Source organism: Monodon monoceros, unplaced genomic scaffold, assembly GCF_005190385.1.
Source record: "Monodon monoceros isolate NGI ecotype Baffin Bay Population unplaced genomic scaffold, NGI_Narwhal_1 Super_Scaffold_20, whole genome shotgun sequence".
NCBI classification, from domain to species: Eukaryota; Metazoa; Chordata; class Mammalia; order Artiodactyla; family Monodontidae; genus Monodon; species Monodon monoceros.
In genome coordinates, this window is record NW_021703777.1 from 51,289,868 (window position 1) to 51,434,046 (window position 144,179).

The following is a 144,179-nucleotide window of genomic DNA, read 5'->3' on the forward strand; positions in this document are numbered from 1 at the left end:
GAGTGATATTGGTCTGTAATTTTCTTTTTTTGTAATATCTTTGTCTTGTTTTGGTAACACGGTGATGGTGGCCTCATAGAATGAGTTTGGGAGTGTTCCTTCCTCTGCAATTTTCTGGAAGAGTTTGAGAAGGATGGTGTTAGCTCTTCTCTAAATGTTTGATATAATTCGCCTGTGAAGTCATCTGGTCCTGGACTTTTGTTTGTTGGAAGATTTTTAATCTCAGTTTCAATTTCATTACTTGTGATTGGTCTGTTCATATTTTCTATTTCTTCCTGGTTCAGTCTTGGAAGATTATACTTTTCTAAGAATTTGTCCATTTCTTCCAGGTTGTCCATTTTATTGGCCTAGAGTTGCTTGTAGTAGTCTCTTAGGATGCTTTGTATTTCTGCAGTGACTGTTGTAACAGTTCCATTTTGAACTGTTGAAACTGTTCCATTTTCATTTCTAATTTATTTATTTGGGTCCTCTCCCTATTTTTCTTGATGAGTCTGGCTAGTGGTTTATCAATTTTGGTTATCTTCTCAAAGAACCACCTTTTAGTTTTATTGATCTTTGCAATTGTTTTCTTTGTTTCTATTTCATTTATTGTTGCTCTGATCTTTATGATTTCTTTCCTTCTGCTAACTTTGGGTTTTGTTTGTTCTTTTTTCTCTAGTTCCTTTAGGTGTAAGGTTAGGTTGTTTATTTGAGATTTTTCTTGTTTCTTGAGGTAGGCTTGTATAGCTATAAACTTACCTCTTAGAACTGCTTTTGCTGCATCCCATAGGTTTTGGATCATCGTGTTTTCATTGTCATTTGTCTCTAGGTATTTTTTGATTTCTTCTTTGATTTCTTCAGTGATCTCTTGGTTGTTTAGTAACGTATTGTTTAGCCTCCATGTGTTTGTGTTTTTTACACTTTTTTCCCTGTAATTCATTTCTAATCTCATAGCCTTGTGGTCAGAAAAGATGCTTGATATGATTTCAATTTTGTTAAATTCACTGAGGCTTGATTTGTGACCCAAGATGTGATCTATCCTGGAGAATGTTCCATGTGCACTTGAGAAGAAAGTGTAATCTGCTGTTTTTGGATGGGATGTCCTATAAATATCAATGAAGTCCATCTTGTTTAATGTGTCATTTAAAGCTTCTGTGTCCTTATTAATTTTCTGTCTGGATGATCTGTCCATTGGTGTAAGTGAGGTGTTAAAGTCCCCCACTATTATTGTGTTAGTGTTGATTTCCTGTTTTATAGCTGTTAGCATTTGCCTTATGTATTGATGTGCTCCTATGTTGGGTGATATATATTTATAATATTTGTTATATCTTCTTCTTGGATTGATCGCTTGATCATTATGTAGTGTCCTTCCTTGTCTCTTGTAACATTCTTTATTTTAAAGTCTATTTTATCTGATATGAGTATTGCTACTCCAGCTTTCTTTTGATTTCCATTTGCATGGAATATCTTTTTCCATCCCCTCACTTTCAGTGTGTGTCCCTAGGTTTGAAGTGGGTCTCTTGTAGACGGCATATATATGGGTCTTGCTTTTGTATCCATTCAGCAAGCCTGTGTCTTTTGGTTGGAGCATTTAATGTATTCCCGTTTACGGTAATTATTGATATGTATGTTCCTATTACCATTTTCTTAATTGTTTTGGGTTTCTTTTTGTAGGTCATTTTCTTCTCTTGTGTTTCCCACTTAGAGAAGTTCCTTTAGCATTTGTTGTAGAGCTGGTTTGGTGGTGCTGAATTCTCTTAGCTTTTGCTTGTCTGTAAAGCTTTTGATTTCTCCATCGAATCTGAATGAGATCCTTGCCGGGTAGAGTAATCTTGGTTGTAGGTTCTTCCCTTTCATCACTTTAAGTATATCATGCCACTCCCTTCTGGCCTGTAGAGTTTCTGCTGAGAAATCAGCTGTTAACCTTACGGGGATTCCCTTGTATGTTATTTGTCATTTTTCCCTTGCTGCTTTCAATAATTTTTCTTTGTCTTTAATTTTTGCCAATTTGATTACTATGTGTGTCAGTGTTTTTCTCCTTGGGTTTATCCTGTATGGAACTCTCTGTCCTTCCTGGACTTTGGTGGCTATTTCCTTTCCCATGTTAGGGAAGTTTTCGACTATAATCTCTTCAAATATTTTTTCTGGTCCTTTTTCCCTCTCTTCTCCTTTTGGGACCCCTATAGTGCGAATGTTGTTGTGTTTAATGTTGTCCCAGAGGTCTCTTAGGCTGTCTTCATGTCTTTTCATTCTTTCTTCTTTATTCTGTTCCACAGCAGTGAATTCCACCATTTTGTTTTCCAGGTCAGTTATCCGTTCTTCTGCCTTAGTTATTCTGCTATTGATTCCTTCTAGTGTAGTTTTCATTTCAGTTATTGTTTTGTTCATCTCTGTTTGTTTGTTCTAGGTCTTTGTTAAACATTTCTTGCATCTTCTCGATCTTTGCCTCCATTCTTTTTCCGAGGTCCTGGCTCATCTTCATTATCATTATTCTGAATTCTTTTTCTGGAAGGTTGCCTATCTCCAGTTCATTTAGTTGTTTTTCTGGGGTTTTATCTTGTTCCTTCATCTGGTACGTAGCCCTCTGCCTTTTCATCTTGTCTATCTTTCTGTGAATGTGGTTTTTGTTCCACAGGCTGCAGAATTGTAGTTCTTCTTGCTTCTTCTGTCTTCCCTCTGTATTATTTGTAATTTTATAAGTAGTAATTTATTTGTATTTCTTTTAAAAACATAGCAATGAAAACATATGATCCATGAGCATGTATTCAAAATTTTAGTTCTGCCCTGGATATTTTAATAGTCTTGTTCAAGACTAAAATAAGAATCTAATAAGATTGAAGATTTCACCAATGCCAGCTGATATGATTCTTTCACAAAGCACAAAGCATCTGAAGTGTTTGTGTGAAAAAGACAAGCAGGCACAATCTATAAGGTAAAGAAATGAGCTAGTGCCAAATACTCAACAAAAACTGAATAAATATTTATTAACTACTATTTTAAAACTTAAGCACTGACTTAGGGAATTAGTAATGTCATGAGGTACTATGCTGTTACTTCATTGTGGTATCTTTCCTTATGCTTTTGTTTGGATATTGTAATTATATACAGACATTCAATGACCACAAATAAGAAGTGTCTCCTGAAATTAATGTCTCCTTATTTTCATTTATCACTTTCTGAACTATGATAATACTTCACAGTAGATAGATAAAATCATAGTTGGAAAATTATATATTTTAAACAGGTGAAATAGACATATCAACCACAAAGCTTGATTATTATATAAAGTGTTTTATGGAAATCAGGTTTTACTTAAATAGTAATTATTCTTCACAACGTCTGACCTTTCTTTTCTTTTTGTAATATTCCAAGTTCTTTTCTAAGACTAAGGCAGAACAGAAGTGCTTTGAGAGAGGTCGAAACCCATATTGTGGTACTGACAAATGGTCAGTTCAATTTGGCTTAATCAACTTCAGTTCAATCCCCTCTGTGAATATATATTGAGCATCAGAGTGGTCAGAGAATAAAGAGATAAGTAAGGCACAGACATTATCCCCAAGGGGCTCAAGATGTATATTATGATGTGATACTTAGGGGTGAATATAGTTTACTGAAATAAAGGAGACTTTTCTGAACTGGCTCTTAAATGCACAAAGGCTTTTATGATGCAAGCAAATTACAGACTCTGAGTTACTCCATATAGGAGGCAGCAGGAACAAAGGCAAAGAGCTAGAAAGCTTGTGGGGAAGAGGGGGAATGCCAGGCTAACTGAGGCCAACTTGGGTTTCAAGTGATCCTAGCCATTGGCTCTATCACTTCCAGAAAGAGCACTTACTGTAATGGACAATGATTCAGAGATTGGGGAGGCAGATGAGAAACCTGTCATCGAGCTGGATGATGAGTTTTAGTGACAATTATCAGAACAAAGTTAGTGGTAATGGGATTGGAGACACACTAAATTAGATTTGCCATGCAGTTGAGACTAAAAAATGAAAAGACTATTATAACTTCCCAACACAATTATCATTGACTTGTAGGCTATTGCTTATGTCAGCCATCAGTAAACTATGGCCCAAGGGTGAAATCCAGCCCACGACCTGTTTTGAGCTTGAGTTAGGAGTGATTTTTATACTTTCTAAATGGTTGAAACAAATCAAAATTTAAAAAATATTTCATGACAAGTGAAAATTATACAAAAGTCAAATTTCAGTGTACAGAAATAAAGTCTTATTGGAACACAGCCATGTTCATTTGTATATATATTGTCTGTAGCTGCTTTTGCAGTACAATGGCAGAGCTGACTAGTTGCAATAGGGAGTGTGTGGTCCAGAATATCTAAAATAGTTACTATCTGGACCTTCACAGAAAACTTTGCTGACCTCTGGCTTAAGTAGTTAATGATGCATTAGCATCACCAACTTTATAGATATTGTGCATGTGTTCATTCAAAACAGCTCAGCTGGACTGAGCTGATGAAACATTTCAACTAAGAATATCAGCACTGCTTACCATTACAGAGAATGGGCAATGAGTTGGACATCTACTATTAATCGGTCCATGGTGGTGGTGTTAGGAAAGCGTTTGTTCTAGTAAACTTTCCTCTGAAGCACTGTGAGCCTTGACTTATGGTTCTCCAGTGCTTGCCATGTGGTTTATTTGTGGTAGTATGTTTTTTCCTCTCCTCTTTTTGTTGTTGTTTCTGCTGCTTTTCTTTCTTATACTATTCTAGAAAAAGACACATTAAGAAGTGATAATGATAATGCACCTCTGGACTTGTCTTCTGGCAATTTGGAGATTATAAAAATATAACCATATTTTAACTGCTATATTCACCTGCTACATTCACCGTCTAATTACACATCCTCAATTGAAAAGAAAAATCATAGAAAGAAATCTGATACCACTGAAGCTATTAGAATTTATCCAGTCTGTCTGAAGGTGGTTTTATAAGAGCAGGTTCATGTAAGTTTCAACAGGCCCCAGTAATGATTGGACAAGTGTTTATGTGCAGGAAGAGGTTAGTTACACAAGTGTCTGCTGATATGTAAAATAGATTTATTCCTCCATTTTACTAATTTTTTTTAGCACACTTCTACTACATCTAATTTGGAGCAATTCAGTATAGAATCACTTGCTGAGAGAGCAAACAAAAAAAGTAATTAAGAAACAGGGTGAATCAGTTTGAAAATCAATCTCATACAGACTGGGAAGGGAAGAGATAATGTTTCAAATGAAAAAATCTCAGTAATGTGGTCATTACCATTCTTATTAATAATTAAAATAATGATGATAATAATAATAGTCCTTACTATTTGTACAATGATTTTCTACTGGGCAGCTCAAAGTAATGAAATACTTCATCATTTTTATCTCTAAGAGCTCATCAACTTAGGAAGGGTCTGGAATTCTTATCCTTGTTTTTCATATGGAGAAAATAAGGGAGAGAAGTGAATCTGCTGGTACCACACTATACAGTAGGTTGGTGGTCAGAAACAGAAACATACTCTCTTAACTGTTTATTCAAAGTGTTTTTGATGGATTCTCTTTTTTCTTTATCCCATACTATCCCTATTATTTCCCTCAAAGCCACCAAAGACAGAGCATACCTAAAATAGTTTTGAAAGGTGGGAGACAGGAAAAGAAGACACAGCAGTACCTCAAACAAGATAGTGATAGGAGCTCCATGAAGAGACGTGTATAACCGTCCTCGTTACTTTCTCTCTCTCTTTTTCTCTCTCTCTCATTTAATTCGAAAGCCATGATTTTTTTTAAATCCATCATAACATAAAAAGTACCTAAATTAAAATTAAAGTTGCTCTCTCACTTCTGTTATTCCACTTCTTACTGTTAAAAATTTTGTGTGTCTTTCTATATACTTCACTATGCACCTACACATATAGCTTTATTGTACAAAAACTGGAACATAGTATGCATATTATTCTGCAATATTTTTTCATTAAAATATATCATTGACATTTTGCATGTTAATATGGGTAGCTCTACCGCATCAATTTAATGGCTGCATTGTTTTAATTTTCTGTCTTGATTAAGAGTTATTGTAGAATAAATAGAACTTCTGTCTTATATTTCACAGTTCTACATATTCTTTTGATGATTATCAATATCAATTGTTTCCTACATTTACAAATTCATATTCTTCATCTGACATGTGTTGAAACTAGTTGAGAAGCCCTTCCCTCCCCATATTCCCTCCAAACTTTTGCTTATGTCTGCTATATGCATCTCCTTTCTTCTGCAAGAAATGAATAGCAAGCATTCAGGCATGAAGGAACAGGAGTCAATTTGTAAGTTTCTTACGCATGTTTTCACGTAAGAAGTGTGCAGAAGAGAAGTGGAGAAGTCTTTTTATATTACAGTAATTGTCATTGTAGGAACAGGTGCTTGGAATCCCACTCAAGGGAGAACTGGAGATGGAAGAGATTGGGGAGAGAAAGATAGTTTCCTCGGCTACAGCCCCATGGGGATATCACAGAAATAAGGGAGGAGACCAAGTAGAGTCCCTGGAGCCTTCCACTACATTCCAGTGACTTCAGCAGGGCAGAGTCATGTAGCGATGAAACTGTTGACTTCTGCAACAGTGTTCCCACCAAGCAGGACATTGAGACAGAGCCAAGATGGGATGATGGTATGCCAGGGACCAGAATGATTATGTCACTTCCGGGTGTTGTATCATCAGGAAACAGAGTTCTCTTGATTTCTGTAAGCAACGATTATTTACTGTGAAATGCTTCACAGTTTCCGAGAAGTTTTCAGATTCATGATCTCATTCTGGGTCCCACAGTCAACCATGTGCTTTAAACAGAGTGGGTAGGCTGTCTCTTATTGACAGATGGACAAACTTAGTTCAGAGTCTAAATAACTTGTCCAAGCTGGTAAGGAAAGGGCTGGACTTGGAATTCTCTTTATTCTGAAGCAACCCCAGGTGCTCCTTCAGGATAGCACTTCCCTTTCCCTCAGTTCTTGTACCAGACTGCTCTGGAGATAAGAACACATGCCTTGATTCTACCAACGTGCTAAATACCTCAAGAAATTTAAAATAACAGCATCGTATTTAAACAACTTGGCCAACTCTGACTTATTTCATTTTCCCTAACTTTTGAGTTTGTTTAGCAGCTATTTTAACACAAGGGAATGACAACTTTACTAATCAAACAAAAATCAGGTTGATCAACATTTTTCAGTAACATGTATTTTTGAAGGCAGAACAAATGGGAGAGGTTGAGGAAGTTTCATGCAGAAGGGATTTCCTGCAGCATTGCTGAAATTTAGAGGTAAATATTAGCTCAAACACTCAGGTTCTTTAGAAGAGACCTCTGGTTATCTCTTATGTGTATCTTCTAAGTTTGTTTCAGAAAAATAGTAAGAGAATAGAATTAGAAACTCTGCCCTCAACCTAATATGGTTCAAACTGTAACATATATCATAGGCCATTTAAGATTCTACAGTGGAAGTGCCCGACTTGGTATCTTGCACATAGCTGGCTCAGCAAATCATAGCTAACTCTTAAATAGCACTTTCTACATGCGAGGCACTGTTGTAGGCACTTTACATACAGTAATTCATTTAATCCTTACAATAATCCTATAAGATTGCACTATCATTATCATCTTCATTTTTTGAATGAGGAAACTGAGATACAGAGAAGTCAAATTACCTGCCTAAGGTCAAGCAACCAGAGCCAGGAATGGTTTCAGCAGCCAGGGATTAGGGTGTGTTCTAAAACAAAACAGTACTCTTCCTTCTAACTGAGTGTCCTGAATTAGTTCCCCAGGAATATCTACTTCACCTAAGGAGTGGGTATGGGTGTGCACTGTAATATAATCTATCGTTTGCTTTCTTTCTCAGGCCAGCTGTGGTGAGGGCCAGGAGGAGAGCTTGTTTGGAGCCCTGGGTTATTGGCCTCATCACCTTTATATCCCTGATTGTCCTGGCAGTGTGCATCGGACTCATCGTTCATTATGTGAGATACAGTAAGTATGGCTTGCCCTGGCATCAAGTGATTTACCTCAAATATTTCCTGATTATATACCTGTTTTGATTTGCCTCAAGCTTATTCATTCATTTCTATAATTTGTTTGCATAGCTGGTACAAAGGACTCTTCACCAGCCTTGTTACTCATTTAATCCTCACAAGCCAAGGAGGATTCTTTCTTCTATCTTTGATGTAGCAATGCTTCCTGCTGGGAATAGCATGCTAGTTTTCATATTCATTAACAGCAATAATCAAGTCTTAATTAAGGGAAAACCATAGGAAAGCTACAGTCCAATGTTTGGGGTTGTTTGAGGTCATAGGACAATCATCTTGATTTAAAATAACTCCAACTCATTGAAATCCTGACAGCTCAATAAATTGTACAATCAGGGATCATAGGGAAGTAGGCTCTATTTTGTACTAGTAAGTCGGGAAAATGCTTATAGTAATATATTGTTGAATAAATGCCTATTCGTTATTTTAAAATCATCTTGGTATATATTGCAAGTGATTAAAGGAGATAGGATATGCTGAGAATATTAATTACAAAGAGGTTCACTCTGTGGTAATCAGGTACCTCCCTGCTAGATGAACCCTGAACACTGCTATGTTATTAGAAAGGTCCCCAGGGTACTTCAGAACTGTTCTTCTAGGGCATAACAACCCTTCTGAAGTTTCCTTCTTACTCTGTCTCAGGTTTTAATTTGTTGACTCCACTTTGACCTATTTGTTTAATATCTCCCTTAGTGACTAGATAATGCTTTGATGTTCAAGACCCTGTAACCAAAGAAGCTAATCACTGGATTCTAATTGAATTGGGAATTTGTAGCAGTTGCTTTTTTGTAAAGAGAGATGGTGATCTGTAAATTGGTTATCTTCTACTAGCAGACACAAATCCAATCTCAATTTCCTAAACAAGGTGGATTATTCCTGAAAGAAAAAGTATTCAAAGATTTTTTTTTGGGGGGGGTAGAATTTGCCCACATGCAGTTCTTTGAATTTGGACTATCTGCATTTTGATAATTTCTCTGGAGCATGTTTTTTAGCATAAAAAGAATAGCTAAAATAACTTTATAATTTTACAGTTCTGTTCTGAATATATTAAGTCCCATTATGTTGTAAGCATCATTATTCCTCTCCATGGACGCCTATGTTTTACTCATTTTTATATTTCTAGAACTTATTAAAGAACTTATTAGGCGCATATTAGATAATTAATGTTTACTGAATACTGAATGATAAAAATAAATGAATTATACCTACGATATTTTCTTGGGGCATATTTTGGTTTGTCTGACTTAACAAGGAATTCCTAGTCATGTTAGGGATCTTATTACTTCAGTGAGAGAAAATGTTCTTACTACTTCTCCTTTGCCTCTTCCCAAGCCAAGTATTATAAGGCTTACAAATCTTACTCATATGCATACAGTAAAAACCTGGTAAGATTTCAGTAACCTGTTCCTGTGTACCCTATTGTTGGGATGATCAGCTGAGTAATATGGAACACACAACGTCCACGGCCCACACACCACACCTGAATAAACAGCAATTGTTATGATATGTGTTACTGTCATATTTGTGATCTGTCTTTTGTTTAGAGATATAACCTAAGAACAGAGTAGATATAACACATGAGAATTTAGGTGCTGGCACGCCTAGATAACCAAACTGAGCCAAACAAATCTATTGTAGAAACAGGCAGATAAAGATGGAGGTGATCAGACTGCATCATTTTGGCATAAAACCCAGGACAGCATAGAACTGTGTGTTCAGTTTTTATCCAGTGGCCTTTGGGACTGCGTTTCTGTCCCTTTTGTGATTTGACTGACAGCAGGTGAATCTATTATGAACATCACTGTAGGTTATAGAATCACAAAGCTGTTAGAAAATTATCAGCAAACTCATGTTCATCCTTATTTTTCTTTTCTGTTAATATTCTCAATAATATTTTTCAACAACTGCACATGCCATATAATTCTGGTAACTGGAAATATGTTTTGACACCTAGCAACCTATTTGAGTCTATCAGGCAAATTAAAATATTGACTATAGATAAGTTGTTCATTTGGTTGAAGCATATAAAATTGCTGATATTTGACCATTTTTAACCTATATAAATGGCAATTTCAAATAATTCAATCTAATAACGAAAAGAAACAGGTCTAAGGATGTAGAAGAGTATGTTTTCCTCCTCTTTAGAACCTTACTATTCAACATGTGGTTAGGTACCAGCAACATCCGCCTCATCTAGGAGCTTGTTAGGAATGCAGAATCTTGGGCCCAACTTTATTTCTTTAATTAATTTTTATTGGAGTATAGTTGATTTACAGTGTTGTGTAGTTTCTGCCGTACAGCAAAGTGAATCAGTTATACGTATTCATATATCCACTTTTTAAAATTCTATTCTCATATAGGTCATTACAGAGTATTGAATAGAGTTCCCTGTGCTATACAGTAGGTTCTTATTAGTTATCTATTTTATATCTAGTAGTGAGTATATGTCAATCCCAATCTCCCAATTTATCCCTCCCCCCATTTCCCCCTTGGTAACCATAAATTTGTTTTCTACATCTGTGACTCTATTTCTGTTTTGTAAATAGGTTCACTTGTACCATTATTTAAAATTCCACATATAAGCAATATCATATGATATTTGTCTTTGTCTGACTTCACTCAGTATGACAATTTCTAGGTCCATCCATGTCACTGCCAATGGCATTATTTCATTCTTTTTTATGGCTTTCTTATTCCACTGTGTATATGTACCACCTCTTCTTTATCCATTCCTCTGTCAATGGACATTTAGGTTGCTTCCATGTATTGTAATAGTAAATTTACAATACAATACAATTTACAATACAACACAATTGCTATTGCAAATAGTACTGCAATGAACATTGGGGTATGTGTATCTTTTTGAATTATGGTTTTCTCCAGATACATGTTGGGCCCAACTTTAGACCTAAAGTAAACTATTGGTCAATATTTAGATAAATTTAAAATGTTACTTGAAATTATATATATTGTGATCTGCTTGCATTTCAGGTCAAACAGTCCTCAGGGCAAGGGCAAGGTCATTCAGTGAAAGAGAGGGAGAAAGGCAAATCCTCCCTAGACCCTCACTTAAGTGGCTAATGCTCAGGAGACCCTGACCTTTCAGTGTCATCCATCTCCTTTATGCATAACCAACCCCTCCCCAGGCCTTGTCCGAGTCTGACCAGAGGTTTCCCTTTCTGTCCCAACAAATCCTCTGGATGGCTAGAACGTTCTTTTGGAATTTACTGGTAGTTTTTTTTTTTTTCTTATATAACTCTCATGTAAAACTAGAGATTTCTCCTATAGTCTCAGTGAGTGTATTTGGTTTTTTCCACTCCAAGAAGCAATATATAATGAAAATTTGTGCTTTGGGAATTAGACCTTAGCTTGAAACCCAGTTCAGTCTTTTCTGGCCATGTCATGTTAAGGTTGGGCAATTTATTTACACTTCTGAGATGGTAGTCCTTATCTGTTAAATGTGGATAATACTACTTTCTTATGGGAGTTATTTTAAATTGAATGAGATATGCAAATATGCTTGGGACACAGGTGTCTAATGTTAGTTTCCTTTCCCTCTGGGGTTTAAGTGAGGGAAAGGTTGAGAAGCAAGAGAGCATCTGAGACTGATGAGGCACACTCCATTTTCCTATCATAACCATACGCAACCATCATGTTCCAGATGCTTGGCACAGAGTCTCTCACAGAAAAGATAGTCAGCTGAATATTCATGGAATGAATCTTCTGAGCTCTGTGCTTGCTTCATGTACAGGAGGGTAGAGGAAAAGCTTGAATTGTTGCACTAATTCTTCAGCAGACCAAAAACATGGGCTGCTTGAACTGGATGCAGAAAGTGGAGACAATGGCTAAAGAAACAGACAAACCAATTCCTATGGCTGGTGGGAGAAAATAAATAGAGTGACAAGGGAACCAGGTGAAACTAAGTAGTGTCTCTGGAGGGTTATGTCCAGTGGCAACTCTACCTCCTTAAACTTTTATATACTGAGCTCCTAACATTTTAATCCCTACCCTCATCTCCTTATCCAAAATAAATATTCTTACACTAGAGTCCCTATGGCAAGAATTGATGTGTAGTTTATGGAATTGGAAGAAATCTACTTTTAAAATATAAAAATGCATTTACTCTTGGGAAGCTTCTGAATCTATTCCTGTTGATATGCTCAGATGGTGTGACTTACTGCTTTTTGTGGCTTATTCAGGAATGGATAACACATGACTAATTAGCCTACAGGAACACCAAGCATTTCACATGGCTTTTATACTCTAAATCTTATGATGATGAACGTTGTTGTCTTTTACTTTGAGATAACCATGAAGGTCAGAACAGGATGATAGAGATGTTGACCAGGGTAGCATTGTTTCCTGTCTCAGTCTGTCTAGCAACTACCAAATGGGGAAATGATGATGCTTTACACACATCTGATAAAAAGTATGATGAGTTTTTTCCTCTATCCTTGTAGATAAAAAGACAACCTACAATTACTATAGCACATTGCCATTTACCAGTGACAAACTATATGGTGAGTTCGGAAAAGAGGCTTCTAAAAATTTCACAGAAATGAGCCAGAAAATTGAATCAATGGTAAGCATTTTATTCCCACTTCTAGGGTATTTGCTATCACTTTTTACCATAATTTTTAGTATCCTAGCTTCTCAAACATCCATTCAACTGATCTTGTATATCTTGCAAAATGGGGAGAGGCCCTACCTGAGAGATATAAGACAAAACTAACAATACATGAATTGGACGAATATGCCTTACAGGGCTAAACCTAGTGACGTTTAGCCATTTCTTTTTGTACCTCCTACTCACCCTTCCTTAGCTAGTGCTACAGTATTGATCAGCAGAGTCTAGAAATTCTGAGAATGTTAGGGTGACCTAAGATACAGTTGTTGTATCATTGATTTCCTAAAGAAGAGACCTTTAGCAAAAGGACACAAGATTGAAACTATTCAGACACATACTTGAGAAGTATCTTAGTATTTTAAAATATCCAACCTTGGACAAGTTTTTGGTACATAAGTCTATAGGAAATCCTTGGATATTCATCTTTATCGTTAGGGCATCAACATTCATCCTGAGGAATGAACTGAATATTTTAAATAGTGGAAAATTTAGCAGTATAGGCCAAAAAAGCAAGAGCCTGGGTGATGACTTCTCTTCATTGTCAGACTACTTAGAGAATAATTTAGACTTTTCCTGGTAGTCTGTGAAGTAATTAGTGAAATGATGTGATGGAAAGCACCCTAAACTAGGAGTTGGGACACCTAGTTCTAGTACCATTTACTAGCCAGTGATGTGTCATTGACATATCTCTTTATCATTCTGGAAAAATTCTCTTATGTGAAAATTAAGGCACTAGACTAGAAAATTTCCAAATTGTCTTCCAGTTCCAATATCCTGAGTGAGAACAGAATGGCAGTGGCCCACCTAGAAACTGCCTGGTAGACTAGGAGCCTGAGGATTTGGATACTTTGCTGAGGAGAGGGTCAAATCCTGGTTGTATTTGTACTTGTAAACACCAAACAAGGGAAATATCAAATAAGCTCTTTTTAAGGAGCTATATTTTAGGATATATATATATATATATATATATATATATCTGCTTAAAATATAACATATATTAAAGGAAAGGAAATAGAACTAAAGAGATCAAGTAAAGATGCAACTATTTTCCTTGTTTTTTGTGCCATTCACTAAAATTTTTATAAGATCCAGACTGACTTAAATATATAGGAATATAAATAAGACTCTAATACTCTTAAAAATTAATAATTTTGAAATTGTTTGATAAAAAAATAAACCTTTAAATAAATATTTCCAAGTGAATGCTGTCATTAGAGAACTCATTTGAATTGTGCTGATTTGTCTCATAATTGAAGTAACTTTCCTTGGGCACAAAGACTCAGAAGTCAAACAAAATGTAAGAAAGAATAAAAAGGCTCATTGTTTCTGTCAATCAATTACCAGCTTGTAGTATCTGTATTTGGTAAATATCCATACAGTGAAAACAAGAAACACTTGATATGTTTATCTTGACTTTTACTTTAAAAATTTAAGTTGGCTAGAATTCTTATTTGTAGAAGTAAGAAATACCTCCACAAAATACATTCTTCCACCCTACTAGAATAAACCTTACAGGAGGTATTAGCTATGTATCCCAGTTCACCTGGGCCTTCCTAAGAGCATTTTGAGTGCTGAATTGAGTGCAGATTATGACAGGATATTTGGTAACTTTTTCACCAGGTTTGAGAACCATGTGACACCATTATGCGTTCATTTCCCTCTTCCAAGTACTAATCAAGCCCGACCCTGCTTAGCTTCTGAGATTAGATGAGATCCAGCATGTTCAGGATGGTGTGGCCATAGATTGTCCTTATTTTTATGATCTACCACTTGACAGAGCTTTTTCATTTCCTTTGTTTATCTACTGTAAAAGTCTGTATCTCACGGTGTGGGTGCTTACTCTTACTTTTCAAAACCCAATCTGTTTATTCTCTTTTGTCTCTTTCTGAGTGTAACATAGAAGATGTCACTCCTGGCCCCCCTACTATGGTTCCCCAGCTCCTATAATTCCTAAGGCAGAGTTCAGTTGAAATCACTGAGTAGAATACAAAAAGAGATTCCTCAAGTTTAGCACATTGTGAAATGTCAGTCAATGTGTTTTGTTTTTAAGTTTTTTAAAAATGTTTTTAAGCTTTGAATCAATTTGCAAAATTTCAGAAAATTATCCTTGCCGACGTATTTTGAATATTTTTGGAACAGGTGAATAATGCATTTCATAAATCTTCATTGAGGCAAGCATTTGTCAAGTCTCACATTATCAAGTTCAGGTATGTAGATCTAAAATGCTGACTTCTGAATATAATTTAAAGCTAAAGCTGTTAACCTGGTCAGTAATAAATACTGTCTGAAGTGTTAATGATATGATATAATTCAATTCAATAGACGTTAATTTGGTACCTGCTCTGTATAAGTCATGGGTTACAATGTGCCTTACTCATTCTTTAAATTCAAAAGAAGGCATTTGCAAGATGATTTTGAGGGACAGAAGTGTTATTGGTGGCTATGTTATAGAACTGTTTTTTTGTTTGTTTGTTTGTGTGTTTTTCTGGAATCCCTAATTAGCACAAATAGGAACCTGAGCCACATCCCTCGGTTTAATAGCAAGTAAGTGTCCTATGTAAAATAGTGTAGTAGATGAGATTTTTCTTCTCCTCTTGGTTCTCCTTCCTACCAATTTTCTTTCCTTTCTTTCATTCCACTCATTTTTTCTACAAATACTTAAGATCTCAGATCTGATCATCAACCATCAATAAATAGAATCCAGAACATAACATTTTAAGCAAAATACTATACAAGGATCTTAAGTAATGTATCATCTTAATACAAATTATTTTTATTTTTCAAAATAAAACAAGAGCTATTTCCAACATTATTTCAATGACAAAAACTCCAAGTTACTTCTCAGTCTATTACTTAGTTGACATCTCTGAGGTGTTAGTTTGCTCACTTTCTCCTGAAAATTCCATACTCTTTGGTGTTTGAATTTTTACTTTTTCTTAGATCTGCTTCTCCAGTTCTTAAATTTTCACTCTCTCAAGGGGACTTCATCCACCCACAACATGGTTTCATGTGCTATTGAAACCCAAGTTTCTATTTCCAGTCTAAACTGTTGTCCTGATTTTTAGAACTATATGCCTGCCCACGCACACCTCCACATGGAGGTTTCACAGAAAATTCTTAAACTCAAGAAAAACCCAATCACACTAATGAGAAAACTGGAAGTCATCCCACACTCCTCCCTTTCCTGGGCCCCTCGCACTTTATGAATAACTACCAATTCTGTCTTCCAAATAACTTTCTATTTTGTTTACGCCTTCATCCCAGAAATCTTGCTACTCATTATTCTTTCTTCTGTTACTACAATATGAAGAAGTGTAATTTGTTGGAAAGATAAAGTCAGTCTTAGAGATGTTGATTTGAGGTACTAAGGGACCTTACGAGCCTGAAATATGCATCTGACGTAAGGGAGGAAATGGAAACTGAGCTGAAGACATAAATTTGCTCAACATCAACTCAAAGTATTAGAAAGTGTGGGTGTCAACAGAATTTCTCAGAAAAGGAGTAATGCAAGAAAAAAAAGGATGATGAAGAAAGCTTGAAGAGTGACAGTATTTAAGGAAATAGAAGAAAAATAGGAACCTAGGAAATAGGGAAGGAGCAGGAAAAATGAAGAAACAAGAGAGGCACCACTGAAGCTAACAACAGAACGTTTCAGGGAGTGAGTGGTCAGCATCAACAAGACTCCTGAGATGCCAAGTAATGTGACTAGAAAGAATCCATTGGAAATGTCAATGAGGAAGTCATTAGTGTTCAAGCAGAGAAACAACTCAGTGGAACAGAAGGGGAGGATGCAGACTGCAGTGAAGTAAATATGAGGCAGAATGTAATTTATCCATTTAAGAAGGTTTTCTGTGATATGAAGGTGTGAGATAAATTGTATAGCTGGGGTAGAGGGAGAGTTTTGTTTGTTTTTGTCTCTATTAGCCAGCCAGTATAGGAATAGTTTAAGATAAATAAGAAAGAGTAAGTAATAGATTATAGGGTTGCTGAGGCAGTGAAATGGGATGAGATATATAACAATAATCTCTTTAAAGTCCTATTTGTTTTTTTCAGATTACGAAAACAATAGAAAATTTTATAAAATTCAAATAACACAGTATTACAAAAAATAGAAAGCGAAAGCCCCCTCTCCAATAATTTCACACCCAGAAATGATATGTTTTGTTAACAACTTATATTTAACATTTTCCCAATGACTGCATATAGATCTATTTCATTCTTTAGCTGGCTATATAGTATTTCACTACAAGTATATGTCAAGATTGATTTAGCCAATGCCCTTTTGATGAACACTTGGGTTGTTACATATTTTTCTGATTTAAAAATAAGGTTATGACAACATATGTGTACGTATCTCCTTGCACACAAAAGAGTGTATTTGAAAATTAAACTTCTAAAAGCAGAAATGCTGCATCAAAGAAGATGGATAGTCAAATTTATAACAGATAAACTGCCTTCCAAAAGTGAGATTCTAATTTATATTCACACTTACAGTTTGGGAGCATAGGAGTTGATGCAGTATACAGTGAGGAGTAAAATTGTTTGGCGTTCTGGTTCAAGATGGTGAAGTAGGAAGAACTGAACTCACCTTCTCCTATGGACACACTGAGTCTGCAGCTACATAAGAAACAATTTTCCCTTAAAAAAAAAAAAGTTGGCTGAGTAAATACTACACATTGGGCAAATGAGAAGAAAACCACATTGAAGCAGGCTGGAGACAATGGGACACAATTTTGTCATAAACTCCACCCCAGCAGAGCAACCCACACCAGAAGAAAACTCAAAACCCAGAGATTCTCCCTGGTGACTGAAGGGTTCGAACCCCATATCAGGCACCTCAACTTTTAGGATGTGCACCTGAGAGATGAGCCTCCAAAACAGCTAACTTTGAAAATAAACAGTGCTTGAGTTCTGAGAACCACAAAACTGTAGCCATCTGGGAGATGGGCCCATGCACTTAGGCTCACCCATCCCAGGGCCCAGCACTGAGGCAGCTTATTGCACCCAGACTAAAAGGGAACTGATTGCATTTGAAAAGAAAGGGTAGAGTAACTGACAGAGAATGAGAAAGTGTAGTCAAGGATGATTCCAAAAAAAAATAAATAAATAAAGGATGATTCCAAAGTAGTAATTCATTCAAATAATGCTAAAGCTAGTGAACACTCTATCTTGGAAATATAATCACGTGAAGTCAAAACAACTTGCTCAAGCTTTCTAATGTCCTTAGGATTGGGAGTTGTTTAGGATAGCCTGAAGGCTGCTTAGGAGAAATCACTGGATTTACTTAAGCCACTGGAAATTAAGCCTGAAAGCCAAAGCCAGAGTTGATTTCATATTTACCATACATTTTATTTGATAATTTTGAATGGTTGACAAGAGAATTGTTTTTTATATTAATAACCCAAGTATTTAACTAGATCCTATGGTGGTAAGGGAGATCATGAGCATACTAGTTGCTTATCAGAGAGGCTGAGATGGGAGTTCTATATATGACAAACAATAGGAGTATAGAAGAAAACAAATTAAAACTTTTAAAATTGCATTTATGGATTTGTTTTGTGTTTGTGTTTGTGCTTCAAATGAATGATAAAGAAAAAAATAGATTTGATATTACCATAAATCTTATTTGGAACTTTATCTTTAAAAACCATCTTTCTCTTTTTTTTTTTTTCCTTTTTGGTCCATAGTCAAGAGGAACATGGAGTATTGGCTCATATGCTGCTGATTTTTAGATTTCCCTCTTCTGAGGATCCAGAAACCATAAATAAAATTATTCAACATGTTCTACATAAAAAGCTGCAAGATGCTGTAGGACCCCCTAAATTCAATTCTGAATTTGTTGAAATTAAAAGTAAGTTTATTTCCTATTATGTAGTTCAATTCTCTTACATAGAATAGCTCCATGTTAAGTTTGGCCTTGGGCACTGATTTTTTTAAAACGTTTTTGGATGTCTTTGTAGGGATCTTGCCACCAACAGAATATTTCTTTCGGACTAAATTGGTTCTAATGAAGTTTAAAATTTTTTAATACTACCTTAAACTTACACCACCCATGCAAGTCTGTCATTAACCCCTGAGCCTGTGTTCTTTTTCTATGTTGGGGCTTACACTTTAGCTATAGAATCCAATGATAAATGGAGAAAGTGGCTTTGTGCGTTTATTCCTCTTCTTTTTCTTGTTGCTTACTTTTTATGTTCTGAGTATGATGGATGGAAAGGTTCATGCCATCCACATATTTGCTTTCAAATGTCATCAGCTTCTTTACTTAGGCCCTTTACTGATGAAAAGTTTATAATTTAGTTTCTGGTATAAATTATTTTTGGTATATTTTACAACTAATTTGAAAAATCTGAGGTTTTTGTTTTTGTCAGGGCAGGGGGACAAGATAAACAGTGATAGGTCCTCATTACTAGAAAGTATAAAAATAGGAGATCCTTAGGGAAAATAAAAGACTGGTTAAAGCTAAGTCATGTGCTATAGAACAATGCTAGTCTGTGGAAATATTGTGCCAGCCACATGTATGATCTTAAACTTTCTAGAAGCCACATTAAAAAAGTAAGAGTAAACATGTGAAATGTATTTAAATAATTTATATATTTAACCCAATATATCCAAAGTAGTACTATTTCAACAAGTAGTCCAATAACTGACTACTGGTTGAAATGCTAATGTAATTTACATTGTATTCACAATGTAATTTATATTGACAAATAGCCCACGTAAATATTACTCGTGAGATTTTTTTTTGTAATAAGTCTTTGAAATCTATTGTATATTTTATATTTACAGCGCATTTCAGTCACATTTCAAGAGCTCACTAGGCGCATGTGGCTAGTGAATAGAATATTGGATATGGCAGCACTAGAAACTACAGAATAGGGGACAAGTAGAAAGAATGACTACAAGTGCTGATATAAAAGCTGACAGATGTAACTAGAGGCCTAACCTGGTGGTCAGCCCCTCTACTTGCTTAGAAAAGGAGGCTCACTTGTCAGGGCCAGCTATGTAATTTGTCGGGCCCAGTGCAAAGTGAAAGTGTAGGACTCTTTGAAAAGCAATTAAACAATGCTGTTAAAGGTACTAAGATATAAGACTTTGCTTTCTTTCATGGTCTCTCTCAACTTATCATGGCATTTTTACTTGTTAATTAATGATTTCTAAGTGAAAAAATCCAAACTTTAAATTACTAGCATGAGTTTTGCTGTTCACCTTTATATTGTGAAATGTCAATTTCAAATGTAAATATAAAAGCATTTAACTTTTATTTGGAATCATGAAAATTATACAACTGTATTTCATAGCTCATCCATGCATGTACTTTGGTTCCATGCAATGGAAACACTACAGAAGTCTAGCTCAACATTTTTTATTTCCCTTCTTGATACAGGCACATTTTACCAATGCTCTCTACCTTCAGCTTATGTGAGGAAGAACCAAAAGATCCTTCTATGTCATTATTTTCAGCTGAAGCTGTTGGCTAATACAAAGAAATAACAGGAGCAAGAAAGGATATGAGAGGGTCCCTTAGTCATTCATGTTTATTAGAATGCCATTGCCTTCTTTTGTGTTCTAAGCAAGTTCTGGTTCAAACAGAAAACAGCCTCCTGAGACTGTCACGGCCCTCTGCTTACACAGTGGTAGACATCACACGCTTATACTCACTTTGAGTTTGCTAAATATTGTGGGTCCACTGGAATTCTTAGTTCTTAGGATGTTGTGCATGATATATACAAATGGGGTAGCAAGAATCCATGGGCACACCTATTGTGTATATCTCCTCTGCCCATGCCATCTCTATTATCCTGTCAAAATTCACTTCCAAACATGTTATGAGATAAAATTATTATGAATTTCAAGACAGTGAACATTAAACCATGTGAGATGTCATGCTGAGAGCAGAACTCAGTGCAGATACACAAGTCACACACCCATGAAGTCAGCCCTGTTAGTAGTATTGTATAAAAAAAAAAAGAAATTCAACTAAATAAATTTAAAGATCTAATTGTCTTTATTTAATGATTCACAAATTGTGCAGCATTCTGCCTTAGCAGATAGATAGGAGCTCTGAGGAGCTGTACAAAATGGAAGATTTTTATAGCCAGAAGGAGGTGAGACAAGGAAGCTTTCTAACAGAGTGGACTGTGTCATGAAAGGGCAACTTCATTTGGGAGTAGGTGGGGTCTATCAGACAGATTACTTCACTGGTGCCAACCAGGTAATTCCAGATTGACTGATTAAAGGTCACATTCCTGAGACATGCTGAAACTGCAATTAGGCTAGGTATTAGGTGGTTTGCTGATGTAGGACTTACAACAAGTCACTCCATTTTGAGTCTCCTTATTTCCTTTTTTAACAGTATCAACATGCAAAGCCATTTAAAGCTTGTGTTTCCATATTTATTTTCTGTTTGGATGATCTGTCCATAGTGTAAGTGGGGTGTTAAAGTCCCCTACTATTATTGTGTTACTGTCAGTTTCCCCTTTTATTGTTGTTAGCATTTGCCTTATGTATTGAGGTGCCCCTATGTTGGATGCATAAATATTTATAACTGTTATATCTTCTTCTTGGATTGATCCCTTGATCATTATGTAGTGTCCTTCTTTATCTCTTGTAACAGTCTTTATTTTAAAGTCTATTTTATCTGATGTGAGTATTGTTACTCCAGCTTTCTTTTGATTTCCATTTGCATGGAATATCTTTTTTCATCCCCTCACTTTCAGTCTGTATGTGTCCCTAGGTCTGAAATGGTTCTCTTGTAGACAGAATATATATGGGTCTTGTTAAATAATACAATAGACCAGATAGATTTAATTGATATTTATAGGACATTCCACCCAAAAGTGGCAGAATACTCTTTCTTCTGAAGTGCGTATAGAACATTCTCCAGGATAGATCACATCTTGGGTCACAAATCAAGCAGTGGAAAATTTAAGAAAATTGAAATTGTATCAAGCACCTTTTCCAACCAAAATGCTATGAGATTAGAAATCAATTACTGGAAAAGAAACTGTAAAAAAACAAACACATAGAGGCTAAAAAATATGTCACTAAATAATCAAGAGATCACTGAAGAAATCAAAGAGGAAATAAAAAAATACCTACAAACAAATGACAATGAAAACACAATGACCCAAACCTGTGGGATGTAGCAAGAGGAAAGTTTATAGCAATACAGTGCTACGTCAAGAAACAAGAAAAATCTCAAACAAACAATCTAATCTTACACCTAAAGCAACTAGAGAAAGAAGAACAAAGAAAACCCAAACAGTAGAAGGAAAGTAATCATAAAGATCAGAGCAGAAATAAATGAAATAGAAATGAATAAAACAATAGCAAAGATCAATAAAATTAAAAGCTGGTTCTTTGAGAAGATAAACAAAATTGATAAACCTTTAGCCAGACTCATCAAGAAAAAAAAGGAGAGGACTCAAATCAATAAAATTAGAAACGAAAAAGGAGAAATTACAACTGACACCACAGAAATACGAAGGATCATAAGAGACTACTACAAGCAACTATATGCCAATAAAATGGACAACCTCAAAGAGGTGGACAAATTCTTAGAAAGGTACAATTTTCCAAGACTGAACCAGGAAGAATTAGAAAATATAAACGACCTATCACAAGTAATGAAATTGAAACTGTGATTAAAAATCTTCCAACAAACAAAAGCCTAGGACCAGATGGCTTTACAGTCGAATTCTATCAAATATTTAGAGAAGAGATAACACCATCCTTCTCAAACTCTTCCAAAAAATTGTAGAGGGAGGAACTACAACTGTAGAGGAGGAATTGTAGAGGGAGGCCTCATTCTATGAGGCCACCATCACCCTGATACCAAAACCAGACAAAGATACTACAGAAAAAGAAAATTACAGACCAATATCACTGATGAATATAGATGTAAAAATCCTCAACAAAATACTAGCAAACAGAATCCAACAACACATTAAAAGGATCATACACCATGATCAAGTGGGATTTAGCCCAGGGATGCAAGGATTCTTCATGATACACAAATCAATCAATGTGATACACCATATTAACAAATTGAAGAATAAAAACCATATAGTCATCTCAATAGATGCAGAAAAAGCTTTTGACAAAATTCAATGCACATTTATGATAAAAACTCTCCAGAATGGGCAAAGAAGAAACCTACCTCAACATAATAAAGGCCATATATGACAAACCCACAGCAAATATTCTCAGTGGTGAAAAACTGAGAGCATTTCCTCTAAGATCAGGAAGAAGACAAGGGTGTCCATTCTTGCCATTATTATTCAACATAGTCTTGGAAGCCCTAGCCATGGCAATCAGAGAAGAAAAAGAAATAAAAGGAATCCAAATCAGAAAAGAAGAAGTAAAACTGTCACTGTTTGCACGTCATGATACTATACATAGAAAATCCTAAAGATGCCACCAGAAAACTACTAGAACTAATTGATGAATTTGGTAAGGCTGCAGGACACAAAATTAATGCACAGAAATCTCTTGCATTCCTATACACGAACCACAAAAGATAATAAAGAAAAATTAAAGAAACAATCTCATTTACTATTGCAACAAAAAGAATAAAATACCTAGAAATAAACCTACCTAAGGAGGCAAAAGACCTGTCTGTACTCAGAAAACTATAAAACAATGATGAAAGAAAACAAAGATAACATAAACAGATGGAGAAATATACCATGTTCTTGGATTGGAAGAATCAATATTGTGAAAATACCTATACTACCCAAAGCAATCTACAGATTCAGTGCAATCCATATCAAATTACCAAAGGCATTCTTCACAGAATTAGAAGAAAAAGTTTTACAATTTGTATGGAAGCACAAAAGACCCCAAAGCAATCTTGAGAAAGAAAAACTGAGCTGGAGGTATCAGGCTCCCTGACTTCAAACTATACTACAAAGCTATAGTAATCAAGACAGGATGGTACTGGCACAAAAACAGAAATCTAGATCAATGGTACAGGATAGAAAGCCCAGAGAGAGACCCATGCACATATAGTTATCTAATTTATGATGAAGGAAGCAAGAACATACAATGGAGAAAAGACAGCCTCTTCAATAAGTGGTGTTGGGAAAACTGGACAGCTACATGTAAAAGAATGAAATTAGAACACTCCTTAACACCATACACAAAAATAAACCCAAAATGGATTAAAGACCTAAATGTAAGACTGGAGACTCTAAAACTCTTGGAGGAAAACATAGGAAAAACACTCTTTCACATAAACCACAGCAAGATCTTTTTTGAACCACCTCCTTGAGTAATGGAAATAAAAACAAAAATAAACAAATGGGACCTAATGAAACTTCAAAGCTTTTGCACAGCAAAGGAAACCATAAACAAGATAAAAAGACAACCCTCAGAATGGGAGAAAATATTTGCAAATGAAGCAACAGACAAAGGATTAATCTCCCAAATATACAAACAGCTCATGGAGCTCAAATCAAAAAAAACAAACAACCCAATCCAAAAATGGGCAGAAGACCTAAATAGACATTTCTCCAAAGAAGACATACAGATTGCCAACAAACACATGAAAGGATTCTCAATATCACTAATCCTTACAGAAATGCAAATCAAAACTACAGTGAGGTATCACCTCACACCAGTCAGAATGGCCATCATCAAAAACTCTACAAAGAACAAATGCTGGAGAGGGTGTGGAGAAAAGGGAACCCTCTTGCACTGTTGGTGGGAATGTAAATTGATACAGCCACTATGGAGAACAGTAAGAAGGTTCCTTAAAAAACTAAAAATAGAACTACCATATGACCCAGCTATCCCACTACTGGGCATATACCCTGAGAAAGCCATAATGCAAAAAGACACATGCACCCCAATGTTCATTGCAGCACTATTTACAATAGGCAGGACATGGAAACAACATAAATGTCCAATGACAGATGAATGGGTAAAGAAGATATGGTACATACGTACGATGGAATATTTCTCAGCCATAAAAAGGAATGAAATTGGGTCATTTGTAGAGATGTGGATGGACCTAGAGTCTTTCATACAGAGTGAAGTAAGCTAGAAAGATAAAAACAAGTATTGTATATTAACGTATATATGTGGAATCTAGAAAAATGGTACAGATGAACCTATATGCAGGGCAGGAATAGAAACATAGATGTACAGAACAGATATGTAGACACAGGTAGGGAAGGGGAGGGTGGGACAAACTGAGAGATTAGGATTGACATATGTACACTACCATGTGTAAAATAGCTAGTAGGAACATGCTATAAAGCACAGAAAGCTCGGTGCTCTGTGATGACCTAGATGGGTGGGATGTGGGGTGAGTGGGGTGTGAGGGAGGTCTAAGAGGGAGGGGATATATGTATACATATAGCTGATTCATGTCACTGTACAGCAGAAACTAATACAACATTGTAAAGAAAATATACTCCAATTAAAAAAAATGCAAAGCCAGAATTTTCTCTAGGAAAAGCTTGAAATAAAGAACAGGTTATTGAAATAGGGAGACTAGTGGTGGTGTTTTATTTACTGAGAATAAATGGTCACTTCTTCCTCATTTTTGTCATTTCCCCCAAATATAGCCAGAACAGAGAAAGTCAGAAAGAAGCCTCTCAAGAATACAGATTTTTTTTTTTTGGTAAATCAAGACTATTAAATACTAAAATAAAAATTAACTTTAAAATTTTTTGCATTTAGAACTCCCATCTTACCAGGTTCTAAGAAAATAGGTTGGGCCATTGGAAATCTACTGAGTCAGGAAATTTGAGTTCTTAAAGTTTTATGTATCTGTCGGTTGGTTTAGTGTTTGGATAGCATTAGGGCCTGATTGTTGACAAGTCAACAAACTAAGGAGCCACTGGCTAGAGTTGAATGACAATTTGAGGGCAAACTGTCTTGCTAAAACTTCAGCAGAAAGAAGACCTGGAAAAGGATAACATTTGCTTTTAAATGGGAATAAGGACAAATTTATGGCCACTGGAATATGTTATACAGATGGAACTATGCCTATGAGTTTGGTAAAAAAAAAACATCTGAAATAATGGGCAATAAAAATACTATCGCATCTGGGGAATCAATACTCTGGTTTAGAATAGTATGTCCCACGCAAAAGGCTGAACTACCTGCATCTTATTTTTGGCTATAAAATTCAGATTCCTGGGTTTCAGCACAAAGCTACTGAGTCAGAATCACTGGGAAGAGGAACAGGAATTTACAGTATAAAGATGCTCTCTAGGTGACTTTTAGCCACACTAAAGTTTAAGAAACGCTGTTCAAATCTCCCTTCTCCCCAAGACAATGAACGTTTTCTATCTATGATAAACTAACTGTGTTGCTTTTTTTTAACAACATAGAGATATTATCCAATAATGGAATTGAGCAACCTTTAGTATTTGAAGTACTCAGAGGCATTATGAAATTCTGATGTGCAGACCCTGTTCTATTCACCATTTCTGTGTGTTTCAGAAATCAACAAGACAGAAACAGACAACTTTCTAAACAATTGTAAGTTTAATATATTTATTAAAATTGCATTACCTGAATGAAAAATTTAACTCTGGATTATTTAGGCTTACTTTGTTGGTATTATAGGGTCAGAACAAAGTTTGATCTGTGCACAGCTTATGATATTTTATCTTATTTCTGAGGCACATTTTATTGCAAAAGGATAAAAACTGGGAGGACTTTGGAATGGGTGTATGGGGCTTGTGGCAGATGTGTAGTGGAAGAGAGTAGTACAGTTGTTAAAGAAAAGGCAAAAATACTTCTCAATGTTCTGATTGCAGATATCTACAATATACTCTCATGAACATTTTCTAAAGATTATATAAAAGTAATCTGTATGTTGCTATTTGTCAGCTAGAGGCAGAAATTTAGTGTTACTCTACACTAAATAAAATCTTGATGTTATTAATCCCTATTGTAAAAATTACAGACAATTATGGGGTTGGAGTATAGACTGATGAAATTATTGAAGGCCCAGATAATATCTTCACCCATATTTTAAAAAAATACTGACTCAAGGCTTAGTATTTCCTTTCCCCTATAGCAGAGTACCCTACCATGATTTAGAGAATACATTTGATATTTAACAGAATTAGTACACAATACATTTATGTTAAAAGATGAAAGGAAGTGTGTTATTCACTAGCTCAGAATGTTGGTTAATTCACAAACTTAACTAAACATAAAAACCAAAGGATAATCCCATTACCTAAATGGCATATATTTTTGTCACCAATATTTAGTGGGAACTTGCTATGTGCTAGTGGTGTGCTAGTCAACAGGGATATAAAATGGATAAGATTTACTCCTTGCTTAAGGCAGCTCATACTCAAATGAGACTAGATATATGAGACTAATGCATAAACAGAGTTCTAAAATAATAGTTCTCAAACAGGGGCAATTTGGCCCCCAAGTGACTCTGTCCTATTGTGGCATTTTGGTTATCATGATTGTAGTGGGGGGATGCTACTGGTACTAGTGTATATAGGCCAGGGATCCTTTAAACATTCTATTATGCATGAGACGGCTGCCCACACAAGGAATTATCCATCTAACAGTGTCAATAGTGCCAAGATTGAGACATCCTGTTATAAACAATATCCCTCATACTAATATTAGACATATATACATACAATAATATAAACTAATATATATTAATCTATTATATAGAGAGATATATATACACAGAGTATTATTATTGTTATTATTATTTTGATGTAAGCATCAAGAAAGTCATAAGTAATCCAGTCTGGAGGCAAGGGAATTATTAGGGAAGGCATCCTAGAGAAGGTCATGACTGATTTAAATCTTACAAGATGAAAAGGAGTTAAATAAATGGAACACTATAGTTTAAGCAAAGGTAAGCGCAAGAGAAAATATTTGATACTGTTGGAGCACAAAGTATAAGAAATTTGAGACGCAGTAACACAATTTGATACTTAAAAAACAACTGCTAACTAACACATCATGTCTTTTGCAGGCTGCGGGACACGAAGGAACAAAACTACAAGACAGAGTCTCAGGATTGTTGGTGGGACAGAGGTACAAGAGGGTGAATGGCCATGGCAAGCTAGTCTGCAATGGGATGGGATCCATCGCTGTGGAGCAACTTTGATTAATGACACATGGCTTGTGAGTGCTGCTCACTGCTTTAGAACGTAAGTCCTAAACCTTGAGAATGACTAAGGGTAAGCAAAGTGCACTGCAGCTTGGCAGGAAGGAAATACCTCATGAGAGATGAGTTTAATACAAATTAAAGATCATATACATATGAGAGTGGGAAATTCATAAACCTTAGTAAGAGGTTTTATAGTTTAGAAATGGAAATGGTACCAAAGTACATGTAGATAAATTATCCATTGACAACTACACAATAATTTATCAAAGGAAGCAGGAATTTGAGAGTCATCTATCAGAGATGGGGGCTAGGTGGATTGTAGGTTTGACCCTGATAGGGAAATTCCATGTTGTAAGAAAAAATTAAATATGAAGAAATTTGGTAGTAGCAAATTATACAACTGAATAGGTCGACTAGTTATATTTCAATGAATTTCAATTCAATCTTCCAACCCAGTGCAAAATGCCTACAGTATACAGGATAAGTAATGCTTTGTTAAATTATTGTATAACATTTTTGATTTTCAGAGAAATGTGTGGATAGGCAACATGGTGCACATAGAATACATTCAGTTCTCTCATTCTGTACAGGATATGCTTTCCATATGTCCCCTGGAGTCAACTGATGCCCAGAAATGTCAAAAGGTCCTAGGATCTGGAGTGGGTGACTCAGCATGCTGAGTGGCGTGCATATCCTAAGAAACATGCCAAGGTGGAATTTCCACCTGATCTGACACCTGAGCCTTAGATTGGAAAGAGTTTGTATCTATGCATATAAACCATCATTTTAAAAAGAAAACTTACATTGATACTTTTACACTAAATTATTTAATATAAATAGTTATATTGGTAAAAATGGTAAAGTAGGATTTGTTCCTCATACTTTCTCCTCAGGTATAAGGACCCAGCCAGATGGACTGCTTCCTTTGGAGTAAAAATAGAGCCTCCAAAAATGAAACAAGGCCTCCGGAGGATAATTGTGCATGAAAAATACAAATATCCATCACATGACTATGATATTTCAGTTGCAGAGCTTTCTAGCCCTGTTCCCTACACAAATGCAGTACACAGAATTTGTCTCCCTGATGCATCCCGTGAATTCCACCCTGGTGATGAGATGTTTGTGACAGGATTTGGAGCATTGCAAAATGATGGTGCGCATCTGAGGAGAAAGTCAAATCATAGTAATTTAATTTGGTATTCTAAGGCATTTAAAAAATGGAATGCCATTATGCCAAAATATGTTTGTGGGTTGGTCATATGGACCGGGGCCAAGTCAGGCCCTACTTGTGAACTAAGTCATTTAGAAGACACGTAAATTCCTTCAGGCCTTAGGTTACTATCAAATACATCACTACCACTATAGTAATTGTGCTTGGTAAGGTGTCTGAAAGAGTAAATATATCTGAAATTTTTACTAGGGTATTAACCACATAAGAGATTAGGGATCATTAATACATACACCCAGTTGTGAAGATCAGAGAATCATAAAGCCACCATTCTCCCCTGCTGAAATTATCTTCTAAGCTTAACAATGACAGAGAAATTACTTAAACAACTGGAGCTTCTTTCCTAGGCACCTAACTTCATTTAAAATAGTTAGAAAAGAATTCATTTCCCAAATTTTACTGTACCTGAAAAAATATATATCCTAAGATTCTATGCCACCACCTTATCTAATAATTAATTATAAAAGAATTTCTTCAGGTTTATAGAATATATGTAGATTTATAAATATGAAGTCTATTTTTTTCCTTTAGGAAGTAGTCAAAATCACCTTCGGCAAGTACAGGTGGATCTCATAGACACTAAAATCTGTAATGAACACAAAGCTTACAATAATGCCATAACTCCTAGAATGTTATGTGCTGGATCCTTGAAAGGAAACAGAGATGCGTGCCAGGTAAGTGGTTTGCTACATAATTTTTTGTTCACCTTTTATTTTTAAATAATTACAGCTTTACAGGAAGTTGCAAAGATAGTACAGAGGGGTCTCATCTTCTATCATCACAGAGGTCTGTCTCCCTTTATAATAACATCTATTTCCCTCCCCCAACACTTTACCATCACTAACACCTGGCATTCACCAATCTGTTCGCCCTCTATAATTTTGTAATTTTGAGAGTGTAGCATCATACAGTAACCTTTTTTTAGAATTCCACTTTGATTTATTTATTAGTGTTTTTGACCAGACTCTCTCTTTGTAAGAAAATTGTGTGGTTCCTCTAAGTTAAACACACATAACTTATCACAGTCTACTGGCACTGAGAGTTTACTAGTTTGAGTGGGGTTTAGAATAGAAAATGTACCTCCCTCTAAGTCTCTTTAACCCTCCCTCATTTATAATATTAAATATTAATAAATACAAATATTAAATATTTCCTCTCTATATGCTGAGAGCCACATCAAACAGTGTTTCTGCTTCAAGTGCCAAATGTAACTTAGAAAACTCAAGAGGAGAAGGGAAGTCTATTTACTCATAATTTGTTCTTTCTTTCCCTCTGGTTTTCTAAGATTATTTTTATATCATTTCTTTCCTGTTTCAGAAACTTCCTTTAGCCATTCTTTTAGTGTAGATCTGCTAGTGACAAATTCCCTTAGATTTTCTTTGTTTGCAAAATTCTATATTTCCTATTCATTTCTAAATCATAATTTTGCCAGATATAGAATTTAGGATTGACAATTTTTTTTTCCCAGCACTTAAATCATGGCCTCTGTGATCTCTGATGAGGAATCTGCTGTTATTAGAATTGTTTTTCCCTAAAAGAAGAGGTGTCATTTCTCTTTTGCTGTGTTCAAGGTTTTTTCTTTGTCTTTAGTTTTCAGAAGTTTGATTACGTATCTTGTCATGGATTTCTCTGGGTTATACTGCTTAGGGCTTGCTCAGCTTTTTAATCTGCAGGTTTATGTCCTTTGACAAATTTGGGAAATTTTCAGCCATTATTTATTTGAAAACTTTTTCAGCCTTACTTTCTTTTTTGTCTCTTTCTGGAACTCTAGTAACAGGTACATTAGCTCTTCCATTATGGTCTCAGAGATCTCTAAGCTTCTGTTCTTTTTTTTCCCACTCCTCTTTCTCTCTGTTCAAATTGAGTAATTTCTATCATTCTGTCTTCAAGTTCTTGATTTTTTTCTTCCATCATCCCCATTCTTCTGTTAAGTACTTCTAGTGAGGTGTTTTTGTTTTTGTTTTTTTTTGTAGATTATAGTATTTTTCAGTTCTGAGATTTCCATTTGATCCTTTATGTATGCTATTTCTTTACTGAAACTTCTAAATTTTTTCATTTATTTCAAGCATGGTGGTAGTTGCTCGTTAAGATATTTTTGTGATGGCTGCTTTAAAATCTTTGTCAGATAACTCCAACATCTGTGTCATCTCAGTGTCAGTGTTTATTGATTGCCTTTTCTCACTCAAGTCAAAATATTCCTGGTTCTTGGTATTGAGTGATTTTCAGATATATCCTGGACATTTTGGGTATTATGTTATGAGTCTCTGTATCTTCTGTTTTAACAGGGTTCCTCTGACATGACACCAAAGGGGGTAGGGAAGTGCTATCTTAGTCCCACTCATTGTCCTCTGACACCAGGGTGGTGAATAGTGCTTTGTTACTGCTGGATGGAGGTGGAATTTCAGGCTTTTCACTAGGCGTGGGTTTTTTGGTTGTTTTTTTTTTTTTTTAAAGGTTAGGGAAACTTATTAAATATAATTTTCTTTAAATATTTTCTTTTTCCCATCCTCACCAACTTGTTGGATGAACAGAAAACCCCCCACCCCTTCCACTGAGGGGATTCCACATGTAAAGCCTGAGTTAGTGAGGATGAAGTATCAATATAAAAATACCACTCTGGATGGGGGCATCTTGTTACTGCTCCCCTTGTGGTCTCCACTGACCTCATGGGGTAGTGGCCTCATCACTGCTTGGTTCTCCACTAGGCCTCTTCTGACATCACCCTACTGGGAGAGAAAGTTATGCCTCCTTACCTTTGGGCAGTAGTCCATGCTCCCCAGCTGGTCACCACAGAGGAGGCAGAGGAGGGCTTCATCATCACCTGGCAGGGATGAAAGAGTGGCTCCCCACTCAGACTTCTCTGACATAAGTCTGATGGGGGATTGGGCCTCATTAGATCCTGGTAAGGCTGGAAGTCTAGGCTCCCCAACTGGCCTTTGCTTATGGGGGTTGGAATGGGGCCACAGTTTTTTCTGTTATAAGCTGGAGTGTGTACTCATCACCCAGCTTCAACATTATCAACTCATGGTCGATCTTATTTCATTCCTATATATTTTAACCCCCCAACCTTCTTCTCCCCATCCCAAACTCTAGATCTATTTTGAAGTAAATCACAGATGTATATGATTTCACTTGAAAATATATCACCTATTCTACAATGCCATTTTGATAATAGTATTAGATGTGAATGTCTCATAAATTTGGGGAATTAAAGAGGAGAAACCAAGTTTAGCCTTGTGATTATAATATCCTGCTTTTCTATTTCAGGGGGGACCTGGCACCCATTTTTCCCCCTCTTTTATGTCTACTCTCCACAATTTTTGCCACTTTACTGCCTCCATGTATTTTTTTTTTTTTTTTTTTTTTTGCGGTACGTGGCCTCTCACTGTTGTGGCCTCTCCCGTCGCAGAGCACAGGCTCCGGACGCGCAGGCTCAGCGGCCATGGCTCACAGGCCTAGCTGCTCTGCGGCATGTGGGATCTTCCCGGACCGGGGCACGAACCTGTGTCCCCTGCATCGGCAGGCAGACTCTCAACCACTGCGCCACCAGGGAAGCCCCTTCCATGTATTTTAATATCTCAAAAATCATTAATAACTTTATATGCAAAAACCTTTACTTGGGAGTCCTACTCCTTCCCATCTCAGTGGCATGTGGCTACCTCCTCTTAAAATATGATCTTTCTTTGGGTTCTATGATCCTGAAATATGGTGATTTTCCCCTCCCTCCTTCTCCAACAACTCATTCCTGGTTCCTTATTTTGGTTTCTCTTCCTCTTCCTCTCTCCCTCCCTCTAAGCCTGGCTGTTCCTCAACACTCATTTTTTTTCCTCTCTATATACTCACTCAAAGAAATTATCTTTTCTTTAAGTCAGCTGTCACTTTAATGACTTCCAAATCTACATCTTCAAAATTAACCTCTTGCCCAAATTCAGTCTCACATTTTCATGTACTCCAAAACCGTTTCCATTTATATGTTTTAAGTTGTTAGTATAAGACTAAAATTTATGTACTTGCCATCTTAAACTCAACAGGCATCACGAAATGTTACCTGTTTTTTCATTTCAAGTTTCTCATTTATGTGGTTGGCTTTCATTATTCTTGGAATTTTCTTTTACTCTTAAATCTCCTTCACATGTAATCAATTAAGTCATGAAATATTTTTCCTCTTTACTATTCCTTACAAATTTATCTCTTTGTCTTTATTCTTTCTTTTAAGACCCTACTCTATTCCTTCATTACTTCATATCTTGATCACTAACATTGGTTTCTAGTTTGGCTTCTTCTAGTTTTAAAAGTTTCTGTTGTGATATATATATATATATATATATTCTTTTTTTAAAATTTTTTTATTGGAGTATAGTTGATTTACAATGTTGTGTTAGTTTCTGCTGTACAGCATAGTGAATCAGTTATATCAGTTATACATACACATATTCTTTTATTTTTTCTTTGGCTGTGTTGGGTCTTCCTTGTGGCAAGCTGGCTTTCTCTAGTTGCAGCGAGCACGGGCTACTCTTCGTTGTGGTTCACGAGCTTCTCATTGTGGTGGCTTCTCTTGTTGCAGAGCTCGGGCTCTAGGCGTGCAGGCTCAGTAGTTGTGGCTTGCGGGTCCTAGAGCGCAGGCTCAGTAGTTGTGGTGCATGGGCTTAGTTGCTCCGCCGCGTATGGGACTTTCCCAGGCCTGGGATGGAACCTGTGTCCCCTGCATTGCCAGGCAGATTCACTGTGCCACCAGGGAAGTCCCATACACATATTCTTGAATAAACTTCCTGTTACGTTTCTCACTAAACCACTCACTAAAAATAACTGAATTTATGGTAAAAATAGGGTTAGATACAGACCAACAGACCCCTCAAAGGCTATGCAACTTTGTAACCAGAGAATTAACAACATCGACAACAACAAAAATAATTGCACCTTGAAAAATAACTTAGACAATGTAGGTAGACAGAATGCCCAGGGTGGCTGGTGGCTGACTTAAGGGAAGTTAAAAATGCACAGAAACAATAGAGTAGAAATACTGACTTGCTGAGGCTGAGACAATGCACATGGGAGTATAGCTCTGGGCAGAGGAGGAACTCCGACCTGCCAGGACCCAAGAATTAAGCAAGCCTGGGCTGTGCCACTCTGGGCAGGGAGAGGGCTTCCTCGGCACAGACACTCTTAACATTTTCTTAAAATAGAGCCTCAAAGGCTTCCGACTGTGCAATAGCTGAGCTGAGGCCTTTTCTTCTGAAGATTGCAATTCTACTCCCATTATTCTGGCTCCACTGCCTAAGACAAAAACACATATAAGCCATGAAAACTTCCACCTTATCCTGATATAACTCCCCTATTCACCAATCGCATGTGAGCTAACTAATGTTAACAGAACCCACTATATCTTTCTCTATTTGATACTTGCTGGCATTAACTTAGTTTTCAGCTTGTAATGCTGTTAGACTCACTGCTTTCTTTTTTTCCTTAATTACCTTATTCTCAGACTCATTCACTCCTGTCTCTTAAACAAATTTAAGCTTTGTTGTCTCTGGCATCTTCTATTTCTTTTTCCTAATCTGCTATGTCTTCACATATGCCTGGGTTTCAATTATCAAAATGATTTGTTATCAAATAGCTTCATATAATACATTTTATTTCTATAAGCAGATTGTACACTGCTTGAGAGGAGGGCTCATATGTTTATACTCTTTTTACATCTCCTACCACATATGAGAGTATAAGTAAATACTTATTGGTTAATTGATTAAAAAATTACAAACACATTATTTCTAATTGAGTTATTATTACTATTAGTTAAAATTTTTATGTGGACAAAAGAAAATTCACAAGGAAGTTAGTATAATGTAAGGGGAAAGAAAGCATAGGCTTCTGAGTTAGATCACTCTGGATATTGAATAGCATGTGATATCAGGAAAATTGCTTAACTTCTGTTGGCTTCAGTTTCTTCACTGCTAAAATGGAGAAAATGAAACCTAACTCCATATTTTGTTGCCAGAATTACATGGGTTAATGAAATAATAAATTAATAGTTTCATATAGTGCCGAACACTTAATGGGTGGTCGGTAACTAGAGACCCCAGGATTTTTCGGGAAGATCAGTCGGCACCTTGTTTTTATGACCTGTATAAAGAAACAGCCCACTGGCTGTTTTTCACAAAGCACAAACAATTGGAATTTGTGGTTATATATAATATTTACTAGGTTCTGTTTTGTGCCAGGCTCTATGCTGAGCACATTGCATACACTGTCTTGCATAATCTTCAAAATTATCATTGAAGGTAGGTATTATTAGGAGCGTTACAAATAAGCAAATTAAAGGTCTTAGCCAGCTTCAAAGGGCCAGACTTGAGATTTAAACTCAGGTGTCTGACCCTAATGTCCGTATTCTTTATCAGTAATAAATTCTTCACCCTTCTTTTGGGAGCTGTGTCAAACTGATAAAGAGTATGGGCAGTTATTTTGTCAGATGTATCAGACTAGTACTGTCCTGCCAAGAGGTGGAGTCTTTAATCTCTCTGTACTGAACCCTGAGTCTAAGCTGTTCTCCAGGTAGGGGAGTGCCTCCTTTATGTGAATTACTGGCATAGATAAAAAGCATTGCTTCTCATTTGAGCACACTGAAGATTTTTGAAAACCGCCCCTTTCATTAAACTCATGTTAGAGAAACAGCACATTTCTCTGTGAAAAACTGAAATACTAATTACCAATCTCTCCCTTCTCCTTTAGGGTGACTCCGGAGGACCACTGGTTAGTCCAGATGCTAGAGATATGTGGTACCTCGCTGGAATAGTGAGCTGGGGAGACGAATGTGGGCATCCCAATAAACCCGGTGTTTATGCTAGAGTGACTGCCTTCCGGGACTGGATCACTTCCAAAACTGGTGTCTGAGAGAGAACAACCTAGAAGAATGGAACACATTTTTGTGTAGAGGCCGTTCTTAGAGATATAGAATTGCAGAAGTCATGCAGATCACCTGGATGTGACCGATCGAACTAAACTATCTGCTATTTCCTTCCTAGCTCTGCTTCACTTAGCATCCTGCTTCTGCCAGATGGATTCTGTCCCAACTTGCAGTCACTTGTTTTCTATCATCAAATTTTGGCTTGTTGACATAAATTTCTCATGCATACATACAATCTGAAGCGATCCCCTCCTTCATTTCCCCAGTTTCTCTCATCTCGGTAAATTTCCACTTTCAAGGTGCAGGACAAAGAGTAAAAGGAAGTATGAAAAGGAAAGAGCTACATTTTTATGTACAGGAAAGTATTAGGTGATTTTTTTCTTAATGAAATGAGGAAAGTGATCTTAATCATTATGAAAGCTCAAGCACACAGACAGCGGAATACCAAACACTTCATGACGGCAAAAGAATGGGAACTAAAGTTAAGGGAACAAAGAGAAACCGAAATACAACTTTATTTTCATTTCCAGCAAACAAGAGATAAGTGTGGGGAAGATTCTGTTTTCTTGTGGCCTATAATAATTATACAAACTATATAATGTACTTATTCTAAGTTAAAGCAAATAATATTTATTTAACATTGCACTACTGAGAATGTCAATATATAATAATAAAAAATAAATATCATCAATTTGCTTGATATTATAATATAATAATCCAAGAGGAAGGGGAAGATGGGGAAAATGTCACCAATCAATTTATTGCAAATTCTTTTAAAGTCTGGGGCTAGAATGAAAATTCACTTAAGAACAACCAGCATACCTTATGTGGTAAGATTTTTGTATGGTTGGATAGGAGGAAATAAAAACAGAATCAGTACAAACTACTGAATGAAATGGAATTATCACCAAGTGCTTGTGTATTTGTATTTAAAGCTTTTCCAAACTGCAAGGCCTTGAAGGGGAATAAGGTCCAGGTGTTAGTGTGTAGCTGTAGTTGTGCAAATGAAGCTAGAGGTCAGACCTCTATTTTGAAATGACTGCAGATTCCCCTTCTTACCACTTCCTCCCCCTCCTCCACATTTCCAGTCAGTGCTTGGACCATGGGCCTCTTAGACTCTTCTGGGCTCAGGGGGAAGACATCATCGTGAAAGCTGCCTCCTGCTACCTCTAGCATGACACTGAATTGCTCACTGCCTAGATATAAAGTTGATGAGAAAAAGCCTAATATCAACCACCTTCATAATTTCAGCTTTGGTAAATTATTACTGAGTTGTTAGATACACAACATTCAAGTGATCTAGGCACTGTGAAGTTAGGATCGGTGCCATGGCGTACAGGCCTGTTGGTGGTGAGATTTCACGGAATCTTTCCATTACCCTTTCCTCATTGTGTATAGCTACTTGTGTGAGTTCTGTATTGTACCGTAACCACTTTGAAAGAAACATTAGTAGAAAAAGATTGATTTTTATCAACCTAAATAACGCTGGTATATGAACTGATAAAATTTAGGGACTTGGCTAAAATAAGGTAGGAAATCTGATATGAATTGACAGCATTAAATATTTTGCAAAAACATATTTCATTTAATGAACTCTTTTGAAAAACATTGAGGAAAATGTTGAATTTTAAACAAAGACTTAAGTACATTTCAAACTTAATTTCTCTCAGTGTTCTGTTAAAAATTGGTTCCTCTTGTTTGAGTATGTTTTGCAGTTGGGCCTCTAGGTAGCACACAGGTAGATACAGGGAAGCAAGCCCTTGGGATGTGCAAGTAATAATGAAAACTGTAGTAAAACCGAAAGAATACAATTCATCTTTGCAAAGGCATTTAAAGATGAATCCATATAAATTGACACCATGAGTAGTATATTCCAGATTTCTGGACGTGACATTCCAAATTAAAATAAATTTTGTAATGTGATAATGAGGAATTTCTTTGGCAAACAAACTTGAAGAGATTTAAATTAAGGAGAAATTTTACAAGTTTAATTTCACAATGGCATCACATTTCTCAGAGAAATATTTCTGATATTTTTTTTTACAAAAGATTTGAGAAATAGAGGTTAGGCCACAGTGAAAATATGAGCAATAGTTCAAATTTTATGTGCACAGAGAAATAGATAATACAGCATCATATTTTTAAAATAACTTTCTTTGAAAGATAACTTATAAAGGGTTTCAGCATTCCTGGACATGTCTGTTTTGACCATCTCGTTGGAAAAAGTTAAGAAGTCATGACTGAAATAATACTTATTAACTGTGCAAGAGGGCAGGCCATTTCTCAGCGACATCTTTTATCTCTCTTCCCACAGTACCTAATAAAGTGCTCTGTATATAATAGTCTTTCAATAAGTGCTGTTGAACTGACCTTTTATTTTTGTATTATGCAGAAAATATAGCTTTGTTATTATTTACACATTGATTTAACACATTTTTGACCGGAGACATATTATGGCCACAGGCGTTAGTTTCTGCAAAAATCCCCCAGTTAATAATGTGTTAAGAAGTAATCCCAGATTTTACATTGTGTGACTTAATCCAGTTATTTATACACACTAAGCCTCAGTATACTCACTTATAAAACAGGGATAATAATATTTACCTCAAACGCCATTGTAGAGATTAAAATGAGATATTTCAAAGTGCTTAGCAAAGTTCTTGGAACATAGTAGGTGCTCAAGAAACAGTGTTATTATAACTGTTGCTGTAACTACAGTCTTATTTTATACAATTGCTACTTGATCACAATAGCTTGAATAAGTATTTTCAAAATGAAGAGATGAGTAGGTCAACAGAATGCACTGACTTCTTGTTTAATTTTAATTCTACAAAAGAAGTTTTATTAGGATCATTCCAAAAGAGATTGTCAAGTTGTTCTCTGTTATTCTAATTTTTCATTTCAACTTTTAAAAATGATAAACCTTATTAACCATAGAGTTACTGGATTACATGAAGATCTACAGTCTAATTCAAACGATGCCTCCTCCATGAAGCCTTCCTTGACTCCGTCAAGTGGAGATAACATTCTTTTTTCTGAAATTTCTTACCACTTAAAAATAACGTTTTTATTTTCAGATAATCATAGACTCACACAGAGTTGTAAAATGTAATACAAAGAGATCCTGTGTATCCTTTATCCAGTTTCTGGCAAAGGTAACATCTTGCTTAGCTATAGTACAATATCACAACCAGGAAGTTGACATTGAGACAATCTATTAACCTTTTGACATTTTATGCTTTTAAAACATGCAGTTATTTCCATGTGTGTGTGTATTTAGTTCCATATTGTTTTTTATCTCATGTATGGATTTGTGGGCCACCACCACAGTCAAAATGCAGAATAGTTTGATCACAAGGACCCCTCACGCTACCCATGGCCATCTGGCTCCATCCCTACCCCTGTTCCCAGTCTTTAACCCCTGGCAAACATTAATCTGTTCTCCATCTGTATAATTTTGTCATTTCAAGAATGGTATATAAATGGAATCATACGATATGTAAACTTTGGAGGTTGGCTTCTTCAATCAGCATAATTCCCTTGAGATCAATCCAAGTTGTGCGTGTCACACACACACAATAATTCATTCTTATTTTATTGCTGTGTAGTATTCCACACTATGGAAGCACTGCAGTTTGTTTAACCATTCATACATTGAAGGGCATTCAAGTTGTTTATAGTTTTTGGCTACTATGAATAAAGCTACTATAACATTTGTATGTGGGTGTGTAGGTTTTTGTGTGAACCTAAGTTTTCATTGTATCTTCCCATTTTTTTCTCAATCTTATATAAAGTACTATGCAAACACACATCAATTGTCAACCCTAACCTCCTTTGGTGTACAAATTTTACATTTACCACTGTTCCTGGTGCATCATCCTATGTACTTACACACTTAGAAACTTTGCAGGACCAATTATATGTTCAAATACAATAAGACTATATCTTAATAATAGTGTTATTATCTTAATATCTTTTCATGTAAACATAAGGAATTTAATAATTAAATTCTGTGACGTTCAAGAAATTCACAAAACATTTTCAAAGAAACAACTTTCAGCAGAAAGCCAGTGCAGCAATAATGTTTTTTAACTCTAGAATATTTCTCTTGTTAGTTCTAGCACTCTGGTGGTGTAAATTAACAAACATTACTGATGTTCAGGTTTCTTCCTGCAAAATGAAGCAGCCATACCATGGATTGGGTGACTTTAATAAACAACAGAAATGTGTTTCTTGCAGTTCTGGAGGTTGAGAAGCCCAAGATCAAGGTGCCAGTTATAAGACAAATAAGTACTAGAGATTTAATGTACAATATTATTAATATAATTAACACTAAAAAGTAGTTTTATATTTAAAAGTAAATATGAGGACAGTATTAAATAAATTGCACTCAGGGTGCCATTAAAAATGGATTTTTAAAAAATCTAAACAGACATTACTCCAAAGAAGACATACAGATGGCCAAGAGGCACATGAAAAGATGCTCAACATCGCTAATTATTAGAGAAATGCAAATCAAAACTACAATGAGATACCACTTCACACCAGTCAGAATGGCCATCATCAAAAAGTCTACAAACAATAAGTGCTGGAGAGGGTGTGGAGAAAAGGAAACCCTCTTACACTGTTGTGGGAATGTAAATTAGTAGAGCTACTATGGAGAACAGTAGGGAGGTTACTTAAAAAACTAAAAATAGAGCTACCATATGATCTAACAATCCCACTCCTGGGCATATATCCAGAGAAAACTATGGTTCAAAAGGATATATGCACCCCAATATTCATTGCAGTGCTGTTTACAATAGCCAAAACATGGAAGCAACCTAAATGTCCATTGACAGATGAATGGATAAAGAAGATGTGGGACATATACACAATGGAATATTACTAACCCATTAAAAATAATGAAATAATGTCATTTGCAGCAGTATGGATGGACCTGGAGATTATCATACTAAGTGAAGTAAGTCAGACAGAGAAAGACAAATATTATATGATATTGCTTGTATGTGGAATAAAAAAAATGATATAAATGAACTTATTTACAAAACAGAAGCAAACTCACAGACTTAGAAAAAACAAACTTATGGTTACTAAAAGGGAAAGGTGGGGAGGAGGGATAAATTGGGAGTTTGGGAGTGAATACACACTACTATATTTAAGATAGTTAACAATCAAGAGCCTACTCTATGGCACAGGGAACTCAGTATTCTGTAATAACCTAAATGGGAAAAGAATTTGAAAAAGAATAGATATATGTATATGTATAACTGAATCACTTTGCTGTATGCCTGAAACTAACACAACATTGTAAATCAACTGTAGTCCAATATAAAATAAAATTTTTTTTAAATGTACTTTTTTAGGTCCGCTCTGCAGCGGGCCCAGTGAGGCCCCCCGGAATTCGGGGCAGCCGGGAACTCGGCCTCCGCCCTTGCGGCCCTCTCGCCGGGGAGACCCAGGCCGGCAACGCCGAGCCCTACCCTGGAAGTGCTCACAGCCCGGCGCCTGGACTGGGGACTTGCTGCACTTTGGCGTAAATTGCAATCGATTAGGGATCGTTTCTCAGACTCAAGCTAGAAGTGAGAGTTCAGTTAAGTGAGGCCGCCACTGCTGCTGTGAACACCTCAGAAGGGGAGAATGCATTTATCAGGAGTGAAAAAGAACAGCTTGCTAGGAGTCAAAGAAAAGAATAAAAAGTCCAGCACTAGGGCTCCTTCTCCTACCAAATGCAAAGACCGCTCTGATAAGCAGTCCAAGGATCGCTCTAAAGATAAGGGGGCCACCAAGGAGTCGAGCGAGAAGGATCGTGGCAGGGATAAAACTCGAAAGAGGCGCAGCGCTTCCAGTGGTAGCAGCAGCACCAGGTCTTGGTCCAGCTCGACTTCCAGCTTGGGCTCCAGCACCAGCACAGGCTCCAGCAGCGGCTCCAGCTCATCTTCAGCATCGAGCCGCTCAGGAAGTTCCAGCACATCCCGCAGCTCCAGCTCCGGCAGCTCCCCTGGCTCTCCGAGTCCTTCTCGGGGCAGGCAGGACAAGAGGCAGCGTTCCCGCTCCAAATCCAAACCACCCAAAAGAGATGAAAAGGAAAGGAAAAGGCAGAGTCCTTTGCCTAAACTTACCAAAGTGCACATTGGAAGGCTCACCAGGAATGTGACCAAGGATCATATCATGGAGATATTCTCCACCTATGGGAAAATTAAAATGATTGACGTGCCTGTAGAAAGGATGCACCCGCATCTGTCTAAAGGCTACGCATATGTGTAGTTTGAGAATCCAGATGAGGCCGAGAAGGCGCTGAAGCACATGGACATGGACGGAGGACACATCGATGGCCAGGAGATCACTGCCACGGCTGTGCTGGCCCCCTGGCCTCGGCCAACCCCCTCCCCCAGCCCCCCGGCGATTTAACCCTCCCAGGAGAATGCTGCCACCGCCTCCCATGTGGTGCAGGTCACCCCCACGGATGAGGAGAAGGTCGCGTTCCCCTCGGCGCAGGTCCCCTGGCCGCCGCAGCCACAGGAGCCGCTCCAGCTTCAACTCCTCCCGATACGCAGGGCCACCGAAGCTCTGCCCTGTGACTTGTATCGCATCCAACTCACTTCTGTCATTTTTTTAGCCGAAGAAGGATCGGTAGGAAAGAAATTCCTCACTCAGGGGCAGGCTTCGAAGGTGAAGGCAGTAATTGCCCTGGCGGCAGAGTTCCGGCTGCAGGAGTGTTGTTGGTTTGGGGTCGTGCTTATAAAGATGCCCTCCAGTTTTCTGGCTAGAAATCTTCAACATTTCTAGTTCCTGAGAGTCAGTTTAGTGGCAAAGCCAGCAGGGATGAGCCGGGGGCTCCAGGAGGTGGTACAGCCCCAGACTGGGTGCATGTTTTCCCGTTCCACAGGTGACCTGGGGCCGATCTGGTGGCCTGCTCGTGCCCTAACCTGTTGACCTGCAGGGTCCCACAGGAAAGGGTGTGCTTTTATGCAACTGCCGTTCCTGTGAGCCTGGCCCTGCTCTCCTGCTTGAGTCCTCTTCTGACCTCTAGGGCCAAATACCCAAAATGGTTCTTTCCATGTGTACTCATGTGCGTGCACACACACACACACACACACACACACACACACACGTCTTCCTTTCTCTCTGAAACTGGTAAGTTGAGAGCCATCTCTGTCGGGTCATCACAGAAGCCCCCCGTTGTGTTGGTATTCATGGTGGTCGTGCAGGTTACCTTGGCAACATGTACATTGATTTTTGGCTTTTATTGTACAGTCAGTACTATACATTTTCTGTTTTGAGTTTTGTAACTTTGTATGTAACATTTTAGGTAATATTGTGTTTGTATTTTGTAGTGTAGAGGAAAGAATTGTGTTGAATAAACCTAGGATTAGAGTGCCAAAAAAAAGGACTTTTTTGCCCACAGAGATATATGTAGGTAGAACTCTAGATGGTGCTACTAATCTGCAAATCAGAATTTCAGCCAGGAAAGAAGACTTACTGGTCCAGGTGGAATAATTCTGCGGGGACAATTAGAATATCTATACTTAAAAACTATGATAAAAGAAGAGAATTCAATTGCTCTTTGTGATTGCATTCTTAAAAATACTCAGGTGAAGTAGTATAAAATATTAGTATTTTCAGGACACTAAAAATATTTTGCAAACCATAAGAAAATATGTAGTATCTACAACTTCAGTAGTTCTTTCCCCAGTAATTTGGAAAGTATTTGCTAAGGATAAATTTGTAATGTTTAATTATACGAACAAAATCACATTTATCACATAAATATATTTATAGTTATAAAGATTTTACAATAGCCAGGACATGGAAACAACCTAAATGTCCAATGACAGATGAATGGATAAAGAAGATGTGGTACATATATACAATGAAATATTACTCAGCCATAAAATGGAATGAAATTGGGTCATTTGTAGAGATGTGGATGGATCTAGAGTCTGTCATACAGAGTGAAGTAAGCCAGAAAGAGAAAAACAAGTATAGTATATTAACGCATATATGTGGAATCTAGAAAAATGGTACAGATGAACCTATTTGCAGGGCAGGAATAGAGATGTAGACATAGAGAATGGACATGTGGACACAGTGGGGTAAGAGGAGGGTGGCGCGAATTGGGAGATTAGGATTGACATATATACACTACCATGTGTAAAATAGTTACCTAGTGGGAACATGCTATAAAGCACAGGAAGCTCAGCTCGGTGCTCTGTGACAACCTAGGTGGGTGGGATGGGGGGACCAGGAGGTCCAAGAGGGAGGGGATATAGGTATACATACAGCTGATTCACTTCACTGTACAGCAGAAACTAACACAACATTGTAAAGCAATTATACTCCAACTAAAAATAAAAAATTTGAGAGTAGGCGTTTTAAATACCAGCAGTATATTTAAAATTTTACACATTTAGCTATGTAAATAATGGCTACTCATTTTCTTCTCATGAAAACTCCATCTGAAAATGGAGTGCACTGAAATATGTAACTCTTGACAAGTTTTCTTGGAAAAAGTCATTTAGTTATTATAATAACAATATTCACATATGTTTCAGGTATATTAAATTTCTTATCACATCTAACCTCTTTAGATCGCAGATGCATTCTTTTCTGCATCTTTCATATCTACCTTCACAGCACCTTGCAAGGTGCTCGGCAGTGTAGTAAGTTTTCAGTACATATTGTTGACAGGCTCTTTATTTTGCTTTCATACAGAAATAATTTCCTTTTGAATAGCTTACATATTAATTTTTCAGAAATTTTGCTGTGAAGTATAACACAGAAAAGAACACAGGAGACAAAGGTACAGATCAATACATTGTCACAGAGAGAATAGCCATGTAATTACCACCTAGTCAAGAAATAGTACACTGCCAGCATCCCAGAAAACAGTAACCTAGACTTCTAACTCTATACTCTACATCTAATTGTGTTTGAATATTACAGAAATGAAATCATAAGGTATATATTATTTTGTAACTTTTCATTTGTGAGAATTATCTATGTTTCTGCACGCATCTGAAGTTCTTTTACTTAAAATGCTGTGGAATGTTTTATTATGTAAAAATACCACAAGGTATGGTATTTTGTGGTAATACTTTTTTTCATTGTGTGAAAACTTTGCTGTCTTCACAGTCATTAAGACTATTTCCTAAATTATCTTCTAAAACTTTATTATTTTTCCTTTTACATTAAGATCTATGATCCTCCTATAGTAGAATGCCATGTAGGGACCAAGTATCATTATTGTTTTTCATAGAGATATCCAATTCAGTCATTGGGCATATGCTTTCATTTAGCAAATTGCCTTTCAGGACCCCAACTCAAAGCATGTTGGGTTTATCAACCACCCTTACCCAGTGTGGGCCCTGGATTCCAATTTTTTATGCTGTTGCCCTGATACTGTCAGATGCCCTACTCAGCTTTAGCATACTTTTCAGAAATAGCAGCTCCAAATGGCAGGCTAACCCAACTTCTTTGAGTTTATCTTCGCCGAGATCTTGGCCCTGAAATTTTTATCTTGTTATCTCTATGACCTCGTCAACAGAATTTCTAACTATTTATTTTACCCATCTTTCCTACTATAATTATCAGAAGTGTTGGTCTGAATTCCTTAGTCCATCATTACAGGAAATGCCAGACCCATGTATTTTTTTTAAAGTGTTTATTGAATTTGTTTGCTTCTGTTTTATGTTTTGTTTTTTTGGCCCCGAGGCATGTGGGATCTTAGCTCCCCGACCAGATCTCGAACCCGCACTCCCTGCATTGGAAGGCGAAGTCTTAACTACTGGACCGTCAGGGAAGTCCCAGACCCATGTATTTAAAAAAAAATTTTATTGGAGTATAGTTGATTTACAATGTTGTGTTAGTTTCAGGTGTACAGAAAAGTGAATCAGTTATACATATATCCACTCTTTCTTATTTTCCCATATAGGTCATTACAGAGTATTGATCGAGTTCCCTGTGCTGTACACTAGGTCCTTATTAGTTATTTATTTTATATGTAGTAGTATGTATATGTTAGTCTCAATCTCCCAATTTATTCCTCATCCCCCTTCACCCATAGTAACCATAAATTTGGTTTCTACTTCTGTGACTCCATTTCTGTTTTGTAAATAAGTTCATTTGTTCCATTTTTTTTAAGATTCCACATATAAGTGATATCATATGATATTTCTTTCTCTGTCTGATTTACTTCACTCAGTATGACAATCTCTAGGTTCATCCATGTTGCAGCAAACGGCATTATTTTGTTTTTTTTTATGGCTGAGTAATATTCCATTATATCTATGTACCACATCTTCTTTATCTATTCCTCTGTCAATGGACATTTAGGTTGCTTCCATGTCAGTCCCATATATTTTTAAAAAATTAATCTTGATTTCACTACTCACTATCTGGGTGACCTTTGACAAGTAACAAACTCCTTGAAGTTCAATTTGCTCATTTGTAAAATGGGAGTGGCAAAATTTATCTCATAGAATTGTTGAAAAAATTAATATGAAAGGTGTATAGAAGCTTGGAAGATGCAATATAAGACTGATAGTATACCTTCAATTATCTTTGTTATATTAGTGATGATAATAATTATTAAGATGATGATGAAAACAGTAAGAGTTCTAAGTACCTCTGTCTACCACATTGCCCTATTCTCCTAATCTAAAAGTGGTATAAAGTTAATGTCACATTTATTTTAAGTGAATCAATATAGTCTTCAAGTAATGATTGCTCCCAGTTTTTAGATTTGCTCAAGACATACTTTTAATAATTTATCCTTGATTTTTTTTTTACCCAGAATTTTGTCAGACTCAGTGGCAAATGATTTTCAATAACAACTTTTCTCTTTGCGAAGACCTAGAGGGGTGGGATAGGGAGGGTGGGAGGGAGGCTCAAGAGGGAGGGGATATGGGGATATATGTATGCATATGGCTGATTCACTTTGTTGTACAACAGAAACTAACACAGTATTGTGAAGCAATTATGCTCCAATAAATATCTATTATAAAAAAATAAACTGTGTTATCTCCACTCTTGTATTCCTCTCATCTTATGATTCATCAAAATTTCATAAACATTAGCTATAATGCTGCACACAGTTTCATTTGTAAGTACTCTTAGTACCTAGGAATGTAATTCATCTTACAAAAGACTGAAACCTATTGAACAGCAGCTTGGTCTCTTACAGTCTTTTTATTAATGTTAGACTTCAGTTCACTATGTTACAAGGGTTGGCAAGGAAAGTCAATCTTCTTTCAACTTTCCTTAGTATGAACAGAGTATATAATGAAGTTATAGTTTTAGCAAAGAAAATTACCAATGCACAAGAAACGGTGTTTTAATCTAGAGGATTTATAGGAAGTGGGCGGGCACTCAAGTATCAGAATATTTGAATTTGATACATATACATCACTTTTTTATTTTTTTTAAATTTTTGGCCATGCTTCATGGCATGTGGGATCTTAGCTCCCTGACCAGGGATTGAACCCACGCCCCTTGCATTGGAGGCACGGAGTCTTAACCACTGGACCACCAGGGAAGTCCTACATCACTTATTGACTAACAGACCTATTGACTAGGTTAATAGGTTACCCAGGTTACTTGAGAATATGAAGGTAGCTTCCTAGTGATGGACTCATGCATTCTATAGATAGGGAATACTGTAGCTCCCATTCTAAGTTAACTACATGAAATCTTGGTCAAAAAAATACACCATGAGTTTGATAAATATGAAGTAATTCCCTAGACCTGGATCATGATCGACTATTGATAAAACTGAGCTTCTGGTTTTGCTATTTTGAGAACCAGGTCCTGTTAGAAGTATGCTTATTAAGAAACAGTGTCCTGAAAAAGGCCACTGTTACCTCACGAGACGAGCTAAACCAAATATTATTGTAAATGCAAAAGAAAATAGTATAAGAGCCAAATACTATGTAGGAATAAACAAGCAATAAAGAGAAAGGAGAAGAGGTACTTGCTTCCTGTTCCAGACAATGAACCTGTAAGTGCTTATTGAGAACCTGGAATGTATGAAAAATTAGTAAAATACATAAACCCTGCACTTTAGGATCTTATCATCTTCTTGGGGAAACAAGTATGGCACAAATAGAACAATAAATAGTAATTAGTTGTTGTGAGGTATGTGCAATTTTATGACAGAAAATATTAAAATTAATGTGGACCAGAGTTATTGCAGAAGATTTGGTAGAAAGGTTTAAGGTGGCTTTGAAGGATTTTGAAAATTTTGAAAAGAAATGTATTTGGATGCAAATGTCATGATAATGTTTGTGGAGAAATATAAACCCAGGAAGAGGAAGTGCTGTCATGAGATGGATAATTCCAGCTGCTACAGAGCATTTCATTAATTCTTATCCAAGTTTGTTAAGACACTGAGACTTCATAACTGAATTGAAACTGGGACATGCAGCCTATGGGAAATGTATTGGAACACATGTGCATTCTATAATATACGCATTTATGATGAGTTCAACCAGATCATTAATATATAGCATGACATATTGTGATTTTCCATTACAATTGACAGGACTTTTGTGGTTATGGGACCAAGGGGAGAAAAAGTGCATAAGTACTGAAATTTTAGGATTTGTTCAAGATGGAAGAAAGGCTTATACTGTTTCAGCAGCAACACTGTTTATCCGTGGAAAGTTGAAGAACCACGTCATTCGGTAGTTGCTATTTTTGACATGAGAAGCAAATCAAAAGAAAAAAGAGATGAACATGAAATGATTGATATCTAATATAAATATTTTATATACATCAGCTTCAAATCTTTAAGTCTTGTTTTAAAAAGATAAATTGACAGTAAATGTCATATAACATCTCTATGAGTCACGGATCATATTTCTATTAGCTGTTTCAACAAATATTGGGTTGGCCAAAAGGTTCATTTGGGTTTTTCCATAAGATGGCTCTAGTAGCACTTAGTTGTCTTTAACTTCATTCAAAACAGTTTTGTTAGATTGTATGTGACAGCTGTCATATCAGCATGCATTTAAAAAAAGACTTCAAAATTGGTGAATTTTTGTGTAGCCATTTTAATATTGAAGATGGAAGAAAAAAAGCAACATTTTCAGCATATTATGCTTTATTATTTCAAGAAAGGTAAAAACACAACCAAAACACAAAAAAAGATTTGTGCAGTGTATGGAGAAGGTGCTGTGACTGATCGAATGTGTCAAAAGTGGTTTGTGAAGTTTTGTGCTGGAGATTTCTCGCTGGACAATGCTCCACGGTCAGGTAGACCAGCTGAAGTTGATAGCAATCAAATCGAGACATTAATTGAGAGCAATCAACATTATACCATGTGGGAGATAGCCGACATACTCAAAACATCCAAATCAAGCCTTGAAAACCATTTGTACCAGCTCAGTTATGTTAATCGCTTTGATGTTTGGGTTCCACATAAGTTAAGTGAAAAAAACCTTCTTGACCGTATTTCCTCATGCGATTCTTTACTTAAACGTAATGAAAACGTTCCGTTTTTAAAGCAAATTGTGACGGGTGATGAAAAGTGGATACTGTACAATAATGTGGAATGGAAGAGATCATGGGGCAAGCGAAATGAACCACCACCAACCACACCAAAGACCAGTCTTCATCCAAAGAAGGTGATGTGTATATGGTAGGATTGGAAGGGAGTCCTCTATTATGAGCTCCTTCCGGGAAACCAAATGATTAATTCCAGCAAGTACTGCTTCCAATTAGACCAACTGAAAGCAGCACTCTACGAAAAGCATCCAGAATTAGTCAACAGAGAACGCATAATCTTCCATCAGGATATTGCAAGACCACATGTTTCTTGGATGACCAGGCAAAAACAGTTAGAGCTTGGGTGGGAAGTTCTGATTCATCCGCCGTATTCACCAGACATTGCACCTTCAGATTTCCATTTATTTTGGTGCACGTTCAGATTTCCTTTTATTTTGGTCTTTACAAAATTCTCTTAATGGAAAAAATTTCAATTCCCTGGAAGACTGTAAAAGGCACCTGGAACAGTTCTTTGTTCAAAAAGATAAGAAGTTTTAGGAAGATGGAATTATGAAGTTGCCTGAAAAATGGCAGAAGGTAGTGGAACAAAGGGGTGAATATGTTGTTCAATAAAGCTCTTGGTGAAAATTTAAAATGTGCCTTTTATTTTTACTTAAAAACTATAGGTAATTTTTGGCCAACCCAATAAATTTCTGAATCTCAGGGAGTTAGTTTATTTTGACTTTGTGCAAAGTCCAAAGGTGGTATGCTTGAAGGGCAGGTAGCATTTCTTAGAGTGGTGATTACGTCAGTTTTGGAGACTTGAATTTTTTTCTAGGAATTTTTTCACTTGATATAAATTTAAAATTTTATTTGCAATAAAATAGTTACTTTCCAACTTGTTTTATAAGGCCAACATAACCTTGATTACAAAACTTAACAATGACATTAAAAGGCAATAAAATTATGTCATTCTTTTTCAGAAGCATGGATGCAAAAATCCTAAACAAAATAAGATATGAAACCCAGTGACACACAAAATGTATCATATTTTATTTGCAATCAAGTTGGGGTTATTCTAGAAATACAAGGTTGGTTTAACATTTAAATATCAATCAATGTAATTCACAATATTGGTCAGATAAAAGTAGAAAAATGATATGATTATCTCAATAAATGCAAAAAAAGCATTTGGTCAAATTCAAAATTCATTTATCATAAAAATTAGCAAACTAAAAGTAAAAGAAAACTTCTTTAATCTGATAAAATGATAGCAAACATCCTATTTAATGGTGAAACACTGAAAGCTTTTCCCTGAAATTAGGAACAAGAGAAGGATGCCAGCTATCAACCCTTTCTATTCAACAGTGTACTAGAGTTCTATGATGTAAGGCAATCAATCAACTAAGCAACCAAAAAAAAAAGAAAATATAATCGATGAAAAGGAAATAATAATACTATTTTTATTTGAAGATGTAGGTGTATGCTAAAAATCTAAAATAATATACAAATAGAAGGCTTCCCTGGTGGTGCAGTGGTTAAGAATCTGCCTGCCAATGCAGAGGACACGGCTTTGAGCCCTGGTCCGGGAAGATCCCACATGCCGCGGAGCAACTGGGCACGTGCGCCACAACTACTGAACCTGCTCTCTAGAGCCTGTGAGCCACAACTACTGAAGCCCACGGGCCTAGAGCCCATGCTCTGCAACAAGAGAAGCCAGAGCAATGAGATGCCCACACACTGCAATGAAGAGCAGCCCCCGCTCGACGCAACTAGAGAAAGCCCGCATGAAGCAAGGAAGACCCAACACATACAAAAATAAATAAATAAAATAAATAAATTTAAAAAATATATATATATACAAATAGAAAAAATAAAATTAATGAGTTAAGTTTTCTCAATACAAGGTCAATAGACAAAAGTCAATTGTATTCTATATGTCAGCAATAAATATAACACGAAATTTAAGGAATAATACCATTTACACCAGGATAGAATAAATCAAATACATGAGACTGAACCTAGGAGAACATGTATAAGACTTCTATTCAGACACTTGTGAAACACTATTGAGAGAAATTAAAGAAAATCTAAATAAATGAAAGAATGTACCAAGTTCACAGATTGGAAGCTTCAATATATTAAGAAGTCAATTCTTCCCCAATTGATCTATAGGTTCAATGCTATATCAATAAAAGTCTAGAGATTTCTTTTTGGAAATTGATCAGTCAATGTTAAAATTTATAAGTAAAGGCAATGGACTAAAAATAGCCAAAATAATTTAGAAAAAGGAAAACAAATATGGGCTTACATACCAGATATCAAGTGTGAACAGAGAAAAACAAGTGTTTTCTACAAGGATTAAGTCATAACCCACTACATTCGCTGACCTACTGCAATCTGAGAAGAAATTAACAGGATGACAGGATGAGGCTGTCTAGATAAACATCTCCAGAAGAATTTTAATAACCCCGGATTCCTGCATCTTCCCATACATAGAAAAGCACTAAAATCACTGACTTGAGATATCTGTTCTTTGTGATAGCAGTACACTTTTACCAAGATGTATGCTTGATTGCATGTATTTCCCAGCCAAAAATCATATATAAACTGGTTTCTCCCCTACCTCTTTGCAGCAGTTTCCTCAGAGCTAACTGAGTGGCTAGTCCTCAGTAAGACCTTGAATACAACTTAAACTCACAACTCTTATGTTGTGTGTTTTTCTTTAAGTTGACACAAGACATTCTATAACTTCAATAATTAAGGTGGTGTGATATGGCACAGTAATAAAAAAATAAATCAAAGAAACAATAAAAAATTCAGAAAGAGACCTGCATTTGATTTATACTTGATTTATAACAGAGGTGACTTTGCAGGGCAGTAGATAAAGAATTGCACATGCATGATTTCAATAAGATGTACAGGGTCAATTAATAGTCATATGGAAAAAAATGCACCTTTACTCCTACTTCATAATATACACACAAATGAATGCAATGTGAATTGGTGACTTAAATGCAGATGGTAACACATTAAAGTTTTTAAAATAAAACATACAAGTATATCTTTATAAAAGGCAAGGAATTCTTCAACAAACTACATATATATACACATAAAATACTAACCTTGAAAGGAAATATTGACAAATTTTAAACTAAAATTAAGAAATTCTGTTTTTTAAAAGTCACCAATAACTCGTTCCACTTCCAGCAATGGTGAAATTTCTTATATCAAGCCCTTCTAGAGTTAATAGTTATAAACTTTGGAAAAAATATAAAAACCATATGAAGGCAGTACAGAGTGACAAAAAACTGATAAAAACTGTCTCAGAGTCAATTCATGAAGGGAAGGGACTGTACTGGGCAAGATTTACATACATATGGTTTCTTGCCAGAGGGCACTGGCCAGTCCAGGTTATGTAGAGGAGCTAAAAAGTTAAGCAGAAAGCCACAGTCTCACTGGCTTTAAGAGTCAGAACACAAAAATTGGGGTTGCAGCATGGCTGAAAAGTGAAATATGTAAAATAATGATCACAATGATCATTCTCACTGGTAATTAGGGAAATGAAAATATAAACTGCAATTAAATAGAATTTCATTATATCAAAATGATGGCAATATTAGTTATGTTAAAATCGGTACTTTGTGGAAAGTCTTTTGTCAGAAACTTCTACATAGTTACAGATGGTTTCAGTTGAGGAGGAAGAAGCCAGAATGACGGAATTGGTCAAACACAAGAGTTAGGATTATCCTGATTTACCACAAAGCTGTTTCTTGGGTGTGCATTTTAAGTGACTAGTCCAAGGCTAGGCTATTACTTTTTCTAAATAGCCAAGTCAAGGAAGTTTGTCACCCCCTGGATGACTCCTATCTTGAAACCATAGAAATACGACAGTCATTAACACTAGTTGGACAAGTTTCATCTTATTTGTTCTCTATATTTCAGCCAGCCCATAAAAACAAACCAACCAACACTGGATGTAGCACATAAACCTGTGAAACACTGATCATCTTAAAAGCTACACCAGAAGGCCCTTATTTTTATTACCACTATCATCATTGCCATCATCAATCACTACCCTTGTCCCTGACATCACCACCACAATCAGAACATTATGTTCAGGTAAATGGGATTTTATTTGGGAGATTAAGTCTATAAAACCTAACAGGTTGCTACAGAGTATTTTCTCGTTTTTTGTTAATTGGTTGCTTTTTATAATTAAATTTTTATTTCTGGACCCATGCTATTATTTCTGAGGTCTAGAGGCCCTGTAAAGTCTCTGGGAAGGTTTCAGAAATTTGGAAAAAGAATAATCAAAGTTCAGCAAAATTTTGTTTACTTTTTAAAAATAATCACTCATAAGAATACTACCATTTTTGTTCTCTAATAGTGTAATTAAAACCATATTTTCTAGCTTGAATGTTTTTTAGAAATAATTTAAAAACCTGAATGCCATTATAGATTTTTAGAATAATGTACTTTACAACACAGATCCTAAATTAGCACTTGACAAACTGCAGTGGGCCCACAAAACTTAATAGATTTTCAAGTGAGTTCCTTTCCACCGACTCTTGGCTTTCCTCGAGTTCCAGAAGAAAGTTGGTGGTGGAGGCCATTTGCTTCATTTGATCATTAGTTTCTTTGTTCCTTATTCACAAGCCTCTCCCTAATAATTTAAAGTCCTCTATGAAAAAAAAAAAAAAGGTTTATCTTTACAGAATTTGAGGAATTTTGTTTTGGAATTTTTTTTAACACTCTTCACTGTATAACAGAAATCAGGTTAATCCAATTCAAATGGTTGGAAATGAAGTTTTAATAAATTAAAACTACTGTTTGTAATACTTTGCAGTTTAACTGCTAATGCAGTATCAGAATGTGGCTATAGGGAAGTCTAATCTAGGAAATGATACCTGGTATGGGCTGTAGGAGATAAATTACAGTGAGATTGATGTTTTAAAATTGTGGGGCTTCCCTGGTGGCGCAGTGGTTGAAAGTCCGCCTGCCGATGCAGGGGACACGGGTTCGTGCCCCGGTCCAGGAGGATCCCACATGCCGCGGAGCGGCTGGGCCCGTGAGCCATGGCCGCTGAGCCTGCGCGTCCGGAGCCTGTGCTCCGCAACGGGATAGGCCACAACAGTGAGAGGCCCGCATACTGAAAAAAAAAAAAAAATTGTGAATAATGTAGTTACCATCATTTTTTAACATTATTGTAATTTGATTAAGGTGAATGGTTGATTATACCAGAATAACAATGAGCCCTTCTTTGAAGTAAATTAAATCCAAAAGTGAGTCAGGTATAGTTTAGTTAAGCATATGGAGTTGGTTAAATTCATTGAAGATTAATTTTTAACCTATTCTCTTTGTTAAAAGAGGGGTTCATCCAAGAACTCAAATTCCTACCTTTAAAAAATATTATGGCCCAAAATTTTTTTGATAGATGAGAGAGTAAATTGTTTCGTGAATGGACTTTTTTGGATATTTAGAACATGATTTTAACAATTTCAGCTATTATTAAAAAATAATAATCAATTTTTAGAGTCCATACCTCCTATTTACTAGCGGAGAAATTGAATAAATCATAAACTCTTGTGATCTTTTAGATATAAAAAATCTCCTTAATTGTTTTGGACAGGAAGAAATTCACAATGAAGGGGAAAAAGCAATATCAGTGCTATAGTCAACAATATGTATTCTTTAGAACTTTCAAGAACATCTAAAAGGGGTCTTCCAAGAAAGGCATTTTATAAACTGTAATATAGTGATTATTTGTATAGAAACCATCTCAGCTACTTTCTGTACTATGTACATAATTTAGGCTACATAGTGTTTGAGTCCCTCAAACTAATATTCATGTCTCAGAAAGACTAAGCTACCAGGCTAAATTACAACCAGCTAATCCAAAACAAATTTGAGAATTCACTATCACAGTAAATTTTTCTACTCATTAGAAGACACATATGATCAGATATTAATAAGGTTATAAATATTGTTATTATTTACTTTAATTGTATACTCCTTTTAAAATGTGATTTATCTAGTATAAGAGGACGAGATTAAACAAATGAATTCCAGTATAAAAGCATACATGGAATGTGGGGAGTTTCTTTGAAGAGCTTTGACAATGTTGGCTCAGGGAAACAACAAGTCATCAAAAGAGATAGAAGGAAGAGTAGGATTAAGAACTGAGAACAGAACAGAGAGGAGTAAGACTGGGTAGAGTTGCACAGGTGTGGCATAGGTACTTATTACTCATTGCTTTTTTTTTTTGCTATACGCGGGCCTCTCACTGTTGTGCCTCTCCCGTTGCGGAGCACAGGCTCCGGACGCGCAGGCTCAGCGGCCATGACTCACGGGCCCAGCCGCTCCGCGGCATGTGGGATCTTCCCGGACCGGGGCACAAACCCGCGTCCCCTGCATTGGCAGGCGGACTCTCAACCACTGCGCCACCAGGGAAGCTCCTTATTACTCATTTTTAAAGGATCTTCTCTACCTAAAAGTTAATTAGTCCTGGAAGGATAAGAACAAAAATGTTCTCCTGCTCATAGGAAATATCTAATTTGCCAAATATATCCACTGCTTACAAACTCTTCTGTTTTGTAAGTTTTATTTAGGATAATGCAGAGATTGAAGAGATTGAAGAGCTAGTTGAGGCTATTTTGAACCTTGAAATCAGATTTGTGTGTGTGTGTTACAGCTCTTTGTCCAAATGGACTATTTCATGACATCATGTCTTTCAAGATATGAAGAATAACTAATGTCCAACCTTATAAAAATTAGACGAAGGGTGGCCATATGACCTAACTCTAACCCTAGACCACTCTATCTGTATGATGCCAAGTCACAATGTTTTCTGATTATTTTTAATCGAATTGATTGGTTTTGATGATGAAACTTATCTGTTAAATTATGTTATACAAATAATCCTTGTTTATTGTCAAAACATTAGGAAGTATAGTTAAAGAAAAAGTAAACAAAAAGAAAAAAGTCTACCCATAATCTTATAACATGGGAAAGTTGCAATTGACATCATGTTTTCTTACACGTTTAATTAAACATATAAATGATGTTATATATGTGTTTATAGATCTATATATGTCCATGTAGATGATGTGGCTATAGTTTGCAAAGATAAAATCAGATCACATGTAATGTTTTGTAACTTTCTTTGGATAAATAAAAAAAGCAAATTAATTTCTCCTCATAAACATGAGTACACAAACCATGCTATTTTGCTCACGGTTGTATCCCTAGCAGCTAACATAGTACTCCAGGATGATTTGTTAAATGAATGAGCATTAGGGTCTATCCTCTTTGACACATTTGAGGCGTCTATGTTTTAAGCTAATATAAAGACCTGATGCATAAGTTATAGATTGTGTTGTATGAGTTGGCAGAGAGACAGATTTAGAATATTTATCATCTGATTTGAGCCACTTTCCTCCTATCGTAGGTACAACATATCTTCCCAGAGAAGATCTTGGCCACTGTGGATGACAATCCTTATTTTTCTTGGGGTGATGACAATCTTGGCAGTAACTTTGGTCTCGTTGTCCATTTTCTAGCAGTTGGTCAGTATTGACACTTCAATTTTCACCCTTACTACTAAATCTCTTTTAACTCTTAGAAATTGACAAGAAACAACAGGAATATTAAATTTCTTTATGGAAACTTTCTCATCTACTTACTACTTTATTTCAACATAATAACTTTATATTATTTGACACCAAAGTTTATAATATTTTGGAATCAGATGCCTCTTTGATCCAGTCTATAAGTCATATCAACAGTTATGGGAGTATGGGCAAGACTGAAATGCTCAATACTTTGATGCCAATATTCATTGTCAATAAAAGTGCTTATATAGTAGGTTTGTAGTTAAGTTGTACATCTTTTAGTAAATATACCTCAAACTTTGGAGATCCCTACTCTTCTTGGCTCATTTCTGATATTGGTTGTTAAGATATAATTGATAAGCAGCAATGGATAATCCACTAATGGCTCTTCTAATAGTGGATAGTCAAGAGTGGTTAAATGGCTGAATGCTCATACTAACTTGATCTTATTTTTAATAACTTTTATTAACCCTACATCCAGAAAAGCATGTTTTTCCAGCTTATTTTTACCTTTCAGAAAAGTAAACCCTTAAATCTGTGTAACCATTTAATGTTTTTAAAGAAATTTGATATCCATTATTCTGATTGATCCTCATACTAATCCTTTGAGCCTGGGAGGGCAGGTTTTACTATCATCCTTATTCTCATATGCAAGAAACTGAGGCTCAGTAAAGCCAAGTGACTTCCTAGATATCACAGGCTTTTCAGTGGCATAGCTGAGCACAAATCCACATCTTAATACTTTAAGTATATTATTCTATTGACTTTATCATGATTTTTCTGTTTTACTCCTCTGAAATATATCATCCTATACAATAATGCAGTGTGGATACATTTTGCTTGATTCAATGAAAATTCCAGTTCTCTTCCAACCTAACCTCTTCTCCTTTGCTTCTCCCCAACCATCTTAGTTTCAAATTTAAAAACTTATCCTTCAGAAGCATAGTGGTTGTTCAGTCTCTTGCCTGCCATGTCTACCCACGAACTCTCTGTAGTCTGAATCTTTCTATCCTCTTCTTGGCTCTACTCACTAAAAAATAACTTTATTGGGTCTTCCCTGGTGGCGCAGTGGTTGAGAGTCCGCCTGCCGATGCAGGGGACACCGGTTCGTGCCCCAGTCCGGGAAGATCCCACATGCCGCAGAGCGGCCAGGCCCGTGAGCCATGGCCACTAAGCCTGCACGCCCGGAGCCTGTGCTCTGCAACGCGAGAGGCCACAACAGTGAGAGCCCCGCGTACCGCAAAAAAAAAAAATAATAATAATAATAAAATAACTTTATTCACAAAATTTCCTTATGTATAGTGCTCTGAGTTTTCCAAATCAAACCCTCGTAAAGAAGCCCTGTCAGCATGTTAGTGAGGACCAGTAGCTTAATTAGCTATCCTTCCAAAATATAGTTTGCATTTAACATTGTTTCTTCTTCTGGGGGAACAGTGACTTAGTGGAAAGGAGTGATGCAAAAGGGAGAACCGCAGGCATCCTGGCTTGAGCAGGAAGTGTGTGGATGAGAATTTACTCTTGAATTTCTCTATATGATCAACTATCTACAATTTCAGATACAAGGCTGGACGAGCTTATATTTCCTGAAGTTAAATTAGTTGAACTGGGCTTCTTGAAGTAAAAATAGACACTCAAACTCTGTTGTAAAGGTTGTTTGAAGTCATTTTGGAAGATGGGTTTACTCTAGGATTCTGGCTTAGGAGCTAACACAATCTTTGTTAACACTGACAGTAACTAGAGTTGGATGAAAGCTAGGGGAATCTCTCATTCAAGTGGTAGTAAATTAATTTCCCTGTCTGAGTATATCCATTGAATATTAATTTTGAGATAAAGATATGGAGGGACTTGAGGTCACTTTCTATTTTAAAATTTTCTAAGTATTTCTTTATTTCACAGGAAAGACTATTACCAAGGTGATTTTCATATTTCTGGAGTCATATACAATGATAATTGTGAAAAAGCAGTTTCACAAGTCAGCACAGATCTGAGAAAATATATTGAGACTATGGTAAGTCAGAGATTTATCTTACTAATTTTACTATAAATTTGATTGAAACATGTGGTGGCTTTGTTTTTTTCTCTTGACAGATGTCTGATGCATTTCAAAATTCTGGTGTATACAGAGTATATCAACTCTCAAGTCATCAAACTTCTGTAAGTACAAATTCATTCAAGATCTTATGGAACAAAAAAATAATTAAAAAGAAAGATCTTATGGAATGAGAAGCAGGTAATATGTCATATCAGCTCCAGTTTTAAATAACAACAACAGCAAGAAACAGAAAGAGAGATAGAGGGAGCAAAAGAGAAGGAAGGAAGGGAGGAAAGAAGGGAAGAAGGAAGGAAGGAAGGGAGGAAGGAAAGAAGGGAGGAAGGGAGGGAGGGAGGGAAGGGATAAAGAGCTCCCCATAAATTAAAGTATCACTGTATTTAACAAATTTTTATTCAGTGTAGGAAGTGTTCTGTACATATCTTTAATCTCTGTACTTGAAGGAGAATTGTAAGGTTTTTGGTGGCAGTCAGTCCTAATTGATTTCTATGATAAAAGATAACTGTAACTATGCAAAACAAGGAGTCTGATCTGATTGTTTTGCTACCTATATGCTAGCCACCTCTTCTCCCATCCATACCCATCTGGCCATATCTTTCCTAAAATAATCCTCTTTTGGTCTCTTTAATAATTACCATCACTGTAATGCCTGTGAACAAAAGTGAATCTTTTGAGATAACATTTGTCTAAATATGTATTGTAAGTGTGCTTGATGGTGGTAGTGGTGAGGGCTGCAGGGAGACAGGTATCACAGGGCATAGGGGATGAGTGATAAAAGGAGAGACACCTGTAATTTGGTAACTGCCAATATCTATTCTGGGGAAGTCTGAACTCTCCAAACAAAACAAAACAAAAAATCCAGCTAGCCAACCAACGGACCAACCAATCTACTTACCTACAGACAATATCTTTTGAATGCTTCCTGGCCCTGCATTTAAGTTCTCATTTATCTCTTTCTCTAAAACTAAGTTATTAGAAAATATCTGTACAAGAACACTTTTGTTTTTACTGTATTATTATAAAATCTCAAGTCAATTATTTGTTGGTCAATACTCAGTTTCTCAAATGTGTTTGAAATATTCTGATTTCTAGTTTGTGGTTCATATCCTCTTTCATGAACAATACCTCTTAACTAGTTAAATTTTTAGGGACCATTGCACTTTATTTATACTGAGACAATATCTGTGTATTTTTTTAATATGTATGTGAAGGCAATATAATAATTAAAATGTGGCAAATCCAATGTGTTCATGAAACATCTAAAAAATCAAGAAACAACACACTAGAACATTTCTGTTGCTTCTAGTTCTTATCCCAATGGTTCAAGTGTACAGTTACAGTTGACATTCAAGTTTCCTCCAGCAAAAAAGAATAGCATGAGGACTAAAATCAAGGCTATCTTACATCTGATGTTGAAGGACAACATGGCATCTTGGAATGCAGTTCCCACTTCCATCAAACTTATAGGTATTTCACTTATTTTCTACTACGTAACTATCTAGACTATTAAAAAAAAGTACTGGAAAAAAAAATGAACCAAGAGTTTCAGGAATTTGCTTAGGAAAAACTAGTCTTCCCAACTGTGGCACTCCTACCATTGAGGTGGTAGTGGAGAAGGCAGTGCTATAGAATCTGTCTGCACAGTGACAGAAATAAGTGCTAAGCTACAGGTATGCTTGTGAGTTTGGAAGGGTTGGCTGTAATGGATGGAGAGGGGGTGAAAAATAATAATTGAAGCATTATTCCTCCCTACTTCTACTTTTGTCAGGAACTCATTATAGGAAACAGACAGGGTTTTCTTGATCATTAAGCGTGAAGACTGCAGAAGTCAGTGTGAAGTTGAGGACGGGGGTTCTCATTGTTTCTTGTGGAAGAATGGAAGTAATACTATTAAAGATAAAATCTGTCTGAAATAATTCCCTAGAAAACAAGGGAAGAAAATGATAGGATTTTGCCCCAGTACAGAAAGTAAAGTTTGTAAACATTCAAAGGTCCTACGAAGTTCTTCAAACGTTAAATTGGATTGTTAAAAGGTCTATTAGGTGATAAGCTTGTGTTTCCAGAGCCGTTTTGTGCTTCTTCCAGACTGACAGTTGATCCAGAAGCTCTGATGGCTGCCAGCTGCCAGTTACAACTCTTTTGCCTCAGAACATAGTCCCTGTCACCAATGGGCCACTCATGAGAAGTGAGTTTGAGGTAGAGGTTCTGAAAGGAGCGATACGATTCCTTTGTGGGTAGTCATTGGGAAAGAAGGCTGTACAAGTTACTGCCCCTCTGTATCCCAGGGATTCAGAGTCAGCACTTTCCGATGTGTCTTTTTTTAGTTCTCTCTTCTCTTTCTCTCTAAAGCCTCTTCCCAATAGAAAAGAGACTTGAATTTAAGTTAAATTCTCAAAATTTCATAATTCAGTCTTAGTAATGAGATGACTTCTAAAGAGCAGGATAGGTCTAATTAAATGTAATTTGAATTGGGTTTTTTTCTTTAAAATATAGATAACTACATTTCAGAGTAATGAGAATTATCATAGGGAAAAAAAATCCAAAGATTATGCCCAGTGCCGTTTTTAGTAAGAGTGTCAGCTTCTTACTTCACTAAATATTTTACTTCAACCATCATAAAACTGAGAGCTTTGCTTTTTTATTTCCTTTTCCCTTTTCCTATACTACCTGGTAGAGATGCGGAGAGATGGCCAAAATATAACAAGTAGAAGTGAGAGGGGTTGATAGACAATACATGAACTAGTCTGAATAGTTAAATGTTGGGAGTAATTGGGTTAGGAAATTTAGTCCTCGGGCTGAAGAGAATTGCTTGGTGATATTTTATCAACCTTATGTTTTTATTTTAATTTCAGAAATCAGCAAGGCTAATGCTGAAATGCTTACCAATAACTGTAAGTTTAGAAACTTTATTATAAATTTAACACATTCACAAATAGTTCCCCATCATTTTGCTAAAAAGGATCTAGATGTACTTAATGTTGGAAATCTATAGTAGTTTTTCAAAATTATTGGATATACCACATATCTATCTGGCATTTCTTTTTGAAAAACACTGACCATTTATAATGGGTTGTCCAAAAGGGTGAAATGAGAACTGTTTCCAAAGAATGGAATCATGAAGAATATCATGTCTGAATTAGTTTTTAAAAAAAAGTGAAGGAAGAAAGAACAACTTAAGGATAATAAGAAAATGCAAAACTAGGCTATATCAAATATATTTATTATAAGGTAAATAATAGTTCTGTACCTTTTAAGCAAATTCTCTTTAGAGTATCATGAGGCCTACAGTGTGATACATACATGTATTCATTCGTTCAGTGGATATTTATGGAGTATCTGTTGTCTACATGGGGCTTTACAGACAGCATTGCATATGCTATACAAAATACAGACCTTAATGAAGCAAAGTCTCCACCTTCAAGAATTATGCAATCTACTTGGGGAGACTAGAGTTATAACAGATAGATACAACAAAAATCAGTAGTTGAAAAATGCTTGAAACTGGAAAAGAGGAAAAGTAAAAGTCACCCAAACAAGGATGGAATGGGCTATCATGATAAGGGTACATTCCAGGAAAGAAACAACATTGATTAGGAGATGCTGGACAATCATTGAAGGGTTTCAAATAATGTTTTAAAATATATTTCTTAAAAAATATAATGAAAGATACATGCTCTTATATAAATAAATCCTTTCTTCAGGTTGTGGGGGACGACTGACCAATAGTATCACAGCAGGCAACCGAATTGTGAATGGGGAAAATGCCCTGACGGGGGCCTGGCCATGGCAGGCAAGTATGCAGTGGAAAGGCCAACACCACTGTGGTGTTTCTCTGATCAGCAGTATGTGGCTCCTATCTGCAGCTCACTGCTTTGCTAAGTAAGTTTGAAAGTCTGACTAAATGCAGGATTCTGGTTGCAGGCCTATGTGGGAGGTCTGTGGGGTTAACCTAAATGTGTGAGGTTCTGCCAAGACCATATGAAATTTACAACCACTTACATAATTGAAGGGCAGCAAAGACATTTAAATTGGGCAACTAAGGGAAAAGTGAATGGAAGCAATTAACATTTTCCAAATAGGGGCTCTGGCCTGATGTTAAGTACTTTACTTACACCATTTTATTTAATCATAACAATAATTCCATATGAAAGGTATACTTTAACCTATTTAAAGATGAGGAAACTAGGGTTTAGAAATGGTGATGTAACTTGACCAAGATCATATAGCTCTTAAATAAAAGAGAGTGTGAACTTTGGTATGTCTGACTCCAGTTACAGGGTGCTTATTTGTCTTACCCTCTGGGGGTTTACAGTCTAGTTGAAGAAATTTAAACGTGATATATTAAAGGTATAAGGCAGCACAGTGTAGTAAGTGTCACATGTACAACACAGATAGCACGTGCTATGGAAACTTGGTGAAGAAAGAGAACACAATCTAGCTGAGGTATTCAGTTGTAAGATTTGATCTAGACTCTAAAGATATAAGCTTTGATTGATTGGGGTAGGTAGATCAGAAAAAAATAATATGCATTTCGAGTTGGAAAAATAGCCTTCTTCAAATGTGTTGAGATGGAGCAACACAAGTTGTATTCTATGGACAGCAAACAGAAAGAACTATTTGAAGTAGAGAAGATTTGTAAAAGGAAACGTTAGAAAATATGCTTAGAAAATGTAGTTTTATTCATTGGGGACACCTCTAAATGACAAGATGCTTACTTACTGGAGAAACACAGCTAATGAATGTGTGGAGTCACTGAAGATTTCAGAAGGAGAGAAGGACTGAAGAGGGTCACAGTTACATGAAGGTCTCGAAACCTTAAAAAAAAAAGGCACCTGACATTTTGAGGAAGTGACAATAGTTAAATAGGATCTTAGGGCCTAAACTGAGAAAGAATCTCAGGGGAACTGGAGAAACTGGTCAGAAAATCTAAATTAGAAGCCAAGATGCATTGACTTGGTAAACATAATGGGGTGATTGGGTGAGAACAGATTGCAATTGTTTATGTATGCAGACGGATGCCCAGAGCCTGCCACAGGCTCCTGGAGCCCAGGGTATATGACAGTATGAGTGATTCTGGACTCCATCCACTGAGACTGCTTATATGATTCCTACCCAACTCAAATGCATAGAAACCAGATGGGGCTGAACTAGCAGGAGACATCAGTGACTCTAGTTAGGAGGATTTGAAGAAGGCTGACAGCTGTAATAGTCCTTAGCACTATTTTTATGTGTCTGTAGCATTTATGACATCCCCACACCAAAGACATTTTAAAAATAAGAATTTAAGTGCTTTATAGTGTTGTTTGGGAAACTCACACCTTAAAGTGATAAGATAATCACTGTGAATACCGTTTTGGCCCCCAAACTGAGTGTATTTTAATTAAATTGTGTCCTCCAGGAAAAATAATTCAGAAGATTGGACTATCAACTTTGTAACTATAGTAAATAAACCATATATGACACAGAAAGTCCAAAACATTCTTTTTCATGAAAATTATAGCAGAGCTGGGGTTCATGACGATATTGCCCTTGTGCAGCTTGCTGAAGAAGTCTCTTTTACAAAGTACATTCATAGGATTTGTTTTTCTGAAGCCAAAATGAAGCTCTCAGAAAATGACAGTGTTGTAGTTACAGAATGGGGAACACTTTATATAAATGGTAAGTTTTTCTGTAAATATGTAATAGCTTCATAAGAATAATTATTTAATCAATCAATCAATCAATCATTCTTTCACACAATTAACCAGTCCATAAATATACTGAAAAGAAAACCAAGTGATGGGACCAAAGGCATGGTGTTGTCTTCAATTTCTGAAATATCTCTGGGAATAAGAATTGGAAAATTTGGAATTTATGTGTGAGGCAGCCAGCTCTAATAAACATTAGAAAGAAAGCAATCTAGCCTGGGACTGGTCTGGCTCTTGGTGACCAAGAGAATCTGCTTTATTCCATAGATGTTCTTTGTCTCAAAAAACAAGGTTAAGATCTCCATGATATGCAGAATTTATTGCCCTTAGGTTCTCTTCCAGTGATACTTCAGCAGGCTTTTTTGAAGATTACTGATAACATAGTTTGCAATGCTCCACATGCATTGTCTGGCTTGGCAACTGATACAATGCTGTGTGCTGGATTTATGTCAGGAGAAGCTGATGCCTGTCAAATACTTCTAGATACATTATCAAATCATTTTTTTCCCAAGTACTAATTCAATGAAAGTTTTTATCACCATAATTTTTTTTGTCTTAATGATTTTCACAGAGTAGCTTCTTATTTCAATCCACATAACAAACATTTATTAATCTCATTAATGTACCAGAACCCAGCTCATAAGCTGGAGATGCAGTGGTGAACACAATCCCTGTTCTCACGGAGTTTTCAGTCTAGGAATCCATAGTTACAAGGTAATAAAATAAATTTGGCCCTATTTTCTGGGCAACCTGCAGAACTAGAATGCTTGCCTCTCTCTTATCAGGAGATGCAGCAGGAGGCTTTACAGGTGCACATGTCATGCATTCCTCAGAGGCTTCATCATGGAGCCTCTGAGTCACTTTCTCCAGAGTTAAGTTTGGACTCATTAAAAAGTCAGCTTCTAGTCTTCCCAATCCACTCCAGTCCAGCTGTAGGTAATATACTCTGGTTTGTAGTTGCCCTGGGTTTTGAAGAAATTCAAGAGTCCCACGGTTCTAAGCCCAAAGAGGGTGGATTGTCTCACTGCCTAGAGGCTGTTGACAACTCCAGAGGAGAGATAGAAAGAAATGTTTCAGGACAAGAAACATTTTTTTTCTCTTTTTATTCTAGAATGATTCTGGTGGACCACTAGCTTATCCCAACTCTAGGAATATCTGGCACCTTGTTGGAATAGTAAGCTGGGGTGAAGGATGTGGGAAAAAGAATAAACCAGGTGTCTATACTTGAGTGACTGCTTATCGTGGATGGATTACCTCCAAGACTGCACTCTGAAAGAGAAGTAACTTTGAAATGGAACAAAAAGACAATTATAGGGTATTCTTATCCATTGCTTCAAAATCTTTTTCTTTTGATTGTTGGTATACCAATCATTTTCTTATATACAAATACATAAAGGTCTTGATTAATGTTTTATTTTATCTAAAACACTATCCATTTATTTGTCTATTTAACTAATATAGTAAACAGAAAGAAAAGAAAAAGGCCAAAATATTTTTATTCATAGCCTAGTTCTGATTTATCTTACCTTTATATTTGGAATAGACCTTAATTTATTTTTCAGAATTTAAAAAAATACAGATTTTGTTAGTATGAGAGCATGAATGCTGGATCTACCAAATATATTATTTTTAATTCTATAAATCATAAATTTATAGATTTATAATTCTATAAATTATAAATTCATTTTGTTAAACTGGAATATGTAAGGCAAATAATGTACATTCACACTTTGTTTATATTTGAGATAGTTTGTGTATCTTGTAAAATCATATAATCTTGGAATGGAGAAGGGGTAACATAGGTTCAGTTAGACCAAGTCTCTTAATTTACAGAGTGAGGAACACTAAGAAAAACAATTATTTGCTTGAAGTCATTCTTCAGCCTCTCTGATAAGTTGTAACCCTCACATGAATTTTCCCTCATAGAATTTAAATCCAAAATTAGTCAGGAATTTAAAAATGATTTTTAACTTGCAATTATTTATATAATATTTTCTTCGTGTCCTTCTTTTGTCATCTGTTCGCATTTTCTTGCAGCAAAAATAATGTGAGGTCCTCAAGGGGAGAGGACGGTGTGGCATCTATTGCAGTAGCTCTCCTGATAGTGCATGTGAAATTGTATGGAGGGCTGATTTTGTAATCTCTGCAAATAATTCACCTTTTAACTCTCCTAAAAATAAAACAAGTACCTTAAAATTTTAAAAACTGCTAAAACAAACTAAAAATTATCTTCCTTCAAGTGTTTGTGACATTACTTTTATTTTCTCTTTATTATAAATTATTGACTCAGGGCAGAAGCAAGAAGAACTGCAAACCTGCAGCCTGTGGATCAAAAACCACATTCACAGAAAGATAGACAAGACAAAAAGGCAGAGTGCTATGTACTAGATGAATGAACAAAATAAAACCCCAGAAAAACAACTAAATGAAGTGGAGATAGGCAAACTTCCAGAAAAAGAATTCAGAATAATGATAGTGAAGATGATCCAGGACCTTGGAAAAACAATAGAGGCAAAGATCGAGAAGATGCAAGAAATGTTTAACAAAGACCTAGAAGAATTAAAGAACAAACAAACAGAGATGAACAATACAATAACTGAAATGAAAACTACACTAGAAGGAATCAATAGCAGAATAACTGAGGCAGAAGAACGGATAAGTGACCTGGAAGACAGAATGGTGGAATTCACTGCTGCGGAACAGAATAAAGAAAAAAGAATGAAAAGAAATGAAGACAGCCTAAGAGACCTCTGGGACAACATTAAACGCAACAACATTTGCATTATAAGGGTCCCAGAATGAGAAGAGAGAGAGAGAAAGCACCCAAGAAAATATTTGAAGAGATAGTCGAAAACTTCCCTAATATGTGAAAGGAAATAGTTAATCAAGTCCAGGAAGCACAGAGAGTCACATACAGGACAAATCCAAGGAGAACCATGCCAAGACACATATTAATCAAACTATCAAAAATTAAATACAAAGAAAAAACATTAAAAGCAGCAAGGGAAAAACAACAAATAACATACAAGGGAATCCCCATAAGGTTAACAGCTGATCTTTGAGCAGAAACTCTGCAAGCCAGAAGGGAGTGGCAGGACATATTTAAAGTGATGAAGGGGAAAAACCAAGATTACTACAACCAAGATTACTCTACCCAGCAAGGATCTCATTCAGATTTGATGGAGAAATTAAAACATTTACAGACAAGCAAAAGCTAACAGAATGCAGCACCAACAAACCAGCTTTACAACAAATGTTAAAGGAACTTCTCTAGGCAGGAAACACAAGAGAAGGAAAAGACCTACAATAACAAACCCAAAACAATTAAGAAAATGGTAATAGGAACATACATATCGATAACTACCTTAAATGTAAATGGATTAAATGCTCCAACCAAAAGACATAGACTGGCTGAATGGATACAAAAACAAGACCTGTATATATGCTGTCTACAAGAGACCCACTTCAGACCTAGAGACACATACAGACTGAAAGTGAGGGGATGGAAAAAATATTCCATGCAAATGGAAATCAAAAGAAAGCTGGAGTAGCAATTCTCATATCAGCCAAAATAGACTTTAAAACAAAGACTATTACAAGAGACAAAGAAGGACACTACATAATGATCAAGGGATCAATCTAAGAAGAAGATAAAACAACTGTAAATATTTATGCACCCAACATAGAAGCACCTCAGTACATAAGGCAAACACTAACAGCCATAAAAAGGGAAAACAAGAGTAACACAATCATAGTAGGGCACTGTAACACCCCACTTTCACCAATGGACAGATCATCCAAAATGAAAATAAATAAGGAAACACAAGCTTTAAATGATACATTAAACAAGATGGACTTAATTGATATTTATAGGACATTCCATCCGAAAACAACAGAAAACAATTTCTTCTCAAGTGCTCATGAAACATTCTCCAGGATAGATCATATCTTGGGTCACAAATCAAGCCTTGGTAAATTAAGAAAATTGAAATCATATCAAGTATCTTTTCTGACCACAATGCTATGACACTAGATACTAATTACAGGAAAAAATCTGTAAAAAATACAAACACATGGAGGCTAAACAATACACTACTTAATAACCAAGAGATCATTGAAGAAATCAAAGAGGAAATCAAAAAATACCTAGAAACAAATGACAATGAAAACACAATCACCTAAAACCTATGGGATGCAGCAAATGCAGTTCTAAGAGGGAAGTTTATAGCAAAACAATCCTACCTTAAGTAAAAAGAAACATCTAAAATAAACAACCTAACCTTACACCTAAAGCAATTAGAGAAAGAAGAACAAAAAACCCCCAAAGTTAGCAGAAGGAAATAAATCATAAAGATCAGAGCAGAAATAAATGAAAAACAAAAGAAGGAAACTATAGCAAAGATCAATAAAACTAAAAGCTGGTTCTCTGAGAAGATAAACAAAATTGATAAACCATTAGCCAGACTCACCAAGAAAAAAAGGAAGAAGACTCAAATCAATAGAATTAGAAATGAACAAGGAGAAGTAACAACTGACACTGCAGAAATACAAAGGATCATGAGAGATTACTACAAGCAACTCTATGCCAATAAAATGGACAACCTGGAAGAAATGGACAAATTCTTAGAAATGCACAACCTTCCGAGACTGAACCAGGAAGAAATAGAAAATATGAACAGACCAATCACAAGTACTGAAATTGAAACTGTGATTAAAAATTATCCAACAAACAAAAGCCTAGGACCAGATGGCTTCACAGGAGAATTCTATCAAACATTTAGAGAAGAGGTAACACCTTTCCTTCTTAAACTCTTCCAAAATATAGCAGAGGGAGGAACACTCCCAAACTCATTCTACGAGGCCACCATCACCCTGATACCAAAACCAGACAAAGATGTCACAAAGAAAGAAAACTACTGGCCAATATCACTGATGAGCATAGATACAAAATTCCTCAACAAAGTACTAGCAAACAGAATCCAACAGCACATTAAAAGGATCATACACAATGATCAAGTGGGCTTTATCCCAGGAATGCAAGGATTCTTCAATATATGCAAATCAATCAATGTGATACACCATATTAACAAATTGAAGGAGAAAAACCATACGATCATCTCAATAGATGCACAGAAAGCTTTTAACAAAATTCAACATCCATTTATGATAAAAATCCTCCAGAAAGCAGGCATAGAGGCACCTTACCTCAACATAATAAAGGCCATATATGATAAACCCACAGCCAACGTCGTCCTCAATGGTGAAAAACTGAAACCATTTCCACTAAGATCAGGAACAAGACAAGGTTGCCCACTCTCACCACTATTATTCAACATAGTTTTGGAAGTTTTAGCCACAGCAATCAGAGAAGAAAAATAAATAAAAGGAATCCAATTAGGAAAAGAAGAAGTAAAGCTGTCACTCTTTGCAGATGACATGATACTATATGTAGAGAATCCTAAAGATGCTACCAGAAAAGTACTAGAGCTAATCAATGAATTTGGTAAAGTAGCAGAATACAAAATTAATGCACAGAAATCTCTTGCATTCCTATACACTAATGATGAAAAATTTGAAAGTGAAATTAAGAAAACACTCCCATTTACCATTGCAACAAAAGAATAAAATACCTAGGAATAAACCTACCTAAGGAGACAAAAGATCTGTATGCAGAAAATTTTAAGACATTGATGAAAGAAACTAAAGATGATACAAATAGATGGAGAGATATACCATGTTCTTGGATTGGAAGAATCAACATTGTGAAAATGACTCTACTACCCAAAGCAATCTATAGATTCAATGCAATCCTTATCAAACTACCACTGGCGTTTTTCACAGAACTAGAACAAAAAATTTCACAATTTGTATGGAAACACAAAAGACCCCGAATAGCCAAAGCAATCTTGAGAAAGAAAGAAGGAACTGAAGGAATCAGGCTCCCGGACTTCAGACTATACTACAAAGCTACTGTAATCAAGACAGTATGGTACTGGAACAAAATATAGATCAATGGAACAGGATAGAAATCCCAGAGATTAACCCACACACATAGGGTCACCTTATCTTTGATAAAGGAGGCAAGAATATACAGGGGAGAAAAGACAGCCTCTTCAATAAGTGGTGCTGGGAAAACTGGACAGTTACATGTAAAAGAATGAAATTAGAACACTCCCTAACACCATATATAAAAATAAACTCAAAATGGATTAAAGACCTAAATGTTAGGCCAGACACTATCAAACTCTTAGAGGAAAACATAGGCAGAACACTCTATGACATAGATCACAGCAAGATCCTTTTTGATCCACCTCCTAGAGAAATGGAAATAAAAACAAAAATAAACAAATGGGACCTAATGAAACTTCAAAGCTTTTGCACAGCAAAGGAAACCATGAACAAGACGAAAAGACAACCCTCAGAATGGGAGAAAATATTTGCAAATGAAGTAACTGACAAAGGATTAATGTCCAAAATTTACAAGCAGCCCATGCAGCTCAATATCAAAAAAACAAACAACCCAATCCAAAAATGGGCAGAATACCTAAATAGACATTTCTCCAAAGAAGATGTACAGATTGCCAACAAACACATGAAAGAATGCTCAACATCATTAATCATTAGAGAAATGCAAATCAAAACTACAATGAGATATCTTCTCACACTGGTCAGAATGGCCATTATCAAAAAATCTACTAACCGTAAATACTGGAGAGGGTGTAGAGAAAAGGGAACACTCTTGCACTGTTGCTGGGAATATAAATTGATATAGCCACTATGAGAACAGTATGGAGTTTCCTTAAAAAACTAAAAATAGAACTACCATACGATCCAGCAATCCCACTACTGGGCATATACCCTGAGAGAACCATAGTTCAAAAAGAGTCATGTACCACAATGTTCATTGCAACTCTATTTACAATAGCCAGGACATGGAAGCAACCTAAGTGTCCATTAACAGATGAATGGATAAAGAAAATGTGACACATATATACAATGGAATATTACTCAGCCATAATAAAAAACGAAATTGAGTTATTTGTAGTGAGGTGGATGGACCTAGAGTCTGTTATACAGAGTGAAGTAAGTCAGAAAGAGAAAAACAAATACCGTATGCTATATATATGGAATCTAAAAAGCAAAACAAAAAATGGTCATGAAGAACCTAGGGGCAAGACGGGAAGAAAGACACAGACCTACTAGAGAATGGACTCGAGGATATGGGAAGGGGGAAGGGGAAGCTGGGACAAAGTAAGAGAGTGTCATGGACACATATACACTACCAAATGTAAAAGAGATAGTTAGTGGGAAGCAGCCGCCTAGCACAGGGAGATCAGCTCGGTGCTTTGTGTCCACTTAGAGGGGTGGGATAGGGAGGGTGGGAGGGAGACGCAAGAGGGAGGAGATATGGGGATATATGTTTATGTATAGCTGATTCACTTTGTTATAAAGCAGAAAGTAACATACCATTGTAAAGCAATTATACTCCAATAAAGATATTAAAAAAAAAAGGCACTTATAAATGAGTTGCATGAGGCCTGTGGGCTTGAGGGTGTTTATCTCTACTATAAACTCTTTTGTCTGCACTCTTGTAGTCAGCCTACTATGTTAGCTTTGCCAGATGCATATCCTTGATCTTAAATTATCTATAGCAGTGGTTCTCAAACTGTGAGCTCTTAGGATCGATTTATATTCTTCAAAATTATTAAGAACCCCAAAGAGCTTTTGCTTATATAGGCTATAACTACTGATATTTATCATATTAAAAGTTAAAAGAGAAAAGTATTTAAAATATTTAATCCACTTAAAATAACAATAATAAACTCATTACATGTTAATATAACAGAATTTTTATTTAAAAAATAGCTCGATTTTCCAAGACAAAAATATGAGAAAAATGGCATTGCTTTATAGTTTTGCAAATGTCTTTAATATATAGCTTAATAGAAGACAGCTGGATTCTCATATCTGCTTTTCTATTAAACTTTTTGTTTTGGTTAAAGTACATGAAGAAAATCTGACATTTACACAGGTATGCAGTTGAAAAAGGGAAGAGTATGGCAATAATATTTCTAGATATTCTCCATTGAAAATACTACTCAACAAGTGGTAGTTTCTTCCAATGTGGAATTTAACCTTATCAATGAACTTTTGGTATTGTTCCAAGTATTGACAGCTTTCATTATATAATACCAAAAAAATCATATTCATCAATATCAGAACCAACCTCATCATAAAGTCTTTCATTATCTGGGGGCTGTCAAGTTCACAGGGGCACATATACATTTACCACAATTCTAACTTTTCACAATAAATCTCAATTTTTATCATTAACAACAAATACTGTTAGTTGTTTTCCTTGTTTACTTTATACATTTTCAAGGTAATGTCTACCAAATACTGATTCTAAATAACCACAGTTTTCAGTCATTCTTTTCAAATAAAATGTTGTTGCATTACAAAGGTGGTGACTTCAGCTTATAAACTGTACAATTGCTCAAGTGTTGTCCCTCAAGATAGCCATTTTAATTTAGTATGCAGCAAAAGTGCTTATGTGTACTTCTCATTTTGTCATTTAGAATATTACAAAGACAGACACTCAGTGTCAAGATTTTATACAATTTATAATTTTTAATGTTTCATTCAGGGCATTCTTGATTAAACTTGATATTTTCCCCTGTGAATATGTGGCAGTGAAAAATACTATGATACAATGACTCCTATTATAGTTTGATTCCACTAACTTGATTTGCTAAAGTACTAGCAGTTTTAGCGGTTACTGCTTTCACACCATTGGTTTAATTTCACAGACCTCTTGAAAGGATCTTAGAGACCCTCAGGGGTTAACAGACCACACTTTTAAAACCACTGATCTATGCTAATTGTTCTCAAGGGAAGTGTACATAACCAATATCCAAAATAATCTTATCAATCCATACAAAACCAAAAATCACTAATCTATATACTCATGTATGACAGAAGCATGTGGAAGAGGCAATTAACCCAGAAAGGGGGATGAGGGCAACCAAAGGTTTATCTGAGGACGTGCCCCTGAGATGAACAAGAAGATGAACAAGAAAAATCCAGGAAAAGACTTCCTGGTAAAGGGGTGGAGGTGCTTGGGAATGGCACCCAAAACAGAGAAAACATACTGTCAAACACCGTGACTGGACATAGCATCGTGTATTAGTCAAGATAGGCTAGATCATATTGTGCTAATACACAACTAAATCTCCATAGTTTAGCACATCAAAATTTATTTCTCCCTCATTGACTATTACCAGTAGGACAACTCTCTAAGGCAACTGGATCAGCAACCCAGGCTTGTGTTGTGGCTATGCCATGTGAACATGTGGCTTCAGAATCCATGGCAGAGGAGGAGAAAGCTGCTAATAATAGCTCCACTAATAGAACTGAACAAATATCCGCTAATGTTCCTAGACCATTAGCCATAACCCCTCAAATGGCCGCTTCTAACTTTAAGAGGCTGAGAAATATGAGAGAGGGCTTGGATATTTGGAGAGCCTTACATTTCTATGGCTTAACCTATTTCCTTAAAAGAGATCCCTGGCACACATAATTTCTAAGAGTAAAGAGTTAAGGGCTCTGTTAATCAACCATAATGATGACTAGTAGAAAGATTCACACTGCAGTTTCAGACCAAAAAGGAGCATAAGTAGAGGACAGGAGATCAGATAAAAAGCGAGAGATTCTTTATGGTATAAAGATCAAAATCTCCCTCTGATATTGGAGAGCTAACTTTTTTCTTTAAATGGGTTAAAGAGGGAAAGAGAAACAGGTACTATGTAGAGAGAAGTCTAGAATTACACAAATTTATATCATAATGCTAATAGAAAAAATGTTATACTAAACTACTATGTAGTTTGTCCCTACTGTGTAAAATATGCATAAAAAGACTAAAAGGAAATACAGGATGATTTCAACAATTAATTCTGGTGATATTTCTATTTTCCATAATGAGCATGTTTACATTGTAACCAAGGGAAAAACTTAAGTTTCATTTTAAAAATGCCAATCTAAATGATAACATTTTCTACAAATAAGTCTGATATTGAGATGAGATATTCATTAATACAGTGAACATACTTTCCCCCACCTTAAATTGGGATGTGTGGCTTGATATAAATTTGACAAGATTGAAAATTTTGCATTAAAGAGTCTTGGAAAATCATATGGCTGCATAGCCACAAAGAACTAAAAAGCTGTAATTATTCTTCTTTAAGCGCAAATGGGACATATTTACATATATGTATATATACATAACATACATATAATGTGTATATACATATACATATGTATATATGTACATAATGTACATATATATATTTTAACATATATCCTTGCTCTCCACAGAGGTGTTACTGAAATTTGTGTTAATCCAATTTCTGTAAACTGAATTATGTTTTAAATCACCAAAATAGCTTGGTATTTAAATAATGCATTATTTTGAATTATTTTTCTATAGAAGATATACACACACACACACATATTTGCTTAAAGGATAATAAGCATCTAATTTTTACCTCTGAAATCTGGGCTTTTTTTTTTTTTTTTTTTCTTTTGCAAACAGGAGAGAACGCCTATGTTCTATCATTTCTCCCAGCAGAGGGCACTACAACCCAAGCATCATGCTTCACAAATTAAATCTTTATTTTGGGTAAAGGAGGAATATAAGCTGAGGTGATTTGTGCATATTCTTATCAATTTGTGCCAGACGTCAAGTGTGTGGAGACAGACAGCTAACAGCCCAGAGGGCAAAGAGTTTTAATGAGGGTGTCATCACATCTAGGGAAGGTTAAAAATGGTTCTGGGAAGAAGCACAGGTTAAGTTCATTTTTTAAAATCCACTCTTGCAAAGGACAATATCAAGTTCCATGATAAATAAAGATATATCTATTAAGTAATGGATTCTGTTCTAAAAAAACACATGATCTAGTGAAGATAAAGTATAAATACCCAGCAAACTCAGATGCAAGATAGCTGTAATAACTGCCAGTTTTAGACCTCTAAATACCATTTAATATCTCTGGACACCCCTGAGGCAGATGCCCCTGCAGGAGAAGACATGGCACAGCGGTGTGTGTTTCTTCTTGCACTTCATGCCCAGGGGACAGCAATCTTTGAGGATGTCGGTGCAGACCTCTGCCTGAGGGACACGTAGACGTGCCTATAGGGACAGTAGCTGTTACGGCAAATCCCCTGAGGCAGGGGCAGTGCTCTCCTCAGTTGCACCTGCCCAAGTGGATGCAGTAAGTGCAATACTCCTCCTTCTTCTGCTGCTTCTGCCTGGCCTACCAGATGATGGTCAGGCTGCACTGGCTGGCCTGGCTAGCCAGGGAGCAGCTGCAGGTGCCGGTAGACTCTAACCCACCTGTGTGCAGGAAGGGACTGCTGCCCCCATTGCAGGTTTACCACCAAGTATTTTCTGAATTTATATTTGTTCAGAACCATAAACATTGTTATTGAATCTGTTGAAGAAGTACAAAATATGTTTGTTGCCTACAAACTTGGGGAGTATAAACTAAATACTATATGAAATATTAGTGGACAAAGCAAGGCAGAACAAAGTTGGGAAGTGTACTTTCTGTCAGCATTCTAAGATGGTAAAATCATATCAAGATGGAATAGTTGTCCCAGAATGATTTAAAGCATGGATGTCAGAATCATCAGACCTGAACTGGAATTCTGTCCCTGCTGCCCAGCTGTATGAATTTGGCAAGTTTCTTAAGCTCCACAAGTCCCCATGTCCTTGTCTACAAAGTAGGAATGATAATAGTACCAAGGCTCATAAATAACATAATGAATGTAAAGTATTTAACACAGTGCCTAGTGCCCCACCATACGTGTACGCATGCACACACACACACACACACACACACACACACACACACACACACCTGCCCCAAATGGTGATCTACTGTTAGAGAAGCTTTAGGGAAGTTTAGGCCTTGATGGAAAGGGAGAATCTGGACAGGTAGAAACCATGGGAAAAGGCTCGCATTTTGGGTGAGGGGAATAATGAACTTGAACAAAGCAACGATGGTGGCACATTTGAGCACACTAGGAAAGAAATGCACATTAGGGAGCATAGGGATGGGATCTGGCATATGGGGTTAATCTAGAGAAGGGCTTCTCAGCTTTGGAGCCCTAAAGGAGGGAGTGGGATGTGTAGCTATTATAAGGAATCCTCAAATCTATTAGTGCTCCAAACAATGCCTTAAAGTGAATAATATGTATTACTTCCCACTTCCAAATATGTATAGATGCTATTGAAATTCATAAAATATAAATTTATTTAAAAGAACTGTTGAATTAAAGCTATTTTAACATTTATCAAAGAACACCATTCTTCAGGTCTCAACTTAAATCTCACATCCTCAGAGATTTTTCTCCTCATTCCACTACTTGAAATAGTGCCCAGGTCCTCATCACTTTCTGCCCTCATTTGCTTTAATTTGTTTTTTAGCATCAAAACCAACCTGGAATTATGTGTTTATTTGTTTACTCCCTGTCTCCTCTCTTTGTAAGCCACCATGAAGGCAAGGACTTTGTCGTATTCACTACCAAAACACCAGCACCCAGAACAGTGCCTCTACATGGTGGGCTTCCAGTAAATATTTGCTGAATAAATGAACAAGTCTACAAAATACTAGATTCAAATGCATGCTACAAGGCAAATAAATTATGTTATATGCATCATCTTTGTCTTCTCAATGAATAATTTAAAGTAAAATTGCAGCAGAAGACTCTTCACTTCCTCTTTATAGTCATCATCAGCCCTTTTCATGAAATGACAATTTCTTATTAATATAAGAGATGCCACAGAAGAATTGGCCCAATTATGACACACATAAGAGGGAATGAATCTTTATTCTAAGAGGCTGCAGGTTAATCACGTGAAAGAATATTGCTTTTGAGATATAAGTATATGACCTAACTATTCATTTCAGTGTTGAAATGATAAAGACATTAATCAGAGTTTCCCCTAACCTCACACAGGTTAAACCTCTACCATATTATTTAAAATTAGGTAATATGTATTGTCACTTGGATGCCTAGTCATCTATTACCAATACATTTTGAACTCCTACAACCCCAGACACCTTAAGAAAATGATCGTATGTCATGATATTGTTTAAAGATGTGATAGAAACAAGATCTGTTATTATATATTAAACAAGCAGGTCATCAAAGGATATACTGAACATTTGATGAGAAATTTGGTGTGATCCAAAGTACTCAATATATAGTATTATGTCAGGAGGCATCTGAATTTTTAATAACAATGTCATATTATTGTTCCCTGGTCATGTTTATTCATTTCCCTGACCTTTATTCTGACATAATTAGATTACCGCTAATTGTAGGGCAAAAGTTGATAGTTCATTAAAGTATTTTATGTTACTGAGCTTCCTCTCCCAAGAATTTGACAGGGTTGTTTTCACTTCACTGTCTTCCAATGAGAAGAATGTGAAAATAGTGGTCATGCTGCGCTCTTTTCTTCTCTCTATCTGGCTGTTATTATTTAAACACATTACATTAGCAAATTTGCCCTGGTTATTTGGCCACAAATGAATGGTGTGCATTAATATTAATCAAATAGTAATCAAATAAACAATTACACATGGGATAACCTGTTTATCTATATACTCACCTATTACTACATCAGAGTTTCTGATATGTCTGTCCCTAAAACATCCTAAACTCTACCTCTTGCAAATCAAGTAAGATTTTTTACAGTGCTAATGACTTGAATAGTTGTATGTATAACTCCCTTCCACCCACCAAACCATCTGTTAACCTATGAAATTTGTCATGGTTCTCCTAGTAGGACAATCTCATCTACTTTCTTGGAGCCCAGTAAATATGATTCTTCTGTTCCTCTTTTATCTCTCAATAAATTAACTTTAGGTAAGTTCACAAAGATTCTGTTTCTGCAATTTAAAACTATTGCTGGTCTTTTTTAATAAGGTGAATAGGACTTGACTCTAGGCAGAAACCCTAATCACAGGGGATCTTAGGATCACCAACTATCTTAGTCTGGATTTCTTAGAAAACAGAGCCTGAAGCAGAAAGCCTTACTTTGGGGGGTTTGCAATTCTAGGGAAGGAAGAGTGAGGGAAAGGGGCCAATGAGCAGGGAGGTATGGAAAGCAAATGCAACGAGTCAGATTACCAGTCTGGCTAGAGCTTTATAGCAAGCTAATACAATATCTTCAGAATATCTATATGAGCTACTGTGTTTCTGCAAAGACTGACCAGGGAGAGAGAGGAAGATGAGTTTATCCACCTTCTCCTATCTACCTCTGAACAAAGTTCACCATACAGTGAATCAACAGTGACACACTTTTAGGTTGTACCACCTGGTCTTTCCAGTAGCCATGGGAAACCTAAATCCCAAGACAGCAGTGACAGCATTCATAACACCAGCCACACTGCATGAGGTGAGCTAGTGAGCAGAAGCAAGTCAGTGATACTGCCTACCTGTCCATGTATAGGCTTCAATCTCACAGGCCCAGCTGGGCAAGCCAGTGCACCTCCTGTGTGTCTCAGGCAAAGGAAGAGCCCAAATGGGAAGCATGAGGTATAGTGTAAAGAATGAGACAACATGTTGTCGGTCTTGCTTGAGAATCCCATGAACGAGGGACTGGGAGCAGTCACCCCAATGTGACTGCCTGGCCAAGCAAGCAGAATACCATGAAAACATGGCTCCCACCACAAAGCCATCAGCAAGCTTTCCTCCAACAAAGTCTGAAATTCCTCTTCTATGGTCTATGTTAATGTGTAGGTGCCAGGAAATCTGGAGGATTATTAGGACCAACCAGAGAAAACTATGGTCTAGAAACCAAAGGTTGAACAAAAACTGGGTCTAGTCATAACCCAACAGAGCTGGAAGGGAGTGAGCTCATGAAAGAGTATTGTGGCCATTATAAGAAAAAAACCCACTATTTATGGAAATTAAGCTTATAAAAGAAGTAGGGGAATAAGCCACTCTTAATTCTTACCTGTTCAAACTAAGTTCATTAAAGATATCCAACGATTTTGCAGTATTCACTAAAATGAGGCAATGTAAACCAAAGCAAGTAGTACCCCAAAGAATACATACAGATGGCCAACAGGCACATGAAAAAATGCTCAGCATCACTAATCAGAAGAGAAATGCAAATCAAAACCACAATGAGATATTACCTCACACCTGTCAGAATGGCTATCATCAAAAAGACCACAAATAATAAATGTTGGTGGGGATGTGAAGAAAGGGGAACCCTTGTATACTGCTGGTGGGAATGCAAATTGATACAGCCACTGTGGAAAATAGTATGGAGGTTCCTCATAAAACTAAAAAATAGAACCACCATATGATCCAGCAATTCCACTCCTGGGTATATATATCTGAAAAAAAGTAAAAACATTAATTTGGAAGGATATATGTACCCCAATGTTTATAACAATATTATTTATGATAGCCAAGATATGGAAGAAGCCTATGTGTCCATCAACAGATGGATGGGTAAAGAAGATGTGGTATATATATACATATATATATATATATAATATACTCACACACATGCATACATGCACACACACACACACACACACACACACACAATGGAATACTACTCAGTCATAAAAAAGAACGAAATTTTGCCATTTGCAACATCATGGGTGGACTTGAAGGGTATTATGCTTAATAAAGTAAGTCAGAGGAAGACAAGTACTGTAGGATATCACTTATATGTGAAATCTAAAAAATAAAACAAACTAGGGCATATAGCAAAAAAAAAAAACAGACTCACAGATATAGAGAAAAAACTAGTGGTTACGAGTGAGGAGAGGGAAGAGGGGAGGGGCAAGATAGGAGTTTGAGAGGATTGAGAGGTACATACTACTATGTATAAAATAAATGAGCTACAAAGATATATTGTAAAGCACAGGGAATATAGCTAATATTTTATAATAACTATAAATGGAGTATAACCTTTAAAAATTGTGACTCACTATGTTGTACACCTGAAACTTATAGAATATTGTAAGTCAACTATACCTCAATAAAAAAGAAAACAGTACCTGCACCATGGGAAATGTGAGGCACTGTGAGGTAATGAAAAGAAAACTACTTGGAAGTAAGAAAAACTGGATTCCAGTCCCAATTCTGTTACTCATATTGTGGCTTGAGAAGTTTACTCAACTTCCCTGATCTCAGTTTGCTTTCCAGCTTTGTGCTGTACACTTCACAGTGATGTGAGGATTAAAGGAAACGAAGTACTGAAAATGTTCATTACAGCAACAGGAAATCAGCAAATCTTGTTTAAATCAGAAACTGCTCCTGAACTATATTTTGTCACAAATTTTTTTCTTCTCCAATATTTAACTTTACATGCAAATATGTATACTAGTATCTCTCACCATCTATGTGACATTAATTGGTTGGATCTTGCTATGAATTAGTTATTTTGCTTTGAATGAGTGAATTAGTGAAAAATTCAACTGAGGTGTTACAAACATTCTCTGAAGAATGACTGTTCTCAGGCATGAATATCTGGGCACTGACAATAACTCAATAACAATACTTAACTATTTATTGGGCACTTCTTGTGTAACAGGTGGTAACCTAAGTGCTTAATATAGGTAATATCATTTAACTTCCTAGTAGCCCTATGATGTAGAAACAGGTCAGCTACATAATTTGTAAGGCCTAATGAAATGTGAAAATTTGAGGTCCCTTAAGCTTTTTCCTCTAAAAACATTTTATTACTGATGAAACATAATAGGGATATTGGTGTTGTGTGAGTAACATTACAAAATAATAAAGGGCAAAATATATAATTATTGCTATCACAATAAATAGCAACACTTTGTAATATATTTGTTATAAAAATTTGGGGTTTACTTTTATAAAAACTCATTTGTTAGCTTATTAAAATTTATACTTTTATCAACCTTGTTTTCAACTGGTATAATTAAAATTTATGTCAGTAGCTCTTGGCAAGATCACAATTTTTTTCTTTTTTAAAAGGTAAACAATTTAGTTAAAAGTTTATTTTAAATAAACATAATTTTTGACAGTTGTACGTTTACAGAAAAGTGCAGTGTCCATGTCCCCACACAGTTCTCTCTATTGTTACCATCTTACATTAATACGGTTTATTTCTTATAATTATTGAACCAATATTAATACATTATTATTAAATAAAGTCCATACTTTACTCATATTACTTCAGTTTTTTTTCCTAAGTCCCTTTTCTGTTCTTGGACCCCATCCCGGCTACCATAATATATTTAATTGTCATGTCTCCCTAGGATCATTTTGTCTGTGACAGTTTCTCAAACTTACCTTATTTTCATGACCTTGATAACTTTGAAGAGTACTGGTCAGGTATTTTGTAGAATGTCCCTCAACTAGGGTTTGTCTAATGTTTTTCTCATGATCAGATTGGGGTCACAGGTTTGGGGGAAGGATACCACAGAGGTACAATGTCATTATGTGCCATTAACGTGATTTATTACCGTTGATGTTGACCTTGTTCAACTGGCTGAGGTAGTGATCGTGTGGTTTCTCCACTGTAAAGTTACTCTTCCTCTTCACCTTCCCAAAGGGTACTCTTTGGAAGGAAGTCACTCTTTGCAGCCTCCCTTAAGGAGTGGAGAGTTACATTCCACTTCCTTGAGAATGGAGTATCTACGTAAATTATTAGGAATTCTTCTACATGAGAGATTTGTCTCTTCTCCCTCACTTCTTTTTTTCTTCCAAGCATTTACTTATATCAGTATACATTCATGGATATTTATTTTGTACGTTGAGTTATAATCCAATACTTTGTTGCTCAAATTGTTCCAAACTTAACCTTCGAAGCTCTTTTTTTTTTTTTAGTAAATTTATTTATTTATTTATTTATTTTTGGCTGTGTTGGGTCTTCGTTGCTGCACAAGGGCTTTCTTTAGTTGTGGCGAGCGGGGGCTACTCTTCGTTGCCGTGCACGGGCGCTTCACTGCGGTGGCTTCTCTTGTTGCGGAGCACGGGCTCTAGGCGCACGGGCTTCAGTAGTTGTGGCATGTGGGCTCAGTAGTTATGGCTCATGGGCTCTAGAGCACAAGCTCGGTAGTTGTGACACACGGGCTTCAGTAGTTGTGGCATGTGGGCTCAGTAGTTGTGGCTCGCGGGTTCTAGAGTGCAGGCTCAGTAGTTGTGGCGCACAGGCTTAGTTGCTCTGCGGCATGTGGGATCTTCCTGGACCAGGGCTTGAACCCGTATCCCCTGCATTGGCAGGTGGATTCCTTTTTTATTTTAACATCTTTATTGGAGTATAATTGCTTTACAATGGTGTGTTAATTTCTCCTTATAACAAAGTGAATCAGCTATACATATACATATATCCTCATATCTCCTCTCTCTTTCGTCTCCCCCTACATTGTTACATTCTTTCTTTTTTCTTTCTTTCTTTATTTTTATTGGAGTATAATTGCTTTACAATGGTGTGTTAGTTTCTGCTTTATAACAAAGTGAATCAGTTATACATATAAATATGTTCCCATATCTCTTCCATCTTGCGTCTCCCTCCCTCCCACCCTCCCTATCCCACCCCTCTAGGTGGTCACAAACCACCGAGCAGATCTCCCTGTGCTATGCGGCTGCTTCCCACTAGCTATGGCAGGTGGATTCTTAATCACTGTGCCACCAGGGAAGTACTAGAAGCTCTTTTAGTTGCCTCCTGTGTCCAAACTAGGTGACATACTACCATTACGTTTTTTTGTTTTGTTTTTTGGGGGGCTTTGTTTGTTTGTTAGCACTTTCTTTCTGGAATTACAAGGTACTGGGAGCTCATCTCATGTATTTCCTGTCCCAGTCCTAAACTCAGCCGTTTCTCTATGGAGCCCTGGTGACTTTTATTGGAGAATGGTATTAGAAATCAAGATCTGGGAGCTAAGTGTGTTTGTGGCTACTGTGTTTCCTTGCTTCTAAATCCTCTCAGCTGAAAGAAGGAGGAAATATGCCTACATATATACATACATAGTATATACATAGTAAATATATGTTTGTATACATATGTGTTATATACTAGGTATACATATTTACAAGCATAGTGTATACATAGTAAATATATGGGTGTATATGTATATATATATATCCAGTGTATATGTGTCTACAAATATCTCTCTGTGTAGCAATTTGTATCCATATTAAACTAAACATGAATTCATACTTATGTCTCTAAATCTAATCCATTACCACATGGATCTTTCTAGTCTTAAAATTTTTGAGAATTTTTAATTTTGAGAAAGCTCTTTTCACTGATGCGACTGCTACTTGACCTCTTAAGAGTATTTTATACAATCTGACATCATTTAGATAAATTTCTAATAAATTATTTAAAAATATAAGTTTTAGTATCTCTAGAGCTGATGATTATCACATAACTAAAAAGATTTTTCTAAAAAGAGTTAACTTTTCATAGAAATCAGTTCTGAGTAAGTCTGAAATTAATTTTAAATTCAAATTTATACAATGAAATTTTAATGTTTCTTCAGACATTTCTTGTAACTTGTGGAAGCCATACAAAAAATTGAAAGTGGCATCATGATTTGTATATAATTCAAAGTGCCTATACAAAGAAAACTTAATGAAAAAAAACTTTTTTTGTTTGTTTTTTTTTCTTTTTTTGCAGTACGCAGGCCTCTCACTGTTGTGGCCTCTCCCATTGTGGAGCACAGGCTCCGGACGCCCAGGCAGAGCGGCCATGGCTCACGGGCCTAGCCACTCCACGGCATGTGGGATCTTCCTGGACCGGGGCACGAACCCGTGTCCCCTGCATCAGCAGGCAGACTCTCAACCACTGCGCCACCAGGGAAGCCCCTAAAATTTTTTTCATTAATAATCACTTCATTCAAAGTACCATGTGAAAATAGTTTTCTTTTCCATTGAATGAAATGATCTTTAAAGACAATTTCTACTTCTAAGACTATAGGTATTTGTTTTGCAATGGTGGAGCAGTTTTCAAAATTGGAGACTCTATACCTTTTTAAGAATTCTAATAACTCCCTGATATACTTTATTGCAAGGTCCATGTGTATGACTTTATTTTGTAATAATTTACTGGGAAAGTTTATTGATTGAATGCTTGCAGTCCTTCTGACAAAGCTCAGGCTAGACAGTTAATATTTGTGCAGACTTTGCAGGGAGAGCTCTGGAACAGGAGGATGAGCTGGTCTTCTACCACCATCTCATCCCTGTGTCCATGTGAGGACCTTTCTTGTGCAATGGCCACTACCACTGCTACTGCTACCTCTATTGCTGCTGCCACAATTGTCACTACCAACCTGAACCAAGGTCCCATTCTGGCAGCCCGCTCAGACATGTACATGTGCTCCAGACAGTGAGGCTCACAGCTTGTCACCTATACTGCCCGTGGTGCCTTGGGACTTGAGCCTACAGATGTGAGCACTACTGCTTGATCACAATCATATGTGCTCACTGTTACCCAGTGTATTGCCTCTGCTCATGCACATGTTCACAGTTAAAATAACTAAGAATTTCAAGATGGCACAGTAGAACATTAAACCAAGTGGGAGCCCTTCTGGTAGGAAGTGTCCTGTAAGACTATACAAGTTGTACTCTCATGAACCTGTCAGTAGGATAGAGACTCTTAGTAGCCTTGTTTAAAAAAATTAGAAAACTAAGGTTTGAAAAGTCACCTGCCCAAGGTTATACAGCTAGTAAACAGCAGAGCTAGGGATTAAACCCAAACATATCTAATCCAAAAATTAAATTCTTAGTTATGTGCTAAGCCATATAGAAAAGCTCACTCCATCATAAACTTCTGGTTGGTCACAGAAACTGCTGATGGCTTATTCTGTTGGAGCAGTAGCACTGTCTTTCTATAGGGTAATGTCTTATTCCTAATTCCAAATAAAAATTAAAAAAATAGGTCTGTGGTACTGACATCTTTAGTAGATTAAATGTTATAAAATGAATGAATGGTTGTGGATATGGCTTATTCCTTCAATTAAGTGGTGGAGGAACCATATAAACCACACTCCAGGGGTGCACTAATCAGATTTGAATCCCAGTGGGGCCACTAACTTACTAGGTGACCTTGGACAAGTTGCTTAATTTCTCTTTGCCTTTTTCTCCCACCTGTAAAATGGTAGGAACAATAATACCTACCTCATAGGGTTTTCACTGAGAATTTAGTGAGTTAATTCCCATGAAGCACTTAGTAAGCTACCTGGCATATATATTTAAGTACTTAATAAATGTTAGCATTTGTATATCTTTAAATTTTTATAATAATTTTATATTTGTAGGTATGAGGAGTGAAGAGAAAGAAAAATTCGGGCATAACTCAGAATTTTAACAGCGATTACCTCCAGGTGATGAGATTGTGGATTTAAAATTTTTCTTTACACTCTTACGTATTTTCAAAATTTTGTGTAACATATATATCAATATTATTATAATACAAAGAAAAATAAATTCTATTTTAGAAACTTAAAATAATATTTCTTACACTTACTCCACCTGGAGTCATCTACATTTCATCCCTGTCTCTCTCCACACAAGCACACACACACACACACACACACACACACACACTCATGACAATACACATCCAGAGAAATATATTCACAGATCAATCACACTCTGTTTAATTTGAATTTCAGTAAACAAAAAATAGTTTTTTAGTATAAGTATATTTCAAATATTGCTTGTCCTTGCAAATAAATGGCTCAGCTGGGTTTTAAACCTGGGCTGTGCAGCTGTGGAATGTGGGAGGATATCAAATATGGCATAAAATATACTTACACTAAAAATTTATTTATTGTTTATACGAATTTCAAATTTAACCAGGTATCCGACATTTTATCTGTCAACTTGACCTCTTAGGCCCCATTGATAGACTAATTCTGATTTTCCTCTGTTTTTCTAACCAGATCTAAATATAACCAATGGAATGAATTTTTTGAAATCTTTTGTTTAGAGTTGGCAGCTCAATATTACTCAACAAAAATAAAACAAAATGCTTCAAGATTCAAACATATAATTTTTGCTTCCCCTCCAGCCCTGAGTTCTTGTTCTATCATATACACAAACACACACAAAACCACACACTCGGGAACATTTCCCTCCTCCTCCACCACCGCATCATCTCCTCATCTCTTCCTCATCATAATGACCCACCATTTCCATTCTTGTGGTCTATAATATTTTTTTAAGGGAGAGAAGGAAACAGAACTAAAACATCATACTAAGGAAGTAAAGTAAAATAGTTTGAATCAGAGTAACATATCCTGTTTTTCTTGTCCCTTGTGTCTGTGAGGTGTTTTTTCAATTACTTTGTGAGTCATGGTCCTTCCTATGCTTTGCTGAATCACAGATAGTCCTTATGTAAATGCTCTAGTGTCAGTTGTTATACTGATAAAGAACTTTTTTTTTTTGAGAGCTAAATGAGCCCTGAGCTGAGTTCTTCATTCCTTTGCTGCTTGTTTCTTTGCTTATCATTTTCACTGGTTTCTTTTCAGCTGAAGACTCATGGGCATTGCTATGGGTTTTTAATTTCCCCCCATATATGTATTATCATGTTGGATCTTTTCCAAAACATGAAAGGGTAGGTATTATTTCCACCATTTTAAGGAAACTAGACTCAAGTAAGATGTCAGACATGGGACTAGCAAGCCTTGGGGGAAGAATTAAAGTACAGGTATCCTGACTCCCAGAGGTCTTTACTGGTCAGTTATGGGGGTTAGCTTCTATAGTATCAAAGAAACAGACATCTTTATGAAGGTTGACCCCTGTTGGAAGAACCATTGACATGAACTGTAAAGAGGTTCTCTAGTTTATTTCCAATTTTAAACAATTTCTTATTCATCTCATCATTGATTCCTCACAACACAAACTCAGAAAAGTTCTCGTTTTATTTTCCCCCAAAAGTGGAAGAAAATGAAGTTCAAAAGGTTATGAAACTAAAACTACCTCACAACTTGTTGGAAACCAAACTGAGAGACATTTCTATTTTTCTATGCCAACATATAATTAGAGAAAGTAAAATAATGTGTTTCAAATAAGATTGTAAGTGCCAAGGTAAGGGACTGTGTCTTTTTATTTTCTTACTCCTCCCCCTGAACTCTAGTATACGTCTCACAGGCATTAGGTGTTCCAGCTCTGTTCATTGCTTCCAATTAAGTATTTCCAAGTGTAGTTACTTCTGACTTAATACCAAAAAATAAGGCTTGTCCTTTGGACCTAGAGTCTTTTCCCCTCCCAGCAGCCATGAAGTGAAGAAACAGATCATCTAAAGTGAATTTCTCTATTGTTAGACATCAGGAAAATCCTTTAAATACATTTTGAGATAGAATCTCCACACATAATAGTGACAACTTCTTCCTGAAGTAATTAGAAATGATGAAGAGTATGGTATCCACCTTTATTTTTAATCAATTATATTCCAAAGAAAAATATGACATTTTCCAGCACGCTGTAAATGGCAATCTCAAACTAAATCTCAATTCCTAATAATATAATTTCCCTAATACATGATTATATAAGCTAAAGTAAAATATCCATCATAAAAAATGTTAAAATTGTAGAGTTTCTTATTTTACAATTTTTAAAAATCACTTTTTGGCCTTCTTGGTCATTATACTGACTTTTTACTATAAAGGTTGTTTTAATATCAAAATAACGATATTCTATGACCATCCTCAATAACCAAAATTCTAACACATATATTTTCTTCTGCCACATACATAGCTCTCATTAAATGAAGAGAAGTGAAATGTCCAGGAAATCTATTAATCTATTAATATTCTTTTTCAAAATATCATGTTCCATTTTATCCCAATATTACAATTATTTACCCATCACTAAAGACTCTTGTTATATTTTTACTATTTCTCCTTCTTGAGTCTTGATTTAAATTCACCTTTTTGCTTGCTGAACTCTATCTTCAAGTTATTTTTTTTCTTTTTTCTGTTTCTTTTTTTTTAAACATCTTTATTGGAGTATAATTGCTTTACAATGGTGTGTTAGTTTCTGCTTTATAACAAAGTGAATCAGCTATATTCAAGTTATTTTTAAACAAGAAAATTATACAGATGGTATATTTTCTGAGAACTCGCATGTCAGAATCTCTTTCTACTTCCTTTTTCTCATTTTATAGGAATATTAGACCATAAACTTTCCCAAATAATTGTATATACATTATTGCCTTGTATTCTAGTGTTTTTGTTATAGAGTAGAAGTCTAAGGCTGGTGTGAGTTTTATTCTTATATAGGTTACCTTTTTGGTTTCTGGATGAAGATAGGAAATCTTTATCCTATAACTTTTTTTTTTTTTTTTGCCAAGAGATCTAGATGTGGTTATATTTGACACTAAACTTTGGGAAATTATGAGCATTTTCAATGTTCTCATTCTGGAAAAATGTTCTTCCTCTATAAATGTGATGATTGATTCTGTTCCAATTGTTCTTTTTTTTCTTCCTCAGGAACAAAAATGATTTATTACCTGAATGTCCATTTTCTGCTCTCCATGTCAATCATTATTTCTAGTTCCAGCTCAGGTTACTTTCCTCTGCATTCTGAAAGATCTCATCAGATCTATACTCCCAAAAACCACTTATCTCTGTTATTTGGCGTCACTTTTTCTTTTTACTACTTCTACGTGGATTTTATATGTTATGACATTTCTGTGATATTTTGAATTTTCTTTAGTGACAGACAACTCTTTCGTTATGTGTACTCTTATCACAGTATATTTTCCCCTTATGTTTGGCTACTTTTTTTTTTTTTTTTTTTTTTGTGGTACGCGGGCCTCTCACTGCTGTGGCCTCTCCCATTGTGGAGCAACAGGCTCCGGACGCCCAGGCTCAGTGGCCATGGCTCATGGGCGCAGCCGCTCCGCGGCATGAGGGATCTTCCCGGACTGGGGCATGAACCCGTGTCCCCTGCATCAGGACTCTCAACCACTGCGCCACCAGGGAAGCCCATGTTTGGCTACTTTTGTTTAATAAGATCATGTCTTCTTGCATATCTTTGCTGATACCAAGCACATGTCCTAAAATTTTTTGAAGAAAACTTTCTGAGATATGTCTGTCTTCTGAGTTTATATATCATCTGATTTAGAGGACCTTAACCATGACATACAGTTAGATGCAGGATTAATTTCTGATCTTACAAAGAGAGTATATGAAAACTACATCAACCACCCATTTTAGAGTACCACCAGCTCCAGCATTCACTGGTGCCAGTGCTCTTTCTTTCTCTGTTTAAATTGCTTTTCATTAGTCCATTCCTTGTGTGATAACAAAATACCATAGATTGGGTAGTTTATAAACGGCAGAAATATATTTCTCACAGTTCTGAAGGCTAGAAGTGTGAAATCAGGGTGCCAGTATGGTCCGGTGAGGGCCCTCTTCTGACTCAGATGTCTTGCTTTATAGTCAAATGGTGGAAGAGGCTAGGGATCCCTGTGCACACTCTTCCGTAAGGCCCTAATCCCATTCATGAGAGCTCCATCCTCATGACTTAAGCACCTTCACCTACTAATACCACCACCTTTAAGGGTTAGGATTTCAACTATAAATTTTGGGGTACACATTCAGACCATTTAATAAAATAACTACATTTTCATAGAACTTTTCATCTTTCCTGTGTCCCTAGATAGGATGGTATGCTGGACAGTGTGGCTTCTTTTGAACACACACAGAGAGAAAAGACTTGATGGGTCACAACTGGATGATTCAAACTATAGTTTCTATTTGGCTAGCTTTATTCCCTGGGCTAGGGAATCAAAATAGCAGTGGCTTTGTCAGAATTGTTGGGGTTCTCCACACAATTCTGGTTCAGGGATATAGCTTGGGTCATCTAAGAAGTTGCTTTTTAAACCAACCAACCGAACACTGCAGTTACTGAAAATTACCACCAGAATTTATCATTTTTCTTATCCTTCCTTAATTTCTGGTGATTTTGCTCCTTTGCCTTTGAACAATACCATAGACTCAATTTTTTTCATCTGCAATATGAGGATAATAACATCTAACATAGAGGGTTGTTATAAAAATTAGGGAAAATATATGTAACACTATGTACAGGGCCTGGCTCATAACTAGTAGATATTATTTTTATTATTATTATCTTCATGCTTACTTTAAGGGGAAGTTGGGAGAGCAAGTATTAGGCACTACTGATATGGCACCATATTAACCTAGACACTCTATTTGTTCAATTTTATGGTCACCTTAAGCTAAAGCTATTTAACACTAAGGGAGTTATGATAAATTTGTAAATATGATTTCAGGCAACTATTTTTACCTGTTTTTGAATAAAACCCCTTTATGTAAAAAAAAAACAAAACACTTGTATTCTTAACAAAATATAAATAATTAAAAAGCACATTAATAAAGTATGCTAATATACTTTCAAGTATTACTTAAGGTTGATTTGAAGTCTAATCAATTGAGGGTTTGCTATCAGGGAATCAGAATTTTTTTTAAAACTAGTCTTTTAAATTTTAGAAAAGCAAAAAAGTCATTGTATTTAAGACTTAAATATCAGGGCTTTACAAAGACAGTCTACAGATTCATGTCAAGGCAGAATCATGACCGACATTCAGTGTTGGGCTCTCTCTCAGTATTAAGAATACAAGCTTTGATGTGGATCCTTCTAATTTTATATACAACTCTGTCATTTACCAGCTGGGTGACCTCCAGTAGTTTACGTTCTCCTCCAGAGCCGAGTTTTCTCATTTGAAAAGTATTTTGCTATAAATGTATCTGAAACCCTTAGCAGAGGATCTATACATTTTTATGCTCAGTAATTTATCTACCCACCTGTTTATTCATCCGTATATGCTTTATATGGAGACCGAAGTTAATTCCTGGTTTCGATGCCTTGAAATGTTGGTAAATATTTCTTCTGAACCTCAATAGGATTAGTAGGACCCCTACAGAATAACCCCAGAGACTGAGTGCTAGGAATGGGTTAAAGAATAGCAGGTTCAATGGACTGTCTAACCATCTGCACGCAGTGCAAATCAGGATGTGCTTTTCTTCCACTCCTTTTCATGAAAGCAAACTAACGCATGTTTCTGTGACAGACTGTGGAATAAGGATGACATCTTCATACATGCCATTACTAGCATCCTCTTCTACTGAAAGTGTTGTCCAAGGAAGTGAAACAGCTATGGAAGGGGAGTGGCCATGGCAGGCCAGCCTCCAGCTCATAGGGGCAGGCCATCAGTGCGGAGCTAGCCTCATCAGTAACACTTGGCTGCTCACGGCCGCTCACTGCTTCCGCAAGTAAGTTTATTAGAGCTGTTGCTAGTCTTCCTTACTCAGTTATTAATTACCGTCAATTTAGTGCTGGGAAGAGTCCAATCTCACCAGCTTAGCCTCTACTCCATTCTGGATGGACTCTGTCCCCTAAATACATTATGGTTGCTCTATGCCCCAATCATACTCATCCCCTCACCCTTCTCTCCGTATCTATCATGTTTGGTTTGCATCATTCTTACGGCTCTTACAACATATTCTCTTGTAGCATCATGGCACCAGTGTGATCTTTTCTACTATACCATAAATTATTTTAGTTTAAAGACTATCATATATGTAACAAATTTAAACTCTTCTACCTATTTAAAGAGAAAATTCAGCCACTTTAAAAAATATTATTCCATCTATCCTCCAACTATCAACATCCACCATCACTTTAGTAAGTGATGAGAAAAAAATCAAATAAGAAAAAAGAAAAAAATCAAAGGTATGACTCTTGAAGCTCTCCCTTCCAATTGCATTATCCAAGAACTGTGTGGGTTTTTATGGACCAGAGAGGTGTGTGGATGGTGAGAGAGACCAGCCAGCCTTTATCACTGCCCTCATAGAATATAAGACTGATCACACACAATCTAAAAGGAGCTCTCTGCTTGGGCTTTCACAGTTGTAGCTCTTAACACTCAGCTATATCACTTCACATACACAGACATGCACAGGCACGCTATTGCCCCAAGACCAGGGACACACTATCTTTTCTCCCTGAGGTTTCACTATCAGGGTACAGAAAGTTTTTCCTTTTAAACCCTCAAAACACAAAAGCTCTGAGTAAAGCCCTGGCCAGTGGCACTGTTCACACACCCTTTCAGAGGAAACTATCCTTGGTGTGTCTAGGAGGTGCTTGATCATCCTTCTGTGGTAACACCCAAATTGTTTCAAGATGCCTACACCTTTATTTATGGAGCAGACGTGCAATGAGAATAACCTAATGAATTTAAGGTGATTGTCACTCTCTCATGAAAGAAGAGAAAAGGGACTCACACAAATTCACAACCCTGAAAATGACTAGCATCATGCCTTAGGTAAACTTGAGTCTCACTAATTTTTCAAGGCTTTCTGATTTTTTTTCATGTTTACAGACTCCTCCAATCTTCACACTCGTGTTTGGGAGTGTCATCTATTTTGCTTTGTAACTGATCTTTGCTTATATAAATTAAAAATAAATAAGCCCAGAATGTCAATACATTTAGTGAAGAATATAAGCTATAATGACTGAGATACATTTTCGGCAGGTCCAGTGCCATCTCTGTGTGTTGGCAGACCTACATGGGGATCGGCCATTGAGTTTGATAAAAATAGAGATAACTGGTGACCTTGATAAAAGAAACTGTGATTATATGATGGGAATGGGAATGAATTCAAGAGAGAAAAGAAGGAGAAGGATTGGATGTAGTGAGTTTAGATGCCACTTTCAAGGAGTTTTTAAATGAATGGGAGCAGAGAAATTTGACAGTTGGGGGTGGTTGTGGACTCAAAGGAAGGATTTTTTAAAATATGAGAAATGTAATAGCATATTTTATGCCAGTAATAATAATAATATAAAAGAGTTGGGAAAGGTAATGATCCTGGAGAGAAAGGGTTCCATTTCGCAGGTGATATAATTTCATGTAACTGCATAATGCAGTGTACTGTTGTGAAGGAAAAATAAGGATTCTTTGAAGACAATTTCACAATTATCCAAATACTTTTAAACTTTTTATGTTTTTTCCCTACAGAATTAGTGTATTTTTAAAAATTTTATTTAAGACAAATGTTAGTACCTTTATGTCCATGAAAAATGATCCCAGTCTTTGTGAAACAAGAGTGTGTAGGGAAAAAGTTCTTGACAGGATATCATGAGACCTAGGCCATCTCTCTCTGACAGTAACCAGGTGGATACGTGACTTACCTGCGCAAGCCATTTAACTTCTTAGTGAGTCTTAGTGTTCTTATCCACAAAACATATTGAACTGTGCCTATGACTGGAGACTCCCTTTCTGGTTGATGATGCATGAAGAGATGGGTATTCCTGTTTTGTCCACTCCATTAGCTTACAAGCTCCTTAAGGACTGAAGTAACATATGTCTTTGTAGCTTCCAGAATTCCAGTTTTCAAATGAATGCTTCAGCCCTAAGATTTCTGCTTTGAATAAAATCTCCCTTTAAAGTGTAAATAAGTAAAACACATGAGAGGCACTTCCCTGGTGCCGCAGTGGTTAAGAATCCGCCTGCCAATACAGAGGACACGGGTTCAATCCCTGGTCCGGGAAGATCCCATATGCCGTGGAGCAACTAAGCCCATGCACCACAACTACCGAGCCTGCACTCTAGATCCTGCAAGCCACAACCACTGAGCCCACACGCCACTACTACTGAAGCCTGTGTACCCTAGAGCCTGTGCACCACAACTACTGAAGCCCCCACGCTCTAGGGCTTGCGGACCTCACCTACTGAGCCCACGTGCTGCAACTACTGAAGCACGCACGCTTAGAGCCTGTGCTCTACAGCAAGAGAAGCTGCCCCAATGAGAAGCCTGCACACTGCAGCGAAGGGTAGCCCCCGCTCACCACAACTAGAGAAAACCCGCGTGCAGCAATGAAGACCCAACGCAGACAAAAAGAAAAAACAAATTATATACATAACCAAGTGGAAATTAAAAAACAAAAACAGATGAGAGAGGAGCCCTCCCCATATCCCAATCCCTCCACCCCTAGGCTCTGCCTGCTCATCCCTGGGGCAGTGCAGAGTACTCTGAAAACTACTGATCTTTCAGGTTTTTCATTATACTTAAAAGTTATGATTCACCAACACAGTAATCCTGCATGAACAAGGAAATCCCCTTTCTGAATTCTCTTCTGTGTGATTTGCTTTTAAATAATTTTCTTCTACATAGAGAATTTCAAGTTTCTATATATTTCTAGTCATTCTTGAAAGGGATAATTAGACAAAGAGGGAACTGGGCTTTAGATTAGAATAGGGAGGTAAAGAGATGATAGGAGTAGACAGAATTTGCTTGTTATGTAACCTTGTGGTACAGAAAAGCATCTGTGTTAAGGAAGAGCCTCAAAAATAGTAAGAGGGACTGATTAGGCCAGGTCAAAGGCGGTGGGAGCACTAACAACATGACACTGAATAGGGCCGCTTAGCCCTTGAGTATTGGGGCAGGGTATGGGCCTTGGGTGGAGAAACAATCCTGTGTACATATGAGGGTTTGTGAAGCAGACAAATTGCACTTTATCTCAAAGATCAAGGTAAGACCCAGTAAACAAGAACTGACAGGTGAGTCATAAAATAAGAATGGGTGGAGTGTCTCATATAGAAGGAAAATACCTCTTATGGTGCATAATATCCAAAACAAATCAAAATTAATTTCTACATACTTCACTGAAACTATAGAAGAAATCAAATTTGAAGAGTTTCTAATAAACAAGGAATTAAAATATTAGAAACTAATTGTATAGTAGCCATTACTATTATTATTCCAAACATAGCATGGAATTCCATTTAGTTACTGTACTCTCTTTAATTTTAGAGTATGTAAAATATTTTAAGGGCTTTCATACTCTCATTTGTATCAATATTTTAACCTCTTTTTTCCATAAGGTCATCAACTGCAAATTCTCTCACCATAGGGATTTTTCAGGAGCATAATTCCAATAGTTGGGGAGAATATGGTCTCAATCTTTTTTTAAAGGATACAGTTAAGCATCACACATTTTACCCTTTATATTTTGCAGACATAAAGACCCAAGTCAATGGATTGCTACTTTTGGCACGACTATAACACCACCCGCAGTGCAACGAAGTGTGAGGAAAATTACCTTTCATGAGAATTACCATAGAGAAACAAATGAAAATGACATTGCTTTGGCTCAGCTTGCTACCCGAGTTGAGTTTTCAAATGTAGTTCAGAGTTTGCCTCCCAGATTCATCCATAAAGTTGCCGTCTAAAACAAGTGTATTCGTCACAAGGTTTGGATCCATTGTAGATGATGGTGAGCTGTTCAACATAATTTACTTCTTAGTACAATTTTATCTTGGGATCTAATGAGGCATCTAGGGGATACCGCTTTAGACTCTTCATTAAAATGTAGATGTTTCTAATGTGTATGGCTCTGAGAAGAACAAGGTACTGTGGGTTAAAAAGTAAAAGGAATCAGATACCTGTCCTTGAGGAGTTCACAATTAATTGGAGCAGTGGTGAGGAAAGGGAGAGGTCAGTAACATGATGAACAGAACAGACCGTTTTAGATACTATAAGGAACAAAATGCTATGGGAGTACAAGGGAGTAAAGGATTACAAATTGTATATTTGCCAGATGTAAACACTCCTGGCTAGCATATACTTCATATACTTTTTTTGGTATAAATTCTTCCTAATTTTAATGAGGATATATAATGATCATAAACATGAAAGTGTTTTGTAAATGTTTTGAGACTCAGTTGTGCAGTATTCTCTCCTCCTAACCACTGGCCTTACTCTCTGCTGGTGTCATATTGTTGCTGTATCTTGGGCATTTGTTTTGTTTCTCATGTTTTGAAACACCTGAAATAACATGCAGGGGTCCCCAACCCCCAGGCCGTGGCCCGGTAGCAGTCTGTAGCCTGGTAGCAGTCTGTAGCCTGTTAGGAACTGGGCCGCACAGCAGGAGGTGAGCAGTGGGCAAGTGAGAGAAGCTTCATCTGCTGCCCCCTATCGCTCGCATTACCAACTGAACCAACGCTTACACCCACTGGTCCATGGAAAAACTGTCTTCCACGAAAACGGTCCCTGGTGCCAAAAAGGTTGGGGACAGCTGCTATACAGCATAGAGTAGGACAAATAGACCTGTGCTGCTTGTACCCTGGTTTCTTCTTGAGTAGCTTTTGGAAAATCAATGAACTCCTCTGAGCCTCAATTCCCTTACATGGAAAAATGTGAAGTTGGACAAGATCAGTGTGATGAACCCTCTTCTCATGAAAAAAAAAGGGCATACACACACAATGTTGCATGTAGTTTTGAGGGTTCCAATAACTCTTGAAGAGCCAAAAATATGATATAATATTGGGCCACGTATGTGTATTGTTCCTTGCATGTAGGCATTTTTGACACAGAAAATAAAATTAGACAATAATTAAATAATAAAAATCTTAATGCTTTTGTTCCTAGGAATATACAATTTATGTGTCTTCTGAGTCTTAGATATAACTCTATTCAAAGAACATGTTTTTCGTTTTTACATTTGTTTGTGTAATAGGACCTACACAAAATAGACTTCGGCAAGCCAGGGTGGAAACCATAAGCACTGATGTGTGTAACAGAAAGGATGTGTATGATGGCCTGATAACTTCAGGAATGTTATGTGCTGGATTCATGGATGGAAAAGCAGATGCATGTAAGGTAAGTCCAAAGTCAAGGTCAAAACTTTAAAAGGAAAGTTTCCATTAACTATTTCTAATTTGGGCATATACTTTACCTGGGAGAAAAAAAAATGACATGAATTTTACCAAAGACACAGTTTGCTTAAATAGACATGATAACAAAAATGATTGTACTGAGTGTTTACTATGCCAAAACAATGCTAAGCACTTTCTATACATTATTTCATTTAATATAATGAGATTGAAGCATTACTATAATTATCCCTATTTTACAAATTAGGAAATTAAAGTCTATTGCTCCAAATTTCTGGTTCACACAATAACTCTTATGCTCTATTGTTATTTTCTTAAACAAATTTGGAATCAAAAGACAGAGAAACCTCTCCTCTGAAGACCACTTTATTCAGCTCTATCATCATCTCTCATGCATCTTGTTTTTATTCCCCCACCTCCAAATCTCTCTTTGTCCCTTTCATTCTTTCATGACTGACACCTGAAACAGATTTTGTCTCCATCCCAAGGCCTGCAATATTAACGTCAACTCACTTAAACGCTGGATTCTTAGTTCCTAGATCTCCTAACCTCCAGTGATCTTCACTCCTCCTCAGTCACCTATTCTTAGGGTCACACCTTGAGCTTTGTCACCAAAAACTATTCCATTTCCAGCAACACTAAATCCTCAAGTCATCCTATTTAACAACAATCCTCAATCCTTCTGCCTGCTTTTCAACTACTTCTGTTTCTTTGGCCACACTCTGTTACACCCCAACCTTCCAACCCTCACCCCCCCAACATACACAACTTACACATATATTCTTTGTGTCCCTTCTCTGTTTTATTTTTATCTTTAGCTCTTGTACCATTCAGCACACAATATATTTTATTTAACTGGCTTATTATCTGTCTCTTTCACTAACCTAGAATGTGAGCTCCATGAAGGCACACATTTTAGAGCATCTATTTTATTTTACTGCTGTATTACCAACACCTAAAACAGTGCCTGGCACAAATATTTGTTGGCTGAATATCATCCTTCAATTTCATAGAGACCTGTAGAGCACAGCTTCTCTGCTATTTCACATCCCATTAATCCTTTCCTTTCATCTACCATCCACTTGTCCAATTTAGATTTCATTGTGATCTTTTTTTTTTTTTTTCGCCACGCCTTGTGGCATGTGGGATCTTAGCTCCCCCACCAGGGATCAAACCCCTGCCCCCTGCAGTGGAAGCATGGAGTCTTAACCACTGGACCGCCAGGGAAGTCCCTGTGATCATTTTTTAAACACTTTTGCTAATACCCCAAGCCCACCTGATGCTCTCTCTTCCCAGTATTTCTGTCTGACAAAGTCCCAAACGTGGAAGAACTCAATTATTTAGTCTCTCTCTCTCTCTGACTGTATCTGGAAAGTCAAATGCTCCTGGAAGAAATACAAGAGAACCCATGGTTCCACTATAGGTTCCAGATAACAAAACTGACAACCTTACTCTTTTTGTTAGTTTGTTTTTTTCTAAATCTACCTTTCTCTGAATTCTTCCGCCATTTTCTACTTTCCTTAATTTTCAGTTTCTCCTGCCTGTTTATTCTCAACTGATGATTTTGTTTCTCAATTTTCAAAGAAAAATATAAGTCGAAAGAGGGGAGTTTCCCATCTTCCCAGCACCAAGCATACAGACATGCCTTCATCCGGACCCTTGTCATCCACCTTCAGCTTAGATCACAACAGAGGAGCTGCCTCTTCGCTAAGGCTGGTCCCTTCTCCTTTGCTCCATTTCTTCTTCTTGCTGGCCTCTGGGGAAGTTTACACTGGCAATTATGTCCTCTCTCTCTCTTTTCAGACTCAACGTTTCTCTTGTAACTAGATCCTTCTCTATTCAGATCTCTTAAGTTAGGGAAAAAAAGAAATAGCCAATTCTTTTTTGACCCATAATGCCTCCAGCTAGCTTCTCATCTTATCTCTTTACCACCAAATATTTGTGAAAATGTCTCTACCCATGGTCTCAATTTCCTCACCTCCCACTAACTCCTCAAACCATTTCAATATGGTTTTTGCCCTATTACTTCATCAAAATCTCTCTTCCTGATGTTTTCAATGAACCACTAATGACGTTATACAAATTTTTTGGTCTTCTTTTTTTTTTTAACCTCTTAACAGCATTTAATAATGCTTACCACTCCCTCTTTCTTGAAATATTGTCTTCCCTTGGCTTGTAATGATTTTCATCCTACATCTGTCTGCTCCTTCTCTGTCTCCTTTTCAGGCTCATTCTCTTAATCCCATCTAATACATGTTAATCTATCCTATGCCTGTTTCTTTTTTCACTCTATACTTTCTCCCCAGAGAATCTAATTCTCTCTCATACCTTCAATTATCATCTTTTTGTTGATGTTTCATACATTTATACTTTTAGTCCTAACCTCCTTTTTAATCTCCAGACTTATATATTCTATTCCTGCTTGGCAGCTCCAGTTGGATGTTTCAAAGGCATCTCAGATTCAAATGTTGTACATGATTCTGTTCTTATTCCCCTCCCCACCTGATCTTCTTCCTATGTTTTGTATCTCTATGAATGGAATCCCCTTTCATTATGTTAAATAAGCCAGAGTCTAGAAATCATTCTAATTTCTCTCTTTAACCCATATCCAATTGATTACCTAATCCCATGGGTTTTACCTCCTAAAATCTCTCTCCACCATCTCTTGCCTTTCTCTCTTCTCTCAACCTCCCTCTCCTCCCCTTCCCTTCCCTCCAACCCCCAACCACATTAACCATCTAGTTTCTCTCCCTTATATTCATTCTTATGCTCCTTTAGTGCATTAGTCAAATGAATGCCAGGACAGTTTCTAACAAGATGTAATCTGATCATGTCAACCCCCTCCTTAAAACACTTAAAACTTCAGTGGTTTACCTTTGCTTTTATCTTACGATAAAAATCAAAACCGTCTGTAAAAGACCCATAGGGCTCCATATAGACTAGTCTCTCCTTACCTCTATGGCCTCATTATGTACCACTTGCCCCGTTGCTGTCTTCTCTCCAGTCCCCCTTTCTACAGGCCTTTGCATATGCCAGGCTCCTTCATGCCCAGAGCATTTGTCATGCTGTTCCCTCTGTGTAGAACACATTTTATCCACACCTTTCTTTTCATGATTTCCTCCTCTTCTTTTAGATATCAGCTCAATTACATCTCATCAAGGCAAACATCCCTTTCCTCCCTGACTAGTCGAATCCCCCATTGTATGTTTCCATAGCACTTATCACAGTTGTCATTTTGCATATTTGTAGGCTTATTTAATATTGTGGGTTTTTTAACCTAAATGTCAAGCTCTATGAGCATAGGGACCGTTCATTTTTGGTCATCGTTTTATCCTCAATGTCCATCAGAATGCCTGGGACACATAATAGGAATTCAATAAATAGCTGATAGAAGAAAAAATAAATGAAGGAGGTGGAAGAGGCACAGAGAGGTTACCCTGTGTATCTTACCTCAGGTCACACAACCAGTAATTAATAGAACTAGACCTGAAACTTGGGCAGTTCAACTACTGAGACCACAATTTTAATCTCTACACTTACAACTGTTTATTTACTTAATCTTCCTTGATCCAAAAGAGATTTAATCTATATAAAATTCAGAAAGCAAACATAAATTAGAACTAGGTGAGTAACAGAAAAGGAGACCAAGATTAGGTCCATAAAATACAGTCAAGCTAAGACATTCAGAAGAGATCACAGAAAATTTCTACCTAGGCACAAATACCAACCTCATGTTAAATATTTTAGATAAATGCTTACTAAACCCCATGCTTAAAGGGTCTAATAATACTAGCAAAAAAATCTAGGGATGCTGAACCAGAAGTAATGTAACCATTCCATATGAATGAGTGTTAGTCTTTCTAGAAAACAATTCACTTTAAAGTTTAGCACAAAATTTTAACTCAGTTGAGAGAAACATCATATAATCTGTCTCTAGTTTGGCTGCATATTCTGTGTACCAGTTTCCATTTTTCCTGTGGAAGAGAGATGACTGCAGTGACCTTCCTATTGATGTTAACAATTTTAAATATATTTTTTTCTCTAGGGAGATTGTGGTGGACCTCTGGTTTATGATAATCATGACATCTGGTACCTTGTCAGTATAGTAAGTTGGGGACAATCATGTGCTCTTCCCAAAAAACCTGGGGTCTACACAAGAGTGAGTCAGTATCGAGGCTGGATTGCCTCAAAGATGGGTATCTAGTGTGAATTGACCATGAATTTTATCCATGGCACACAGAGCTAAAACTCCTGCATATTGTGTATTATTTAAATTCTTGTGGTTTGAATCAGTGCTTGTGCTGGATGTCAAGAAGTCCTTCAGAGTCAGACCAATCTAATATCATGAGGTGGACTTTGTATACACGTGACAGAAGTATTTCTCTACCCTAAGCAAAGAAGACACAGCAAATGACACAAGTAGCACCAACTCCTCACTCACAAGAGAACTGTGATCTTATTAATCAGATGAATATTTATAAATGCTTTCCCCCAAGTGAAGATGGGGAACATCACTTTCCATAGGATATGAAGAGCTGCCAGGGCTGTCAAAATCTTACCTCATACACTACTTGGAGCACTTGGGATTCATATAGCAAAATATCAAACAGCAATCATCCCTGAGGATTCAGGGCTTCAACATTCTAGGACTGATGACTGGACATTCAATGGCTAGAATGGAGAAGTGTGGGATTTGTAATATAATTTGAACTCTAACCTGGGTTTATAAATAGTAATACAGATCATTATCATTAACCACGAGAGTCGCCATTTAAAAGATGTTTAAATGTATCTGAACTTGCTGTTAACATTGGGTTATACACACAAGCACTAGCTTCAGGATGCATGTTGTATTGTTACTAAGCATTTCTGATTTATTCTTTAACAGCATCTTGCCATCCATGCATCATTTGGAGTTAGACCAAAAAGGAGAATAAAGACAACTCTTGGGAACACTCTTCCATGGGTAGAAGATAAAAGGAACCAATGGGACCAAGGCTAGAAGAGTTGAGTTTCAAATGATTAATAACAAAACAAGCACTCTAGGGCTTCCCTGGTGGCGCAGTGGTTGAGAGTCCGCCTGCCGATGCAGGGGACACGGGTTCGTGCCCCGATCCGGGAAGATCCCACATGCCGTGGAGCGGCTGGGCGCGTGAGCCATGGCCGCTGAGCCTGTGCGTCCGGAGCCTGTGCTCCGCGACGGGAGAGGCCATAGCAGTGAGAGGCCTGCATACCGCAAAAAAAAAAAACAAAAAACAAGCACTCTAGATTTTTGTTGGAATGAGACATCCAATTATTTATTTAGATATACCTACATTAGCATATGGTGCTTTCATAAGTCTTCAGTTCTCTGTCAAGTCAGATGCCTACCAGAATGTCAGGTTAGGAGAGTTGATTTGTACAAAGCACTTAGGATAGTGCCTGGCATATATTATACATTATATAAAGGTTTGTTATAATGGAAAGGAATGTCTCTATGAGTTTTAATGTAAATAAACTTAATTTGTCAAATGAGTGAATGACGTTGGGGCTTAAACCAGCCCCAAGTCTAGGTAGGGGTGGAGAGCACAGGCTTTGGCACCAGGCTGCCTGAGCTTGAACACTGGCTTTGCCACGTATAAGTTGTGTCCTTAACATCTCTGTGCATTAGTTCTTTCATTTCTGCAGTGAGAATAAAAATAGTACCTACCTAAGATCATCATGAGGATTAAATGCATGCTTACAAGTAAATTACTTGGAACAGTGTCTGTACACAGCAGGCTCTCAATATAGACTAGGGGCTATCAACTATTATTCATTTGTTTAGGACTCAATAAAACAATATACTTTTAAAAAACTGTATCTTCTTTAAAATCATGTACTTGATTTCAGAATACTTAAAATTACGTTGTAAAAACAATTAGGTGAATTACTAGGTTTTCAAAATCACTTTTTATGTCTCATTAATGTATGTTGAACCAAGGCTTCTTATACACAAGTAGTCATAGGATACAAGGTCATCTGTCACCAGGGTTGTGACTACAGATGCAGTTGTTTTCACATCCAGGTCTCAAATGTAAGACCTCAAACACTAGACTCGTTGCTCTGATTTACTGGAGAAAAGTTTAGCCTCTTAGTTTCTTTAATAACTAAAACTTTTAATTTACATGTATATGTGTTATATGTAATATATGCAAACAAGATAAATATAACTAAAAAACTCCTAGTTATTATTTAATATCAATATTAAGATATAATAAACATGAAAGGGTCATCACACACACTTTTTAAAAGAAAAGGTCACCAAATTTCTGAGTTGATGACTACTAACAATTAAATATCAACAGGAAAAACAGAGTAAAAATTTAAATTCTTATGCTTCCTTTTGTACGTAGAGAAAAAGCCAAAGCTTTCTGGAGAATATTTAGCATATTCAAGATGTGTTTGACTGATGATATATCTTTTTTTATGTTAAAGCCTAATGCATCATTTGGTAAAAACAAGAAAACAAATCTGCCTACAAAAAAATTATTTTCTACTAATTAATTTCTATAAGAATGGATATGTGCTTTTGTGTACCTCTATATTTCAGAAGACTGTGATAACTTTTTGCAAATGTCTGTGAAACTATATACTTATTTAAATAATTATATGATTAGTTTAATTCAACTCAATGACATTTTAAAACAAATGAGAAATGCAAAAGGCTACAGGAAAATCTAAGAAATGGAAAAGTAGATTTTAAAATAGGATTTATGTATCCTATTTCTAGTTTGATCCTGACTTATTGACTGGTGTTATGGGAATCATGCAATAACTTTTGACTCATATTTTCCATCTACCATAAGGGACATTAAGCTATTTACCCCATGGTATTGTTGTGAGGCTTTCCTGTTGAATAATAAAGTTGAAAAGTCAAATATTTAAAACCTGCTCAAAAAATGCAAAGTATATTATTGCAAACTGATATCAGTACAGATGATACTGCAAATGCATTAAGATTATAAAGAAGGTGCCTTTTTTTTTTTAGTGTTAGCATTTTTATTTATCAGTATTATTGCTTGGTGAATTTTACATATATATTGTGGTTAAAAAAAACCCTGGGTTTTGTCTCTTATGCTGTTACTGCTATAATGATATATCTTCTCATAGGTAAAAAACTCTACAATTTGACTCGTTTTAAAAGACAGGTCAGGGCTTCCCTGGTGGTGCAGTGGTTGAGAGTCCACCTGCCGATGCAGGGGACACAGGTTCGTGCTCCGGTCTGGGAAGATCCCACATGCCGCGGAGCGGCTGGGCCCATGGGCCATGGCCGCTGAGCCTGTGCGTCCCGGAGCCTGTGCTCTGCAACGGGAGAGGCCACAACGGTGAGAAGCCCGTGTACCGCAAAAAAAAAAAAAAAAAAAAAAAAGACAGGTCAAATTCATTAGGTTGACAGTAAATGATACAGCACATAACCTCTGTGGAATGCCATGAGAACTAAAGGGTTAGTTTTTAATACTAGAGTAAGAATTGAACAAAACTTATTGCAATGCTTAACCACCTCTCAGTTAAATCTTCATGATTCAATAACAATAAGAACAAAAATATATTAATAGCAATCGCCCAGTGAACTTATTGCTTTGTTCATATATTTATTTGACAGAGAGGGGATGTGTGCAAGGCATTCCTTCATGCCATCATGGAAATGAAAAATAAACTTGTTACAAATTATTGAAGTTAATGCCAGAATTATAGCTGTTAGAGCTGGGAGAGACCTAAAAGACTGTCTATATCAACCTCCTTTTTTGACTCATGTGAAATCAAAGCCAAGAGAATTTCCCCGAAGAATACAGTAGGTGATAGCCAGTAGAGGAACAGAATCCAGGAGCTCTTTCATCCAGTTCAGTCTTCTCTGCACTACTCTGTGTTATGCACATTCACTAGCCAGGGATATTGCAGTTCTAGAAGTCACTGGGATTAAATGATTGTTGCCAAACAGATGTTTCTCCTTGGAAAAAATGTAAGTTAAACTCACATGGTGTTTAGCAAAGTATATCATTTAACCAAACCAGTTTTATGGTTAAGACAAATACTACCACTTAAAACTATATCCAACTATACCTAAGGAAATGAAGGATGATTTTAACATAGGCAAAGCTGCAGAGCCAATTAAATTGGCAGGTGAGAACACTCCATGGAAAGTTTACCCTCCAAATCTATATCTTACCCCATCCCTTTCTCACCCTCCACACTAAGCTTATGAAGTAATTTAAAGACTTGATGTGGTATAAATTATATACCATATTTTAAAATAAGGAGCAGCAAAATAGTTCAAACCCTGCTGAAACAACAAAAGTTTGTTTTGAACTTTGCTCTTTTTAATGCCTTATTAGAAAATCTGTTTTATAAACAAAACTACAGGAAGCACACTAAAATGCAGCAAACTAAAAAGTTTTGATTAAGATGATTTTGTAAATACTTACAATAAACATTCTTTTACAGGTTTCAGTATTTTTCTTGCCTGAAAGTTTTAACTATGGTTAATAAGAAATGAGAAAAATGTAATCTTGTCACACAATTAAGAAGAGAAATACATCTTTACTCCCAACTGTCCTTATCCTGTTAAATGGAACTTAATCTATCTCCTCACGATGTTATGAGGCTTTCCTCTTGAATAATAAATTAAAGTCCAAATTCAGAGAATGTTTCAAACTGTTTGAAAAGTGCAAAGTATATTATTATAAATTGGTATCAGCACAGCTGATGCTGCACATGCACTAAGATTGTCATTGTTTTTATACAATGTCAGCATTATCATTAGTATTGCTTTATGTATTTTGCAAATACCACTGTTTTGTTGAAATTATATTTAGCATTTTCTTGAAGAGAAATAATATATAATACAGCTCATATGGTTAATATTAATTTATCACAAAAAGAAAAGTACCAAGCAAATCAAATTAATTGTTGTTCACTTGATAGCTTTAAGACTGAATATAGTCCCAACTCATTTTATTTACAGCATATTTTATGACAACTTGTTGGAGAATTCTATAATCAATCACTGTATAGCATAGGGAACTCTACTCAATACTCTGTCATGACCTATATGGGAAAAGAATCTAAAAAAGAGTGGAGATATTTATATATATTATATATATGTATAACTGATTTGCTTTGCTGTACACCTGAAACTAACACAACATTGTAAATCAACTATACTCCAATAAAAATTAAAAAAAAGAAAAAATCAACCGGGAACATTGTTAAAGTTATTACATAGCTGACAATGGAAAATACCAAAATCATTCCAAAGTCAGAATTTAACAAAGTATATTTTAAAGACTCTGCTTAGTAATATCTTAGTCTACATTCTGAATTATTAAAGATTCTTTAACTTAAGTCACAGAGCTATGTAATTGTGAGTATGCTAACCAGATGTCATAGGTTTCCTGTGAAGTTCTATTTTTATACATTTTGTTCCATTGTTAGAATCTATGTCCCAACTTTTATTTAAAATTTAGTTTTGGAGATGAGGAGATCACCCTGTTAGATCTTTCTTATCTTTCCATTCCCAAATGTCAGTGCTCTCCATGCAAGATGTTCAGATGCCCCCCTAAGAAATGTTTTCAGGAGGAGAAATGTCAGAAATGCATAGGATTACCTTCCTAATGGTTTCAGCTACCCTTCATCTGTGTTAAAAACTAGTACTTTCTGCTGAACCTCAAACCCATATTTTCCTGTTTAGATCTAGGTGGAGATTACTGAATTCTTGGGATAATTTTTTAAATCCTCTAGTGTTTGTCCTACAAGTAATAATCCTTAGGGAAAGAGGATTAGGAAGTTGAATGAATAGGCTGAAAGGCACTTTGAAGAAAAGAATTTAAAAGTGGAAAGGAGAAATAAATAGAACCTGAAAGTTAAGGCCATTGGAAAGGCAAATATTAAGCCACAGCCACTTTATAAAAGTTTTGTAGGAAAAAACATAGTTGCATTACAGAATAAAAGTTTTTTTTTAATTAAAGGAAATTGATGGGATTTACTTATCCCACTACACACACAAAAAAAAACCCTGTGGGAACATTATAACTAATACTTTTTAGAAGGAGAGGGCACACAATTGTATCAACTTACAACTATTTTTATTTTTTACCTTCCTATTCTTGTATATATACCTACATATATTTGACAAAATTGACACAATAGCATATATAAAATTATGTATTTCTCCATCTGACACTATATATTTTCCAATGACCACATGTTTGGTATTATTATCACTTCTAATGGCTATCTTTGAGTTGATACATTAAATAGTTACACCACATAGACCTTGCCCAGAACATTAGGATAGCCTGCTAGCAACTAAATTTTTCACCAGGGTCATGAATCATAAAGTATGGTGTCTTACCCTTCCTCACTCCATGAACCCTCTTGCACTGCACCAAATGAAGCCCACTGTGATCATGTATCCTTACCTCTGCTTTGCTTCTTTCTCATAATGCCTGTGGTTTCTTTTCCCTCTCACTACACTGCTCATTGTCTTTCCCACTGGTTTAACACCTCACTACTACCCTTTTTCTCAGCTGATTCCACTTAGTCTTTCTTTTTTTTTTTTTTTTATCAGAATGTTCCTATACCTTCAACCTTTCACAGAACGCTCCCTCAACCTCTTACTCAAGTCTGGATGTCCCTATCTAACACAGCCTTTCATTGTAACCCTCTCAAGTGATTGCTCTTTCTCCCTGGCTCTAATACTAAGTCAAAATTCTTCCAACACCCATTTAAAAGCTTCCAAATGTTTGTGTAGTCTTCCAACAATTACTGCTGCACAATAGTATAAAAATATAAACTATTTTTAGTACATAGGCTCATGCCTCTAACCGTACCACATATTGCCCCTCCTAATCACTTCCAAGCTCTGGACACCCCCCACATTAACTGAGGTACTAGGCACCTGCTCAGAATGGACCTATGTATCTGACTCCTATCTTCATTGTTGTCAGTTTCAACATCCAATTAGATAATCCACACCCAGCCTCAATTCTTTGAAGTCATAAATCCAAATGATCTTAACTTCTTTTCCACTTCCATCATCTCCTTCTAAACTGTTGGAAGAACCTCAAAATGATCTTCTTTCTCTAATCTTGAAGTCCTATAGTTCATGTCCCTGCATTTCTAATTTCAAATACCTCTAATTTCTCCAACTCCTACAGAAGATGTACTTAATCTAGAAAACTCCTACAGAAGATGTACTTAATCTAGAGCACAACTTGGATAGGAAAAAAAATCTTCTTTATCTTCACTAACTTTTAACAGAAACTTACTATTTCTTTCCATTATAAAATAGGCAAAAAAAACCCCAACAACCCAGTAACATAAGTTGTATCAGTGACTTTGTCACCAAGAGAAATCATAGATATTTTAGTTTCATTTAATAGTTGTTGCATATGTATCAAAATATATTTATTCTCATTGCAACTTTGAAATTGTTACTAGACTCATTGCTAAATCCTGTTATTTAATATGTTAAAAGAGAAGCATATTTATTTCTATTCAAAAATTTCAAAACTATTTTGATAACCACATCACCATATACTGGTTTTAGTATAATTCTATGTATTTTATTTTATGCATCTAAAAACATTATTATGAGAAGGGGTCCATAGTCTTCACCAGACAGCCAAAGATGACCATGGACATGGCATAAAAAGAAATGATGAGACCTTAACCTATAGCGTAAAGACAAAACATAGTTTCTAGATGTACAAAACTTCCATGATTATCCCCTTCCTATTTTCCATTTTAATCTCTCATCTTGGCTTCTTTCCTTTTGCTATTCTTAATTTTCATTTTTTAAAGAGGTATTCTAGTGCTCTAAACACACTATAATGTTGCATGTACACATGAATCCCTTCACATAAATGTTCTTCCCTCCTTACCACTTTAATAAGTTTGCATTCTTGAAAGAGTTGTACCAACTGACTATACCCCCAGAGTATGTGAATGTTGAATTTTTACTAAATATCTAACATTATTAAACATATAGTTTAAAAGGGGGAAAACAATCTTTTTTTTTTTAGTATTGTGGTAGACAGAATTCTTTTTTTTTTTTAATGGTCCTCCAAGATCTTCTGCCCTAATCTTACTGTGAATATAATGAGAAATCATACCCATGCTTATGTTACATTACATGGCAAAAGGAGTTTTGTAGATATGATTAAGGTTACTAATCACCTGACTTTGAGTTAATAAAAAAGGAGATTTTTCCAGGTGGGTTTAAGTCTAATCCTTTAGAAGCAGAGTCCCTTAGAAGCAGAGAATTTTCTCTTCTTGGTAGCAGAAAAATCAGAGATTCCAAGTGTGAAAAGACGCACCACTGTTGGCTTGAAAATGGAGGGGACCATTTACCAAGGAATTCAGTTAGCCTGCAGAAACTGTGGGAAGCCCAAGATGATAGGGAGCAAAAAAACAGGGACCTTAGTCCTTCTGAAATGAACTTAATTCTACCAACAGACTAAATATGCTAGCAAGTGATTCTTTACCACAGCCTCCAGATAGAAACCCAACTGAGCCCACTTCTTGCTTTTAGCCTTTAAACACTAAGCAGAGAACAAAGTTGGGCCCACCTGGACTTCTGACAAACAGAATAAAAACAAATAATAAATGGCTGTCATTTTAAGTGGTTAAGATTGTAGTAAGTTGTCAAACATTAGTAAAAAGTTGACAAAGGTATAGAATTTTTATTTATTAGCCAATTTGAACATTTTCCCAAATGTTAATTTATTCATTGTAATTTTATGTGCCTGTTTTGCCAAAAACTTCTTCTCAAAAGAGGTATTGAAATATGAATTTAAATGTTGATTGTCAAATTGACTAAAAGAAAGATTCAGTAAACATTTAATGTCAAAGTGTTTACAGAGGTGATAATAAGTGCATTCATTCAAAGATGTCACAGTTTCTGACCTCAAATCTTCCACTGTCTAAAAGGAGGAATATTTTGAAAATAAAGAAAACTAAAACTAGGTTCCTGCTTGAAGGGAAAGCATGGGTCAAGGGCTATTTGGACAGTAGGGAAATTACAGGAAAACATCCAGGACGCTGTGTAATAAGATTCTAACTAAATGTCTTGAATCTTACAGTGAAGTGGATTTTTAATTGAGAACTGTATTACAAAGAAGGAAAACAATATTCTAGGCATGTGGGCAAAGACACAGTGGGGAAAAAAAAAAGATCTGATGGACAGAAAAGAAAATTCAAAGTCAATAAAAGTAGGCACTGCTGTAGCTACAAAGGAAATCACAAGGAGAGTTGGGGAAGTCCTTGAAAGTGGCAGTTGGCACAAATACATTTTCACTTTCCCACCTTAAAGCTGGATTCCCCTTTAAGCAGATACAAAAGAATTACTGGGCCAGACCCAGACAGGTACCATTGCACTAAGAAAAGCAAGTCAAGGGCTATCAAACCTTTTATGAAAGTCTCTGATCTTGTTTCACACTTGCCTCTAAAAGGAGAAAAGGCATAGCCTGAAACCAAAACGTAATGACTCAGAACAAAGAGTGCCATCTCTTGAAAGACAAACACAAAACTGCTCCAAGTATTCAAGGGTTTTGCTTAGGTTTTGGACATTATATTGTTTCTCATTTAATTAGCCAGAATCAGGAAATATTTACTTCCTAAAACAAAGATTATCAAGTGATTCTTCACCTCAAACCATACTATTGGTTAAAGTTTACCATCCAAACTTGTTAAACTAGTTTATTTTAAATCCTTAAGTATATTCTTTCTTTAGTCACCTTACAAGTCTGAAAGAATGTCCAGATGCTACTTATTTGATGAGAAATCACAAAGAAGCATAGAGGTGGAAGAGTGTGCATTCTCAACAGTGGATGATGTATCAGTAAGTTTAATTTTATTTCATGTTTAAAATATCTGTTTCAGATTTGTGGTTTCCAATTCCAGAAATTATTCTGAGTTGTGAATTTAAGAGTTTTTTTTTCTCTACCACTGGAGAAAATATTAACTTGGTAATGTTAATATTCTTTATTTCAGGAAACCATGTTAACAATTTTTTATTTAAGATTCGAAAAGTCTAACATGTTGGATTTTAATTGGAAAATTTAATGTGAAAATGACATAATTACAGAGAAAGGGAGGAAAAACATAGAGCCTGAGGTAAAATTGTGTAAGTTTGCAGGCATGGAAAGATGGAGCAAGTAAGAAAGTGTTTTCTCACCCTCATCCCAGTTTAGAATATATAAGGCTGTTTGTGATCTTTCTAAATTATGCATTTAGTTGATACACTGAAAACAGAATATATGTTGTATAAGAAGTATTATATTTTAACCCCCCTATGAAATTCATAAATATAATTAAAATATCAAAAAATAATAAGATTTTAATGTCCTTTGAGAAATTCTTTGCCTTTTAAAATAAAAAAATTAAAGAACAATATTAAAGATATTGGTTCAAGATGGCAGAGAAGGATGTGCACTCACTCCCTCTTGCGAGAGCACTGGAATCACAACTAGCTGCTAAACAATCATCGACAGGAAGACACTGGAACTCACCAAAAAAGATACCCCACATTCAAGGACAAAGGAGAAGCCGCAATGAGACAGTAGGAGGGGCATAATCACAATAAAACCAAATCCCATAACTGCTGGGTGAGTGAATCAAAAACTGGAGAACAATTATACCACAGAAGTCCAAGTACTGGAGTGAAGGTTCTGAGCCCCATGTCAGGCTTCCCAACCTGGGGATGCAGCAATGGGAAAAGGAATTCCCAGAGAATCAGTCTTTGAAGGCTAGCGGGATTTGATTGCAGGACTTTGACAGGACTGGGGGAAACAGAGACTCCACTCCTGGAGGGCACACACAAAGTAGTGTGCACATCAGGACCCAGGGGGAAGGAGCAGTGACCCCATAGGAGACTCATCCAGACCTACCTGCTAGTGTTGGAGAGTCTCTTGCAGAGGTGGGGGGTTGCAGCTGTGGCTAACCACAGGGAGAAGGACATTGGCAGCAGAAGATCTGGGAAGTACTCCTTGACCTAAGCCCTCCCAGAGTCCACCATTAGCCCCACCTGTGCTGGGTCACTTCAGGCCAAACAACCAACAAGGATGGGATTCAGCCCCACCCAAGAGCAGACAAGCAGATTAAAGTTTTATTGAGCTCTGCCCACCAGAGCAACAGCCAGTTCTACCCACCACCAGTCCCTCCCATCAGGAAGCTTGCACAAGCCTCTTAGACAGCCTAATCCACCAGAGGGCAGACAGCAGAAGCAAGAAGAACTACAATACTGCAGCCTGTGGAATGAAAACCATATTCACAGAAAGATAGACAAAATGAAAAGGCAGAGGACTATGTACCAGATGAAGGAACAACATAAAACTCCAGAAAAACAACTAAATGCAGTGGAGATAGGCAAGTTTCCAGAAAAAGAATTCAGAATAATTGTAGTGAAGATGATCCAGGACCTTGGAAAAACAATAGAGGCAAAGATTGAGAAGATGCAAGAAATGTTTAACAAAGACCTAGAAGAATTAAAGAACAAACAAACAGAGATGAACAATACAATAACTGAAATGAACAGTACACTAGAAGGAATCCATAGTAGAATAACCGAGGCAGAAGAACGGATAAATGACCTGCAAGACGGAATGGTAGAAGTCACTCCTGCAGAACAGAGTAAAGAAAAAAGAATGAAAAGAAATGAAGACAGCCTATGAGACCTCTGGGACAAAATTAAATGTACCAACATTCGCTCTATAGGGGTCCCAAAAGGAGAAGAGAGAGAGAAAGAGATGAGAAAATATTTGAAGAGATTATAGTTGAAAACTTCCCTAACTTGGGAAAGAAAATAGCCACCCAAGTCCAGGAAGGGCAGAGAGTCCCAGGCAGGATAAAGCCAAGGAGAAACATGCCAAGACACACAGTAATCAAATTGACAAAAATTAAAGACAAAGAAAAATTATTAAAAGCAACATGGAAAAAACGACAAATAACATACAAGGGAACTCCCATAAGGTTAACTGATGATTTCTCAGCAGAAAATCTACAAGTCAGAAGGGAGTAGCACGGTATATCTAAAGTGATGAAAAGGAAGAACCTACAACCAAGATTACACTACCCGGCAAGGGTGTCATTCAGATTTGATGGAGAAATCAAAAGCTTTACAGACAAGCAAAAGCTAATAGAATTCAGCACCACCAAACAAGCTCTACAACAAATGCTAAAGGAACTTCTCTAAGTGGAAAACACAAGAGAAGAAAAAGACCTACAAAAACAAACACAAAACAATTAAGAAAATTGTCATAGGAACATACATATCAATAATTACCTTAAATGTGAATGGATTAAATGCTCCAACCAAAAGACACAAGCTCTCTGAATGGATACAAAAACAAGACCTATATATATGCTGTCTACAAGAGACCCACTTCAGACCTAGGGACACATACAGATTGAAAGCGAGGGGATGGAAAAAGATATTCCACGCAAATGGAAATTTAAGAAAGCTGGGGTAGCAATACTCATATCAGATAAAATAGACTTTAAAATAAAGAATGTTACAAGAGACAAGGAAGGACACTATATAATGATCAAGGGATCAATCCAAGAAGAAGATATAACAATTATACATATATATGCACCCAACATAGGAGCACCTCAATACATAAGGCAACTGCTAACAGCTATAAAAGAAGAAATTGACAGTAACACAGTAATAGTGGGGGACTTCAACACCTCACTTACACCAATGGACAGATCATCCAAAGAGAAAGTTAATAAGGAAACACAAGCTTTAAATGACACAATAGACCAGATAGATTTAATTGATATTTATAGGACATTCCATCCGAAAACAGCAGATTACACTTTCTTCTTAAGTGCACAAGGAATATTCTCCAGGACAGATCACATCTTGGGTCACAAATCAAGCCTCAGTAAATTTAAGAAAACTGAAATCATATCAAACATCTTTTCTGAACCACAATGCTATGAGATTAGAAATCAATTACAGGGAGAAAAACGTAAAAAACACAAATACATGAAGGCTAAACAATACTTTACTAAATAACCAAGAGATCACTGAAGAAATCAAAGAGGAAATCAAAAGATACCTTGAAACAAATGACAATGAAAACACGACAATCCAAAACCTATGGGATGCAGCAAAAGCCGTTCTAAGAGGGAAGTTTACAGCAATAAAATCCTACCTCAAGAAACAACAAACATCTCAAATAAACAATCTAACCTTACACCTAAAAGAACTAGAGGAAGAAGAACAAACAAAACCCAAAGTTAGCAGAAGGAAAGAAATCATAAAGATCAGAACAGAAGTAAATGAAATAGAAACAAAGAAAACAATAGCAAAGATCAATAAAACTAAAAGCTGGTTCTTTGAGAAGATAAACAAAATAGATAAACCATTAGCCAGACTCATCAAGAAAAAGAGGGAGAGGACTCAAATCAATAAAATTAGAAATGAAAAAGGAGAAGTTACAACAGACACCGCGGAAATACAAAGCATCCTAAGAGACTACTACAAGCAACTCTATGCCAATAAAATGGACAACCTGGAAGAAATGGACAAATTCTTAGAAAAGTATAACCTTCCAAGACTGAACCAGGAAGAAATAGAAGATATGAACAGACCAATCACAAGTAATGAAATTGAAACTGTGATTAAAAATCTTCCAACAAACAAAAGTCCAGGACCCAATGGCTTCACAGGTGAATTCTATCAAACATTTAGAGAAGAGCTAACACCCATCCTTCTCAAACTCCTCCAAAAAATTGCAGGGGAAGGAACACTCCTAAACTCATTCTATGAGGCCACCATCACCCTGATACCAAAACCAGACAAAGATACTACAAAAAAAAAAAAATTACAGACCAATATCACTGATGAATATAAATGCAAAAATCCTCAACAAAATACAAGCAAACAGAATCCAACAACACATTAAAATGATCATATACCATGATCAAGTGGGATTTATCCCAGGGATGCAAGGACTCTTCAATAAATGCAAAATAATCAATGTGATACACCATATTAACAAATTGAAGAAGGAAAACCATATGATCATCTCAATAGATGCAGAAAAAGCTTTTGACAAATTCGACACCCATTTATGATAAAAACTCTCCAGAAAGTGGGCATAGAGGGAACCTACCTCAACATAATAAAGGCCATATATGACAAACCCACAGCAAACACCATTCTCAATGGTGAAAAACTGAAAGCATTTCCTCTAAGATCAGGAAGGAGACAAGGAAGTCCACCCTCACCAATATTATTCAACACAGTTTTGGAAGAGCTAGCCATGGCAATCAGAGAAGAAAAAGAAATAAAAGGAATCCAAACTGGGAAAGAAAAAGTAAAACTGTCACTGTTTGCAGATGACATGATACTATACATAGATAATCCTGAAGATGCCACCAGAAAACTACTAGAGCTAATCAATGAATTTGGTAAAGTTGTAGTATACAAAATTAATACACAGAAATATCTTGCATTCCTATACACTAATGATGAAAAATCTGAAAGAGAAATTAAGAAAACACTCTCATTTACCATTGCAACAAAAAGAATAAAATACCTAGGAATAAACCTACCTAAGGAAGTAAAAAACCTGTATGCAGAAAACTATAAGACACTGATGAAAGAAATCAAAGATGACACAAACAGATGGAGAGATATAACATGTTTTTGGATTGGAAGAATCAGTGTTGTGAAAATGACTATTCTACTCAAAGCAATCTACAGTTTCAATGCAATCCCTATCAAATTTCCAATGGCATTTTTTACAGAACTAGAACAAAAAAAATCTTAAAATTTATGTGGAGACACAAAAGATCCTGAATAGCCAAAGCAGTCTTGAGGGGAAAAAATGGAGCTGGAGGAATCAGGCTCCCAGACTTCAGACTATACTACAAAGCTACAGTAATCAAGAGAATATGGTACTGGCACAAAAACAGAAATATAAATCAATGGAACAGGATAGAAAGCCCAGAGATAAACCCACACACCTATGGTCAACTAATCTATGACAAAGGAGGCAAGGATATACAATGGAGAAAAGACAGACTCTTCACTAAGTGGTGCTGGGAGAACTGGATGGCTACATGTAAAAGAATGAAATTAGAACACACCCTAACACCATATGCAAAAATAAACTCAAAATGGATTAGGGACCTAAATGTAAGACTGGACACTATAAAACTCTTAGAAGAAAACATACTGAGAACACTCTTTGACATAAATCACAGCAAGATCTTTCTGGATCCATCTCCTGGAGTAATGGAAATAAAAACAAAAATAAACAAATGGGACCTAATGAAACTTAAAAGTTTTTGCACAGCTAAGAAACTATAAACGAGACAAAAAGACAACCCTGAGAATGGGAGAAAATATTTGCAAATGAATCAACGGACAAAGGATTAATCTCCAAAATATATAAACAGCTCATGCAGCTCAATATTAAAAAGCAACCAACCCAATCCAAAAATGGGCAGAAGACCTAAATAGACATTTCTCCAAAGAAGACATACAGATGGCCAAGAAGCACATGAAAAGTTGCTCAACATCACTAATTATTAGAGAAATGCAAATCAAAACTACAATGAGGTATTATCTCACACCAGTTAGAATGGGCATCATCAGAAAATCTGCAAACAACAAATGCTGGAGAGGGTGTGGAGAAAAGGGAACCCTCTTGCACTGTTTGTGGGGATGTAAATTGATACAGTCACTTTGGAGAACAGTATGGAAGTTCCTTAAAAAACTAAAAATAGAATCACCATATGACCCAGCAATCCCACTACTTGACATATACCCAGAGAAATCCATAATTCAAAAAGACAGATGCATCCCAATGTTCATTGCAGCACTATTTACAGTAGACAGGACCTGGAAGCAACCTAAATGCCCATCGACACATGAATGGATAAAGAAGATGTGGTACATATATACAATGGAATACTACTCAGCCATAAAAAGGAATGAAATTGGGTCATTTGTAGAGACGTGGATGGATCTAGAGACTGTCATACAGAGTGAAGTAAATCAGAAAGAGAAAAACAAATATGTCTTATTAACGCATATATGTGGAACCTAGAAAAATGGTACAGATGATCCGTTTTGCAGGGCAGAAATTGAGACACAGATGCAGAGAACAAATGTATGGACACCAAGGGGGAAAGTGGTGGCGGTGGTGGTGTGATGAATTTGGAGATTGGGATTGACATGTATACACTAATATGTATAAAATGGATAACTAATAAGAACCTGCTGTATAAAAAATAAATTAATTAAAATTCAAAAAAAACAAACAAAAAAACATAACAGTCAACAAATTTAGAAAATGATGACATACCTTTTCTGATTCAGATTTTAATAAATGTTTTTATGCATACCTACACAGTTTTATTATGTCAATAAATGTAATCAACTCAGGAAAAAAAAAACATTCAGGATAAAACCTCCTCAACAAACAAAGAAACAGGAAGGAACTTCTTCAACCTCATACAGGGCATCAATAAAAACCTACAGCTATCAAAAAAGAAAAAAACATGTATCCAGACATTGCCAAATGTCATCTGAGGGGCAAAATCGTCCCAAGTTGAGAACCACTGCCATTGGGTCAGTAGTCAGAGGAAAAGAGTCACTCTTAAAAATCTTGCACCCACAATTTCTTTACATGAGTTTAAAAATGTCTTTCTTCTCCCCTTTTATGTAATGCTGATGCACTGAGAACTCTAAAAGACCATCTATCATGATCACACTCATATCTAAAAAATCCTAGCCAAATTAAGATCATTTGGAAACTGAACCTTGCTGGAGAAAGAAGGTAGTTTGAAGACTGAGTTGCTACAAGCAAATAATTCATCTCTAGATGGATGAATGTATGTATGTATGTATGTATGTATGGATGGATAGATATAGATGTACATAGAGAGATCTATCTATATAGAGATACAGAGAGATTATGTAGAGATATATCTATATAAATATGTAGCTAGTGAAATAAATGTCAAGCACATAAATCCTGCATAATTGCCTCATGTTTATTTATTCAGTATCCTCAAAATGCATAAACAGATACTATTTGAAAGAGTATTACATAATCAACTGAGGCAGAATGGCTCAGTCCATCATTCACTAACATTTCAGAGTGGAGAATAGAAAATCATGTAGCATTACTGTATACTAAAATCTGTACTGTCCAATATGGTAGCCACCAGCTAGATGGCGCTATTTAGATATAAATTAATTTAAATTAAATACAATTAAAAATTTATTTTTCAGTCATACAAATCACATTTTAAACACAAAATAACTACATGTGGCTAGTGGCTACCATATTGGGTAGCACAGATATACATCATTTTCATCATCGCAGAAAGTTTTATCGGACATCACTGACCCAGAGGATTCTACACAACTACTTGCATAATCAGCTATTCATCTAACAAACATTTCTTAAACCTCTATGTGTCATACATTGGGTGTTCTAGACAATGGGTATACAGTTTTGTATAAAACTGAGTCCTTTCTCAAGACTACATAAAGAGCCAGAAGTGTTTTTGATAACTGCTGTTAAAAGTAGCAGACCCTTTGGAGAGTGTGGTTAGCCAGGCATAGCATGACCACTTTTCAACTCTCCTTCCTCTGGGGGTGCTGGTCCACTAGTGGAGATGGGATCTGTATGAGCTACAGAAGGCCCACCAGGGACCCACAGGTAGAAATTGTTTTTTTCTATCTGCCTCAGACAAAGATCCCAGAACTTCCCCAAGTAATGGTATATTAAAGAATCAATGAGTGTTTCTGGTTGCTTTTTAAATCAACAGGGAATTTCCTGTAACCCCAAAAGCTATATTAATGACAACCAAACACAAGAGTGGCAAATAGTGGAGGAGTATCAGAGTGACTTAGTCACAAAGGTAAAAAATATCAAATGATAATTTAAGCAAGAAGCCAACCCAAAGAAAACAAGGATTGGATTGTGCAATCAGTTAATATTGATTTATTATAGATGAATCTAAGAAATACAGAAACAACAGATCACTGTGACCCACACCTATGTTCATTTAAATGCTGCAAGGCACTAAGAAACTTAGGCCAAAGATGTTAATATGCTGCCACCTCCTGGTCCATGTTATTTTTATTTTTATTTTTATTTATTTTTTGTGTGGTACGCGAGCCTCTCACTGCTGTGGCCTCTCCCGTTGCGGAGCACAGGCTCCGGACGCACAGGTTCAGCGGCCATGGCTCAAGGGCCCAGCCGCTCCGCGGCATGTGGGATCCTCCCAGACCGGGGCACGAACCCGTGTCCCCCACATCGGCAGGGGGACTCTCAACCACTGCGCCACCAGGGAAGCCCCATGTTATTTTTAAAATATATTTTATTGTAATTTCATTTCAGGAGATGAAGTTACATGAGCTGTTTTCTAAACATAGAGTACTATAAAGAAAACTCTGGCGACCTCTCTCCAATTTCCTCTTAAAATAACCCAAGTTTAGAATGTCATATATCCCTTCATATCGTTCCTTCTGTATAAAAACATAAACAGATATATCTGTTTGCTTATAAAGGGCTTACCCACTTTTTATTTTCCAAAAATGGCATTATTTTTTACACTCACATAGTGTGCATACACACACACACACACACACACACACACAATCACATGAGTATATCTGGGCTTTTGTTTCTGCCAAAATGGTAAACTAGCATAGGATACTTACTCCCTTCTCCAAATCAATCAAATCAGATAAACTAAGAATAAAGAAGTAAACATGGATTCTAGATCAGGAAATCATAACAAAAGTGAGATACTGGGAGATGGGGCCATCTTGAATGGGAGTATGTAGGAAGGGTGGGTGGCTGAAGCCTAGAATTTAATGAGAGTAAAGTTGAAGGAAAAGCTTTTTAAGTTTTACTCTGTCCCCCAGCACCCTTACTTGCCCTGTATTACCTTGAAGGCTCAGCACATTCCTAGCTGAGTTACTGGCCTGATTGTCAATTGAGGAGGAGAGAATATCTCTTGAGGAGGCATCTGTTGCCTTGTGGGGGAGAGGGCTTTGCAGCATCTTTCACCATGGGAGAAGGGCTAGCTCTTACTAAGGAAAAAGGGACTACTTCTACAAACTCTGAGGTTCAAGGAATCTGCAGGACCAATACCAATATCTATCCACCTGTCTCCATTTTACATTTCAAGGTCCCAGATTTTTCTCTACCAGGTCCTAACCTAAGCAGAGCAGATCTGCTTTGACTAAGTATTCAAACTCTGGGAAACTAACTATTAAATCTTTAGTCTACTCTTCCTCTGCAGGAGGTAAGCGTCTCTCTGTAACTGGCTCTCATGCTTAGCCTTTAACTGATTTTAAACAACCCTCATTTCTCCTTATCTCTCTGTGGGGCAACAATACAATTTAGCAGTAACCAGCCAATTCCACTATTTTTGTAGGCATTCTTCCTTCTCATCTCTTTTAATTGCCTGAACCATCATCCTGCAACAGGGTCCCCTCCACCAGGAAGTTTTCCCAGATCACCATTGGTGAAGTCTTTAGCAATTCAGTTGTCACCTTATGCTAGGGATTATCTGTGCCCTGCATGCCACTCAGAATGTCCTCTTTACCCAATAGGCAGGGAAATGAGTTTGATGGTCCTCAATTTTCTGAGCTCACTCAATCAGACCCAAAAGTTGGATTTGAGGTACAAGAGATTTATTGGGGAAAATTTCTGTGAAGAAAATGAGATACATGTTGGAGGAGGCAAAGAGACCCCTCAGGATGCAGTTCAAGTCCAACACTTGTACAGGAGAGGAGAAAGGGAGAAGAGTTAGAAACAGTCTCACATGGCAGTGCAGGTCCAAGAAAATTTGGCCAAGCCTATGGGGAGTCCTCAAGTTAAAGTCACCCATCAGAGAAGACCCACATTTCCTAGGAATATTCCTGCCTTAACAAGCCTGCTGTGTTGGTCCAAGGCCAGGAGAAGCCTGTGGGAAGCATGGTCTCAGTATGAGTGCTGTGGAGGGCTCAGAGCACAGAAGCTGGGGCCATCTGTCAGTTACATTCTCCTAGATGGGAGATCTCAGAAGAAGCACACTTCCACCATCACCACAACCATGGATCCCTGCCTAAAACTACGCACAAAGGTAGACTCCAGAAATGGAGTAGAAACATAAGTGAGAGGGAAAAAAATGACGAATACAAAAAAAAAGGGAGAATGTCTTTATGACCTAGGATAAGGAATAGATTGTTAAAGTTAAACACAGGGAATATTAACTGTAAGGCAAAAAAATAAATAAAAAATACATGTGACTGTTCACTGCTTCTGTTAGGTAAATAACAGTATGGATAGAATGGAAGTAGATATTTAAAATATTTAAAACTGAAAAGGTAGTGATAACCTTATCAAAATATACAAAATACTCTTGCAAATCAACAAGGAAAGGAACAACCACATTAGAAATTTGGGAAAATAATACAAAAGGGCAATTTTTAAAAAAGAAGTAAGCATATAAAACAAATGCTCAAAGAATTAGTGTTCAGAGAAATACAATGAAAACAAAAGTAAGGCATCATTTTATACCTAATAAGCAAGTAGAATAATGGCAAAGTGCAAGCAAGGATGTACACCATTCATGACTACGGATGTTATCAGTCAATTTTAGTTAAATTATGTATACACATGTCCTCTGACACCCAAATTCTATAATCTATCATATCATACACAAAGTGAATTTCAAATTGTTTCCTTCTGCATCTTCTTCAGATCAGATTAGCTGGAAAGGTTTTAATTTCCCGTATAATTTCAAGTGCAGGCCAGAAATCAAGAACACAGGAAGTTTTCGTTTCATAATAGTTTAGCTATGAGAATAGGAGACTTACAGCAGAAGGAAAAACACACATTCTCAAGTGATGCTGTCAACCTTCACAGTCTTCAGAATTGATGACCCATCTCTATGTAATTGTTGAAGGACGGAGAGTGTTTTCTCAGAATAAACTTCCCTAGGTTGTTACAGTAGGCAGTAAAGGATGACCCTAGCATTCTGTGCAAAACAAATGACATATATTACATCTCTCAGAGGTGCAGGGAGTAGACGGAGAAAGGTTTTATACATCACTCTTAATTTAAATAGATTCTAATATTTATAACTAATACCTGTAACTAACTGCACTAACTGGCAATATTGATTGAAATAAATACATTAACACATTTTCTTCTTTTTGTTCTACTTAATGCAAAGTATAGACAGTATGATATCTATGCCTATGATATTCCTAGATTATAATCTAAGCCAGGTCCTTTCCTTTCCACAGAACAGGGTAAACAGTCTCCTGAAACCTCTAGGGCAATAGCTTTCATGGGGACCATCTCTCAGGAGATGGAGATTCTAAGTAAGTGGGATTCCAGTTATGCCCTGCTCACCTCAACCAGAACTGCTTCAGTGTGATTTGTTTCATGTATTTAGCTTCAGCATAAAATTCATTTAGAGCAAATAGTTCCACTGCTTTCTCTCCCCCACCCCCAATAACCGTTGTAATTCCTTGTTTTAGGAGGACATTTGTTATATTTTGTGACTTAGTAGAGTTGGAGTATAGATTCTTATATAATGAGAAGGTGATTTTGAAGAGAATAAATGCAAGTCATAAAAATTCAATGGATGTGGGAGACCCGAATGGATGGAGGGGAGTTAGAGAACAATATCTTGTTTGGGCATATTGAATTTGAGATATCAGAAACAGATCCACATAGGACTATTCCAGGAGGCAGAACTTTAAGTCAGAAGAATTATAACAAATATTTAAAAAGACTTGTGGGTCAAATGCACACATATGATATTTAAATCTGTCACAGTGGATTAGAAAGCACAGAAGATAAACTTCATGATATGAATTTGGAAATCACTTCTTGGACATGACACCAAAAGAACAGGTGACAAAAGAAAAAACAGATAAACTGGACTCCGTCAAAATTTAAAAATTTGTGTATCAGTGAACACTATTGACAGAGTGAAAAGACAACCCACAGAATGAAAGTAAATATTTGAAAATCATATAACTGTAAGGGGTTAGTAGCCAGAAATATATAAAGAACCTCTACAACTCAACAACTAAATTCAAATTCAAAAATGGGCAAAGTACTTAAACAGCTATTTCTCCAAAGAAGATACACAAATGGCAATAGACACGTGATATGTTGCTCAACATCACTAATCATTAGGGAAATGCAAATCAAAACCACAGTGAGATACCACTTCACATCCATCAGGATATGAAAAACAAAAAACAGAAAATAGCAAGTGTTGGCAAAGTGTGAAGAACTTGGAACACTTCTGCACTGTTGGTGGAATATGAAATGATATAACTGTAATGGAAAATGGTATGGAAGTGTCTTAGTCCATTATGGTTGCTATAACAAAAATATCATAGACTGGGTGGCTTACCAATAAACATTTATTTCTCACAGTATGGAGGCTGGGAAGTTCAAGGTCAAAGTGCAGGCAAATCCGTGACTGGTGAAAGCCTGCTTCCTGATTCTTAGATGGCCATCTTCTTGCTGTGATCTGACATGGCAGAAGAGGCAAGAGAGTTCTCTGGGGTCTCTTTTATTAGGGTACTAATCCCATTCATGATGGCTCTACCCTCATGACCTCATCACCTGCCAAAGGCCCTACCTCTTAATACCATCACATTGGGGGTTAGTATTTCTATATATGAATTTTGAGAAAACACATTCAGTCCATAACAAGTTGTTCCTCAAAAAAAGTGAAACATAGAATTACCATATGACCAATGATTTTACTTCTGGGTACATATCCAAAAGAACTGAAAGCAGGGACAGATATTTGTTTTGGGTATTTTTTGTTTTTCTTTTTTTAAAAAAATCTATTTTATTGAAGTATAGCTGATTTACAATGTTGTGTTAATTTCTGCTGTACAGTAATGTGAATCAGTTATACATATATATTCTTTTTCATATTATTTTCCATTATGGTTTATATCAGGATATTGAATATAGTTTCCTGTACTATACAGTAGGACCTTGCTGTTTATCCATTCTATATATAATAGTTTGCACCTGCTAACCCCAAACTCCCAACCCATCCCTCCTCCACCCCACCTTGGCAACCACAAGTCTCTTCTCCATGTCTGTGAGTCTGTTTTTGTTTCATAGATTAAGTTCATTTGTGTTATATTTTAGATTCCACATATAAGTGGTATCATATGGTATTTGTCTTTCTCTTTCTGACCGACTTCACTTAGTATGATAATCTCTAGGTCCATCCATGTTGCTGCAAATGGTGTTATTTCATTATTTTTTATGGCTGAGTAATATTCCCTGAAGAAAATCTTTATGATAAAAGATGAAGGAAGTTCATTGTGGTGTCCAGATTATTACATATTCTCTAAAACACTGACCCTTCAAGGGTTGGGAGGTTGTTTAGGACTCTTTTCCTTTATTGAGTTTGAAACTGGTAGCTGTACTTTTTTCCCATTACACCTTCTTTTCTCTCTTCTCTTACTCGTTATTACCATTGCTATTACTACAACCAGCAGCCTTCTCCCTTCCTCTCTTCTCAGTTCAGCTTATTGAATCAATAGCTATTTATTAAGCACCTAATATGTGGCTGTGAATCTGCTCTAGGCTTGAAGAGCTGATATCCCAGCTGGTTAGATTAGGGTTTAAAGCATGAGACACACCCATGGAATAAGGAATCACTGATTAGTAAAACAACAACACTTCAGTGTGTGGATTTTGCAAACTGTGTTTTGGATTCAGAGTGAGCAAGTAGATGCTTGGCTCTCTGCTGTGATCCAGAACAGCTGGTTGAATAACTGAGCAGGGGATGAGTTTGGTACCACTGAACTTACAGCTTCTAGAAGAGAACTGATAGCAGGAGCAAGGAAAGGATTTGCTTCATTCTGCAGTGAAATCAAGTTGCAATTTAGTATCCTGTCTTCTTTTCTCTTGATTTTGCCATTAAAGCATGTTGTCTTCTTATAATAAATCATTAATGAGGTCACTAAAATAATGGAGGAAAGCAAGGTAAGAAAACCATAAAACCATACTTTGCTAGGACTAATGATGCAATATTGCCAAGAAATTAACGAAGTCTTTTTTCATTCCTTTATAGCAAGGGAAAACAAAAGGAGTGACCAGTTACATAACCTTTCTCATGAAAATTTTCATACAGAAAATGTACAGAATAGGCAATGTAATACCTCCAGTAGTGATGGAGTAGAGATTTCTCTTATCTAAAATGTAGTAATAGCTCACATATCAGTGTCTAGGGCAATAAACAACTACATCATTAATTTCTACCTTAGAATCATGAATGATTTCACCTTCTATCCCCAAAAAGGGACAGATATTTGTATACTCATGTTCATAGCAGCACTATTCTCAATAACCAAAATGTGGAAAAAATTCACCATTCACAGATGAATAAACAAAATGTCATATGTATGTACATAAAATGGGATATAATTCCACCTTTAAAAAGAAGAAATCCTGACACATGCTACAACATGGATGAACCTTGAGGACATTATGCTAAGTGAAATAAGCCAGTCACAAAAAGACATACTATATGATTACACTTACATGAAGTACCTATAAAGTACTTAGGGTCATCAAATTAATAGAGACAGAACGTAGAATAGTGGTTGCCAGAGGCTGGGGGAAGGGGGAAATGGGGAGTTAGTGTGTAATGTGTACAGAGTTTCAGTTTGGGAAGATGAAAAAGTTCTAGAGATGGATGGTGGTGATGGTTGCAGAGCAATGTGAATGCTCTTAATGGCAAAGAACTGTACATTTAAAAATGGTTAAGATGGTAAATGTTGTGATCTGTGTATTTTATCACATTAAAAAAAGAGAGACAGAAAAGGAGGGAACAAAGAGAGAACAAAGAAGATATTCATGTCAAGACTGAGACAGAAATTGGAGTTTTTAAATACAAGCCAAGGAACTCCTGGAGCCACCAGAACTAGAAGAGGCAAGGAAGGGCTCCCTGGCTCCCTTGAGCCTTTGGAGGGAGTGCAGTCCTGATGACACCTTAATTTCAGACTTCTGGTCTCCTGAACTGTGAAAGAGTACATTTCTGTGTTTGTGGTAATTTGTTACAGCAGCCTCTGGAACCTAACACAATGATGTAGGAAGCAAGGTCATCAGCTAAGAGTGAGAAGTGAGGGGTTTTGAGAAAAGATGAGAGGTGAGAAATTGTTGACCAGGAGTGTGGGAAAGGGAACAGCCTACAAACTATAAAATGACTGTCTGCAGCACTAGGAGCCCACTCTAGGATCACGGACAGGAATTTAAAATTAGATCAATCAGTTTGTGTGTTTTTCTAGAGGCCGGTTTATCTGCACAAGGGTACAGGTGAGGAATCATATAAAGTTGGCTTTATCCAAGGTTATCCTTTCATCAAGAGAGTACAAAGTAAAAGAGAAGTTAAGGAGTTGATGATGTATGTAAGGAAGTAATTTTAATAAATTTTTTTAACTGCTCTAATCTCCAAGTACCCAAAACATACCCTGGCACATCATAGGAACTGGGAAAATATCTATTTAATGAAGTACTGAATGCCATGATGTTACCGTGTTAGGCTTCTCTGAAATAACCATCACACAATGGAGTCTGAGCTACTATGTACAATGACTCCTAAGCTATGTGATGCCTTCCATCTGTTCATTTCCAACATGACAACACTTGTTTGTCACCTGGTATCAGTCCTGTAATTTCCCCTTAGCAGAGAGAGGACAAAAATATCAGTTGAAAAAAAATATCATTCAGAGAAATATCTTACATCTCACTCAAGAAAGGTATATTGCTATCATCTCATGATATAATCCTTATGCATTATAATAGTTTTTAGTATTCATATTTCAGTATTTCATATTCAACCAGTTAGTCCTCTACCTTCCTGTAAACAAAGACCCAGAAACCTAAGAAGCCAGATGACGTCAGGGCCTACAGAAAAGTTCGAAGCAAACTTCTTGCCATGTTCTGCCATGCTGACATTCAGGGTAATCATCTTTTGATCTCAGTACACTTCTCTGTTCAGTTCTTATATATGCCAGTTAGTGTGGGTGACATTACATGTACTGTTACATTCATTCCTACAATAGCCCGGAAAGCTGTTATTAATTTCATGTACAGACGGGGAAGCTAAGATGCAGAAGAGCTAAGCAGCAGCTATGTGGGGATCCAGGATTTAGTCAGGTGTATCTCCCTCCAAGTCTGGGCTCTGTCTACCAGGGCTTCTTCCACCAACAGTGGAAGCTGTGATTTATTACCAGATATCGTGCTAGGCAGTTCCACACACATTATGTTGTTTAATTCTAATAAAAGTATTGCACATAAATGGTATCAGCTCATTTCATATAGAAGGAAACTGATGCTCAAAAGATCTAAGTAGCCTGTCCAGGTTCACATAGCTTTCAGAGTGTCAGAATTCCATTTTAAGTCAGGCCCCATTTCACGGAAGTGAAGCACTCTGTCAAGAACAAAGGAGGGAAAAGAAGGAAGGGAAAGAAAGGAAAAGAAAAGAAAGGGATGAATGAAACTATGTGTACTCCTTGTATAGTTCAATAGAATATGCTCCATTAAGTGTTTCTCTCTTAAATAGTAAGAAAATACATGCATATAAACTACAGGCCTAATAATAATAATGCTTAATATTTCTGTGGTGCTGCAATTGCACAAAGCACTATTCTAAGCATTTTACATTTATTAACATATTTACATTTCAAAAAACCCTACAAGGTACTCACTAGCATTATTCCTATTTTACAGACATGGAAACTGCTAAGATTTGAACCCTGGCATTCTGATTCTAGAGTCTATGCACTTAAAGCACTATGTGGTACTAAGATTATTTCAATAGTGTTAGAAGCAACTAGAAGCAATGACTGCTGAAAACCTTTATTTAAAGTAGTGTTTCCCTTTAAATGGGTATCACTGGGTTGTAAGATTATAATCAAGGCTAAACACTATGTATATTCATATTTCATGTAGCTGTTAAAAAGAATAAGGTAGGTAGATCTGTGTCTCCAAACACAGAAAGATCTTCTAAATATTAAGTAAAGAAAGAGCGGGTTGCCCAAGGGTGTTTGCATCATGACATTGTTTAATTAACATTCATATATATTTTTCTCAAATATATGTGTGTATATGTCTGTGCCCATAAATGCTTAGTATGTTCCATGAAAAGATGGACCCTAATAACAATGGTTGCTTCTGAGGAGAAGGAAATAAATCATGATTAGGACATGGTCAAACAGAGTTTCAGCCTCATTTCTAATGTTTTAATATTCACAAAGAGTTGGTATTCATGTTGTCTAATTGAAAATATTATGTTTCCCTTATCTTCTCTTTTTATTTTCTTCATTATAATAAATCTCTGTCTCTCTCTCTCCCCCTCTGTGTGTGTGTGTGTGTGTGTGTATACACACACATACACACATATATGTACATAAATATAGATATATATGTATAAATATATATTATATAAATTAAATTACACTTATTACATTAAGTCATTTAGGGAAATCTGGTTTGATATGAATTTATTTGTATGTACTCTGAGAAATAGGTATTTTTAAAAAGTAAAATGATTATGTATTAATAAACTCACTATACCCCTGATACATGGAGATAGCTATTGTTCAACAAAAATTTAAGGAGTATTTCCTGAGTCATATTATGAATCTCGGTTTTAAGAATATCTAACTGTTTTCATTGAGAGCTTTTTATGTGAAGGTTTCTTTAAGATATTTGTATACCTGCCAATAATCTTCTTTAAACTCTTAATCCTAGTGCATTCTTAAAGTATTTCTCATTCAAATCCCTGAAACCAGTTCCTTCTCCTTTAACAAAATTAGTCAATACCAAAAAAAGAAATATTGCTTTCTTGTTGGGACTATGCTGTCTCTGGAGCTATTCTATGCGTTGAGGCTTCTCTGTTCAGACTTGTCAAACTAGTTTTATTTCAAGTACTTGTAATTTGTTTCCTTATGTCTTCCAGCCATAGACCTCTAATATATCTAGAGATGTCATATTGTTGATTAGAAAGTCAAGGTGAGTGGGCACAGACCTCTAAGATCATATTCTTCCTCCCACAGATGATGTATCGGTAAGTTCAGTTTTGTTTAGTAATGGCTTGTTTGTTCTACTGTCTGTCAGTGGCTAGATCCCCGGAATGTCAGAGGACTGCCTACATTGGATGTTATGAAGTTTGTGGAATTATTATAGCAGCTGGATTAATTAATCTCTGTAGTTAAAATCAATATTTTTGTATTAAAAATCATTATTAACATTATTTCATGTTACCAAGTTCAACAGTTGGGATTTTAGAGGAAGTTAATGAAAAACTATATTACATTGTTGTTTTGACTGCTTCTGATTTTGGAGGGGGATGGGGGAGAAAGGTGTTAATTTGTTTTAAGAAAAGCCTCCTTTCCGTAATCTGACTAAACTTAGCTTCTGTAATACTTTCCTTCAGCTCCTTTTCCTCATACCTTATAGTCAGTCATTGGGAACTAATGCAGATTGGGAGGTCAAAATCTGCCGAGACACCTGCCTTCATAGATATTTCAGGACTTCTTGGGGGGAGAAAGGAGACGAGATCCTGATTAGGGAAACTGTTCACTCTCTCAAATTCTTCATGTTAAATATTAAAGAGAAAAGAAAACTATAAATTATTTCAAGTTTTTTTTTCAAAGTAAGGTTTGCCACATGCAAAGGAGAGGAAAAAAATAAGACTTCTTGGTATAACCTTTGATACAATTAAAATAGTGATTTTAAACATCAATGACAATAATATTTCAAGATTGCTTAGATGTATGCCATTTTCAAAACATTTTTACACATTTTATTTCATTTAATAGTCAGGACACCCCTGTAAGATCAGCAGAACAGTTACCAACTACCATTTTAAAGTGATGAATCTAAGAGAAACAGATCTTAAGGGGCTTCTCTGTATCGACAGAGCTGTGATGTCAAGATCAGAGCCCTGCAACCCACAACTCCTTAAATCCAGTCTTCCTGGATTCTTGCAGCCTCTCTAGGTGGCAAGGATTCCATCTGGGGCCTTTCAGAGATGAGAACTTGACACTAGGTCAGCCCCTAAATTAGTGAACTTCACTGGGCTTCCTTCCCCACTAATAAAATGCACATTTGGATCAGTCCTTTAGTAAGCAAATAGTAATTGCCAGAGGGTCTCTGACATCCTTATGCAGGGTCTACAGTGCTTCACACATAATTGGCACTCCACATATTTGTTGAACAAATTAATGAATAAACAAATGTAAATATCTAGCATTAGTGTTTTGCTTATTAAAATTCATTGAATTTGAAAATGCATATTCCATGTCTATGGAAATCATGATATTATAGAGCAGTAGTTCCAACCTTTCGTATTTCACATTCCCCAAATTATTCTTTTAAAAAATCAAGTCTCATGATTATGGACACCAAAAGTCTTCTTTTCTAATGCATATTTATGTGTTTAGAGGACTGTTTCCAGCTTAAGGGAAGTAAATTATAGGAGTAATATTTGGGGTCAGTGCAATTGTTCAGGACATCCATGACAAAGAAAGGGGACAGTGAGAAACACTGAATGTTTATGGTTTCTTTAAGATAAACTAATGGAACATTAATCCAGGATTTGGAGGATTTGCAGGAGATGGCCAGGCAGTCTTAAGGACTGAGGCAAAGCAAATGCTTAATAATTACTATGACACCCTATGTCTCACCTACACTAATTTTACAGTACATTCTATAGTCGTGTTGGCCATCCTTACTTCTCCACTAACAAGAAACTCAGTGTGGAAGCTGTGTCAAAATGTACTTCATTCATCTTTGCTGTTTCTGGTCTGTTGAAACTTGGATCTCTTTTCTATGGGTTTTTGACCCTCCTCTCTACCTTTCAGAGATAGTATTTAGTGTTCCAACTTTGCTGTGAATATCCATTTGCATTTGCCTTTAGCAATATCCATACGTCTACTCTTTCCTATAAATTGATTAGTTGGGTGATATATTCACTGAAAATCTCAATTATTTCTCTTATAAAAGATAAAATATCAAACGACTTCTTCATCTGAGATTGCTGTCCTATTCCCAGATGACAGGCATCTCTCTCTTCCTATTGCCATTATCTTCAGCATTGCTTAATAAATGCAAAAATTAGATTTCTCCTTGTCACTATCCTCATTTGGAGAAAATGCTTCTCAAGCACTCATGTTGTACATTTTAATTTCATTTTGAATACTCATTTAAATCAACTTGTTAATTTGCCAAGTTCATTCTCTAATATACTCAAAAACTATATCTTCAGAGTTAAAGCCAAAATAACAAGGTAAAACCTCCATGTTACTTACTGATCACTAAACTTTGTGTAAATTATCAATTAAATGTTACTGTTTTGTTAGTTTTTCGCAAACTCATAGTGCTTGCTGGGTGCCACATATGCATATTATATTACCTCATTTAATTCTCACAACAATTCTATGATTAGGTACTATTATTATCTCCATTTTATAGATGAAAAAGTAACTAGCCCTACATCACAGGCTAATGAGTGGAAGCTGGGATTTGAGGCAGTCTAGAACTCAAGCCTGAGCTTAACTATTAGGATATCCTGTTTTTTTCAAGAGAAAAAAATCAATTTTTCCATTTTAATTTAAAATTTGAGTAAGAGATTCATAATGTTAGTTATGCAGTAAAGCTTTACCTATATATGTATTCAAATCATTGAAATTTAAAGGCTAGTTTATAGCATCCTCTTCTTTCTTTTGCTTTTCTTCTTTCCAATTGTCTGTCATACAAAGAATAATGTATTTGTAGATAAAATAGGGAGGCTGGCAAATATGTATACAAAATACTTGGAAACCAAGATAATAGAAATTTATGTTCAGATAAGCATATATGAATCTATAGTAGGTGGTAGTTTATTTGTAATTACTGTAATAGCATCTACCATTTATTACCTATTTACAAAATATTCATCATTTTCCATATATTATCTCATTTATTTACAATCCTCATATAAGTTCGCTATTATTATCCCATTTTACAGAAAAAGAAAGCAGCCCTAGATCATAGAGTTATTCAGCTTTAAACCCAAGCTATACACACCATCTTACCCCCAATACATTCATAACTGTGCCTCTGAAACATCTGGGCAACGACAGGAAATTGACCCACTACGGATACAAAAATAATATAAGCAACAACTGAACAGCGTACTACTAAAGGCTTTCACATTCATGATCAGAGTGGCCTGGTTACAAATGGTACTGATAGATTTGAAGTCAGAAAGATAAGGCCTCCCCTTAGCTTTGGAACCTGTGTTGATTTTCCTCTCTGATCCTCAGTTCCTTATTAGTGAATAGTGGTAAGACACACCTCACCAAGCTGTGGCAACAAATACATCAGATAGCTCCTATGAAAACTCCTGACCCAGAGTAGGAATTTGATATGTGCTAGAGTCTTTCATATACTCATTTCACTACCTCACATCCTTGGGTAGTATTTATTATCACCATCTTACAGGTGAGAAAACTGAAATTCAGAGAGTTTCATTAACTTCTCAAGATACATGTTAAAGAGTTATAAGCATGGACTGAAGCCCAAGTCCTTTGACTCTGAAAGGTAGGGCAGATCTGCAATACAAATAGGCCTAGAGAAGGTTTTTCCAGGCAGGTAAAAACTTAAAGGAATTTAAAAAAAAATCTTTGTATTGGGAAAACTGTGTTTTTCTTTACTATCACACTATTACCACACACAATACTTCTGACATCAGCTGGGTAGGGTTTTCCCCCAAGTAATTCTCCAACACCAGCTGGGAATCTTACAATTCAATTCAATTATGACACTAACCAGAGTTAGTGCAGGCCCCACAGGTTAAGGGCTGAGTCCCATAAGACTGCCCGTGCTGCCACTTCAGATGTCAATCCCAAGTCCCAGTTGTTACCTGTGTTCCTGACTGGTGGGCTATAAAATGGAGCTTCCTACAATCCCCTCGTCCGATTTGAGTAATTTGCTAGAGTGACCACAGAACTCAGGAAACCAGTTTACCTACTAGATTACCAGTTTATTACAAAGGTTATTAAAGGATATATATAAACAGCCAGATGAGGCAATATATATGGTGAGGTCTAGAAGGGTCCCCAGTGCAGGAGATTCTGTCCTCAAAGAGTTGAGATGCTCCCTCCTCCCAGCACGTAGATGTGTACACCAACCCAGAAGCTCTTTCATCATATACGACTGGGATTTTTGTGGAGGCTTCATCACATAGGTATGAATGATTATTAACTCGATCTCCAGCCCCCTTCTCTTCCCAGAGGATAGAAGCGGGTGGTGGAGCTTAAAGTTCCAAGCTTCTAATCATGGCTTTGTCTTTCTGGCCCCCAGAAAGACTAGCCCCCATCTTGAAGCCATCTAGGAGCCCATCAAGAGTATCTAACTGGAATAAAAGACACTGCTATCACCCAGGAAACTCCAAGGGCTTTAAGACCTCTATCTCAGGAACTGGGGCCAAAGACCAAATATTAGAACAAAAGATGTTCCAAGTGCTCTTCATCACTTGGGAAATTACAAAGGTTTTAGAAGGAACTGGGGGCAGAGACCAATATATATATTTTCTATTATTTCATAATCTTTAACTCTCATTTTTGTTACCTTAATGGAAATTCATTATTTGTGATATTTTAAATATTTATAGAAAAGAAGTTTACAATACTTAATTATTATCATCCATATGGCACAGATTGAGACAAAAGCATTATATGTTGTATCATGAGTTACATGAGGGTAGAAACCATATTTTATTCATCCTTGCCTCCCTAAGCCCTGCATGATTCCTTAAAACATAATAAAGACTCAATGAAACGTTGTGGAAAAGAAAAATAGTTGGGTAAATGGACAGATGGATGAATAGTTGAATGGACACATAAAAGAACAAATTAAAGGACAAAGGAGGAATAAGAAATATTGCAATATATGATTAATTCTCAGTAGTTTGCTAGGACATATTTATGGTATATAAGGCTCTGATCCAGGCATTTGTATACAAACAACTCATTTTGCACACATGCATAGACTCCTAGCCTAGACCTTAACCTCTAACCTGAGACATATTTTACAAACCTTAATAGGTAGGACTGCACTTTGCATCAAAAACATGCTAGACTAAACCAAACACACACATCACACAACTCCATAACATCTGGTGCTGTCTACCTTTTCTAGTAAATTAGAACATCTGTAATAAATTTCTGTTTTGTTACTGAATCTGTTTTTCCCTTATTAATAGTGTACTTGTAAAACAGGATTTCTATTTCATTGTGTCACTCAGGGCCACCCAAGGACACATTTTTTGTTGATTAACATTGCATTTAAAATATTTGGGGGATTTCCTAATATACTACCTATCTAAGCTTTCTCTTGCAGGGCCACTCCAAGATGATCCTAAATTCCAAAATGCTACTGGTATAAAAATTACCTACCATGAATATTCTAAGGGTGAAATGCCCACTTTCTCAGCATGGCGAATTTCTAACAAGTGTGTAATATTAAGAAGAACAAAAATACTGATAATAGCTCATATTTATATAGCATTTACAATGTGCTGGTCATTTCACATGAATTAATGCACTTAATTTTCATGGAAATCCTGTGAGGTAGGTATTAATTTCATCTCCATTTTACAAATGGGGGAACTAAAACAAAAAAGGGTCAAATATGTTGCCACCTATTACAGAGCTAGCAAGTGGCAGGGCTAGGATTTGAACTCTGGTAGTTCAGCTCAAGAGATTGGGCTCTTATCCTTAACACTATACCACCTCCTGTAGAAGTGAGTTCAATCATGTTGCATTAATTTAAACTAACATGTGACTATGCTCTACCTCTAATGCAAAATCTAAGTTCAACACCATTTAAGAAAGACTATGTGGGACCTCCATGGTGGTCCAGTGGTAAAGAATCCGCCTTCCAATGCAGGGGACGCGGGTTCCATCCTTGGTCAGGGAACTCAGATCCCACATGCCGCGGGGGCAAATAAGCCCGCGTGCCACAACTACTGAACTCGTGCGCCTTAATGAGAGAGCCCACGTGCCGCAAACTACAGAGTCCATGCACTCTGGAGCCCACAAGCCACAACTAGAGAGAGAAAACCCACACGCCACAACTAGAGAGAAGCCCGTGTGCCACAACAAAGAGCCTGTGCCGCAACAAAAAGATCCCACATGCTGCAAAGAGGATGAATATATCATTTCAAAATAAAATGAAAGACTTTGTGCTAAACTAGCACAATAAAACTCCCTATTTTGCTTATTTATGAAGGTGAGAGAATTAAATGCCAGTCATTTCTTAGAATAAGGCTAGAGAATGCCTCCTTACTGAACCAGGACAGGGAAACCTAGAAGGGATAAGAATCTGAAATTAATTTAACTCACTAGGGCTGGGTAGATGCTAGAGGAAAGATAGAGCTGCCAGCATTTGGAGTAAATCCAGCCCAGCAGGTCAGATGTGATAAAGAATGAGTAATTGTGTTCCCGTCAGGAACTGTCAGGGGTGGGAGTATCCCTCCAAGAGGAAGAAGTACATCCATGTGGAATCCAGGAGAGGTATTCTCAATCCCCTTTAGGTCACGTTTTCTTCTTCCAGCTCAAAATTCTCAGTTATGCTCCCTTTTTGCCAGTGTGCCTAATTTCCACCCCTGGGACCAGAATGAAGGCATTTCCCTAGATATGTGAAGAAGTTGAGTCTTGTCTTTTCTGGCATCCTCATTTTCTTTTTCTGAGTCCCCTGAATTCAGCTCAGCCTGAAACTCTTCATTATTTTCTACAGAAGATGTTCTTTGGTCTAGACTCACAGTGGTATTTTATTCAATTTTGCCCTTCTCTCTTTGTCCCAACCCTCACTCCATTCATATCTGGGAGTTAAATATAGAAGGAATATCAGAAGTTTTCTTTGTTTCTTCTTTTTTTTTTTTAACCTCCTGACAATAAAGCATTCCATGGAGCAGCACACTGGTGTAAATACATCTAGAGCCATGTTTTCAAAACTGTGTTCTGTGGAATATCAGAGCCCCATGAGATACCACTAGATAGGGTGATTTTTAATGAGCACATTTGGAAAACTTTTATTTCAGTCCAATTCATTAAATAGTATTCAAGTATTTACCAAGAGTCAGATAATGTATTTGGTACTGGGGTTTTATCAGTTAACAGGATATATGCAAAACCAAAGCAGAAATGTCTCACCTTTACTCCCTTTTTTTTTTTTTTTTTTGCGGTACGCGGGCCTCTCACTGCTGTGGCCTCTCCCGTTGCGGAGCACAGGCTCCGGACGCGCAGGCTTAACGGCCATGGCTCACGGGCCCAGCCGTTCCGCGGCATATGGGATCTTCCCGGACCGGGGCACGAACTCGTGTCCCCTGCATCGGCAGGTGGACTCGCAACCACTGCGCCACCAGGGAAGCCCCTTTACTCCCTTTTAAAACCATTAAAGGCTCTAAGACTTCTAGAAGTGAGAATCCTATTTAACTTTCTTTAACCCATTTTTTTCCAAACCTATTTAAATATGGGAAACCTCCCTTTACCCCACTACCTGGGAACACTTCTTGAGAATGCCTCAATGCTGTATATGACTTACTCACTGTCTTCAAGATATTCCGCACTTTGGGGCAAGAAGATAGGTGTACACATAATATCTCAAGAAATAAAACTTATAAAGAACATATGGCAGCATGGAAAAAGTGTCAAATTAAATAAAAGCCTCCAAAGTTTACAGGCAAGCCCAAATATGGTAATTAATTCTCCTCGTACATGCCTGCTTTCACAGCCCTCTTTCCTTCCTCCTCCCTTCTAGATGACCTCTGCTACTGTCTGGAGAGGGATAAGGGAATACTTACTTCTTGAGAGTTCACAAGAATTTAAAGCCAGTAGAAAGGAAGAAGAAGTGAAAGCAAAAACAAATTCAAGACTTGACCACAATGGACGTGGGTGGTCCCTCTGGTCAGTAAACCAACCCTGGCTTTCACTTCATAAAACTCTTCACCTGCCTTTTATGCTTCTTGATATTCCACATATTATTCTTTTGGATTAATAGGAAGTCTGTTCTGTAAAAGGGAAAAAATCACTCTCAAAAGAAAATATCATACTACAGAAAAAAAGGGCTTCTGAGTCACAGTGGCCAGAGCTAGATTCTGCCTCTGCTTCTGGCTGCATGAATTGAGCAAGTTGTTCACCTGTAAAATGAAGATAAATCATTCTACTGACAAGAGCATTTAAAGGAAAAAATCAACACATCCTACGAAGTCAGCACTTACTAAATAGTAGCTCTTGTTCTTATCACTTTTAGTACTAAATGGTGATTCTAAAATAGTCACAGGAATATCAGAGCATATTAGGTCACCACAAAAGGTTGCTTTTCTGCAACAAATGACTGAGTTCAGCCACTCAAAGGGAATGACAATTTTAACTGGTGGAAGGAGAGTTTGGCACTTTAGTTCTATAAGAACTTTCCTCCAGGGGTGGGAGCCAGGCTAGGAAAAGAAGAGCAAATTTTCTGCACCGTCTCCCAGGAATTCAGTGCATTTAGCACCTTTGACAGTTTATATTAGGAGTTCAGTAGACTTGTAGGTTGGCCTGGGAAACTAACCAATAATTTCTTTTTAAATCAGATAGTATATCTTAAACACCAGAAAACTCTCTCTATGAAGATTTATGGGAACATAACCTGTCTGTAAATTGGCATTTTTATAATAATCACATGTATCTACATTTGTATAATGGTAAAATGTAACTACAAGAAAGCAGAAAAATAATCCTGAAAAGGAAAGATTTGGAGCTTATAGCAAAAATGATAAAGGGCATGTAGTTGACTGTGGAGTGAGCCAAAGTTACTGCCTTCAAGGGAGGTCTTTATAGGAAAAGGAAGATCCATGTGGAATAGGGGGTTCATGATGTCTTCTGCTAACTCAAGGCATCTTTGAACTCACATATATAGAAGTCATCAGCTTAGAGGGGTTTTTTTTCTTTTTTAAAATATTTATTTATTCATTAGGCTGTGCCAGGTCTTAGTTGCGGCACATGGAATCTTCGTTGCCATGTGTGGGATCTTTAGTTGTGGCATGCGGGATCTAGTTCCCTGACCAGGGATCAAACCCAGTCCCATTGCATTGGGAGCGCAGAGTCTTAATCACTGGACCACCAGGGAAGTCCCCAGCTTAGAGTTTTTTTACTAAGGAAATGAATATCCCAACTCTGATCATTAACGATTCATACTGCTCTATATATTCTTGAAGGTGTATATCTTTCGGTCTTCAAGGTTGCAGAAGACAAAGTCACAAAATTATTCATATTATCACTATGTTTTTATTGATAACATCTTTGGAAAAATCATGCCATAAATACACCCTTCTAAACACTGAATAATCAAAGTTAATGAAGGTGTAATGGATATGATAAATTGGATTTCACGCAGATTATAGGTTACTACTCTGAATAAATATCTGCTGTACTTGCCCTCTCCTTAAAGGAATGCAAAGTGCTAATTAGGTCATGATCAGGGATTACTTTTAGCTTTTTTCCTACTTTAATTTAGAAGAGTTCACTTTGTATTCCCCCCAAGTTGTTACTTGAATAAAACAGTCGTCTTCTAATTTTATGCTTAAAATAGAATTCTCTTTTAATGAAATAGTTCTGCCCCAACTCCACAAAAATTAGAGAAGATTTTAAATCTCACATGTTTTTCTTTGAAAGCTGTAGATTTCTGTCCCTTTTTATGAAAGTCGTAATATTTTCAGTTGTGGAAAACTTCTAAGATCCTCCAAGATTCCCAACCCTTGGGGTATACACTCCTTCACCCAATTATTCAAACACTAACCTAGGTGCTGCTGTGAGGGGATTTTGCAGATATAATGAAGGTCTCAAGTCAGTTGACTTTTAAATGAAGAGATTCTAATTTGTAGGCCTAACCTAATCAGGTGACACCTTAAAACAGAACAAGGCTCTACCTGGAGAAAGAGATTCAGAATGTGAAAGAAATTTGATGGGAGGAGATTCCCCATTGCTGGCTTTGAAGATGGAGTGGGCTACATGGCAAAGAATGTGGGTGACATTTAGGAGCTGAGAGCCCTCTGACTGACAGCCAGCAAGGGAACAGGAACCCCAATTCAGCTTCAAGGAACTGAGCTCTGCCTCAAACCTAAGTGAGCCTGGAAGAGGGTCACATACGTCAGATGAGATTGCAGCCTCAACCAACACCTTGATTTCACCCTCCTGAGATCCTGAGCAGAGAACTCAACCATGCCACATACAGAACTGTGAGTGAAGTGACTGTTGTTTTAAGCTGCTAACTTTGTGGTAATTTGTTACACAGCAACAGAAAATTAATATACCAGTGTTTGTTTTATGGGTGCAGGTAAAGCAGGAAAAAAATGCTTGAGCATCTCTACCTACATACAGGCTAGATTCCAAAGGCTTTACTGAGTATATTTCCTTTCAAATCTGTAGTGATATTATGCAAATCATTAATAGGACCTCTCCAGAATAGGAGGTTGATGATGCATATTTGTTTTCATGCCTTGCTTGTTCATAGTCATGAAAGTTGATACTAAGTTGCAAGTTTATTCATATAGGATTAAGTAGTTACAGCTTTAACCCATGGCTCCTGCAGCGTTTGTAATTTGGTCTTGCGCACCTGTTACATTCCCCAAAAGTTTTCTCAAAAGGAGAAACACTCTGACAGCTGATCACCCCTGTTTGTTGGCCACCATTTCCCGCAAGATGTTAACAGCTCCTTGTATTGCATTTTTGGACATGACCTCCATGGCACTTGAAGAAGTGTATCAGTGAGTGTTGAACCACTCTTCTGCCTAGTGTCTCACAGCCTGTAATAGTGTGAGTTTGTGTGCATCTTGGTGGTGGGGACGTGATCTTCCTGCATCTACTTTCTCCATTTGTCCTACTCAGAGGAACTATGTTATCATGGGAAGATAGATTTGAAAGCTTGTAAATCTGCTTGAGATCTAGCCTTTCTCCTTTGGTCCATTGTTGGTTTTGAATGACTTGAAGACACACTGATAAGATTCTCTAAGAAAATAAATGGTCAAATAAATGAAGAATGAATAAGTGAAGAGATGAATATATAAATAATAAATCTAGTTAAGAATTAAAATACAATCAATGGGGAGGTACTCTGGCACTGAGAAAAAATAGCATACTACAAGTTAGAAGACATGAGTTCGAGATGACTACTAGCTTTATTATACTGGAGAAGGCACTTAATCATCTCTAGGGCTCAACTTCCCCAACTGGAAAATGTGTTACATTGTACTAAATAGTCTTTAAATTATGCTTCACTTCTGAATCTAGGTTTTAAGCCAATTAAGAGGCTAAATAATGTCATATCCCATGAAGCTTCTATTTGTTGTTTTTTTTAACATCTTTATTAGAGTAGAATTGCTTTACAATGGTCTGTCAGTTTCTGCTTTATAACAAAGCGAAACAGTTATACATATACATACGTCCCCATATCTCTTCCTTCTTGCATTTCCTTCCCTCCAACCCTCCCTATCCCAGCCCTCTAGTTAGTCACAAAACACCGAGCTGATCTCCCTGTGCTATGCGGCTGCTTCCCACTAGCTATCTATTTTACATTTGGTAGTGTATACATGTCCATGCAACTCTCTCACTTTGTCCCAGCTTACCCTTCCCCCTCCCCATATCCTCAAGTCCATTCTCTAGTACGTCCGCATCTATGTTCCCGTCTTGCCCCTAGGTTCTTCTGACCATTATCATTTTTTTTTAAGATTCCATATATATGTGTTAGCATACAGTATTTGTTTCTTTCTTTGTGACTTATTTCACTCTGTATGATAGTCTCTAGGTCCATCCAGCCCACTACAAATAATTAGGTTTCATTCCTTTTTATGGCTAAGTAATATTCCATTGTATATATGTGCCACATCTTCTTTACCATTCATCTGTCGATGGACACTTATGTTGCTTCCATGTCCTGGCTATTGTAAATAGAGCTGCAATGAACATTTTGGTACATGACCCTCTTTGAATTATGGTTTTCTCAGTGTGCATGCCCAGTAGTGGGACTGCTGGGTCATATGGTAATTCTATTTTTAGCTTTTTAAGGAAAATCCATACTGTTCTCCATAGGGGCTATATCAATTTACATTCCCACCAACAGTGCAAGAGGGTCCCCTTTTCTCCACACCCTCTCCAGCATTTATTGTTTCTAGATTTTTTAATGATGGACATTCTGACCGGTGTGAGATGATATCTCATTGTAGTTTTGATATGCATTTCTCTAATGATTAATGATGTTGACCATTCTTTCATGTGTTTGTTGGCCATCTGTATACCTTCTCTGTTGAAATGTCTATTTAGGTCTTCTGCCCATTTGTGTATTGGGTTGTTTGTTATTTTGATATTGAGCTGCATGAGTTGCTTGTATGTTTTGGAGATTAATCCTTTGTCAGTTGCTTCATTTGCAAATATTTTCTCCCACTCTGAGGGTTGTCTTTTCGTCTTGTTTATGGTTTCCTTTACTGTGCAAAAGCTTTTAAGTTTCATTAGGTCCCATTTGTTTATTTTTGTTTTTCTTTCCATTTCTCTAGGAGGTGGGTCAAAAAGGATCTTGCTGTGATTTATGTCATAGAGTGTTCTGCCTATGTTTTCCTCTAAGATTTGATGGTGTCTGGCCTTACATTTAGGTCATTAATCCATTTTGAGTTTATTTCTGTATATGGTGTTAGGGACTGTTCTAATTTCATTCTTTTACATGTAGCTGTCCAGTATTCCCAGCACCACTTATTGAAAAGGCTGTCTTTAATCCATTGCATATTCTTGCCTCCTTTATCAAAGATAAGGTGACCCTATGTGTGTGGCTTTATCTCTGGGTTTTCTATCCTGTTCCATTGATCTATATTTCTGTTTTTCTGCAGGTGCCATACTGTCTTGCTTACTGTAGCTTTGTAGTATAGTGTGAAGTCACGGAGCCAGGTTCCTTCAGCTCCGTTTTTCTTTCCCAAGATTGCTTTGGCTATTCGGGGTCTTTTGTGTTTCCATACAAATTGTGAAATTTTTTGTTCTAGTTCTGTGAAAATTGCCAGTGGTAGTTTGATAGGGATTAAATTGAATCTGTAGATTGCTTTGGGTAGTAAAGTCATTTTCACAATGTTGATTCTTCCAATCCAAGAACATGGTATATCTCTCCATCTATTTGTATCATCTTTAGTTTCTTTCATCTGTGTCTTATAATTTTCTGCATACAGGTCTTTTGTCTCCTTAGGTAGGTTTATTCCTAGATATTTTATTCTTTTTGTTGCAATGGTAAATGGGAGTGTTTTCTTAATTTCACTTTCAGATTTTTCATCATTAGTGCATAGGAATGCAAGACATTTCTGTGCATTAATTTTGTATCCTGCTACTTTACCAAATTCATTGATTAGCTCTGGTACTTTTCTGGTAGCATCTTTAGGATTCTCTATGTATAGTATCACGTCATCTGCAGACAGTGACAACTTTACTTCTTCTTTTCCGATTTGGATTCCTTTTATTTCTTTTTCTTCTCTGATTGCTGTGGCTAAAACTCCCAAAACGATGTTGAATAATAGTGCTGAGAGTGGGCAACCTGGTCTTATTCCTGATCTTAGTGGAAATACTTTCAGTTTTCCACCATTGAGGACGATGTTGGCTGTGGGTTTTATGGCCATATAAAGGCCATATATGGCCTTTATGATGTTGAGGAAAGTTTCCTCTATGCCTACTTTCTGGAGAGTTTTTAACATAAATGGGTGTTGAATTTTGTTGAAAGCTTTCTCTGCATCTATTGAGATGATCATATGTTTTTTCACCTTCAATTTGTTAATATGGTGTATCACGTTGATTGATTTGCATATATTGAAGAACCCTTGCATTCCTGGGATAAACCCATCTTGCTCATGGTGTATGAACCTTTTACTGTGCCTTTGGATTCTGTTTGCTAGTATTTTGCTGAGGATTTTTGCATCTATGTTCATCAGTGATATTGGCCTGTAGTTTTCTTTCTTTGTGACATCTTTGCCTGGTTTTGGTATCAGGGTGATGGTGGCCTTGCAGAATGAATTTGGGAGTGTTGCTCCATCTGCCATATGTTGGAAGAGTTTGAGAAGGATAGGTGTTAGCTCTTCTCTAAATGTTTGATAGAATTCGCCTACGAACCATCTGGTCCTGGGCTTTTGTTTGTTGGAATATTTTTCATCACAGTTCCAATTTCAGTGCTTGTGATTGGTCTTTTCATATTTTCTATTTCTTCCTGGTTCAGTCTTGGAAGGTTGTGCATTTCTAAGAATTTGTCCATTTCTTCCAGGTTGTCCATTTTACTGCCATCGAGTTGCTTGTAGTAATCTCTCATGATCCTTTGTATTTCTGCAGTGTCAGTTGTTACTTCTCCTTTTTCATTTCTAATTCTATTGATTTGAGTCTTCTCCCTTTTTTTCTTGATAAGCCTGGCTAATGGTTTATCAATTTTGTTTATCTTCTCAAAAAACCAGCTTTTAGTTTTATTAATCATTGCTATCATTTCCTTCATTTCTTTTTCATTTATTTCTGATCTGATCTTGATGATTTCTTCCTTCTGCTAACTTTGAGTTTTTTTTGTTCTTCTCTCTCAAATTCCTTTAGGTGTAAGCTTAGTTTGTTTATTTGAGATGCTTCTTGTTTCTTAAGATAGGCTTGTATAGCTA

At 36.5% G+C, this 144,179-nt stretch overlaps 3 protein-coding genes and 1 pseudogene across 3 annotated transcripts; all 4 read left to right on the forward strand.

Moving 5' to 3' along the window:
* Positions 1–2,828: 2,828 nt before the first annotated feature.
* Positions 2,829–35,884, forward strand: TMPRSS11E (transmembrane serine protease 11E). Its single transcript, XM_029235904.1, has 10 exons — positions 2,829–2,911; positions 7,846–7,970; positions 12,487–12,608; positions 14,793–14,860; positions 18,341–18,504; positions 26,112–26,150; positions 27,631–27,808; positions 28,662–28,921; positions 29,528–29,670; positions 35,723–35,884. The coding sequence occupies exons 1-10, from the start codon at positions 2,829–2,831 to the stop codon at positions 35,882–35,884; spliced, it is 1,344 nt and encodes a 447-aa protein (XP_029091737.1).
* A 5,653-nt stretch (positions 35,885–41,537) lies between these two features.
* On the forward strand, positions 41,538–42,516 carry LOC114902391 (annotated as a pseudogene).
* A 206-nt stretch (positions 42,517–42,722) lies between these two features.
* TMPRSS11B (transmembrane serine protease 11B) lies at positions 42,723–66,005 on the forward strand. Its single transcript, XM_029234699.1, is given in 13 exon segments — positions 42,723–42,786; positions 48,439–48,580; positions 56,833–56,918; positions 56,921–56,954; positions 58,892–59,003; positions 59,084–59,115; positions 59,117–59,149; positions 60,352–60,512; positions 61,898–61,936; positions 62,747–62,924; positions 64,444–64,703; positions 65,063–65,203; positions 65,842–66,005. Coding segments are annotated over 13 exon segments (1,446 nt in total).
* Positions 66,006–91,783: 25,778 nt separating this feature from the next.
* On the forward strand, positions 91,784–101,649 carry LOC114902393 (transmembrane protease serine 11F-like). The gene is given in 5 exon segments (XM_029234700.1): positions 91,784–92,043; positions 95,789–95,959; positions 95,961–96,046; positions 97,289–97,431; positions 101,491–101,649. Coding segments are annotated over 5 exon segments (819 nt in total).
* Positions 101,650–144,179: the final 42,530 nt, after the last annotated feature.

Excerpts from the sequence above, each read along its gene's own strand:
- TMPRSS11E (XM_029235904.1), top strand. The coding sequence starts at position 2,829 with ATGCCAGCTGATATGATTCTTTCACAAAGCACAAAGCATCTGAAGTGT. Across the intron at positions 18,505-26,111 it reads TGAATTTGTTGAAATTAAAA|AAATCAACAAGACAGAAACA; the intron begins GTAAGTTTATTT and ends TGTGTGTTTCAG. Across the intron at positions 26,151-27,630 it reads AGACAACTTTCTAAACAATT|GCTGCGGGACACGAAGGAAC; the intron begins GTAAGTTTAATA and ends TGTCTTTTGCAG.